The sequence below is a fragment of the Periophthalmus magnuspinnatus genome, chromosome 21 (assembly GCF_009829125.3).
Source record: "Periophthalmus magnuspinnatus isolate fPerMag1 chromosome 21, fPerMag1.2.pri, whole genome shotgun sequence".
Taxonomy (NCBI): domain Eukaryota; kingdom Metazoa; phylum Chordata; class Actinopteri; order Gobiiformes; family Gobiidae; genus Periophthalmus; species Periophthalmus magnuspinnatus.
The window spans coordinates 22,978,986-23,123,164 of NC_047146.1; the positions used below are offsets into that span (position 1 = coordinate 22,978,986).

Here is a 144,179-nt window from a genome sequence, read left to right on the forward strand (position 1 = left end):
AGAAAAATACAGTTACATAAGTTGCAATAATATTAGACAAACACAAAGCAAAAGTATAAAAATGATAGATAGACAGAGAGGGCAGCAGGGAGAGTAATTACAGGACTCCTGGTGTTTTCAAAGCAATTCTTTTATCTTACCCTTCCTCTGGCTAAGAATCAAGATGAAGCAGAGCGGAAGGAGGAGGAGAAGTCCAAGGCCTAGTAGTCCCAGACAGGCAACACACAGCTCAAGTCATTCACATCCCACACAAACACTCACTAAACCACTGTACCTGTGATCCAAGGGAGATGGGATTATTTGAAGAGCCTCTCTAAGGTACTACGCAATGCAGGCTTTACTTTGAGCAGGCGACAGTCTTGTTTGGCTGTGGCAAAAAGAACAGGGGAGAGGGATTACAGACATAAAGTTCATAATACAACTTTAATACAGATAAAGATTTAAAGATGAAAGCGTCTCAGTAGTAGAAAAAAGACACTATAATATGTAATGTGAGTGTGACTAACTGTAACATTGAATTTAGCTAACCTACATTTTAATTTAATGTTCATCAATAAGTGTATTTATTTTTTAGCTGAATAAGAAAGGATTACCGGTACGCACATCCCACTCAAATCTTAATTTTCTAGGAACATGCTGGATATAGTTATATATATCTGACCAATAACAGCACCAGTGAGGTTAGCCTACTTATGCTAGTTATGGTGGATATAATCGACAAAAAGTAAGTAAAATATAAAAGTAGATGGCATTTACAAATTTATTTTATCTTTTTGTGGATGAATATGATAAAGCAGAATATAATGACAATATAGTAGGGTTGTGCTACTTTTAGGTTTCTAGCTAGGCTACATGAGGCTAACGTGGTTGCCACAGTTAGCCTCATGTAGCCTAGCTTTTAAACAGTTTGGCCTTTTTTATTTATTAACTGAATAAGATATTATGGACCCTGGTCCGTACTCGTCTCTTGTAAAATATAAAAAAAAAAAAGTAGTCTTGCTTGAAGCGGTTTTCCCTCGGCCACACTGCTTGCCTATGGACACCAGGGGGCGGTGTTGCATTATCGCCTACAGCGTGTTCTCTTTCCCATCAGCGTGTCTTTACCTGGGACCATCTCCACTTTTCTTTGGGGCGGAGAAAAGTCCTCAGGAGGAGCCAGGAGCATACACACGGTCCGACATGCGCCCATGTGGTAGCACAAGTTCAACAAACCCGGACTCAGACAGATTTCGTGAGATGCTCCAGCTCGGATCTTAGGGACTGAAGGGCGACCCCTGAGAGGACCGTCCCGCCGCAGAGCCCCCACTGTTCCGCGGACAGTGACGAGCAGCCCGCCCGCCTCCCCCGGATCTACAGGTAAGAAGGAATGTAAAGACAGATTGCTGCAAGACTTGGGGGAAATTCTTGCAGCAGTGCTTATTATGTGCAACAAAACTTCAATGAAGTTAAGGTCTGGAAAAAAAATAACTAAAGAAAGCTGAAAGAGATTTGTAAATGTGTTTTTCACTTACATGTAGGCCTAGTTAGTTGGTGTAGTTGCAGTGTTAAATACGCTTACTACTCAAGATCAGTAGATGTCACATGTGATGGTGCATCCTTTTGATTTTAGTCTTTTTATTGATGCAGTTACTTTTTCTGAGGTTCTGGCTATCAAAATTGATGATTAAAATAGATTTGAATGTTGTGTTATTAAGGATAATGGAATAGTTGGTGCTAAAAGTTCAGAAGGATAGAGCTGTTGTGTGTCGCCTACATAACACAACATAAATCCTGAAAGTGTGAAAATATGTCAAAGATCAGCTGCATGTTGAAGCAAAGTTTTTAGCCCAAGGTGTCATTATTTTTCACTTCACTAGTTTTACCTTTGACCAGGTTTAGAATCTTAAGCATGTACACTGACTTCACTCTCTTGTTATGCTGAGATTCTTGGAAAAGTCATTGTTAATATAGCTTTCTTAATTGCATCATCATTGAGAGTACTGTATCAGTTTAGTCAACTAAGGTAATTATGATCCCATACACTTGTAGTCTATCAGTGCATAATTGTTTTCTGGGTGCCGCCTGGCTGTCCCGGGCCCCTGCGCCGCGGGGGAAGTCCTGCCCGCAGACAGGCAGAGCGGCCCGGCTGGGGACGTGCCGGGTCCTGCCGTTCCTCTGAAGTCTGCTGCTTAGCTTTGAACTGTAGCCGCTAGAGGTGGAAATCAATCCATCTCTTTCCCCCTCCCTCTCTGTTTTACCTGTGTCTCGTGCACACAGGGCCCCTAGCGCTTCTCCTCTGCACCGCTGCTGCTGCCACTAAGGCTTTCAAGTTTGGAGAAGGAGATAGAAAGGCAAAAGAAAAACTCTTACTCATCTTCAAAAGAAATTAGTGAAGTTTCTGGAGATTAAAGGGAGGAGTGAAGGAAAAGTATGTTGAAGAAAGTGAAAGCCTGCAGCTCTCCCACCGCTACTACTACAACTACTGCTGCAATACTAGGCCTTCTACTAGTACTGCCATACTAAACAAAAACGAGTTGATTAATCTTCACAGTATAGAGCCTATTACTCTTGTAGTTAATCCAACTACTACTACTATTAAAAAAAAACATTGATTGACTTAGTAAAAAAAAGTAAAAATTACTACTGTGCACTACTACTAATCCAGTCATTCTTATACCACTACACTTACCATTTGCACTACTACAGCTACCACTACCACTACAACTGATGCTGCTATTACTACTACAATCACTTCTAACTGCTATACTAAAGAAGAAGAAAAAAAATCAAAACTGCTCATTCTTCATGGTAAAGTGCCTATACTCCCGACTACTACTGGAGAAAACCATGAACAAAACCAAGTTAAAAATTAACCAAGTTAAAATTGCTGTTGTGCCTGATCGCTTTTCCGTCACTACACTCTCATTCTTATTACTACTCTTGTCACCTGTACTAGTACTACTACTACTACTACTTTTTTACCCCGACATACTGTTACTACTGCATCTTCTAAAGGAATATAGATTGACTGTAGAGATTAAAGGGATAAAATGGGAAAAATGTAGGAGCTTTGCCTTCGCCATCACACGCCTCTAAGTTGAATACATAATGTGTTTACTTAGCCTATTTCTCTCTTTATCTTTCATTACACTCGGCACTTGAGTTTACACAATGACCTTATTATTAATCGGAGCATGATCCAACAGAAAGAAAGGAGTCGCTGGTGTTTTTTGTGAACTTTATAGCAGTGATTTATAGTATATGTCACAGCTGATTCTAATCTATACAGCATATCCCATTCCCTCATTGCAATATTTATGGCCCTCCAGAGGCTCCTAACTCTTGACGGTTTCATAATGCTTCACACATCTAAGTCTACATCAGACTTAACATGCCATTTAGTTTACTTATGGAAGTCAAGTTATTTCTACTTATTAGCTTACTATATAATTTATGCGTCACATGTTTGGCAAAGGATTTTAGTTAAACCTTATGCATTCAGTAAGGTTGTTCTACCTTCAAATTCTTAAATGTAATATAGTGTTTGCTCGGTCACCGTGAAAACAGAGAAAAAAGAATGGTGTGTGGATAATGCATTGCCATTTTGGTGTAGAGTGGTTGCTGCTCATTAGTTAATATCAGGAATATCTAATTGGATGCAGCAAATCCATAAGACAATTATTATTATTTTTTTTATTCTTGACAAAGTTGAAAGCATTTTTTAATTTTTTTTACCAGCTTAAATGGTGCACAACACAACTTTTCACATTGGGATTCACCACCTGCTTGTCTCCATGGAGATATTACTTTGCCTGGAATGTTCTACAGGTTCTAGAGTACTGCATTTACTTTGTCTGTGTAGCATAAAATTACAAGATATTTTATTGCACAAAAATACAAAAACATGCATTGTTATCTCTCCACAGATCTTGACGTGTAAATTTGGCTGGTGGCGTAAACCTGCTAGTGTCCATGGAGATTGATTATTTAATTCACATAATAAGGAACTTTCCAAGCAAAATAATAACATCTCCATGGAGACCAGCCGATATCGGACTTCCCCAAAGAGTTACATAGTGCTCCTATAATAATATAACCTGCTCCCAATATTACACCCCCCACAGAACATTTTCCATTTAAGAACTGTCCCCACTTGCAAACTCGCTGCTACTCCTACATCACAAGTATTATAGCTGGTGCCTGCCACTACTATCATTCATCTTTACACCAGTTATCCAAAATGCCCATGCCCAGCCTTTCTATTTGGCAACTAAAATGTTTACAATCAAATTTGAATGTTCTTTTTCACATATGGGGATGAATAACAGGATTAGAGACCTGCACCTGCATCAGATTGCACTGACTTAGTATAAAAGTCTTGTTAACTCACTATTTGCAGTCTCCTAAGTAAGTCTTTAAATTCTCTCATGACTTTTTAATGGCTTGTCAAAGATTTGTGCTTTGAAGATTCCCCCAAACTCATGACCACATCAATACATCACAGTAAACTGCGGCTCAGAGCAACAGGGTTTCACATAAGCCTTGAGATTTGTATGAAATCTTAAGTGAAGATGAGTACATTTGTTTTAACATGCAAGTATATCATCTGTAATTAGCCTTAGGTAGGGTATATGCTTACAGTGTCATATTGGCATAGTGGTTAGAAAGAATTTGCCCACCAACCCAAAGGTAATTTTCATCCCTACTGCTGTTCGGTTCTTCGGCAAGACACTTCTCCTGTCTTGTATATATCTATAAATGTGAAGTTATAAGCTTTATAAATACATTAATAAAGCTTATAAATACACAATACAAATGTAAGGTATAAGTATTATTTTATTGTTATTATTTTAGTGGCTGAAACCCCTCACACCAAGAGGGTTCACCATCAATTTTAAGCTGACAAGATAAACTAGGGTTGTAAAAAAATCTATACTTATCGATACTTAAACCACTACTGAAATAAAATACTCATTCGAACAGGTATTGATACTGATAAAAAGCTTTCCCTTGCAGTTTGAGAATGGTCTTGATCAATCGTCAGAACAAGTGGTGCACATGTTATTAATGAACACCTTGTCCTTGAAATTTATTTTGAAATTTTAGTATTGCAACAACAACAACACTGGGATAAACATAATCTTCTGGCATGTGACAAACTGAAAAAGCATGTTTCCTTGACAAAACAAAGCATTATATTCAGTGCTTGCTGATATTGTACACCACTACTTGGATGCCAAGAGTTCCACCTCCAATATTAGAAGAATTAACAATTTGCCTTGACTAACTCTTGGCCTCAGTTTAGGCTCTGCTTCCTCACTGAGTGCAAAGTAAACACAGACAGAGACAGACTCGGGAGAGCGTTATGTTCTGAACGAAAAGAGAGGAACAAGGATCAGCGCGAGGAGACGATGAAAGACAGATAACCGGCAGGCAGGAATCAAAGCTGTCGGGATAGGTGTGTGTGTGTGCGCGTATGGGCCAGTGTGCATTCGTATGGGCCAGTGTGTGCGCGTACGGGACATCCTTTCATTTGATGTGAGTTTGTTTTTCCTGTGCCACGAGAGGGAAGCCGACTGTGAGTCTGTAATTAACACAATCAAAAGATGAAGAGAGATGAATGAAGATCACACATAAACACTGCCTCACACATGTAATCTGCAGGACCAAATGTTATTCTTAAGCAATTAGATATATTTGGGGGTGTTTTTTCTAGTTGAAATAATGGTCACATTCAAAGCACTTTAACTTTGGTTGATGGTCAGAAAAAGGGAATTCCAGTTGCTGCATGAAACATCAGGGGACGGCTATGTTGCAATAGAACATTTTTCATTACATTTTCAATTCTATACATTTTTAATGAGATGCAGTGAGGAATGTAAACTTACTTCTTACATAAATAATCCCTAGTAAACGTCTTTTTAAGTTTTTGCCATGGTGGTAATGATTTGTTGTTAGAATGTTTGACATCAGTGTTTTAGGGATTAAGATCCAGATATTAATATTGCGAGATATTAGCCACCATCAGCCAGAGGAGGAACGGTGATCTTCTACATAGAATACTGCCGTTTTATGTGAAATAAAATTAAAATTAAATGCCACAATCCCAAGTTTAAATTATTGCAAATTGCCATATTGTGCCTTGGTGAAGGTCTGCATGCTCATGCTTAAGTTTTGTCATTATTATTTATTAAACCTGTTAGTTGCTACAAGTAATACATTCTTATATTATATTATTATTAGGGATACACCGATCCAGCTTTTTCATTGCTGATACCAATATTGCTACTTTGGCTTCTGATATCTGATATTAACTGATACCAGTGTGATGATGGAAAATTGGATTTTCCTTCAAAACACAGTCCATTTGTGTTATGTAACTGTTATTTAACCTGCTAGTAACACCTAAAGACCTTTGTATGAATTAAATTTCCTTAGAGATATCCTGGGCTAAAATCAGTAAATAGTCTCATTACGTCCATGAAGGCCCGATCAGGATATTTGCTGAACCCATATGACAGAACTGATACCCAATCCAGCAAATTTTCATGAATCAGCACTGATATTTGATATTCAGTATCGTATCGGTGCATACCCAATTATTATTGTATTAATCCAATTAGTTTATCACATTTTTCCAACTACAGTAGTCTTAATTTTGGAGTGATTAATTCTCTCTGCCCCAAAGACGGATTTAACTCTTCAATTTAATTTACATTGATACGCTAAAACTCTATAATTTGCAATTTGCAATAATTAGCCCTGTAGTAAAAGTATACTTAGATGGAGTCCAGCTGCTTGACGTCTTTCTAAAGATCTATAACACCATAGGCACATCACTTTAATCATAGGTTTATTTTCACATTCAACCTAAAAACGGCATTCATGTCGCAAATTACACTTATTTATTTCTCCCCCATTTAGCTCTGAGCCTTGATAATGTTTTCTGTTCAGCAACTTTGACAACTTTAATAGAAAACTCTTTTGATAATGAGGGAAAATGTAAGCTTGCATGCCAGATCTGTAACATTAGCTTCCAGTGTTGCGATAATGATGAATGTACGTAGCCTTACATTGCCCTGATGGCGCACTCTGACTAAACTGTCTCTCAATCACTCAATCAGTGAGTTTTGTTCAGAAATGACAAAAACACAACCTGGCACACCTAGAGGTAAAAGTCGTGTGTCTAATTTGATTGACAGTTGTAGCGTAGCCCTATTTTTGCACTGCAGCTGCCTCCATATCACATATTGAAGAAAAATGCCAACAGCACATTCCTTCTTTATAACTGTCTTTAGAAAACTTCAGCAGTGACACTTATAGGTTTTAAATAGAGATTGACAGAAGATTAGCCCTTAGCTGTGTTTCTGTAAAGTCACATAGCTTGAGATAGATTTGGAAAGTTGTAACCCAGGGATAAAAATAACTAGATAATATTATTTTATATGTAGAGGCCTGATAATGAAGTTTTGATGTATTTAATGCATTACATAACATTTATTTTCGAATATTTCTACAGCCTTATTAACTTATATTTGTCACTCAAACTCCTGACTTCAACTGTGAATGCCAAAGTAGACATACAGCAATTGAGAAATACTAATTATCAACCTAGCATTAACCTATACTGTGCAGTGCGGATGTTCTACTAGTGCGAAAACATACAAATTATATGCAGTTGAAGCTGAAATAATATTTGTGGTAGAACTGAAGTCTTTGAACTGAACAGAATACTCTACCTCCACACAATACATTAACCTCAATTGCAGTACTTTCTTGGCACATATTTCAAATGCTTATCCCACCTGTCTTCTAACCATATTGAAACCACCGTGGCTTATTGACAGGTTCACAAATCATAAATCATATCTGTAATGTCAGACTGTAAGCTGGTCTTTATGTTTTAAATATAGGGGGCATAGCAACAAACAGCAACATTCAGAAGTTGCAATTATGTGTAAAATGTTTCAAGGTAAGAGCTGGAAATGAAAGACTAGTGACTTGATGAAGGGGAAATCCACCTTGTTTTGATCATATTTAAAGAAAATAATCCCTTACTCTTTAAAACGCTATTAAATCACACATGACTTTATCAGAATCTGTATGTTGTTACTCTCCTGCCTGCCATTGTTCATTCGAATCCCATTGGAGTGATGCTTTGTAGACATTGAACCATATGTGTATAAAGTATTGTGACATTGATGATGACCATCTCCTCTGTCAGATGTGAGTTAGAAGTATTTGAAGTTTATTTGGCTGGACCCGAGGGTACAGTACACTCTAGAATATCAAGGGAGTATTAAACATGTGTTACACAGCTTACAGCCCTAGGAGTCCTGCCTTATTTTAGGATCAACCAAGTAATAGATTACCCTGTTAGTAAAATAACTAAACAATTTTATCATAATTTGGGGCTTTTTAATTGATATAACATTAGCTGCGAGGGGACAGTTAAAGGTGCACGGTGAAGGTACGGCAAGGCAAGTTTATTTGTGTCGCACAATTCATACACAAAATAATTTAAAGTTCTTTACAGAATAAGAAAGACTTTAAAATCGCAATACAAACAAATCCAAACATAAATAATCATCATAAAATTCACACTGAAAGAGAAGAGTGCAGAATAAAAACCTTTCAATCACAGCTAAACAGAACGGTTTTGAGCTTTAATTTAAACATTGTCAAAGTAGAGGTGTGTCTCACATCTTCAAGAAGATGAGGGTACTCCATCTGCTAGTGTCAAGAAGTGTCAAGTGTCTTGTCTGGAATGCTCCATAGTGTGGCGTTAAACATATGTTTCTTGCATTCATTAAAATAAAGGCATTTTTATTGCTTAAAATACCTTGGGAAATGTGTGAGCTGTGAGCAGAATCGCCTCACCACGGATTTGTGTTGTAATTTAATTTGGCCATTGCTGCATCATCTGCTTGACTCCATAGAGATCAATGAGTTTAATGCTACTGTGGAACATTCAGCAATAATATCTCCATGAAGACCATTGCCCAATCTAGAAATTTTACATAATGCACCTTTAAGGAACAAATTCTGAACCAATTCTGTATAAATGTATTCACTTTTGGCATAATGAATAACTAGTAAACTGTGAAAAAAAGAAAAAGACAAGAAGGAATTTGTTAAACTGTAAAGATGGGCCCATTCTAATTCAAGCCACATTTCTTTGTTAGAAAAAGCTTTGGTTTAATTGTGATCAAAATGAAGAGCTGCAGTGGCGACCGCAAAGCATCCTGTTAGCTCATTCCCGTGGCCTCATGCATTGCTTCCTGGCTGCACTCCCTGCCCACTGATTGGCCCATTAGTTAATCAGGAAGTCATTAGAGAAGTCCTAATGAATATCTATTATGAGTTAAACACTGATGGTGGAAAGCTGTGGAGCTCAATGACATGAAGGTAATAGGAGACTGGAGACTGGAGCTCTGGTCCTGAGGCACAGAACTTAATTAAAACAAACCACACTGATGAGTGTGTGGACTTCGGTGATAGCAGTGTTGAAATGCGTAATTGTCCATGCTCATCATTGTATTTTCAATTTAAATTAAAAACAAATGTAAACAAAGCTGTTGTTTCACACATGAAAAGGATTTTATTTCTTAATTAATTAATTAGTTTACATTTTAATGTATATAGGCTGGATATCAAAAACATAATCATAGTTTTTTCCCCCATAATAATTTATCAAATTTTAAAAATATATTTAAAATATATTTTCCATATACATTTCCTGAAGATAAAAACATATACTTAACCCACATAGTCATATATAGTTCAATTTATTCCTCCACAGTCTGAGAGGATTGGCTGACAACCCCTCAATTATAAAGACCCAAGAATATTGACCATCAAAAACTGAATCTCAATGAAAATTCAAGTAATCGCCCAGCCCTACTTGTAGCCATAAATGGAGGAACAAGGTTAATATCAGGTCACTTGTGACACAATCAATTATGTAATACACTGTTTCAAGTGAACTTTTTCCAGATTAGGCACGAATTTCATCCATACTATTTATTTCAGTCATGTTCCCATGTACATGACAGGGGAATCACACTCCTCAGCCTTCCCGGTAAGGTCTATTCCAGGGTACTGGAGAGGAGAATCCGACCGATAGTCGAACCTCGGATTCAGGAGGAGCAGTGTGGTTTTCGTCCCGGTCGTGGAACACTGGACCAGCTCTATACTCTCCATCAGGTCCTTGAGAGTTCATGGGAGTTTGCCCAACCAGTCCACATGTGTTTTGTGGATCTGGAGAAGGCATTCAACCGTGTCCCTCGTGGTGCTCTGGGAGTATGGGGTCCGGGGCCCTTTGCTAAGGGCTGTCCAGTCCCTGTATGACCGGAGCAGGAGCTGTGTTCGCATTGCCGGCAGTAAGTCAGACCTGTTCCCGGTGCATGTTGGACTCTGCCAGGGTAGCCCTTTGTCACTGGTTCTGTTCATTATATTTATGGACAGAATTTCTAGGCGCAGCCAGGGGCCGGAGGGGGTCTGGTTTGGGAACCACAGGATTTCATCTCTGCTGTTTGCAGATGATGTTGTCCTGATGGCTTCTTCGAGCCAGGACCTGCAGCAGGCACTGGGGCGGTTTGCAGCCGAGTGTGAAGCGCCTGGGATGAGAATCAGCTCCTCCAAATCCGAGGACATGGTTTTCGACCGGAAAAAGGTGGTTTGCCCTCTCTGGGTGGGTGGTGAGTCTCTGCCTCAAGTGGAGGAGTTCAAGTATCTTGTTCACGAGTGAGGAAAGGATGGAGCGTGAGATTGACAGGTGGATCGGTGCAGCATCTGCAGTGATGCGGTCGCTGTATTGGTCCGTTGTGGTAAAGAAGGAGCTGAGTCCAAAGGCAAAGCTCTCGGTTTACCGGTCAATCTACGTTCCTACCCTCACCTATGGTCATGAGCTCTGGGTAATAACCGAAAGGACAAGGTCACGGATACAAGCGGCTGAAATGGGCTTCCTCCGCAGGGTGGCCGGGCGCACCCTTAGGGATAGGGTGAGGAGCTTGGTCACACGGGAGGAGCTCGGAGTAGAGCCGCTGCGCCTACACATCGAGAGGAACCAGTTGAGGTGGCTCGGGCATCTGCTCAGGATGCCTCCTGGACGCCTCCCTAGGGAGGTGTTCTGGGCATGTCCCACCGGGAGGAGGCCCCGGGGAAGACCCAGGACACGCTGGAGGGACTGTGTCTCTCGGCTGGCCTGGGAACGCCTTGGGGTCCCACCGGAGGAGCTGGAGGACGTGTCCGGGGTGAGAGAAGTCTTGGTGTCCCTGCTTAGACTGCTGCCCCTGCGACCCGGCCACGGATAAGCGGAAGAAAATGGATGGATGTTCCCATGTATTTGTGAACAATTAGCATCTAAAAATATAAAATACATGTCACATCTCTGTGCTAAAACAATACTTTCAAAAAGCTAACACTGCCATCTTTAAGGTGGTCTATGGGAATTTCCATGCAGAAGCCTGAACCCTCTTTTAAAATATGGGGTCCCTGTGACATTTGACTTAATCTATATCATTTTACCTGTCAGTTACAAAGTATTTCATATCAATACCAACTTAAATGTCTTTGAAGTTTGTATCTGGATGCTGCCCCAGATCAAAGCATTTAAATAGTCTGTTTGGGCCAAGTTACTGACAGAAGATGTCGGAAGTTTTTGATCAGTGTTTTAAGAACGGATTTCTGGAATGTTGTATTGGAAATGACTTTGAATTTAAATGCATGAATGTCAGATGAAAAGGAGGAAGATAGCTTGGTCTTTTGATTTGTAGTGCTTAGACATGATAGCCTTGCAAGAAGTTCACAAAACTCCTTGAATATACTTCATTTAAAATGAGATGTTATTAGTTTGTCTTGAATGTTCCACTGTATGGCATTTGTCTCCATGGACACAGACAGGTGACATCACTAGGCCAAGTTCTATGTCAGATCTATGCATTTGTAAGAATAAACATCTGTAATTGGATAAAATGCAAGAATGAGAAAATGTAATGCCATCTCATGGAACACTCCAGGTAAATGTACTTCACCTCTACATCCATACACCTAAACGATGCAAATGTTTTATATGGTGAAATCTAACTGGTTAAAAGTACATCAAACTCCCTTCTTTCTCCCCTCTGCTGCTCTGAGCCTTAGTCAATAATGAAACAGCTATACACAGAAGACTTATTTATCGTAGATTATGTGTTCGTTAGAAGATTATTACCTGGAGGGGCAGAAGACTGGAGCTGACTTTCATGTGAGACCTGCCCTGACAAAGAGAGGTGGGGTCTGGAGACAGACGAAGGCTTGAAAGAGGAGCACAGAGACACAGGAGTCTTCAAACGCAGCGCTGTCGAGGTAGATTCACTTTAACCCCATAATGAGAAGCCCAGAGGGTCCACAGCCATTTGGCAAGGATACATTTCCTGACTTGCAAAGCTTTTATCTTACTTGCAGGTACAGCGTGTTCAAAATGTAAATAAAATCCTTACCAGTATTGACAACAAAAATTTGAATAGAAGTCCAAACCACAGAATATGCCTTTGGATTAAGATTAAACTAAATGAAATAATGCAATATAAACAAACTGAAAAATTAAACTTAGTTAGAGATGCTTACCTACTAATGCCAAATTTGCCAAGATTCCCGCTTTTAGCATTATTGTAGTTGTGTCTTTGGGCCAGAGAAGGTGTCATTGTAGCTTGGAGCGTGTATTGCGTTGGTCTGAGAGGCTCGTCGGATAAATGCATATTAACAGCCAGCCACACTGCCTTTATTTTGCCTCAGGGCAGCTTTGACCTTGCTTGGGAATACATCAAAATGTCAAGTAACTGATGTTTTTTATGTTTTTTCTTATGTTACCACTTGGAAAACACAATTTCTCTTACCAAATTTAAATCTGATATTGCACTATAGGTTTTCAAGTGTACATAAATCAGTGTTTGTATGTTCCTTTGTATTTGTGTGGCTCTTGTGTGGAAGCTATAATTAAACAGGATTGAGCCTGGAGGGATTCACATTCAGAAGCATTCAATGGAAGAGTGGAATCAGGAGACAGACTGATTTTGACCTCTGATAATGTGAAATCATGGCAGCGGTTTCTTCCTGTCTTCACAGCGTACATATGTGCTTTGATATGCCCAACAATTTAAGATTTAAGACAGAGAGTTTAGCGCCTATAATGTGCTCTATTAAAGTTGTGTGTCCTAAGGGGCTATCTGTCAAGGCTGAATATAGGCTTATTTCAAAACCAGTGGATTTACTCTGAGGTTAAGGCTATTGGGTAATTTCAACCATCAATGAATGTTTTGTGCTTCTGAAAAGTGAACCAAACATCACCTCAGGATATTCAAAGTTTGATTTCTACTACAGTTATCTTATACAGGTTTGAGAAGCGAGAAAAAGAAAGGATCATTTCACTCGCTCCTTATGCTTGTAGCTTGAAGTGGGCAGATTATCGAAATTAATAATGTTTTGTATGTTGTTTTGAAGATATGTAGCATTTTATTATCAGGTGCATTGTTTATAATAGAAAATGCTGCAAAAGAGAGCTGATTAAAAGATGAAAATTAATAAAACTTTAGTGCAGGTAATTTTACATTTCTCTAATATTCAAACTTCAGTTAATACATCAATACATAAAGTCATACTCTTATTTTGGTTGGATAATCATAATCATAATCGAGATACTAAAAATGATAATAATAAAACATTTGTCAATATCGCAGATGTGGCTGACAATCTGCGTGAATGGCATTCTTGATCACTACCAGTTATTTAGTCACACACCACATTTTATTTTATATTTAATAAAAAGTAATGTAGTGTCTTGCTTATGGACACAACAGTAGTGTGTAATGGTCCATGCAGGGATTGTACCACTGACAAACAGGTTATACAAGTTGCAGTTACTCCAATCTGTATGGATAAATTACCTCACCATTGAGCCATAAAACCAAACCCACTCATCTTTTTAATCAGAATCGGTAAATGTGAATGAAACCATCTTGTACCTCAATGTCCACTGTACCTTATTATCTCACTTTTTTCTTAATATTTGCTTACCTCACTGTGCTATGTGGTAATTAGCAGTCAAAGTATTTCAGTCAGAATGCTCTGAATAACAGTAATTACACGTGTGTACGTGTTTACGTTTACTACACTGTGTGATTGTGAGGTGCATTTTTGGGCTTGTCCATGACTCTGAGCTATAAACACAGCAATGGGCCTAAAGTATATTTTTTTTCAAAGGAAGGGGCATTAGACAAGTATGAAAAGTGGTTTGCATTTCTCCATGGCATGCAACCCAAGAGGCCAACCAAACTGTAATTATTTGACATTTATGGTTAAAGAAAAAACACGATTACATAGCTTGGTACAAAATTAGATCACGTCGTATTGATTTTTACTAGTGGCAATAAAATGTGGGGTTATACAGAATTTTAGTAGGAATAATAATTGGAAATAAAAAGTCAAGAACATAGCTATTACAACATACTTTTTAGATCATACGGTTCTCCAGTGAAAACACTCACTACACCACGTCCATTGCATTTTTAAACACTTGAACCGTGAATGTTATGTACAGTTTAATAATAAAATGTTATTAAATACATATATAACTATTTAATATGTCCATGTATTTCTAAATAACAATGACAAGCATGCAGCAGTTTTAGTGGTAGGCTTAAGAGTAGTTTTATAAGCAGCAGTAGCATTATTTAGTAGCAATAGTTTAGTTGTCATCTTGCATTCAAGTTTCGTAACATAAATACGTATTTCCAGTTACAGTTTCTTCTGCTTATTGATGTACTATTTATAAAAGTTTTATACAACTTACGTTGCTTAGAATGAGGAGCTAAACCAGTGCTTTTCCTTTCAATTACAATGACGACATTATTTACACTTTGGGCCCTCACTCTCGCTTTGGTCAAGGTAAACACAATCACAGCCTGCACTACCTCACTGAAGCTAACCCAATTTACATGTGGTTACACTAACCTCAGTGTTGAAGGTAAACGAACATTGATTCAGCTATATCCATTGGAAAATCATCTTACAGCTTGTGAACAATACAAAAATCTCTTCTTGACACACACCTTTATAATTGTGAGCTGCCAAGGATTTTATAGCTTAACACCCTTCAGATATCTTGCCAAAGTGTTTAAGATGCTATTTTGGAGCAAGATGGTGAATATTTCTGGATGGTTGCTAAAGCAAATAAACTACAGTTAGACTTTATAATTGTTTACCCAACAACCACTACATTAATCTGCCGTAGAGACAAGATTGTTAAAACTTTGGAAATTTTGATTGAAAATAAAATACCCAATGTAGCTTTGTCATGTTGATAATAAGAGGTAGATATTGTTATTTTCTCAAGTTGACAAATTGGTGGATAATAGAACATACAAAACTACCATTATTGCTACTACAAATATTACTTCTATGATTGACAGATGATGACAGCACTAACCATGGGTTTCAGAGCGATGGAATGGATCGTTACTTTAACAATGAACAAAGACGTGTAAATGCTATACAGAATTTATAAAAAATACACAACTTATTTTGTAGTAAAATGGTTCCTTTCTATCTTTGACAGCATGACTGACATAGTTTGGCCTGAGTGCTGTGTCAGACAAATATAACAAAGATATTATAATTAAACATTATTAGGTGCTGGTATTATTGAGACAGAGGTTAGCCAGCGGTGCTTTCACAGGTATGAGCTAGCTCCCCAGTCCGCCCTGCTGCCTATTATAGCTTTATTGTGGATGACGTGATATTTAACGGGGCAGTGAACGCATCAGGGCCACACACGGTGAGAGCTGCAGCACTACTGTTGGCAGGAATGCATCCCTATCCGCGAATGGGATGTTTCGTAATTTAAAATTGTTGGAAAGATTTAAGTGCTAATTATTCACAGTGGGAGCGAATAAATGAATAACTCTTTGTTTTGTTTGTGTTCAAAGGAAGAAGACGCCAAAATGTCAGAAAGGAGGGGCCGGAAAAATTCTGTCTTCCTGTCCTCTTTATTGGTATGTATAGTTAATTACTTTATGTTCTTAAGTACTACTACTACTCACAGTACTACAGCTGATGCTATTTCTACTATTACTACTACCACTAATATTGCTGCTACAAATTTTAATAATTGCACTAGTACAATAGCAGTAATTTCCACCATTTCTGCTTCTGCAACTAATGTGAAAGTTGTTGATAGTTCTCATTTTGATGCAGAGGTACTTCTTGCAAGCTACAACCACCAGTATTGCTACTATTACCAACACTACAACGTCTACTGCTATAATAGCTGCTGTACCAATGCAAATACTAATCAACTGCTACTTAAAGCCACTATTGACCCCTCATTGACGTCGGAGTTAAGGTTGCTGCTATTATAACCATTGCTTCACTTTTTATCTTAACCCAAAACTCTTAATAGCTCCATAATGTTCTTTGCAACCACATTTATCTCAGTTTTTGGCATTGGATCGTGCAGACCTTAGCTATTAAGTGCCAGCAGTTTGCACAACTTGGCTGCACTTGTACCAATTAGTCAACTATTGAGTTTTTATTTATTTATTTTTTAACATAGGCATATAATCTATGTATAAAATCTAGCAGAGAATCTCGCTATCCATGTTTTGATGTTGAAACCTCATTGGCAGCATTCCCATTTTAGCCCGGCCCCTCTCTGCTTTTTCCTCATCAGTCACCATGTGCATGTACAGGCCGACACACGACCTGTATGCACACAAATACATATTGACTTTACACATTAAAACAAGCAAATCAATTTGCAGGGTGGCTGGATATGTAAATTATGGAATGGAAACATAAATGATTCAAGTCTATTGCAAAATATTTACTACTACTCTTTACTACATAATAGCAAGATTTGAGATTAAGTAATGTACCAAATCTAGTCACTTTGCTATCTCAGGAAATGCTACTACTACTAATTGTATTGTGTTTGCTTTGATTGACAACTGAATACATCTGAAGTTTTCATGACATTTCAGGCTCTGGGAAAGGGACGGAAAAAGAAAACATGATGTTATCTTTCTTTCCAAATAGTGTTGTTACAATACCAAGATTTCAAACTCGATTTGGACTATAAGGAAAAGGCTAGATTATAGATAGCAATTTTGTTCAAAATAATTGTACTGCTGCTCAGGAAATGTCCAGGTGGAAGGTTAGGTGAAAGGAGGCTTGATAGATATGTAAGAAAATTGCATGATTTATAACCACACAACAAAAACGACAACAAATACCATTGATCTTACTACTTCTACTACTACTATCCTATTTTATTAGTTAAACGGTTCTTCAAAGTACTAATTTGTTTTGGTAAATACCAAGAAAGTGAAATGTTTGTATTGTGAATGCACATTGTTAAACTATTTGCCTCAAGCGCTTGTGTATAAGTTTAAAGAGAGTTTGTTATGATCTGGCAGAGCCATTTGCATATATTTACTCAAACTGTGAGCATTATTATGAGAAGTTTAAATGAATACAAAACAATGGAATGATATTCAACAGCAGGGGGTAAAGATGGAGATAGTTAGACACACTCTCATTTTTGCTCCTATTATTGTGGTCTTTAGATAGTTATTTTAATGATTTTGGTTGGGTACACAAACCGCAGGCTGTTATTACTGTGGTCAATGGCACACATGTCATGTATAAACAATATGTATATAATATTCAAATGATACAACATTTTACAACTTGAATTGCTACTACTACCACTATGATTTTAATTTCTTGCAGCAATAATTACAACTGCTATAACTCTATAGCTTTTGAGATTGATTAAACAATTAAATTTACTAGAGCTACTTTTAATCACTTCTTTTACCATGAGGTTTGTTTAAAGCATCACTACAACTACTGCTGTCAATTATTTTCAACAATCAAAAAAAAGTACAGTTCAACATATAAACCATCATACTTTTCTGACAAATATCATTTTTTTTGATAGCCGCCCTCATCATAAACCTATAGTGTTTCGCCTCATTTACCTTGTCCGGCCCTCACCGCCTGACCCTCATCTCTCTCCAGGTGTGTTGTATGTTCGCCAGCGCAGAGTACTCCAGCTGCGGAGAATATGAGTTCTTCAACCAGACCAGTAACAGCTGCCAGGCGTGTCCGCAGTGCCAGCCAGGACAAGAGCCGCATATGGTGAGTAGTTTACTGGGTTAAATCAGCATATAAACAAAAAAATATAATAATCATGACAATTTTAGAAACAAGCAGCAGTAATTTAAATCCAGTCTATATTCCCTAAAACTGAAAAGTACTGTAAGAAACTATAAACTTCTTTCTTTAAGTTTCATTTCCTAAAGCTGATCACATACTATAGGCGATTATTACACTATATGAATGAAAAATTTCATTGTTTCTGGTCATGGTGTCTATGAATAAGTTCTCACAATAATCATAATGTTAAAACTAAAAATAAAATCTTTAATGGTGAGATGCACAAACTGGCAACTGACCAGCTACCAGTAGAGTTATATAATGCCCCTTTAAAAGAACATTTAATTAAAAGATCATGAAATTATGTGTTCATAATCGAGAGACGAGTGCATTGATATTATTATATATGATTCTTGTATATGTTTTCTCTTTGTGCTAAAATGACCCTGCATTGTTATTTATAACCTTGAAAAACATCTGACCCCATGCCTGGACCTCACACAGAGCACATGCATTGCTGCAAAGTGAAGTGTGTCTAAATCCCCAATGCACAATTTCTTCTGCTTTATTGTGCTCATTGACTTAGATGTGAAGGTATGCATTACAGCGCATTACAGTGCACCGCAGCAGTAGTCCCAGTCAGTCTGTCTGCCGTCAGCCAAAGAAAACAGAAACGCTTCAGTGGACACCCTGGGGTGCCACACCCGCCCCACACAGACACGCACCAAAATGAATTATTACACCCCATGATTTGAGTTTATGTTTTTCTAGACAAGTACAAACATTCTTGCATCTTTACTAGACACTGTGAGATAGGACTTAGAGAGTGCAGATGAGTTAGTTCAAGGTCATGGAACTACAACTTTGATTGATTTTCTTATTTTTGTGCTTCATCGACATCAAGTTCAGATCTAACTTGGTGGTGGATAGTCAAGCTAGCACCCTGAAAACATGTTTAGAATTCATCAACTACTAATGCAACCTACATGTTTATGTTCAAAAATATTTACCGGTAATCATTTCAAGATTTTAAGATACATGTAACAAATCCAAGCTTGGTTCCCATGTTAAATTCACTTGAAATACACCACACAAGGAGTAATTATAAATATCATAATTACTATTGTTAAATTAATACTCAAACTCCTCTAAAGTTCTGAAGTATAGATTGAGCTCATTTACAGAGACTACAGGCTATCTTTCTTCATGTAAGCCTAATTTCCCATTCAATACCTTTTTTTTTTCATTCAGGTAACATGAATTATTGTTATATCTGTTACGCAATTTATATTCACTATCTTTACAAGTCTATTCACAAAGTCCATCTCTGTACTTATAACTCCAGTATTTATGAGCTGAGCAGACATGATGAAAGACAATTTATCAATGGGATGAAGGCAGTCCTCTGTACTTTCACCTGCTCTGTCTGATCCTGGCTCTGTAATCCATGCATTTCTGAGGTTTTCCCTGCACAAGTGCATCTTTGAGTTTAAGAATGAGTTATCACTTTAATCTTGAGATAACTATAGGGGACAGTGGGGTTTTGAAGTGAGCCTGTGCCCACACACACACATCATGACAGTGCATTGTGACAGAGATACACAGGGCCATATTGAGTCCAGATTGGCAACAGCTGGCTTTGTGTTCTCCTTGTAGCCATGGTAAACATTAAGTACACGCAAGTATCACACACACATGAAGAAAGTGACACAGCAGACTGTGAGGGGTAATGAGCGTATAGCTTTAAATGTATGGGCCAAGGATGTGCTGAGCCTATATTTATATAAAACATTCCTTTTACAGACTGAATGCCTGTAGACAAATATTTTAGTCAAAAGATCCAACTGATCATTAAGTCATTTTAAAGTTGATAGAGATTGAGTTTTAGCAGTGTTGGTGATTAAAAATGCTTAATGCTTAATAGTAGCATTGAGGAAAAAATACCGTCAGTCATTTACTTATTACTTTCTAAATGTACCTGGTGACATCTAGATTAGCACAATTGTGTACAATATTTAACAGCTGTTTCTGTTGCACTTATTACAATCCCTTTGGTCTGCACTACCTTATCCTTAACCCATGGTGACAAGATCCCTGATGGCTTAAAACCATTTTTATATCAAAACAGTCAAGGCAAAGCATACAGAAGAATATTATATTTCTTTGGGAGTCACTCCACCGTAGCCCAAAGTCATGCAGATTGTAGCATAGGCTTGTTTTAATAGACACATGAAAGCAGGAAAGAAATGCAAGATGAAAGAACATATTTGTGGGCGCATGGCTGGGTATTTAACACATTGTGGGGACTACAGTCTGTATACACATTCAATTCATGGGGGCCAAAAATCAAGTCCCCAACAGTGTTAATCCTTAATAGTTCAATAACATGGTTTAAATGTAGAATTTGGGTTAAATTGGTTAAGGTTTGGGTTTTGGTTAGGTGAGTACTAACTATAGTTAAGTTTAGAATCACTCTCCAGGAAATTAATGAAAGTCAATGTAATGCGCCAAAAGCATGGAAACCAGATGCATTTGTGAGGAGATTGATTCTTATTAAGTGAAATGAGTAGTTGGTCGTTTTGAACACTACCAGGCATTCATCGCACATGTGCATCTGTTACAACATTTTACAAAATGGTAATACCAGATTGACTGGGCACAGCATGAGGCCAAATGTCCTCTTGTGTTGGATTTGCTTCAACATATTAGTCATAAACAGTTCATTTAATAGCTGATTATTGGTGTGAGTCATATTGTTACAATGGGACTAATAAAGCTTCTGTTGTGGGCGTGTTTTGCAGACGTGTGGATATGGCGTGAAAGATGAGGACTTCACATGTGTGCCGTGTCCCCAGGGGAAATACTCCAAAGGGAAGTACGAGATCTGCAGACGCCACAAGGACTGCGACGCCCTCTATAGAGCGACAGTGCTCATAGCAGGCACCCCAGAGAGTGATGCAGAGTGTGGGCCCTGTTTGCCTGGGTAGGATACAACAGATATAAACACTATAAGTTCAGGAAGTTGTATGATTTTAATATTTTGATTTGCCTAGAAACTTGTACACTGTCTGTGTCCTTGAGTTACTTCTACTCTTTTATAAATAATTCATATTGACTCCCCACTGATTTCAAATGCTGAGCAATACATTGACCTAAAACCACTGGCAACAATTTAGTTTTCAACAAGTGAATTCTACTTAATGATATAATGTTTTTCAAATCTGCAAAGCTAATTTCATTAAACATTACCAGGCTGCGTAGAACTGGACCACCCTGTTCTTCAATTTCTTTCATGCTTTTGTCCGTTGTGCTGAAAATACACTTAATTCCTTTCTCCATGTTACTGCAATGACACTGAGTCAACCAGGAACACCAAAATGTTCCCAGATCTTGTCCTGTCTCATCTCCATCACACCTTCCCAAGATGCATTGCTTTCTTTTTTATATAAACCCTTTCATTTCCTCTTTGTCAGATGAAAATGTGCAACTGGTTATGCCCGAAAGATGGATGGCATATTTATTGCAGAGGGAGGAAGTTGCTCAAATTAGTAGAATCTTTGGGAAGTCTTCATGTAGACAATGTTGAATGTTTAAACCTTTTCTTCTTTAATCTCAACCTCATTGTGCATTTTTGTGTGGTTTTGATCTGTGGTCCATTCATTGTATTGTAAATGTACTAGTTTGTAATTTTTTATTGTTAGAACCAGTCAATGGTAATGTTATCCAATGAAGTACATGGGCAACACAATGTTACAACTATTAGCACTTATTACTCACAGCAAGAAGGCCCTAGACTTTACGATTTATTCATGTCTGCATTATTAGGTTTCCCTTGGGTGGGACTCTTCATGTTAAATAAAGGGTACATAAATAAACTACTACTGCCCCCGTTTATTCTGGCTGTATTCACCATATTCAGATGGCAGTGCAGAATAAAGTCAATGCAAAATTGCTTGCTACATGATGTCTGTCTCAGTTGTCCAGGTATGATCCGTAATAAATGAAAAATTCAAACCTGTCAATGGGACAAAAAGTTGTTGGAGTAAAGACGTTTCGCTGCTCATTAAAGCAACTTCTTCAGTTCTGGCCAGGTTACTGGAGGACACTGCCTTATGTCTATCTGAAGAGAGGCGCTAGCTACACTTAAACTAACACACTTGTTTGTTTAGAGTTCCTTTTTGTAGGCTAGGTGTAATAAGCTACAGTAAGTGTAAACTGTGCCTGAGTCATAGTTGGCATAATCATTCAGGCCCCTAATGGGTGCGCTCACATCTATGAGCATTCTTGCTAGCTAGTATGCAGTATTTGAATTTTTCTTTTACCTTGCTACGTAATGTCTATATACTATAAATATACCTGAGGCTGACAATTTCTACTATTATTTACATCTGAAATGTAGATGCTACGGGGTTAAATGTCTGAACAGTGAAATAAGCATAATCCTTCAAAATATCATTTTACAATATGGCAAAAAACTCCTATGTATTTTTCTGCCATTTTCCAAATTCTTTATTTAATGAACCTTCCTTGAGATTGGCTCCAACATGTTGGAGAAGTGTTATGCATATCTATAGCCCTTATCATATTGCCCACATAAATTCTGCTCATCAAAATGATTTAAAACCACTTAAAACCATTTAGAGACTCGACTCTGCTGCTCCTTGTTGCTCCATGTACCATGCTCTGCTTTGTGCCTTAGGACAGTAATTATCTTTGAGTCAAACTTTTCACCCCATATGAGTGCCATCAGATCTGAACTTGGATTTACACACATATGATCCCTCTCATCATATCATGTATTCAGATTGGGATAGATTTAGATCCATCATAGTCATTTTAAAAGCCAAATTACTCATCATGTTTAGTTTTATGGGATCTGCAAGTGTCTTTACATATGGATATGGAGTATTACATTGTCAAGATTAAATTACATATTAATACTGTTTACACTTTGGAGACTATTTTTCTTTTAGCTACTTTGCTACTTTGCTTTGGTGAAAAAAGGTTCTTATACACATTTAATATTGATGTTTTGTGCCCCTACCCGAAACTGTAATATTTGTTTATTTGGCCGAGACAGTGCTTGTTGTTGCATACATAATTTAAAGACACCGGTTTGTAGCTGTACCATGGGCTGATTTCCATTCATTGTCCTGCGTTCACTCTCTCATAAACACAGTCTCATTCATTCACCAGTACGCATTAACACCAGAGGCAAGACAGTTGAAGTATCTTGCCCAAGACAGTACGCGATGGTCCATGCGAGGTTCCAAGAGTAAAACTTTGGATTGATGGAGGAACACTTTAACCAATGAGACGCTGTCATTTCCCATTATTAAGCAACATTATATCTTTTTATGAATCAAATCATACTAATTGACTTTTTATTCTTTCCTAGGTATTACATGTTGGAGAATAGACCTAGAAACCTGTATGGGATGGTGTGCCACTCCTGCCAAAATGCACCTGCCAACACCAAAGAATGTAAGAGCAACTACTATTCACTTATCATCTACTGTGTTTGAAATGGATGTAAATCATAAATCCTCAGTCTCTTTCTCCTCATTTTATGTTGTTTATCGTCACACAGTTGCGTTTAAAAGCTCGGGTTCCGCTCAGTTATAAGATTTAAAACGTAAAATTAATTTCTCTCTGAATCAAAGGAAACAGGTGTACTTCAAAAACGTGGTTCAGGTTTATGGAAATAATTGAAGGCCCAACATTAGGACATTTGCGCTTAGGAGTTTTCATCTTTGATCATGGGTGCTTTTCTAATTCTTTTTATGTGGATAAAAGTTTAATTTAATATATTGAAAAGTCCAGTAGAGGGCAGTCAGTATGGTTAATGTGTACTTATTATGCAATGGTTAGATCAGTTCAGTTCTTTGTGTTGTTATTGTAAGCATAAGCGAATGTAGTAATGTAACAAAATATTTTCTCCTCTCATAATTAAAAAGAAATATTGAACAATTATCCCACTGTTCTTACATATAGCAGCCAAAAAGAACCAATCCACAAAAAATTATGTGGTAGAGCTGAACGATTTGGGAAAAATTGGGATAGTGATTAGATTTATTACGTTTAATAATAGCATTTTGTGTCTTGGAGAATTGACAGAAAGACTTAAATATGAACTGACAAACAAATGCAATGCACATTTCAAAACATGTTTGCACAGGGTTTGCAGTTTTTATGCTAATTGCGTCCTTTCAAATTGTGATTGCGATTAATCTTGCAGCTCTAATGTGGTTATATGCACAATTTTAAGTGCACAATTCTTTCCGTTTACTCTTTTGAAGTAATTTGGAGCCTAACCGAGCATCTTTGGGCCTGAGGAAGTAAAGACTGTGACCAATTGCCAGTTTATGGAAGATACATTTCACAGCGAAGTGTTTTTGAATGCAACAGCCAGAACTGTAGAAATGACGAAATACAGGTTAATGTCTTTATATTGCAGCACATTTTCATCATCCCATTTTTCAAGTAATTTCAGAGTACAAAAAACTCATTGACCCAAAATAAACTTGTCAGCATCATTTGTGTATTGGTTCTGACACAGCATTGAGATTGTTTTTTACATATTTTGCCCCCTCAAGTGTAACAGCAGCATCCCGGATATTAGCAGTGGTGTGATTGTGCCATATTTAATGAGTGTTTTGAAAGATGAAAACCTCCAAAAAACAGTCCAGGCCTGTAGAGACTGAGGCTGTGCAGTTCAGATCCATAACTTTATATGTGCTTACCAACTGAACTGTATGCGTTTCAACATGGCTCTAATTGTTTCTGCCAGGCATGGAAGTTAATGATTGAATGACACTGGCAAGAAGTGCATTCGATAAGTGATGGGGGAACTAAATGGAAACCTTCATTGATAATTGTGAGATTAGAAGTAGAACTTTTTTTTTTTCTTCAGTAAGTCTTTAATTTGTTTTCCATTCTGTCAGCACAGGAAATCATCTTCAATTTAGTTTGAGGTGTCAAAATCAAAATGTAGTGTTAGATTATTGTGGGAAGTTTTATAAAATCACAAGTGACAGCCAGACTGTCACGTCTTCCGAGGAGGAAGCAGAAACTGGGGACCCAGAGGCGGACTCGTCCATCACCCTGGCTGAAGTCACTGAGGTGGTTGGCAAGCTCCTCGGTGGCAAGGCTCCGGGGGTGGATGAGATCCGTCCTGAGTACCTCAAGTCTCTGGATGTTGTGGGACTGTCTTGGCTGACACGTCTCTGCAACATCGCGTGGCGGTCGGGGACAGTACCTGTGGAATGGCAGACCGGGGTGGTGGTCCCTCTGTATAAGAAGGGGGACCGGAGGGTGTGTTCCAATTACAGGGGAATCACACTCCTCAGCCTTCCCTTTAAGGTCTATTCCAGGGTACTGGAGAGGAGAATCCGACCGATAGTCGAACCTCGGATTCAGGAGGAGCAGTGTGGTTTTCGTCCTGGTCTTGGAACACTGGACCAGCTCTATACTCTCCATCGGGTCCTCAAGGGCTCATGGGAGTATGCCCAACCAGTCCACATGTGTTTTGTGGATCTGGAGAAGGCATTCAACCGTTTCCCTCGTGGTGTCCTTTGGGGGGTGCTCTGGGAGTATGGGGTCCGGGGCTCTTTGCTAAGGGCTGTCCGGTCCCTGTATGACCAGAGCAGGAGCTGTGTTCGCATTGCCGGCAGTAAGTCAGACCTGTTCCCGGTGCATGTTGGACTCCACCAGGGCTGCCCTTTGTCACCGGTTCTGTTCATTATATTTATGGACAGAATTTCTAGGCGCAGCCAGGGGCCGGAGGGGGCCTGGTTTGGGAACCACAGGATTTCATCTCTGCTGTTTGCAGATGATGTTGTCCTGATGGCTTCTTCGAGCCAGGACCTGCAGCAGGCACTGGGGCGGTTTGCAGCCGAGTGTGAAGCGGCTGGGATGAGAATCAGCTCCTCCAAATCCGAGGCCATGGTTCTCGACCGGAAAAAGGTGGTTTGCTCTCTCCGGGTGGGTGGTGAGTCTCTGCCCCAAGTGGAGGAGTTCAAGTATCTCAGGGTCTTGTTCACGAATGAGGGAAGGATGGAGCGGGAGATTGACAGGCGGATCGGTGCAGCATCTGCAGTGATGCGGTCGCTGTATCGGTCCGTTGTGGTAAAGAAGGAGCTGAGCCGGAAGGCGAAGCTCTCGATTTACCGGTCAATCTACGTTCCTACCCTCACCTATGGTCATGAGCTCTGGGTAATGACCGAAAGGACAAGATCGCGGATACAAGCGGCTGAAATGGGTTTCCTCCGCAGAGTGGCCGGGCGCACCCTTAGGGATAGGGTGAGGAGCTCGGTCACACGGGAGGAGCTCGGAGTAGAGCCGCTGCTCCTACACGTTGAGAGGAACCAGCTGAGGTGGCTCGGGCATCTGCTCAGGATGCCTCCTGGACACCTCCCGAGGGAGGTGTTCTGGGCATGTCCCACCGGGAGGAGGCCCCGGGGAAGACCCAGGACACACTGGAGGGACTATGTCTTTCGGCTGGCCTGGGAACGCCTTGGGGTCCCACCGGAGGAGCTGGAGGACGTGTCCGGGGTGAGGGAAGTCTGGGAGTCCCTGCTAAGACTGCTGCCCCCACGACCTGGCCCCGGATAAGCGGAAGAAAATGGATGGATGGATGGATGGACAGCCAGACTATATTGGATTATAGATTAATTAACATGACTTAATTTTGTTTCTAATAGTAACATAGTAACACTGGTTGTTTTTTAGTTCTTATGATATTGTAACCTGAATCACACAAGTATCAATGGACCATATTACCTCATTTTGACCACTCCAGAATTGTTTTTTGTCTAATTATTGAGACTTTTTGAAAAACACTGACTGGACGTTTACTTGAAGAACTTCAGACTTGGATTTTAACTCGAACTGTCTCTTAGTTACAATATTGCTTCAGTTATTAACAAGACCAGTTAAAAGCATAACCCTTGAGATCGAAGTCCTTGGTATTTGAACAAAGCAAATCAAATTGGTTCACCTAGGATACACATAGGCATGTCATGATAATTACTATATTGACTTATTGTCCAATACATGACAGATGGAACAATGATTTTTGGGGGTCAGTATTTATCATGGATGCTTTTGCTTTTTTCTGTACTATGATGAGATTTGAACTGCAGAAGGTTGAATTAAGAACATCTGTGATTCATTATAGACACAAACTAACTATGGTACTAAAGTATTGCTTTCAGTTATTTATTTATTGCAGCTTATACTTTTTAACAATAGTGTACATTTAGAATACTTTTTGGAGGATAATTCTGCTTCATGGTTTGATTTCAAAAGTATTGTTTATTGTCTGTATGTACTACATACTTCAAAATGTGTTATCGTGACAGGCCTAGATACACAGCAAATATTAAAATATTTTGGATACAGTCAAGATCCGAGATGAATTCCCCATTGTTTACTAATCAAATCCACACAATACAATGTTTAAAGTATATATTTAAGTGGCAGAAATAAGTAAAAGCGTTGCTAGAAGCTGGGAGTTCTGCTTGTAGGGGCTGTAGACAGGCTGATACTCGTCATGTAATCTGTAAATTACCCAGGCTTCTGTGGCTCTGTGTGTGCGATAATTAAAACTGGAGTGGGTATGAGAAAGAGGTGATTAGCGTGTAGCTGCTTGTGTCTATGCTACTTTTTGGCAGGAAGATGTGAGGGGCTTTGTCGGAATTACTGTTTTTAGAGCTGTCACAGTTTGATAAATTTTTGTCATTTGGCGTCTCTCTTATCACACACCCACTCATTTAATACAAAATGATAATCACCACCAAAAGAGATGGAGAGATTGTCTGCCACCATTATTTCCTGTAAGTTTCAAAGCATTTTTGCATTCAACTGTGAGTAAACAACTTCTCACATCAACCATGAGAAATGCTTTGATTTTCTGTTTTTTCGTTTTCTTTTTTATCACCCCAAATGTAATTTTGCTCCTTGCTGTGATTGTTTGGACTTGTTTTCCCACATTGCCCTGCAGAATTATCATTTTGCAGCGTGTTTTCAGCCATGCAGTCATGATTAAGAGATTAAACCACAAGACACTAAACAAGATTCTAGTTGGGGCGCATATCCTGATCCCAGAAGTGTAAACACATACTCCACTTGTTAATGTCTTCAGCCACAGGGCGAGTGTGAGTGTGATGATATGAAGCAGGGAAGTAACAAGGAGGAGTGCAAGACCTGTGAAAACTGTCGCATCAATGAAAGATAACCTCAATAGCAAAAGATGATGAGATTTACTATACTAAAGAAACACACATTAGTAGTAGTATTAGTAGGCCATCACACATTTTTTTAGTACAGAAACATGCTGGTAATGAATACAATACTAAAGGTAAAGTACTAGAAGAACTGGTACTAACGGTAGTAATAGCATTAGAGGTAGTTGCAACAATAGAATTTATAGTACTACTACTACTACTACTTTATAGTACTACTACTACTAGTAGTAGTAGTAGTACTAGTAGCAGAGGTTAAAAAAAACCCCAAAAAACAGCAGTAGTAGCAGTTATAGTAGTTGTAGCAACAGTGATAGTAGCAAAGAGTATTAAAAGTGCTTTGCTGTTTCAGTAGAACTGATAAAGTAAGAAACCTTAAGTACTTTTGTGAAGATTATTTTCAATACTAAAACATGCTAATTCTTGCAAAATTGCTTTAAATAAACAGTTTTGGAAAGTGTTTATTATTCCCATGAGGTTCTTTGGGACAAACACTTTTATTGGACATGGTTAATTGAGTTTGTGAAATGTTAGTGAGCCCAAAATGATGCCAGTAACACTGTCTATTGAGCAAAAGTCAACAAAATGTGACGCCAAAGCAAATTTTCCAGTCGGAGTGAATACACGTCTCTTCAACAAACATTCATACAGAGAGATGTGCCAATTCCCAAACAGTACAATAGTGACTCTGGGTGGCTGTATTATTGCCTCAATTACAGTTAACTATACTCATTTCAATCTATTATTTTAAATACATCTATTAGTCGTAGCTAATGTCTAGAAACGGTGTTTAAAACGTACAAGTCAATGTAAAGTTTTAGATTTTCCAAGGCATTAGTCCAATTCTACAGTAGAATAGAGTGTTCCTACCTCAGTCTGATGATCAACCCATTTAGGTGTAGATGCTTTATGTAACGACTATTTCAACAACACTCTTAAATAATTTGGCCTCCAAGTTCTGACGTATCCATATCATAATATTAGCCTGTAGTAGCTCAAGTAGTTTCTTAGGGACTGTACATGACTCCCAAATGAAAGGTGTCTTGCAAATTAGTTTATAAGTTAGTTAGTAAATAAGTTAGTTAATTTTATAAATTTATTTTTTAATATTGAAAAGGCAAAACTTTGTGATCAAATCAAAGCTAGGAATGAGTTAAAAACTTAATGAAGCTCTAATACAAAATTTGTTCTTGTTTTGTTTTGTTTTTTACTTACTAACTTCCTGTGCCTCTGTTGGAACATAAGGCAGAGAGCGTCTTTCTCCAATGGCCTGTTCATCCCGCCTCATTGTTCTTTTTCGAGTTTCTTTGGGCCTTCCATTGTGTCTTCAGTTTTTTAGTGACCATCTCCAGGCCTGTGGGGGGATCCTGTGGTTTTGCATCTTAGTTTGGCAACCTTCTTTCTTTCAGAATTTCTAGGATGTGTTTAATTTTGGCCAATTTAAGCATTTCCTTATTGCTGATGTGTTAAACCCACTTGATTTTAAGGAAACATTTAAACATTTGCTCTGGAAGCTAGACAGATGTTTTTCAATTTAATGTCATTTTCCACATTTCTGAGCTATATATGTGTGGACATGACATTTGTCTTGAAGAATCTTAGCTTGGTTGTGTCATAGAAGTTAGATTAGATTTTCCAGGTCTAGATTGCTTTTTTCTTTACTGACATATACATTTCGATCAATGTATAACCAATAACCGATAACCAATAATGGAAGTACCCAGCTAAAATAACCATATTATTTAATTATTGTCTATTTATAGGTAGAAACAAAGCACCAGCGCCCCCTCCAGCTGATCCAGGGAGCACCACCATGTTCCCCTCTCGTCATAAAGGTAACCACAAAAATCCATCTAGACAAGCCCTATCTGGTACATCTCCCAATACTTTCTCTAATCAGCGTAATTACAATGTGGCTGGTGTTTTGTTTCAGAACCCACAGCACAGGGTCACCTAGCTACAGCTCTGATCATCGCCATGTCAACCATCTTCATCATGGCTATCGCCATCGTCCTCATCATCATGTTCTACATCCTGAAGGCCAAACCCAATGGACACGGTGAGCAGAAACTCCTGTTTATACACTTTGTTTTACTATCACTTTAAGGACTATATAACGTTGAATTATCAGAAGTGGATTGTTACTGTGTTAGCTTACACAGCTTTGGCTCAGTCTCAAAAAGGAGATGTTATATTGCCTTAATTACATGTTACATCCATCCACTTTAATATTTAATAATGAAGCATATTATTACATTTTTGAAAACCACCTTTGACACTGAGATGACTTTCCTTTGATCCCACCACAGTTTAATAGCCCAGTTATTTTGATAAGTATCAAAATGTATTATTATAGTTTAGGTACGGTAGTTCTTCGCAATTAAGATAATACTATTATTGGGATACGTTTAGATAATGCATGTTTAGATATTTCATTTATCTTGCTTTAATCTGAAGAGACATGCTTGGTTTTGGTACCTCTACCAGATATTTACTGTATTAACAATGTGAAAAATAGAACTACCATAGTACATTTTAAACAGTTTGTCCAAAGTTCCTCACTTACCTTATGCAATCCAAGCATCGTAATTATTCACCACAATGGGTTTATAAGAGCTTTTCACAACTGCACTTCCTGATCATTAGACAATAAAACTAAAATAAATTACATGTGCACACTGTGGACATGTTTTGACTTCAAGAGCTGCTTATACAATGTATCTATCTGTACTGGGACAAGACAAATTTTACAAATACATAGGAAAAAAACGGGTACAGGGCCTTTAATGCAATTCCCCTAGGTAAGGTAATAAAACACTACTATTATAACATTAGATGTCTGTGTAATCATTCAGTAGTCCAGCTATGATTTTTAGTATTACACCATTAGCACTGAATCACCAAGCGCAAGTAACACTCACCAAGACTTTAGTTTGTCTTCAGGTGATGGTGGAGAATCTGCGGACTCAGCACCAGCTTACAGTGTAAATTGTGTTAACCCTATTAATGTTACCTCTATTATGCCCCTAGCCTGTTGCTCCGGACAAGTGGTGAAGACTGTAGAGGCTCAGACAAGCAAACAGGAAGACAAGAAAGACGTTCCCGGTGAGACCCTGTGGATAATTGAGCCTTGTAGTGTTTTAGATCTTTGGCTGCATCCTGTTTTTGTCATTTAGACACTTTTACACAACATTACACTTACTCCTAAGCTACATAATCACCTTTTTGTAACAGTGGAAACAATGGGTGTGTTTACATCCACGTCTCTTAGTTATAAGCCATATCCATCCTGTTTTTACTCTTACTCTACACAGTTGAAAATGCTATGCATATTTTATTCTACAGAAGTGGTTAGTGGCGACATTAATTGTGCATTGTTTGATTGGTGAAAAAAGAAATGCTGTTGTAATTACTAACATGGTAATGCACTGTGCACAAACAGTACAGACATTGACAAAGCTAATGATTGGGGAAATGCTACGTAGAAGAAAGACAAATGAGTAAACATTCATTATCCACATTCTCTTTTCTGTGCAAGCCATATGGTGTTTCTTTCACTAGCACATGCTTAGCTATTTATTTTACAATATTGTACTTATTACTTCCAGATTGTCAGAAAGGAAAGGGAAAATGTAGTAGATGCAGACAAAAACATACTAGTTACATAACATTTATTCATTCATTCATTTTGAAAACTAACCCGGCAACTATGGCGGGGTTCAACAGTGGCATTTACACTTGTCCTAGTTTGTGCTGGTTTTAGCACAGTTTAGTCCTGATGTAGATTCTGATGTAGACTTGGTGTTGTCCTTTTTAGTCCCAACTTGAACCCAGTTTTAATGAGGAAAGTTTTCAAGTGTGAATCCACCCAGAGAATACAGGCTTGGCACCAATTTTGATATCGCACTGATAATAGACATAAGACATATTTTTAAAACAATAGAATATAATTTTCACTGTCCTTTTTGAAAGAGAACAGAAATCCATCTGACATTTTTACCAAATCCAATTCCTTATGCATTTACGCTTTGTCTACTTCAATCCATTATGGTGAATGAGCTGACAGACCTTCAGTTGTATGAATACCTCTGGGTGGTATGTCCGTGCACACCATACAACGCTTTAGGGGCCATTTCCTTTCACAAAGATGCTCTGTTCAATTTCAAATTCAGACACTCTGACTAACTGCTCCCATGTGGCAGAGACCAAAAAACCCACACGTCCACACACGTACCTCAGCTGAATCTGTGGTCAGGAGCACATTACATAGTATACAATTAGGTTGTTAACTTAACAATATAATATGATAAAGTTAGGGCATGACTAAAGCAATAAATATGTGGGATATTTTGGGTCTAGCCTTAAAAGTGTGTATTAATAAGTGGTATGTGTGAAGGTGGGGTAGGAGCCCATGGCTTGGAGCTGTACCGGAGTTACTTGTCACTCATGTAGACAGCAGCTTAATAAGGCTTTAAGATAAAAGACGCACTGGCTGGAGCTTAAACACACACACAAGACCTGCACATTAGAATTGTTCCACTCAGGGATTCAGTCATTATGCTGTCTACCACTATCAGTGTCCATGATGTAAAGGCAAATACGCTATAACCATTTAATGTCGTTTATCTACCTATATTCTATAATGCAGTAATAAAGCCACATTGGGAAATAAATCAGTGTACTCACCTCTTGATAAATAGTATTGGTGAAGGAGACCTGCAGTATGAGCGATGTTTGATAAAACCTCTGAAAGTTTTTTTTTTTCTATTGTATACTATTGTATACAACCTTTTTGGCACATTATTATTATTATATTAACTATTTGTCAGTCTGTTTTATATTTTAAATTAATTAATAATGCTAGGAAGTACTATTATTGTTGGAACTGTGCTGAAAACGTGCCTGATGTACCTTAAGCAAACCCTACATTATAACATGTTTTACTAAATGAGCTCGGAGACTGTAAATTTGAATGACATTGAATGTTTATGTGCCTCCTTTACAGATAACGTTGTGATCTATGCAGAGAAGGATGAGTTTGACAAACTGAAAGCTCCTCCGCAGAAGACAGTAAAAAGGTAAAACAACTTCTATGAATTCTGTAACAAAACACTAATAGGGGGTCACTCCTAAAAAATCAATTATTTTTAATTACAGTTCAAAACAGAGAAACGTTATTCCACTGGCTATAATATCACATGTCTCCATGAAGAAAGTTCCAAAGGTTTATGTCCATTTAATCATGCGTGTTTGATGCAGTTTAGAAATGGTAATACAGTTCCACAGTGTAGAAATATGTATACAGTTTAAAGATACAGTTGAGAACATATTAGTTGTCTCTGTTTGTTGCTTATACTGGCTAATATACTTCCCACAGACTCAGCAGCACATGTGCCCTGGTCTTTAAACGCACGTAATGACCATATACAGTCCATGTTTACATTTGCACCCGGCGTCTCTCAGACTCCCACACAAGAGAAAACAGGGATTTTATCATTTGTTTCGGCATCTGCCCACAATTAGGCCACCACACAACAAGTCACTGCAGCTCTGTCTCTGGGAATGTAGGACATGTATGTGTATGGAAAAAGCTATTTATTTTTAATGAAGCAGAGCATTATTATGTGGCTTGGATGGAGGAGACAGGAGGTTGGTGAGGGTGGTTGAAGGTAGCGTCAACGTGCCCCGGATTGGGAGAGATGCAGTGCTGTGTGGAACAAAGGGGTATTTACTCCAAGCTTCACTTTGAATATACAGCACAGGGCACAGGGTTTATAAGAATGTGTACGGGTAGAAAAAGGCATATTGTTCATGTGTTAAAATATATTTTTTTAAAAAGGAGCTTAGACTCTGATCCTATCATATAGTGACTTACTATATATATTATTGTCCCCCCTTGATTTAAATGGAAATGATCTTCAATTCAGCTTCAAAGCTTATACTCTATTCCACGATGGCATAGAAACTAAAGGTTAGTAGTTAGTCGTTAGTTAGTAGTTTTACTCAGTTAGTCAATGGTCAGTAAACTAGATTCTATCTGAAATAAATTATTTTTATCCATTGCCCTATATCAAAGTTTCCTGAGAAATTTGAATAAGAATAAAGACAATATAATGCAGTTTCAAACTTTCAAAACACACAGTATGTTAGTAGTTGATAGCAGGCTACCTGTTCCTCATGGACAATGCTGCTTTTATTGAGCATAGACTGTTACATTTATGGGAAAGCAGAGGAGACTGCTTAGTCAGTCTCTGCCAGTGTCTCTGAGAGTGTATTATTAGAGTAGATGAGACTCACACAGTAACAGCAGTAAACAGTGTGGTACAGCAGCATGCCAAAAGATGTGCTAACTCACGGCGTTTAGCTGCCAGAGCGGGTGTTCGATGTCTCCAAAACAATGCTATTTTTGTGCATTTATGGACGAAAGTGCGACAGGGAAACAATGGAATTCTGTGAGGAGCTCTGTCGTCAACTTGATTTTGAGAGTAACATAGAGTATAAATAAATAACATTATCTGGTATCATATGGACAACGAGGAGCTAATTCTGATATTTATAAGGATACATTTAAAATCCAGTAAGTGTTTTTATGCGATTTGCTTTGCCCTATAAATATGACATGCTTGCCAATAAACAATACAAGGATTGTGTCAGAAAGTTTCACAAACTAGGTTCTAATATATGTGTATCTGTAGAATTGCTTTATCAATTGCTAAACTGAATACCTAAATAACTAAATTGAAATTGTCTGTGTGTTCTTGCCCAGTGAAAACGATGCTTCTTCTGAAAACGAGCAGCTTTTGGGCCGCAGCATCGATAGCGACGAGGAGGCGGCGCTGGACAAACAGGGCTCAGCTGACTCCACTAACCCCACCCCCAACCTGTGCTTGGTGAATGTAGGCAACAAGCCGGACCTGTGCCTCCTGTCTCTGGGTCTCCTGGAACATGAGCGTGTGTGTAACGGGACCACCAGCCCCATCAGCTCTGTCCCCAGTCCCAACCACCTCAGTAACATCAACCACATCAGCAGCATGAACGCCCTCAACAACAACAATAAAACGCCAGGGGTAAGAAGAAGATATATGAAAGCTGTACGTTATATAGTTCATTGTAATCACATTTTAATCAATGTCTCTCATAGATGCTGCAGAGTCGAAGAAAAAACATTCTGGATCTGTATGCCAGAGCTTGCAGTATGACAGAAGGTAAGGTGTCAACTCTAAATTACACTTATAGTCACAAGCCAGTGTACTCTTAAAGCTGAGATACCCATTTTTCAAACCATGAAAGGAGAAAATTGGTATATAACTTTATATAACTTGTCCCTACCTCACACAAACCCTGCGACGCATCCCTAGTGCTCACATGTATGAATGTCTGAGAACAAATGATCAGTCCTATTGAGTTAAGTCTATTTTTTACAGGTTTGCAATCAACAAAATGTTAATTATTTAGATGTAGACACTTCACTTCTAATTTTGTCATAACATACTTCTTTTACAGTATGCTCTATGGGGTAAAAAACAATTTCATTTACAGGGATAAAGTTGGGTACCCCACCTTGAAGCTTTCCTAAATATAGGTTTTATGAATGACATCTCGTGTAAAGGTTGTACTCAAGTAAATATACAGAGGTCAAGTTACATTTAAAAGATTTGTCCATCCAGTAATAGCAGTGGTACTGACAATTCACCCCCAATATCCTGAGCGCTGGCAGTTAGATTCTCAATCCCACCATTGCATAGTGTAGTTGTGCTCTTTGGCAAAACACTTCACCTGCGTTGCCTCCTGAGTAGATGTTTACTGGTGTATGAATGTGTTACTTTTTCTTAAAGTGTATAGTTCCTTGATATAAAGCCCTGTGAAGATACGAAAGCACAGTATAAATAAACCTTCATAATTTCTTTTCCCCTCTCCAGGCCTGAGCCCCACTGAGCTTCCCTTCGACTGTTTGGAGAAGGCGAGCCGTATGCTGAGCTCCTCTTACAGCAGTGAGGCGGCTGTGGTGAAGACCTGGAGGCATCTCGCCGAGAGTTTTGGCCTGAAGCGGGATGAAATCGGTGGCATGAGCGACGGGCTGCAGCTGTTTGAGCGTGTAAGCACCGCTGGCTACAGCATCCCAGATCTGCTCACCCGTCTGGTGCAGATAGAGAGGCTGGACGCTGTGGAGTCTCTATGTGTGGATGTGTTGGGCAGCTCTGAGCTAACACTAACGGCAAACGCTAATGGTCGGAGCTTTCGCAGTCAGCTGGTGTGCCCGTCCCCCTGCTCCTCACCCTCTCAGCGCTGCGCAAGTGTTTAAGTATTTGGGACAGTCTAAAAGAGACTGATCAGACTGCAAAGACTGTAAAGACTAAGCAGAGAGACTGAGCTAACAGCATGTGACTATACAGTACATGAAGAATATCATAGGACAATGATGCAACTATTGCATCTGAAATGCTGGAATTTTACCTTCACAGTTGAAGTAGATGACATGAGAGATTACTCTACCTTGACCAAAGGCCTTATAATAAGCTCTATCAAATCTTTTTATTGTGGAAAACAATTCATAAAAATCCATAGTTTTGTACTTTGCACACATTTGTGATGATAAAAAAGGTTTTGACATCTGGTCCAGTTATATGTGCAGGTCACAAATCCATACCTACAGGATACCTAATAGAAGATATATGAGAAAAATAGTGCCTCGTGTCTAAAGTAGGAAAGACATTTCATCACAATGAATCTATGACCCGATGTTTGCGCAGATCTACCTAAACTGTAATCATCACTCACTGAACATTCAGACACAGGAGCGATAGATTTGAGCTGCCTTCTTAAAATGTAATCATGACACCAGCGGAAATGCTTAAATATTGTGCATCTTGTAATATCCAAACCCTAAGCTTTGAAGTCATACTCTCTTTTACACATTGCAAAATTAATCCTGGTCAACTAAAACTAAGCTTTTTTACCAATATATTGACCGGAATCGCTAATATTTCCTCTGTCTCTGCCCTATAGCCTGTGTCTATGCCCCCCTCTCATGGTTCCTTCCTCTACCCCTTTTACCAAAATCGCTGTGGTCTAGTTCTGCCGCCAGTCCTAATTATTTGGCGTGTGGCTGCCCTGGGCCCCTAATAGGCTGAAGTGTTGTGGTTTACAGAGCTGGTGCAAAGTGCCTGTGATTTCCAGCACCCAATTAAGCATTTAGGACCACTTACCCACCAAAAGCCCAATGGAAATGCCATAAAACCAGGCTTTAAAAAGATATGAGAGGAGAAGCTTGAGAGACTGCCTGGTGGGGTGGCTGGTACGTGACTACAACTACGCCAATGCAAGTTTATTTGTATAGCACAGTTCATACAAGTAACTCAAAGTGCTTTACAAAATAAGAAAGACATTAAAATAACAATACAAACAAGTCAAAAACATAAATATGACCATTAAAAGAGAAGAGTGCAGAATAAAAACCTTTCAGTCATATGCACAGCTAAACAGAACTGTTTGGAGCCTGGATTTAAACATTAAGTCAAAGGCCTGTCTCACATCTTTAGGAAGACCATTTCAGATTTTAGCTCCATAAAATTCTTTAGGGTGATCTGTATCAAGAACTGTCAAGGGTATTTTAGTTGTTAAATAAATGTATCTTTTTCTATTATTGCTAAGAAATTTGTGAACAGATTATTATGGAATAGAGTAAGATCACTGTTGTGTGTTAGTGTTCAATCCAATTCAGTCTTTATGAAGAATACAGAATATCCGTTTCATAGTGAATAGTAAAAAAAAAAGAGTAGTGTATCCAAAGAACCAAAGAATTGTAAATGATTTACACAAACATGTACAACCTTTTTAAAATAACTGAAAATTTGAGCTCCTCAGAAAAACACAAAGCCTGAGGTCAGGAGTCGTAATATGGACCAAAATCCTAATGCTTCTGGGTAAAGATATTCGCTGCCTACTTATTGTTGCATATGTGGTGTGGGTAATGAAAGAACATTTACCCCAGAACTAAAGATCTTCAGATCCAAAGAAAACACAGTGTGAGTAGTGTTTACTAAAAACTCAGTCAACAATATTTCAATCAGCTGGCCAAGTAGTATACAAAATAAACATTACTGTGGTTGGTTCTGTCATGCCCCCCTATGGGACTAATATGCCAAATAAGAAAAATATGCAGTTGTTTAGGTTAAGTTCCTTCAGGAAGCATTTTGAGCTTATGGGGACTGATAAGCATTAGTTTGAACATAAAGAAAGGCCTATTGTCAAGGTTTATTGCGGTTTTCAAGCTTTAACTCAAAATGCCAGGCCCCCTTTTGATCTCAGTGCTTTTGAATTGAGCTGATCTATATCTGATGCCTGGTGTTGTCAACATAATGTCCCTTGACTGCTCTGCTGAAAATCAAACAGCCTGCCTGCTGCCAAGTCCTAATGTTTTCTGGGGCTGGCCTCCAGTATTTCAAATGAATAATATGCATTGCTTATGCAGCGTGGATGTTTTTTCTGAGATCTTTTGTCAAGGCAAATCAAACACTCACCTTTGAAAACGAAGGCGGTGTGGTCCTCGCTCAGACCAACTCAAAACAGGTCCAACATGTATTTCCAATTTTTATTTTTTTTAATACTTTTTGTAAATAACGTGAATTGTGGATTGAATTTTAAGACGGACAACAGCCCTTGTTTGAGACAGGTCAAATCCTGTCTGGTGTTAATATGTGTATGATGTACAGAAGCCAGTGTAGAATAACTTACCTCAGTCACTCATTCATTAGCAAGACATGTAGAGACACATTCAAACTCATCACTCCACCAAAGTGTAACTGTATATATAACTTATTATTGTACATATTGTATACTATATTAAAGATGTATGCCAAAACATGTCTCAGTGTTGTTACTTTTGTGTAAAACCATTGGGATACTGTTACAAGTGTGTTTGTGAATGATGAGTGGTGGTAATTAAGATTGTGGCAGAATGGTAGCCATGTCTCTGGGAGTCAGTAACTGTAACTTTTCTGGTGGAGTGTCTGCCACCTGCTTGTCCTTGGACAGTTTGACTGCATGACAAGCTTATTCAGTACAGAAAGCCAAATGACATACCAATGTTCATTTTCAGTAGAGCATATACCCAATATTTCACTTTTTTCAATTGGACAGTGACAGATTGCTTCAAAAATAATAGATATTTCTTGGGTGTGTGAGGCTCCAGAAATCTAATTTGGTCTTTTCTCCAAGTGTCATTTCAACAATCATTAAATCTTCTGTAACAGGCTCCACATGAATAATGCATGACTGTCGCGTGCCCAGCGCTCTGCTAAAGAAAACATACTCGTGCGATACACTCAACCTGGTTCAACTTGTTCATCCTAGCTGCATTATTCAAATTGTACGTGATTTATGTGCAATGATTTATATATTATGTTAATCATTGAAAAAAAAAGTAGACCTACATCAAGTAAATGCTTTGTACTAGTTCCAAGCCTGGAGAAATGTGAGGTGACATGTAGACGATATATAACAAACACTATATGCTAAAAACAATCGTAAAAGCTATAATAGACCTTATCTTCAAGAATGACAATAAATAGTTGACAATATTGTAGTGTTCTGGTGTAATTTCTTCTTTTTGTTTATTCTCCGAAAGCAAGGGCTGCTGTTGGCTGTAACCCATGCCAAAATAACAACTAAACAATAGCAGAGCCAGTCTCCAAACTGACCTAAACACAAAATATTAACTCATTACAGTATTATGTAGCAGCCTATGTTTTATTAAAGTACTAAGAATAACATTGTAAAAAGTGCCTATGATTGCCGAGGCAGTGATAAGTGCTAAATTAATGAAAATACAAGTTGTAATTTCATCTCTGATTTCACCCAATCATTACCAACTGAACGTATAGCTGAACTTTGTGCCCCAGACAGTGTGATCTATGACGGTACACTCTCCTCCATCACATTTTGTTAACAGAGTCTAATCGTTTATAGAAATTGCTGCTGCCAACATTTCCCAGTTCACTCAAAAATCTAATATTTAATTAAAGCCCATTAGCGGTGACATATTAACTCAGTGCTTGGTTTAATGAGAGATGGTTTCACTGGAAAAACACCTCAGGCCAGACCAGACCATTACAGCGTTATGTCATTACCTCATAGTCTTTTATCTCCTTTGCCAACTTGCTACTGTGAGCATCTGTCAGTCAACTGATGTATTTTAAGGACAATTTGTTTTATGACCTCAAATCCCACTGAAATATAACCTGTGGATTACCAAAAAAAAGCAAGCTTGTCAAAACATTTATATCAACCTAAAAAAAAAATGTTTCGCCTTATAGCTAGTTTGAATATCAGACTCCGTAGAGATGGTCTCTCGGTGTCTGTGGTATTTTTCTTCCAGTTTCCTCTACCAAGTTGATAAATGGAAATAGGCCTGCCTGGGTTTCCTATAGAACAATTAAGTAGACCCTAAAAGGTATTACTATGATGCATGATTCAGGTATTTAAGATACTTTGACACCTTTGCATGCTAATTTCTGTGTACATAAGCCCCAGTGCAAGCTATTAGAAATACATACTTTGTAACGTGCTGAAATGATTCTATTTCTGAAGAACACCTCATGACATCAGCTGGTGGCACACAGGTTTTTGACTTCTTAAGAAGGAAAAATGCATGAATGACACAAAACACAGCTATATGTTTTTTTGTTTTTTTTAAATGAAGACAATAACTTATGTTCACCGTAACATGGACCTTTTTATCCAGCTCATTTTCAAGGAACCTTTCTTAGGGCCAGGATCAGCCACCTTAAAGACATGAATATTAATACAAATAATAGCTGAGCAATCAATTTTACTTTGTCTTACTAAAAATAAATGAATATCCTTAACCTAAACAATACACACTTTTAATCATTGTAATTTGACAGAAACATAAAATCTCTAATTTTCTCTGAACTGATTTTGCAGATTTTTGCTTCCTGCATGACCTCACAAAATGGCCGCTGCCTTTGTGCACTTGTGTTAGGTTTTCCAAGCCCTTGCAGCTAAGTATTTGTATCTGCTGGCCCAGTATGATAAAACTGCTGATCTGCTGCTGTGGGGCACGGGATCATTTTGGTTCTATTTCTGTCACTGTGTCTCAAAGGTCCTGCTCTACTCCACACCATTGTTCATTGTGACAAGCCCTGTCAAACTCTGTGATAACCCCAAACAAGGACTTTTTGTATGTGTGGTTGGGTAGGAATGGAAAAGTGGCTCTGCAGGCTAAGGAGTGCTCGATACAGTGATTAAGTTAAACTTATTCCAATACCAGCTCCACTGTACATACGAAAAACATTAAACTTGTTCTATCACCTGCTGTTCAGATGCCTAATTGTGTTGGGACCTGTAATGTTTATGCTTTATCAGTGAATTGTTGAGGTGATAAAGTTTAACGTTGTATATGGTGGGAATATGGATGCCAACAATCAGTATGTAGAATAGCTCGCATATCCTCGCTATGTTGTGGTGAGTTTTATTCAATTTCCCATTATATTGACACTGAATCATGTGCTAGGGAATCAAGAGTGGAACTGACTGAGGTGTAGTTTACCTATTGAAAATATGTATAAGAGGGCACAAACACAAACACACTTGATAGCTTTATCACTGGTTTAGTTCAGCATATTTTCACAACAGAAGCCATACCAAACTCCTGAAATTGGAGATCTTTGGTGTCTTATGTTGAATATGATCACAAAATAATAAAAGGAAGAGTTATGATTTGGGTAAGCAAAGAATACTGAAACAATAAATTCTCTCTGAAAAATATATGAAAAGTCAACTGTGTCCTCACCAGTGACAATGTCTCTACTATATTCTGCATGTTCCCCTGTGTATTTTTTTAGGGTATAGACTCACCAAATTAAAAGCTCAGTTTTACTGAAAGCCTAATGCCAGCAGTTACTTTACAGGTAAGTTGTTAAACTATAATTGTTCCTCTAAGTGAAAGTGCCAATAGGTTGAGTGCAAATCATTACAGCCTCAACACCAAGCACTTATGGGAGTTTTATGGGGTGTGTGCAGAAGCAGGCTCCTGAGAATGACCCGTGTTTTGAGTGGAAAATGGCTACGGTCCATTGGTGAGATTAGCTATTTAAACAGCACACGTCATTAAAGTAATAATGACATATACATACTAATTTGGAAACAGGGATATTTAAAGAAAAAGCAACATGTCTCATCAAATTTTAACCAATCAAAGATATGCAGTGCCAAAAAGGGCATCTGGTATAACTCTATTAAAAACCTGAAAGCGTGTATGTAATGTTTTACAAATCATTTGTGTAATGTTGATTGATATTTGTATTGCTCTTTACTGACAATGTGTACTTTAAATGAACATAAAACAAATGGATGGATAAAATACCCCAATATACCAATTGCATGGAGCTCTTGAGTAATTACACAGAAATAAGCAATATTTCAGTAAGATTATTGTGTAATCAAGTGTAACCCTCAGATGAATAGTTTATGTCTCCTAATATAATGTACTTTGAATACAACCACAGCTCTCTGAGAGAATGGTTTATTTTTCATATTGTGATGACAGATCCAATATACATTTGGTGGTCTGCCTCGTCAAATCACTGATTGACTTTTCTTAATGGATGCATGTACCCAAATAAAACCCTTCTGCTCTCTGCATCCTCCCTCCTTCAAATCAAATAACATTTTAATGAGCTTCACCAGCCAGAGTAGAGCTGCGGGACTCGTTAAGGTAATTTGAGGTATTTTTGGTCTGCTGAAAAAACCCAAACATAAATCAGGAGGGGCGTTTATAGTTGATTGGCACAGTTAAACATGTTGGTGAACAGAGAGCAGGGGCTGCAGCACAGACCAGAGTGAGCAAAGAATCCACAATAGTCCACAGGCCCAGGGTAAGCCTCATGTTCTTGATAAAGTAAAACTATATGAACTGTCAAATATTTAGCCTTGTCTGGATTCAGAAGTGTAGCGGGCACAAATGCTGTTCCATGTTGCATTTTATATTGTATGCTTTATAGGCGCTAGGTAATGATGTTAAGACAAGGTGTACAGTTATCACATTGTTAAATTACAATGAATGTATGGCATTTTTGGCCATTCCCTTAAATAATTTATAGTGAGGCTAAGCTTTATAGTGATACAAATCAAATCATGATCTCATTTCTTATTTTGTTAAAACTGACACATTGTGATTCACTAAATTGCTCTTGCTGAATGCTGCTCTATGCTCAAATAAAGACACTTTTCCCATCCAGTCCTCCTAATGGTCACCCCGCTGCATCCAAAAGATCAGATCCAAAACAACTTTCTCCAGCTAAACTCAGACAAGACTGAAGTCATAGCCTTTGGCCCCAGAAACATAGAGAAAGTGTTAGCAGTCACCTTGAGTCTCTCTCTCTCTAAAACCTTCAAATCAGCCTAGAAATTTATGGGTAATCATGGAGTCAGACTTGAACTTTAACAGCCACATCAAATCAATAACATCTGCATCGTTTTAACATTTAAAAAACATTGCAAAAATCAAAGGTATACTGTCTAAACCAGATTTGGAGAGACTTATCCATGCATTGGTCTCCAGTGGCCTCTCCAAACGAGTGTTAAAACAGCTGCAGTACATTCAGAACGCTGCTGCTCGGGTCCTGACTAGAACCAGGAATACAAGCACATGCGTCCTGTGCTCAGGTCTCTGCACTGGCTCCTGTGGCTCAGAGAATAGTCTTTAAAGCAGCTTTGCTTGTGTACAAGTCTCTCCATGGCCTAGCACCAAAGTACATTCAGTTTTATGGAGCTAAAACCTGGAACAGTCATCTTGAAAATGTGAGACAGGCCTCTACTTTGACAATATTTAAATCCAGGCTCAAAACTGTTCTGTTTAACTGTGCATTTGACTGAAAGGTTTTTATTCTGCACTTTTAATGTTAATTTTATGATGATTATTGATGTTTTGATTTGTTTGTATTGTGACTTTAATGCATTTCTTATTATGTAAAGCATACATTTCTTTGTGTGCGATTTGCATTGCCAAATGACATTAGTTATTACTCCATGGCAACATATAGATACAAGGTTTACATGAATCATCATTACATATCGCCCACCCCTAGTTTACAGTTGAAAGAACAGGATGCCAATTGATCCAATTCATGAAAAAAAAATCCAATTCAATGCATACTAAACAGATGCATCCATAATAAATAAAGAGCTCACCAGTATTACAGTACTAGTGTGAAAATGTAATGTAGCACTGTAAACACAACATTAACCAAATAAGCTAAGACTGTAGCATATATCACTAAATCTAAGGCTACAAATAGACAACTTTGGCACTGAAATCAGATTGAGATTTTTTTTTTATTTTGTTAAGTACTGAGTGGAATAAACATTAATCCACATTTACAGATTATACAAAACAAACCCCAAACGACCCTCAGAGCTGTCATGATGGGTTAAGACTAATTCCATAAAAGAACTTGAAATGTATTGACTCCGACACATCTCATTCCCAACTGTAAAAATGCTTTATCTGCACAGGCCGTTGTGATCTCTCATGGCTCAAAACTCCAATATCAAAACCAGGTTGCACGTCCTTTGGCTGCAGATATGGACCCTCTTTTCCAAAACCCACTCTAACATTTCTGGACAGCGCTGCCTCAAAGCTGTTCTGTTCTTGACATCTCAACTGAGGCAAGGACATTGAATTTTAAATATCTCCTTCCACCAAGCCAAGCTAGTATATTCTGTGCACACACTATTCAACCCACCCATGCACATTAACAAATAATTTAGACATCACAGTACAAAATATATTACATTGCATCTTAGGTCTTACTTCTAATAATGTTCTTAAAACCACAGATTTTTAAGTCAATGGTTTTCAATCTGGTGTGTGCAGGACTCATCTGAGTATGCCCATAAGTCTATTAAAGAGTAGTCTTCTTTTATTTAAAAAGTCCTGTCTTAGTTCACTTTAAATCCTTGGTTTAGGCCTAGTTATTATGGTCCCGGTTTTGGCATTGATTAAGGTTTAGTACTCAATCCAATCAAGAACATAATAAATTCAGGCCATGAAATCAACCTGGAACAAACAAACAATACCATAACAATTACAAGATCTTATAAGTTGCCATTAGTTGTTGTTTATAACACTTGCAGCAGAAAATGCAGAACCATAAGACAGTGAGTTGTTCCTAGTTTATTGTGGCTCAAGGTTTGCGATGGTTTAGTCCTTGTACGTTATAGACATATTGTGACCTTCCCTTGATTAGTGTTTGGCTTGGTTTAGATCTGGTCTATACTTCGTCCTGTTTTTGGTTTAGTTCTGCATCTGCTTTTGTCCTGGTTCATTTTACCCTATTAAATTTAAAGTTGAATGGCAAACACTGCATTATCTGAGGTGGTACTTTGAAAACCATATGAACGCATAAGAATATACTGAGTGAGCATGGAAACAGATGGATCTCAAAGAGTAAAACATGTGCAATGGTAAAAATGCCCTGACAAAGACAAGACTTCAAAAACTGTATAAATAAAGAATGTGCAGACATATGGTTGGAGAGGTAGTGCAGGCAGCTGTCTTCAACTTCACAAACCTGCTCATGTACACAGACCACTAGGCTTGGATCATTGGAGTCACTGCAGATTGTGGAGAATGGAGGTGAGATTGAGGCATAGAAAGGTGTGTGTGGGACCATATCTGCGCTGGAGCTCCTGAATCCGCTGGAGGAGAAAGGACGATTCAAAGAGACGACGGTTCTTTCTGATAAGAGAAAGAAAAGATGGAGATAATTCAAACAAGTTGAGTTAAGAATATACTATCTTTTGAGAAAGTTTGTAAGCTTTCAATAAGATAAATCAATACGATCTATAGCATATGTCTGGCCTAGTTGTGTGTCTAATACGCTTGATCTTTCTGAGGAGAAAATCAAAAAGGTGGAGATGGTAATCTAAACAAGTGACTAGTAATTGTTAAGGCTTTAGAGAGTAACTAACTTTCTAGGTTGAGAACTGTTGTACAGAATATATATGGCGCTTGTTCTGCCCCTAAAAACCCAGAGCAAAACCTCTAATCTAACAGGCACAAAAGAGTCACAAAACATACTAATAAAATGCATGATTATATATTCTCTACAAGTTAATTCTGACAGCATATAAGTAATTGTTTTAAATTCCAATTTCAATTGCGCAAATATTTCTTTTCATAATTGAGCAACCCTAAAGTCAATAAGAACTAAAGCCTGACGTAGATGTGTGTCCAATATATGTGGCTGAATCCTGGCTCTCATTCATAGTATTGTGAGGTGGATACTAATTAATTAGATGCTGTAAGGTAAAGAAGAAGCAATGTTGAGTTAATTTAGGGTACTCAATCAATTTTAAAGCCACCAATGATCTATAAAGATATTTAAGGCAACAAAGTGACAAACATATGTCTCCCCACCCATTTAGTGTGTTCTACCTGACAGTGGAGAGTTTCTGTAGAATGATGCACAGCTTTTCCAGGAGTGACAGCTCCAAATGAGGACTCCGGAGGACTTGGGACACCGTGTGGAAAAACTCATCACAGCTGCAGGCCTCCATGAAGCTCTTAAAGTAGCCTACAAACACAAAAACAATCATTCTAAACACCACGTAAACAAAGACATTTTTCTTCTAAAGTCTGATTTGTCAAACTTTCCAAATTCACACGGGAATGAGACCAAACAAGCCATGAAAACATTGTATCAATCAAACATGGAGTAGCGGGGAAGCAGATGCGGAATGGAGGAGTCCGAGATGATTTTGTTTAAAAAAAGAGCTTCCATATTGTCACTGTTGACTTTGACCCTTCTCTAAAAACATAACCTCACACACAAACATATGGAGATGAAACACAGCACAGAAAAGCACACATGTGGAGCCGACATTTCTTAGATTAATAAAAATAAATGCAGACCTTATGAAGTCCTAAAATTAGTGGGTTCCGGGTAAATAAACATTTGTTTCTGCTAAAGTCACATTCCACTTCCTTCAGAAAACTCACTTCCTGCCTCTGGAAAACCACAACATGGGGGTAAAGAATCAGATCTAAGAGAGGGGCTTGATGGTGGAGCTAGTGAAGTGTAGTGGTCGCACTGGCATCGAAACATAGTCCTAGATCAGGAAGGAATTAGGTTCCAGTATCAACAAGTGCACAGAAAGATCACAAGAGGGATAAAACTGCAATTTAGGAAGTATCTTGATTGCTTTACAGTTGTACAGATCTACAACATGAGAAAAAATTGAGTGTTTTCTGTGTAGATTATCTGGTTATTGTTTCCTCAACTTAAATTGAACGTCCACCTATCTTAGATCTCTATCAATCTGTTATCATTCTCTCAAAGCTGAGGTCACAATTTCTATTTCAGGCAGAAAAGCAGTGAATAAAAACACAACTATCTCCCCAGATGGGTAGATTGTCTCAGTCACAGCACAATTACAGTTTATTTCTTGAACTTTGATGAAACTAAATCAGATAAAAAGAAAAATGACAAATGACCTGTCAATGAAAAATGTCAGCTGGAAGAATGTGTCAGTATTTTCATTAGTGAAATAAACTATAAATATAACATTTTTTTTTTTTTCAAACTGTGAAAACATACAGATACAAATTTGACAAAATATCTAAACCAAGTACAAATGTAAGGCAAGGTAAGTTTACTTGTACAGCACAATTCATACACAAAGTCATTCAAAGTAAAAGATAAAGACTAGATTAACACGACAATACAAACAACTAAAAATAATATAATGTCAATAACTAATACCCAAAATGAACCTACTTTTATAGTGCAATATGAAACCACCAATTGAAAATGTGCATTTCTTTTATATATGAATTAGAAGTCCAATGAAACTAGCCTACTTCTGCATATGATAATGAACTATCTAGATTTCAAGCCTTTACTATATATTATTTCTATCCATGCACCATTAAGGCTCATTATAACAGCTGCAGACGTGTTTCTTATGCATTCAGCTCGTCACAGAAACAGCAGGTCCATTAGCAGCACATACAGGAGCCATGGGGGCCATCAAACTCTAAAGAAGGTTAATAATATGTTGAAAGGTATTTATAGAGGTCACTGGGGCCGTTCTTTCCAACAAACCAGAATAAAATAACGACTCACTGAGTGACTATGAAAAAGTAACAAGGTGCGAACGGCTAAAGCACACGGCATGATCAAAGCAAGTCCATATGTCCCATTCAAACTTTCATTTACTGTTTAAAGTACTGTAGGAGTGAAATGTAAGCCAATTATAATGAGTATTATGACCATACGGACTAAATGATGAGTATTAAACCTTGAATAGAAAGTAAGAACCAGATAATCATGACAAAGCATTTGTAAAAGTACATATAACTAACTTTAAAATAACTACTAAAGCTTTCCATGATGTGAATCTAAAGTGCTGATAAAAAATAGTAAAGTCTGAAATATTAACACTTTTGTATATTAAGAAAAAACAAAGATGCATATAACTTTTTAAATTTGATAATTGTATTCTTTGGAATATATTTTACTTTCACATAAAACACTTTTAATTATTGATGACTGATTATTTTGTTGTTTGCAGAAGAAATTTGTGCTTGCCACTTGTTAATTGCGACAGTTCAGATTGCAATTTTAATTTGACTGTGCTTAATGTTGCAGTGTGTGGGTACATAGGTTTGTAGAAGTAGTTTGAAACAATAAGCGTAACCGGCAATTTTAAGTATATTCCAAGCTTTGAGTTATTGTAGTTGCATATATACTGCGTAGTCAATAAATATCTTTACTGTGGTCATTTTGTTGAGTCATCATAACCCATTTTAAACCATACTTCTGCCCATACTAAACTCTGCAGTACAACTACTATTTTTTTAGAATTAAATTACTAGTGACCTTTAGGTGTAAGTCCCTCCTTGTCTCCGCTCATTTCTGCTCCTGCTTGTAAAACACAGTAATTAGCCAGGCTTAGAGTCCCAATGAAGCACACACATGCACACAGCTCTGGCCTCTACTCTCCCAATTACAGCACTCTGTTGTGGATTAACATTTAGCAGTCTCCAATGATACGCCTCATAACTGCACCTTACAGCCAGGGAATATTAAAGTTTTTAAAGCCACAACTTTAAAATGCATCGCCTTGCATGGTTTATGATCGATGGGAGCGGAGGAGACCTACCTTCCCCCTTCACATATGTTAGTTATAAGAGGAAGATACAGCGTGATACTCAAGAACAGGCTGGTGTAAATCAAATTAAATAGTGATAGTAAAAGGCAATCTATAAATCATGAGGAGAAAAGGGATCATAAGTACTTTTGGGTATACGTCAGCCCTGAACACTTCAGCAGGAAAAGTTATTACATGAATAGTGCATTTATCAACAGTCAGTTACAGATGGGCTAATAAAAGGCTGCTTTAAGAGACATCTTCTAAGAATTATGATTTTTTTGAATTGTAGATTGTTCTTTTTTATTTAGTGCTAATGTATTACACAGAGAATACATTCTATTAAGGATGCCACAACATAAAATTTTAGTGTTACAATTATTGTGAGGAAAAACCTCACAATTTATCGATTATTCACCATTACTGACACATTGACACACACCAAACAGTCAAATCCTTAAGAAAAAGCTAGTATGTGGTCAGCTTTTTAAAAATCAAACATTCTGAATGATAAAGTAAAGGTAACGTAACATAAACAACCAGATTTTTACAATTTTTACGATTAGGTTTATTTTATTGGAGGGTAGTGTAAACAAATTTTTGCTTCTAAAACTGTTGAGATTTATTTATTATCAAATTAAATCAGTTCATCTTGACTGACCTACTTCGTATTGATTCTTACTACTAGTGATTTCTATGTATTAAAAGCAGGACTATGTGCGTATTCCAGTTTGCCGGAACACATTCTCAATTTCTCGGAATGCATTTTCACTTTCTCGGATAAAGGATACAGGAAATATTTGGATGCTCCAGCAAATATCTGAATCAACCATAATAGTGCGTAACATGTAATGTGCTGTCCGCAGACCCTCACACCTGCCCAAAGTGATCCTGTAACAACAGACTAACAAACAAGAAATTAAATTCTGTCAACTGGCCAAGAATGGAGGCGCCTTCAGTTCTGGTCAGATTGCTGGTGGACACCGCATTTTATCTGTCCGATGGGAGGAGCCAACTACCCTGAAACTAACACGCCTATTTGTTTACAGTTTCTGTTTGTTGGTTAGGTCTATGGAACTCATATTTTGCATCACTGCTTAAATAATTGCAGTTCATTTCATTTATCTTTATTTATACAGGGAGAGCCCAATGAGAGCACCAGACTCTTTTTCATGAGTGCCCTGTTAAGAATAATACAAGAAAAAACAAACAAAACAAATAACTACATAAGTACATAGGTACATGTGCAGGTGTGATTATAAAAGTTTATCACCAGATTATAAAGTGCATTAGTGGCACTGGTGTATCCAGTTTTGCATGTCCTTTAAATGTATTCCATTTTTGGGAAGCAAACTAACCAAAAGCTTTATTTCCCCATTTCAGTTCTACTGCGGCCAGTCTTTGCAATTTGCTTGTTCTGAGCATTGAAATTGTGGCTCTCATTGAATTGTAATATATCTTGCAGCCCTACAATGTTCATATCCCTCATGTTAGGTGGCTTGACAGTTGAGACTAGTGATAGTAAACTTAAAACAGAGGAAACTATAATGAATACTTACTGGACTCCTTGAGTGAGCTGCATCAGTATGTCTACAACAGGAGCTTGTAGTCCTGTGCGCCCGGACCTCAGCACTGTTAGAAGCTCAGTCACTCCTCCATTTTGTAACAACAGGCCTCTGCTCTCCTCATGGAGCAGGCAGGAGCGCAGAGAGTCCAACGCCTGGGCCAGGACATCAGCTGTGGATTAAAAAAAAGGCCGTAAAACATCCATTCAGATAACCTCTGCTAATATTTTTGGGCCATCGATATTTCTGAATTCTAAACAATTGGTTTTGGCATCAAGACGGTCAATTTCTAAAAGGAAGAAGAGACATATTTATCATTTAAAGTAATTCATGTTTTAAAAAAACAGACTGGACAAGTGGCTTCCTCCCACGTTTTGAGATGCAGAAGTTGAATCCATATCATTAAAAACAAAATTAACAGCTGTTTTACTACACTATTTTTATGTTTGAAGAAATTAACATAGTCACGATTCAAATGTGATCAACTGCACACATAACCCTTCTCTGTGGCAACCGAATACAACCAGAGAGAAGAAGTCAAAAAGCTCTGTCAGGAAAATACCCAAAAAAATTTAACAGATTACAAATGATGTGCCTGTTTAAGCTTTTCCACTGTTCATTTTTCTCTCTAAACTTTGACCCTAACTTGTCATTCCTGAACAGGGCTCTACCAAAAATCCAAAACATATTCTTAAATTCTGATCATATGAAAATGGTCAACATTTGTGGACAATTTCAGGAGAAGAAATTATGAGAGTGAATTCATAAAACCTGACATAAGATAAAAGAGTCTTCTGCTTTTTGAAGTCCAAGGATGGTCCTAATTTTAAATGAAGAGGCAAAACACATCTTTATTATGAACAATTTGGTTTTACATAAATAATGTGCCCTGGTTTGCATGCTGACAGCAGATAGACTTTATAGAGAAAGCGTGTGGAAGCTTTGGAGCATTACGAGCCGTAGGAAGAAGGTCACTGGAGAAGAAAGCTGCATAAAACGTGTCAGAGTACACTCAGATTTACACAGTGAGAAGACATGAGGCTCAGTCTGGATAGACCTGAAAGGAAGTTTAAGCACTTGTGAATGAAGTAACAAAAACTAATTTAAGGCTATATGATTGACTGCATATGTGTATGTAAAATGGAGGAAAAGGTGATATAATGTCAAGTAATGTGGCCTTTAGACTGTTAAATTGTCCAACATTTGCATCAAGGTGGTGTAGACTATAATATTCACTATAATATGCTGAATAATGTCTAGATTAGGGCTGCACAATACTGGAAAATTTTGGATTATGTGATATGGCTGTTAAAAACTGAGATATCTGTATTATAATGATATTTGAATCAACATTTTGCAAAAAAAACAAAAACAAAAACACATTACTAACATAATAACAATAAAACAATAAAACAACAATATAACAATTAAAAAAAGTATTTTTGTCAGATGGAGAACCTGTTATTGCGATATACTGCGATATCGATTACCTTATACTGTCTATCAATAATGCGATTTTAGATACTTTTGCGATATAATGTTCAACCCTAGTATAGATTCATTATTTGGAACTCAACAACAGTGCTTCCCAAACGCGAGTACAGTAGACAAGTTAGGGGGCACTTGGGATGTGGAGCAAAGTCTAGGAGTTACTTGAGAGAAGAAATTGAGGCCCACTGCTCTATAAAACTATAGTATCACAAGTTAGCCCTGGGTATTGTCAATAACGTATCTCAGTGTTTCCCAAACAGGGGTAAGGGGGCCCCTGAGGGAAATAAAATTGAATAGTATTTTAATCTAAATCGTGCTTAGTAATATATTTTACATGCTTAATAATATTTCTGGAGGATAATTTAATAATATTTTTGAATAATATTTCTGGAGGATAATAAATATTGTTAAAACATATTTTTAAAATGTTAAAACATATAGAAAATAATATAGTTGTTAGTGGCTATAACAGTAAAAAAAAAAAAAAAGAAAGAAAAAAACACCATTATAAGATATATAGAGTACAGAGTGTGAGACAACACTGGTGGTACACAAGACAGAAAAGGTTGGGAACCATTGACTTGAATGTATTGAATAAAAAAAAAATGAGAAGGCAAAAACAATAGTTCTGTATCCTTCACTTTAAAGTGAAAGATACAAAAAAAAAATCCTTTAAAACAAAGTGAAGACTTTTGAAGTGTGTGACATTTTGAACAAAAAGAAAGTTCCTTGAGGAGGCACTCGGCTGAATCTTTATTTAAATGTCAAGAGAAGAGCAGTGTGCACTGCCTGTTGCATAGGAATGAACTATAGCTTGTGGAGGTCACATTATGAACAATTTAAACGGCTTCTGTTGTTTAGAATAACAGGTGTGGGATGGAATAGGTCTAGTGTCTTCACCATGTGCTATAACAATTCTAAATTACAGCATACTTTATGTAGTAGCTCAAGACCTTACTATTTTCAGAAAGAACTTTTATTGTCTATTTTGCTTAAATGGGTAAAAGGTGTTGATTGAAAATGTGAAATGTTCTGCTAGTGTTTGTGTGCCTGTTATCATTCAGAATGTGCAGAAATCACTTTATATGCTGATTTCTTTACTTTTATTTTGAATCAGCTTTTTTAGCTGCTGTACACTTTCTGATTATAACACTGACCCATTCGATGAAGTATTTATTTCATTTTTTTTTCTATATATAAAATGTCACATAAAAAAAAAAAAATTGAAAATGAGTAGGTAGAAGTTAAACAAATTTAGCTCCTTCCCCTTTTTTCCAACATTTAATTTTGCATACCTTATATTATACCCTAACATTATTAGTATCTAGATGATATACAGGCCAGCCCTACTCCTACATGTTTGTCCATTACCTTGTGTGTGTAGTATGATGAGCACAGACAGGATGCGCGTCTCAGGACATGGGCTTTGGTAAAGAGCTTGTTTGGTGCGGGGTCCATTCACTTCCACTGTATCTGGATCCTCACACTGAAGATGGCTCCGAGGCTTGGACACTTCCTCTCCGATCCGCCTCAGTGTTGCCGATAACACCACATGCTGCTCACAGTAAACAAACTGCATGTAAAGCGGCTGCATCCTGTTACTTTTTTTTATGCATCAAAGACAGTGAATAAAACACAAGGTCAGTTTGTAAAGGGGCCAATGCACTGCCTCCCTCCGATCCTGTAAATAACTCATGGAGCCAATTAATCAGTCGAGTAAACCACCAACGAAATGGCCATCTGCTCTTCATGACAAGTGCCTCTGTAAACTCTAGGCTCCATCTGCCATTTTCTTTCAATAGAAGCCACTTCATATGACAAAGATCCTACCTTTGAACTGACAACAATCAGTTTTAGATATTAAGATCAATATGTTAAATGTAACTATACTAAAAATAATAAGAACTTTTCAAAATTAAAAACGAAAACCTCTCGTGGTATTAAGAGTGCCTACTAGTAGAAAATTCAAAATTGTCAGCTACGGAGGGTATTATTGTTGCACTTTTGCACTACAACTGTTGAGGGATGAGCCATGCAAACCTTATTCATCCTCTGCTTTGGGTCTGTTGCAGGCCTGTGTCAATAGTCAGGCCCATTTAAGTTCAGAAGACTATATCAATACCTTCAGTGGTTATACCAGTTTGGCACATTTTACTTTGTTTAATGATACTCAATAACTTTGATAGAAATGATGTTCATTAATTAATACATTTGTGGAATACATAATGAAATTAAACAGTATATTATTAAGAAAAGTCCTTAACAAGATATGAACTGCAGCACTGGTTAGTTCAGAGTTTATATATTGCGCTGGCCATTGCTAACAGTCCAAATAAAAGATTAGAATCTCATGTTTTAAATCTTGACATAACAATGTAGTGAGAGCCATCAATCATTCCCCACTTTCAAGCCGAATGGAAATAAACCCAGTGTCAAAACAATGTCTCCTACTGTGACAGTGTGGACATGATACCAGGCAGTACCCACTTAATCACCTCTTTTTCCCTCATAGCAAAACCTCACATTTCATCCTACTAACCTGCGAACTATTGTCCAAGTGTCTCAGAGCCCTGTGGATAAGGCGAAGGAGGTTGCAGACTAGCACAGGCTCCAACAAAGGAGTGTGGGCAAGCTGATCTACTAATAACGGCAGCACCTGGGGACACAAACACAACTTACTGTAGATAATTTATCACTTCTATCTCAATAAAACATTTTTATGTGGCATCAGGTATCGGTCATTGTGGTCATGACACTGAGACAAGTGCTGAAAAAAGTCCTTGCAATAAAATAAGAGTGATACTACTTTGAAGAGTCCAACCTTCAGGCATCGTTCATTGCGTAACATCTCTGGAGGTAAACAGTGGCCCATATCTTTAACACTGGGGACAGTCGATGAGTTCAGATGTCCATCAAGAATCCATTCTAGGAGCAGAGAGAGCAGCTCTGGGGAAGGGGAAACCTAACGGAAATAAAAAACAAAAAGAATGATACAACAAAGATGACACACATTACAATACACCTAAGGAATAACAGAGACACATATGTCTAGAAGGGATGCAGCTTTCTCACAATTCAGTACATATTTTGATACATGGGTCACAACTGATAAGTTTTAGGCCTCAGAAGGAGAACAAAAACAAAACAAAACATTCTCTTATTTTTATGCTAATAACCTTAACAATAAACATACCATTTAATTCAATTACATTACCTTTTGTCTGTTTGAATGTAGCAGAGTTAGGTGTTTATGGAGCCGTTTCTTTTCTGTAAATGTGAACATATAAGTGCAGTAAACCATTACCGCGCAGGAGTAGCGGCATGTGCGTATTGGCGTACGCATGTGTGTCGAATTGTGGAGGTGGTATTGATCAATACATTATTATATTTAACGTTCCTGCATTCCTAGTTGTTGCAGCGTCCACCCAAGTACAAAATTAAAAGCTAATTATACGGTCGGAGAATTTGAAAAATTGGGTGAAACAAAGTCTTAAACAAACCATCATTTTACACGTTCACATTTTGTTGTTGTATATACTGGCAAACTTCATTAATGAGCAATCCTTAATTTGAAAAACAATTAGATTATCCTTAAAATAGCCACTTAAATATAACAAAGGAAATGTTGCTGTACATGTGATGTCTAGCAAAGCTTACAAAAATGCTGTGGTATACAAGTTTGGGGGAAGCTTAAAAATACAATTATTAATTATTAATAAGTTGTACGAGTTCAAAAGTAGTAAGAATAAATGTAGATAAGTATAGTTAAACCTATCTTCTTAACGACATAAATAAAGTATTACCTTGCTGATATTTTTGCCAGAGGTCTTGTTCTTTTGGGGAGGATTGAAACTCTCCAGACTTTTTACATTTATTTTCTGACATCCTCTCAACACAACACCGAGCTCACATTTCCTCTGAAACAAAGCATTTAAATATAATTAGTCAGGATTTGGGTTACAATAAATGTCACAAACATCTGAATCTGTTTTATGGATTGGCCTTGATGAAACACTGAAAGTTCAAAGTGTCACCTGTAGGTTTTCAAGTCGGGCCTGCACCCTCCTCGAGTGCCTCTCCAGACGTTTGTTCTGCTCATGCAATTCATCTAGCTGTTGTTGATAAAAAAAAAAAAAAAAAAACATTTAAGAGTATAAGTTAAGTTACATCAAATGGGCAAACAGAGAGCAATGTTTGAAGGGATGAAGAAAGTGCTCCAACTCTACAGAAACATTCCAAAGCTAGCTGTGTTATACTGCCCTCTTGTGGATCCAAGAAGGCAATGTAAAAATAACTATATATAACAAATAACAAATTTGCAGTTTAAATATTTACATCCTCATTCACAAACTATTTACATATTCACAAAATTTAAAATGTACTACACTATCTTTTATATAAGATAATAATTAACAAGCTATTAAAAGAAAAAGAAACTTGACTTTTTTAATGGCTAAAATACTATACTTTATTTTTTTATAATAATATAAAACAAAATTAAATGTAATTGTGATTGATCAATATGACACTGTGATTAATTATTTTGCCATGGAGTCATATTTCTTTTAAATGATTTCTCCCTCCCCACAGCACCTGTTTTTTCATGTTGTCATTCAGATCTTTGAGAGTTTCAAAGCTTGACTTCTGTCTTTTGTTTTCTTTGGTCTTTTCCTGCAGTAGATTCTGCAGGTGAAGGATCTCTTGCTCATGTTTCTGGTCATATGAGGAGGAGCACACAAAAGTAAGAAAAGTCCATATATATTTGTACAAGGGAGCAAAGTTCTGAATTATTACATATTTGAAGTTTTTTTGTTCCTCTGACCTCTTGTGCAGAGAGCATTTTAGAGCGGAGCATTTCCTCTAAACCCACTAGTTTCTGAAGACTCTGCTCTTGTTGTTTCAGTCTCATCTCTCGCTCCTGCAGCTCTCTCTCCCACAGCAGCTGTTTCTGCCTCATACTCTGTGTTCAAAAGCAAAACACACACAGAATACATGCATTACTATTTTTTAGTCCCAAGACAAGCTATATTGTATGTTCAATGCAATTTTTTGCTTCTTTTTACAATGCTTGCAAAGTATTTAATAAATTGGAAACCTGAACTGCTTTGGTATTGCTAACAGAACTGCCTACACACACACACAAAAAAAACACCTAGTGACCTAATCTTAATTCATCAATTGATTTTAGAGTAACTACTGTATTGGAAAAAACTAAGTAAAATTAAATAAAATAAAAAAAATAAAGTAAATTCACTTTTTCAAGCTTTGACATTTTCTCTTGCCCCTTTTCTGCATAATATTCCTTGTCAAAACTTGCACAGGTGTGAACAGTCACATCGGATATCAGATTTCACTAATCTGATAACTCCAGAAATAAGTTAATGAACAGATATTAGGTGAGCATGTAAACACTGCCACAGCCAGAGTAATGTTGTGAAATGTTTGTGCAATGTTTTATCTGATTAATTCATTAATCAATATCCTTACTGGCATACAAAAAAAAAAAAAAAAATCATCCATTAATGCAATTCAAAAGTATAAACATTGGCCCATGGTTATGTTTAAAACCAATAAACGATTGACTCTTTCCCTGTAGGACTTTGTTCACCTTAAGCTGCTCATATACAGTCTCCATCTCCTGCAGTATTGTGGTTGTTCTAGAGGATGACAAGGAGTAGAAGTGAGAGAGATGCCGAGCTCCATCCCTCTCTCTGTCAGTTTCCCGAGACCCAAGGCTTCCGTTCAGGCAAGAAGGCAAGGTCACATCTGGACAAGTACGAAAGAAGAAAAGCCCCAGGAAGGTGTTTTAAGTATTCATGACACAGAAAGGTACAACAAATCAGACACAGGAAGGTAGAGGTTTTACTGTGAAGCAACGACAAAGCATTGTCACTGATGATGATCAACTGTAAAGCATCTTAGGATGAGAGCAAAGGTGGAAGATATGTCAAAAAATGTATATAAATTGTTTTAATTGTTGTTTTGGACATATAATACAAAATTAATTAACACTTGATGACATGATTTGAATAAAAACAATACAAATCTGAATGTACCTGTTTCTGTAAAAGGTTGCTGTGAATCGGAACAAGGGTGAATTATGTGATTTTCCATTTCTTCTTCATCACTTTCACATCTAAAATAATGTGACATACTTAGAAATCATGTTATCGATTGCTATTAACACTTTGTCATACACTTACAGATCTGGTGTGAGGATAAGTCCTTTAAATAGTCCATGTAAAATTTTACTGTAACCTTTCATATCCTTGTCAGACCTGTGTGTCTTGATGAGATTTTGTAGCATCTTATCGTCTTGATCTGGCAACTAAAGAAAATAACACATGGTTAGTTATTAGTGCTGGGTTACCCAAATTAGGATGTAAATAATCAGTGTTTCTCACAGGTTTATACTGAGACTGTGGAGGCACAGAACAGGCAATCCTTATTGAATAAATTAAAGTAGCTAAGTACTATCATATACTTATCAAAAAGGGGTGATTAAACATTACAAACTTACTTCAATATAATACAGTGACAGCTATTCGATTTAGTTAAAAAAATCTCTTAATGTGGGCTAGTAGTACGTTATATAAAATTGTACCTGCTTCTTTCTGCTCACTGAAATCATGGTGGGTTTCCCTGCTGTTGTTGCCATGTTTCAATTATTCAATCCACTTGTTTGTACTTTTGGTTTGCATTGCTGTAACAACAGTAGCCTAAAAACATACATTTAGCATTAGTGCAGCCTAACGCTCGTTCACGTTGCAATTGTAAATAATTTACTGCACGGCTAAAGTAAAATTCAGTCCACACACTTTCACGTTTTGAAAGCGGGACAAAAACATCCGAATTTGGCGGATGTGTGACGTATTCAGGTGAGTTAAACAATGACAGCGTCCCCTAGCGGCTAAAGTTAGATTACAGTTTTCGGTGAATCCAAAAGTCTTTTCACTGTGCTCAGAGTCAAACCCATAGAAGTATGATAAGATCTCATTCTCATCCATTTACCCCATAGACTTTCCGAAAAATAAATAAATACATTTGAAAACTTGCTGGTAACTAGTGAACACAAGACCTTTAAAAATCTGAAACTTTACAAACCGCTAAGTTTCGACGATTCTTGCGTTTTAAATGTGTTTTTTGGACTTCAAACAACCACGTTGTGGATATTAGTTAACACGTAGCTAATTTGCTTCCACGTAGTCTTTGAACTCCTAATATTTGACATTGAAAAGTATGTTTTGAAAATTAATGGAAATTGTATTTAACTATATAGCTAAAAAACACCATTGCTTTGGTGAATGACATCTTTTCGCTTTTTGAATGTGGATTTATGTTGGGTACATTAATTATAGTCTGTGATTGGGTATTGGTATTAGATTAGATGAAAGTAACTATTAGTAATATTTTAAGGATTTTTGAAATATATATATTTTTAACTAACTAATAAATGTGTACTTGTGATAATAATAATAATAATAATAATAATAATAATAATAATAATAATAGTAATAATAATAATAATAATAATAATAATAATAATAATCATGTATTTTATTTTTATTTTTTTGATTGGCATTGAATTTATCACCCAGCAATATACAACAGAAGCATCCTCACCAAGGACGAAAGAGAGATTCCAAACATTGCAGCGGGCACTAAGTTAACCAAGGTAACAAATGTAATTGATAAAGATATGCTTTTACCAGATTATTGAAGACACTGAAGACACAAATATACACGTCGCTCATAAGAACTGTCCATGCCTCAGTTGAAAGCTCAGACGCCCCAGAACTATGTATTTTTGATGAATACATTCAGAATAAAGCCACCTGCCCCAGCAGCCACTCCTTTATATTCTGCCACGTGCACCTGACAGACAGAACTGCGGTGACAAAAGATCCAATCAGCCCAAATCTTATAGCTCCAGCCGCAGCAGCTATAATATCCACTTCGAAGTGACTTTTATAAATGAACAAGTTTTTTCTTCTCCCAATTTCAGTTTTGAGTAACCTGGGGCCAACTCCCCTCATGAGTGAGTCGTGAGATGATGGATGGTTCTCAGCCAAGTGAGCATCAGCATGCAATTCCACCCATCGGCCACATGAGAGCAGTGTCGTACAGTATTGTAAGTAATAGCCATCTATTCACACTCACAGGGGCTTTCTTATGTTTTGTTTATTATCAGAATATCATGTAGTTCATTATCACACAATGAAATAAAACGTTTAGATAATGTAATGAGAACTGCAATGAAAAACCTTTATTAAATTTCAACAATATAATAAAAACATCAGGTAAAGTCATTTCATATTGGCAAATGATTTCAAAGATATGATGGAGATGACTCCCTCTGAATCCCGGCCACCGGCAAATAATGTTACAACAACAAAAAGCATATGATTACAATCCAATCGATGTTAAAAAAAAAAAAAAAAAGCTAAACATTACTGACTTTTTTTTGCTGTCTCGACTTCATGATTAATGTCATCTAAATAGCCTTGACTAGCTCCTTAATATGCTCTCAGTTCAATCACCTTGTCCCTGATGGGAAATAAATTAGCCTATATACACGACTTTAATAACACAGATCCTCAATTAAGGAAATAGGACCATTGTCCACTCTGTATGAAAATGCTTAATTGGTCACATTAACCTACTTTCTTATCAAGAGATTTGCAATGGATTTGTGCCAGAAAAGGGTCAAACTGTATGTACCGTATAGTGTTACGTGTAAGTCAATAATATTGACTCAGCTAAAAAGAATAGGATGCACGTGCTCAGATGTAAAGCAAAGGTTAAATGTCACAGAAGCCATAGTAATAATAGTTACAATTAGAATTTAATCTTATTGACTGTAGTAAAATGATATTTGTTTTGTAGGGTATCATACTTTTGGTCTTTGTGCAGACTAACTCATTTCAGTTTTATCCAACATTTGTGCTTGAATTTTTAAACTAAGTTACTGTGATTGGAAATAACTTGGCTCAAAATAAGTGGCTAATTATGTAATGCTATAATAGGATAGGCTACATTGGCAGGTGTAAAGTCGTGGGAGGTTATGTCAAAAATTAAAGGTTGAGGCTAAAGGTTAAAGATCAATGAGCCATAAAAAGTCCATTGCAGAAGCACCTGTAGTTTAGTATTTTTAGTCCTTTATTTTGATTTGCTCCAGTTAAAAAGGTAATAAGAAGATAATTGTCGCTGATTGTTGCTGAGCAGTGAGACATTCATAAAAAATGCATTTCCCTTTTTATTGTAGCCATTTAAGCTAGCCCCAGGGGACTTGTTTTTAGCACGCTGCCAAATAATGTCTGCCTTGTGCTAGTGTACCGCTAATTAATTTATCTGTGTGTTTAGACAAAATGGGATGTTGCCTGTAGTTGTTGCCTGTACCTTATGTTTTGTGACAGCTAATACAGGCTGAGTGTGCAAGCCCACAGGATACTACTAAACAAAGGCAATCAAATCCTATCATTGAATTAACATTATATCAACATTATGCTGTCTGGTTCTGCTGGAGCAATTATCTCCATTCTCAAGATACGACGACTTAGGAAACCCTCAATTATAGTGCAAAAGGCAGTGTGGCGCTAGGGAAATGATTGTGTCTTCAGTGCTATGCTGTTATGGGCACACAGAGCAGTTTTATGTATGCTAATGTGAGCCGTAAAGATGGGTCTGGGGTTCAATAGGCCCCCATTGCAATTACACTTTCCAGGCAAGAAAGACATATCCTGGGCAACGGCGAGATCCACTGTGGGTTGTTTCATCTGGAAATATGGCGTTATGAAAACTTCAGACTGAATGCTCTTGAACCTATCCATCACTGTGGACTTTGGTGATAGACTGTAGTCTGAAAAAGGCTGCAAATATTACTAGTACAATTACTGTAGTAGTCAACTATTCAGCTATTATTTTTTTTGGTTAATCGACTCATCAAACAATTAGGCCTATTTTTAATGAAGATTCTTAAAATATATTTTTAACCAAATAAAAGTTGAAATATTTGTCCTTAAGGCTTCAAAAAATATATACAAATAAAGTGTGTTATGGATCAAAAACCATTAGAAACCATTCATTCTTATTTGATATTTTGTTTTAATAGTGTTGCTGTATTTACTAATCAAAATACAATGAAGATAATTTGAATAGTCGACTTGTGATTATTCTGATTTATCCTTGCAGCCCTTGTATAGTGGGTGCCATCGGTGATACAGTTTAGCTTATATTTGTTTGACTACCCTGACACTCATTACATATATGGGTAAAATCAATACAGTTAACGCTACACACAATCATGATCTGTCAATCCTGTTTCTATTGAAATGAAAATACTTAACCACTAATAACATTACCCTTTTAAATACTCCAAATCCAATGTGGTCTACCATATTTATAAACTGTTAGACTTTTGTGCCCTGCAGGATTTATCCATGTAATCTAATGTAATCTTTTTTTGTAATAACATTGTCATCTTATATTTATTGGATTCATTTCAAACGATTTAATTGATACATTAATATTTTTTTCTTTTACAGTACAAGGCCTTTGGGGCCATTTAACACTGCAGGGAAAAGAGAACCAAGGAAGTATTATAAAATTCTGCAAAGATAATTTTTGTAATGGAGATGTAAGAAGCTCATTTAATTATTGATGTATTCATGGTTTAATTTAGTTTCTATGGTTTCTAGATCCCAATTTAGGAGTCTACTAAATATATTTAAGTAGAATTTTAAGTTAGTCGTCATTCTTCATTTCTCCATAAAATCCCATTTGCTTGGTATGACTTAACATGCAAGTGCCCAGTGACACATGCAGTGAGCTCCACTGAACTGTCGGAAGCGCAGACCTCTATATGAAACCATGAAATATTGACACTTAATTTGCGTCAAAAGCTCAGATTTTTTGATAGCACTGTCCCTCTGTGTTAGCTCCATGAATTGACCCATTGTTGAGGCCACAGAGTCCAGAGGCAGTCACTATAGGAGCAGAATACATTAACACTGCCCGTGATAGTGACACTGACCTCCACTCCTACACAACACTCACACATTCCTCCCAGCACGTGTGTGTGTGTCTGCACATTTTATAAAATTAGGGGTGCAGTTTATTGTCTGTTAAAAGTGCACTATGTAACTTTTCCTGCTTATCACCATTTGAATGTTATTGCAGGCCAAGTTATGAGTGTGATTTCTGGAGTTGCAATCCCAATAACGTTGCATGTTTTTCAGGGTATTTTTGAGCAACAAAAAACACCTAAAACACCACAGTTGAAGAAATGTAAGACATAAGTTTAATGCTGTACCATGGAACATTGCAATGCACAACAGATATGTTTATTTCCATACTGTGAAACATTCCATGCATGGACCTATTTCATAATGCAGAAATGCTAATCTGATCCTTTAATACTAGATGGATTAAATTACAAGACCATATTTGATTTTTTTTTCTGGCCTGGAGGAAATGAACAGTTCTGTACACACTATTATTTCAAATAAATTTCAGTGTTTTTGTTGTGGAATGCTTTGTGTGGGTTGACCACACTTTTTGACTGGTTGATTCATGCATACGGCAGCAAAAATGGGTCAAATGCACAGAAAGAAATCACAGTGGATGTATAAAATGTACACATAATCCACTTTGAGCTGTTGACTGAATACAGCATGTTACGCATGGAGCCAGTGTTTTGAGCTTTGACTTCCCCAAGTTGTTCGATGTGTGCATCATCTTGACTTTTCAAAGCAAGACCACAAAAAATCAACATTTCACACAGACATTTTCTAGCTACTTAAATAACAGAACAACCACTTAGACCTCCATTACATAGTCAGGAGACAGGCCTGATAACACTGATGCTGCAGACGCTATTGGAGGTTGCAGCAGAGATATATTTGAGCTGAGGACCTTGCTTAGCGACCCTGGCGGGGCAGTCATTCCTATGGGCTTGACTCATGTGGGATGTTTCTGGCTAGTCTCGGCCCCAGCAGCCCATTTTTGGCAATGTCATGTTTTAACAACTCCTGATGCCTTTTTAATTCCCGCTTCTGTAAGTCTTGTCTGGAAGTATTGGAATGCCACATATGTGAGCGAGGGCCCAGACGCTAATGTTTGGAAATAAAGTGTGTGCGATCGGCCTTGTTTTCAGGGACATGGGAGCAGAGCTAAGAATACCTTACAAGAACTGGCTTACAAGTCGTGGCCAATATTGTTCTGATGTCTAGACTGATCTTAAAATGTTGGGGGAAAAAAACAAAATACATTTTCAATAAATATTTTAGCTAATAAATTGTTATTTTAATCTTATCATTAAGGCCAATAGCCAACTCTATGTCATGTAGTCACCATACAGTCCACATGTTTTCTATTGTTTGATTTGTCTTTATTCCATTGATTAACTCACTGTAATATTTTTAGCAATTTATTCAACATAAAAAGTAAAAGAAAATGTTTTGTCTGCAGCATTATTTTTAAGAAATTATTTTATTTGAGAAATTCAATTCACATAACATGTTTGTCTTGGCTCTGGTATCGCTGCCCATATTTTTTGATGCATAAAAGCACTGAAGAAATTCTATTGGAAACAGACTTTGCAATTTCCCTAGTAGCCTTTATTTCATGGCCATTTGTTGAGTTTCTTGTTGTAGAGTGTCAGCATAATATAATCTAAATGGCATTTTGATCTTGCCACTAATTAATTCATTACAATACAGACAGATGATTATCCTCCAGTTCTATGAAAAAACTGAGTGTACACTGCCTGTTTGAGACAATGCAATAAACAGGCTAATTTTTCATCATTATTATTACTCCCAGTGCAGTGCTGATGAAGAAGGCAATTCAACTGTGGGGGACACAGGGGAGACAGGCAGACTTAATAGACCATGCATGCTCCTATTATAAGGCCTCTTTGTGTGTGTCTGTTTTGTATTGAAAAGGGAGGATATTTAAGAATGTGATGAAATAAGACAACGTAAGAGCCCTAAAGACATCATGTCAAAATAACTGCCGTTTTAAGATTGATAAACCAGTTATGGCTTGAGGAAATAAATGTTTAGTGTTAAGATAGTTGTTCCTGAGTGGAATTTACTAATGTTTGAGTGTTAGACGTTTTGTGTTACATTTGTATAAACCTTTGGAGAAATGTAAGAATAGATACCAGACATACTTTACACCTAGAGTTTAATAACAACTTTATCACTTTAATACCAGATAACATGGCATTGAATCATAGCGAGTATCATTTTGCAAAAAAACTATAATACATCAGGTTAAGAAACTAGATGTGTTTTGTGCAGCATCAAAAGGTATAGATGTATAAAGGGCTACATTGAGATGTTGTGTGAGCCTGGTTGAACTTGGCTGTTTACCAAGTTTCTTTAGTGGCTTGGACTTTTATGTCATAAGTTCTCCCTGTGTCTAGGTGCTCTGGTTTCTCCCAAAACATGCTCCAATCAGGCACAGATCAAATGTGGAAGATACATTTCTCTATGTGGTCCATGAATAAAAAAATTTGATAGTTTTAAATAGTATGCAGTAAGCAGTATTTTACCATCAAATCTATATGTGCAATTATCCGGCCACATAGGTCACAAACAACAAATGCGCTGTTTGTGTGATAAGAAGAAAAATGTAGCATCATACTGATCAGTGTCAACATTATGCTAAATAGACCTGTGAATCCTTTCATATTAATGGGCAATTAACTTGGGCCACTATAAAGAATACAACAATTAGAGTTAATAGCCGACATTGTGTTAATTGTACATGTCTTTCCATGGAAAAACTCACATAATGTAAATCTCATACAGCTGTGTTTCAATCTATTACACCTGCCAGGAGAATATTCTTTCCAATTCCTTCAGAACATCATTCACTCTATTAGGTCTTTTTTAACCACCATGGTCAAGCCCATTTCCTCGAGTTTAAAACTTGTAATTATGACTTCCTGTGAAGCTTTTATTTTTCTTAACTGGCAGTAAAATTAGCTTCCATATCTTAGTCTGTATAATTAATTTAACATTAAATAATTCTAGTGTCAGACTATATATGTAGCTGTGTTCATTTGAGAAACTGATTTTCTGCTCTGCCATAGTTTTGTAAGCTCTACTGCATTTTATATAAACACATTGAATAACTGCCTGGCACTAAAGACTGGCCCAGCTGTGTTATAGTGTGAGACTCCTCATTCACACATGTGGGCACCAAACGCACTGTAGCTGGTATCAAGGCTTCGGGCATCTGTTAGCGTGAGAGCTAATCTGACCTGAGCAGCAACACAAAAGACCCACTGCCTTCTGCTATAACATCAGGCTAACTCACAGTTTACACAATAATGAAAATGGGAAATTAACAATGGAGCTATATAAGAATCAAGCAAACATACGGTCACGCTTGAATGTGGGTTTTGTTTTGCAGTTTTATAATAGATGCCCAAAATTAATTAGATAGACAAAAAGAAATACAGAGGTCAGAAGACTCCTCTCATTGAAAGCCCAGGTTGTTATAAATATTATGTTACAGCTAAAATATTTTTATGGGAAAACCTGGAAACACATCTGTTAAGTTAGCATGAAACATATTTATCGACAAAGTATTTTGATATTTATAAGTAATAAAATCAGATTTGGCAAAACAACACAGTAAAGTGTAATAACTGGCTCTGTTTTTCATAAATTACATAAACAAAGTCCACCTCCAGCTTTCAGAGAAACCACTGCTGGACAATGGTAAATGGAAATGGAAAACACCAGGTCTACACTTGACCAATATGATGCAATACAAAACAAATGCAGTCCAATAAGATTAACAATCAAACAGAAAAAAATAAAATAAAATTGACTGCATTATTGTACAATGTAAAATACGTTTGTGAAAATGAATGGATATTATGATAAACAAAATACGAGTTGTTCATACTCTCTAATCCAGATATATTGGTTATCAGTTCAGGATCTCAGTGAAGGGTAGCCCCAGTCACTTAAGAAATAAATAAGACTAATGACTGCACTGCTGATGGTGAAAAATAATCAATTCTTTGTATTTGTATATAATATTTTGGATGACTGAAGCAGCTGGATAGTTGCATCTCTCTCTCATCTTCTGTCTTGGCAACCTTAGAACTGTGCAGTACATTCCTTGAACAAATTATTGTAAGCATGAGCACCTTATTAATCAGAAGTTGCAATAACTCAAAACCAATGCTGTTACAGTCTACACATTTATCCAGGCTTGGAATTGGTTCATAGAATACATTGTCAAACATTTTAAAACCCGCTTTGACCAACCACGTAAAATGTATAAAATTGGTCCACTTATGAGGGTCAGCACCCATAGGCTCTCACTCATGCCCCTCCTTCATTTGCATTTCCTCTATGTTCAGCATCAGCACCTCTCCCTTTCCTCCACACACCCAGAGCAGAATGAGCTGAGGGAGGGAGAGAGGAAGGAGACGGGGAGAGAGAGAGGGGTAAAAGAGGTATGAGAAGGGGGGAGAAGGGAGGGAGAAGGAGAGAGGAGTGAGGAGAGAGACAGGGGCGAGAGGAGGGAGAGACATGAGAGAGAGAGGGAAGACAGAACGGGAGAGAGAGAGGGGAAAAAGGGGGGGAGATAAGGGGGCGTGCGTGGGCGGACAGAATGGAGAGGAATCCCTGATAAGCCCCTGTTAGCCTGGCCCAGGGCACACTCACAGGAATGGCTGCTATGCCCGGCATTCACAACACTGTGTGGTGTCACCAAACAAAGGCGTCCCTTCTCCCCCGTCAAAGACAGCATTGTGGAAGGCCAGAGTGCAGGGCCTTTATATCACATACATTCCACACATGCCCCCCACCCCTCCTCCTACTGCCACTCATATAGCAATATAGATGGACATGGATAAAGAGTGCTATTAAATGATCCCGCTCCAAATGTGATTGAGGTGTGGACCATGAAGTAAGAAAAGCATCCAGAACAGATGATGATGAGAGATTTTGATGATAGACATATATACACGCCCATTATCACTATGGCATCTTTTTGAATTGACTCGCATGCAATATTTTAGTTTTAGAAATTGAAAACATTATTATATGAATGTAATACAGTGGCACAAGACAAGCTGTTTGGAAAGGATGGCAGTTTTTGTTTGTGTAAGTGATTAGTATTTACTAATTATCATTTGTTAGTTGCTAGTAATGACCCAACATTGAGTTCACAAATACAAAGGGATATTGTGCTCTAAACTTCAGCTTTCCATACGAGCTATGTAAACATCTTCTGCTGAGAGAGCAGCCCTGTGAGAATCACCTGTGTGGGACTACCCTGAAAGGACCCCTTCTTCCTCTCTTCTCTTCTCTCCTTTCTTCTCCCCTCTCCTTTCCTCTCCTCTCCCTTCCCCTCTCCTCCCATCTACTCTCCTCTCTCTCCTCTCTCCTCTCTCCTCCCTCCACTATCCTTTTTCCTCTTTCTCCTCTCCTCTCTCAGCTCTCCTTTCTCCCCTCTCTCACTGTGCAAGTTACCATCAGCTGACTCTCTCCCAGGGGTCCTACAGGGACAGTAGATGTGTCCCGGGACAGTTAGTTTGTCACTGGGCTGAAAGGCCGGCTTCTTCCTGTTGCTCTGACATGCTCCTGGCTGCTCCTGCTGTCCCTGTCCCAACCACAAAGGCCTCATGGGAAGGTAGACATGACAGGAGGGCAGGTGCACAGATACCCCATGTCTGACTGTCCTGAGTGGTTCAGCAAACACCTGTCAATCACTGTCAGGGGTGACAAGGGTTATAATAGAACAGGAATGTTTGCGTTTGAGTTTGTTGAGATTGGCCTAAAGCACTGAGAAAAAAATCAATGAAGTCAAAATTCTATGATAAGAGACTGGGCTGGTACTATACACATGTTTACAACATTGGAACTACAGTAATTAATTATTGAATTATACTTGAAACAAATTATAACTGCCATGAATTTAACTACGCTGTTGGGTTTCAGATAACATCACAACAATCTATAGGCCAATAATATTTATGGGGGCAGCTGAAATCAATATGGATAAAATACAGACTCATGCATTAATATAATTGTAGGATTTAGTCATTGATATAAATAATCAGGGTGAGAACTTTTTTGGTTATTTCTTATGAAAATGCATTGCAATCAGTACAAAGAACTGGCTTGCCCTCCACCTGGGAGTATGACATGATCATGTTTTGGTACTGACCGCTTGCTTTAACTTCAAACAGGATGCAGTCTATACTCAACTGTCATTCATCATTATTATTTCACCAATTAAATACCCTTTAATTGGCATATCTTAAACTTTTCTGGGCCTATGCCTGTCGGTCTTTGTATGTTTGTTTGTGTGTAGGAAGAGTGGGTGGGTATCAAAGCTGACAGGTTTAACCCTTTAGGGCCGGGCTCCTGTCAAATTGCACTGAGCTCTCAGCAGGGACATCCCCAGTACACTTCCCCTCGGACGGAGAGAGTGTTTCTAATGCACTTTTACTGTTTACATTGTACTAACTGTTATTATTTGATTTACATAAAGCTGTATGGTTAAAAAACTTCAGATGACATTAGAATTGATATTGATTTTACAACAGTGTATACACCAATAATATTTACTACAGATGGGGACAGCTAAACTAAATATGCTAAAATGCAGTTTTTTGTTGTAATACAGTGAGTAGTTGGGTCTAGTCAATAATAGAAATAATCAGGTTCAACATTTGTGCATTTACATTTTAGATATTTCATGGCATAGCACAGTGTTATCAATAAGAAAAAGTGACTCTTGACACTCATCTGGGATTATAACATCATCACATTCTGTAATCTGAACCAATATGGACTTTAAAGGCCCAATGGCACAAAATGACAGCCATGATGTTGTCTCTCTGCCCCAAACAGTGTAGCTAGCTGTTAAGTGTCAGGTAAGAAGTTCAAACTTAAATTGCCCATTCTTCAGCTCACAGCTTTTGAATCATCATTACTTTCCCTCTCCGTTACCTATCTGTCTTTGTATGTCTGTTTGTTTGTGTGTAGGAGGAGTGGGTGGTTATCGGCGCTGACAGGTTTAACTCTTTAGGGCCGGGCTCCTGTCAACCTGCACTGAGCTCTCAGCAGGGACATCCCCAGTGCAGAGGAAGCACCAGTCCACTTCCCCTTGGTCTGCAGTGACAGGACAGGACAAGCGCTCCGGCCAAAACAAGGATCCCTGCGGAGTGGATGTGAGGCTATGGGGTGCCCGGTCAGGAGGGAGCCAGCAGGGGCTAAGTACAGGGACAATGGAGAGACAGTGGGACAGTAGGGAATTAGCTGACAATTAGGGAGAGTTTGTGTGAAGAATGATGGATGAGGAGCTGTCAGGACCCAGGGAGCAGAGGATGATCTGGATAAGTCCATGTTATCCTCAGATTACACAGGCTCTGACACACATGCACGCACACACACAGAGGGCAAGGGACTCTATACTGTAGGTAATCTCATTTACGGTACAGTATATGTCTGTTATTAACAACAATATTAGCGCTATAACCTGGGATGTATTACAGTATGGTACTAAATAATCTTGCATTTATTTAATTACAGGTGTTTTTACTGCTTAGAAATACCTGTGCATTCTAACTGCGAGCTTACCTCTCCATAGATCTGACGTGTAACTTGGCATCATATGATATCATCTGCTTGTGTCCATGGGGAAAATTAATTAAAAAAATGTTGTTGTTGTTGATGTTTTTTTTTTAAACAGTACTTTTAAATCGACATGCCTCCATTTCCGCTTAAACACAATAGTTGTTTTGTTTTTTTTTCTCTCGGAGCTGATACAGGATCCAGTGACAGCTCTTATGAAGTAAGGAGGATGTGCTGAATGCTCCAGGAATGTCCCTTTGAGGCTCCGGTATGTGAACTATGGGCAGTATGGTCAGTATGGGACAGTAGCAGCAGGTAGGGTCACTTCTCAGGGCTGTGATTGACAGGCAGATGCCCAGCTGAGCTCTTCTCGCCAGAGCAGGTGGAATACATTTCAGGATCTTTTTTTAAAGCCCTTTTTTAAACTTCAGATAAAATAAATACTTTACTGTAATCAAATGATGGAGAGTGTTTGTATGAAAATTGTGGCAAAAAAGGTTACATTATGTGAACTGAGTGTCTAGTTATCTTCTTGAGCTCCTTCACAACAGCAGAGCCACAGGAACTCACAGTTCTGTCCTTGAATCTATGTGTCTGCATTTATCAGTATTCCTGTGTTATTAACTGCAGTATTAGTACATTAGTACATCAAGATACAAGTTTTAAGTGGTGCACACTGCCAAATGTAGATACTTTACACATCTTTAACAATATTGCCTATAAGTTTAGCAAATTAACAGAGATTTGTAATAGATTTACCTAACATTAGAATGGACCAACTTGTATTCCACCAAAGATTGTGTCTAAACGGACCGGTGTTTTTACAAATGAACAGAATCTACAATAGACTATAGACAATAGACCACAGACTGTACAACATACAGTCTATGATTTCAACCTATTTTTTTTTCATCATCTGAAGTGAGGATCTTATCAAAGTATGTGTTGTGTCCACTAAGCAAATTTTGACCTGTTTTATGTGACAGGCTTATACTGCCAATCATATTCTCTCATTTATCCGTACAACTTCTGCCTGATATTCACCTACACTATTATTATGTTTGAATTGATGTTCAATGATATGGCCTCTAGTACCACATACAACGAATTAACTAGGCCAAGTCACTGTTAATACACAATTTCCTGTATATCTGCTGTCCAAAACTCAGCAAAGAGTTATGAAAAGGGGAGAAGTGTCTAATCTGTTAAAACAATACATTCAACTTAAGTTTAAGCATGACCCATTTTGTTCTAGTGTCCCGGGCATGTAGAAAATGTTGATATAAAAATAGCCCTATAACATTCCAGTAATAGCGCTGTATAAAGTGGAGTGGTTGTGTGTGTTGGGTTGGTCTACTGTAGAGAATGAGCAGGGGAAACAGGTGCTGGAGTCTAAATGCTTTCAGCGAGCAGAGGAATGACTGCTATGCACTGTGTGGTTATGGCACTGCCCCAGAGAGCAGCGCACACAACACCACTGCTACAGGCCTTTATGAATGAGCACAAACACTTTGACTTTTATTATAACAGATTGTACATGATGTGTTTACTTGCTTGTTGTTTTCATGGAGCTGAATGGGAGATCATTGTTGGTCTCTCATCGTAGACTGTTGACTGCTCATTAAGTACTAGGCCATATTGTAGCACTATAGTAAGGTTGTAGTAGGAATGGTCTGTCTTAAAAAAAATGAGCAAGTGGATTATCTAACAAAGAAACATGCAAATTCCCAAACTGAATGGTGTATGTATAATTTGTGATACAAAATTTTCCCAAACTACTGTGCTGTGTGTGAGGGCAGTTCAGGAATGTGGCTGTGTTCTGTAACCACTGAGGCGCTGCTGCACATTGTAAACAGCTATAAATGTTAATCATATTCTGAGGTAGATCTGCGTATTTGATTTTGATTTAACTGTCCGCCCTTGGCCAATGTACTCCTCATTCACTCGTCATTGGCCAGTGCAGTCTTCATGTGGACATAAACACCACTATGTTGATACTGGAATAAAAAGCTTATGCATTTGTGCCCACAGCCCCAATTATTAAACATCCTGACGTGATAAAGCTGGTTTACTGCCCAATCCAAATGTTAACAGTTCATTTCATTCCAGTGTCTGCCGGTCCAACCTACAGATAGACTAAACACGGTGAAGATGGTAAAGCAGTGTTGATTATGTTAATTCACTCCTTCTCCACTAGGGGCTCCTGCCACACTCATCTCAACTCAAAGCTTGCACAAATAGGTGGTACAGTGGTTTTGTAACTTTTCTGTTGGAGGGTTTTAATGGCATCAACATTTCAGGCATAGCAATACCAGTATTATACCATGTCAGACTGAAATGGGATTTAGCTAATAATCAGTTTTCAAACTACTGTATATGGTACTTAAAGAAGTCCTATTGTGCTTGTGTGTGCTATATAGTTATAATCTATGACACCTGTGGATTATTATGTTATAATTGCACATTTTAAATCACAAAATGAATCTAAAACTACTTGATGACCTAATGTGTTGCCCAAGTATAGCTGACGTCACGGTAAACATCATCAAAGAGCCGTGTAGCCGTCCCCTCCCATGGATAGCTGGAGATCACGCTAGCAAGTTTTGTTTTTTTGTTTTTTTCAATTGTATCAAAATGACCATGAGACACTGCTGAATCCTACACCTATCATTGATTAAGAAAATAAAAATTGAAAAAAAAAAGTAAGCAATGGGCGTATGTTGGTGGCAGTGAAAATAGCGATGGATCAGCAATATGGCTCAAACATGCACGGATCACTCCAAATACAACTTCGAGGGGGTAAATGAGAAGGGGAAACAACAATAACATGGTTAAAACCTTTGAAACCTTCTTGATACATCTGCTTTAAGTATTGGCCTTTACTCTAAAACACTGATAATGGGATGCTGCCTCAGTTTCTAGTCTGATCCCATTACAAAACCCTTTTATGTTGAGACTTAGGTGTTTGTTTCATTATAGCTTCATTAAACTGGACATAATTAAACTGTAATGATCTAATCTAATCTGACTTTCACCCAATTACCTTTTTCTATTTCTCTGCCTGTTTTAATCCTTATTACATGTTGTTCATCTGTTTGGCATCATTAGCTTTGCTCCAAGGTTAGACACAAGAACACCTCTCATTAACACTACAAGTCTTAGGAGTTTATACTAGCACTAATGTGGGTCAACCCGGGTGTTCCACAAGGTATTTTTGAAACAGTGGAGATTTTGGATGAATGGTGCACAATCAGCAGAACTAGTGTGGTGTGGCGCTCCCAGCATGCATCATTAGGCTGCCCCTGTTGACACAAAGCGTACAGAAATCTGAGATGTTCGCTAACACTGCTAATACTCTTCCTCACACTTGCACTAAAACAGCAAATTAGCTCTTAATTACCTCAGTGAGCTGTGGGAATGAAGCTATTCAGGTCTGAAAGAGACACATAAAAAAGGGCAAAGACTGGAGAAGTATCGTTTGTTTTAGGGTCACACAGTCAATTTATTCATCCCTTATGGGCAATAGTAATAACAGTGCTCTGCTAGCTTTTAATATTTACAGTCACTTAAACCTGTCATCATTTCTGTTAAAAATTGGGGAATATGTAGAGTTTTTCACAATCTGTTAGGGTTGTAAAAACAAATCAATACCTAAATAATCAATATTAAAATTAGTATCAAAACTAGACACTGATTTGATCAATTATGCAGAAAATTTGACAAAATGGACCTTACCTGCATAGTTTTAGAATAGTCTTGATCTATATCAGAGCTTGTGTAAGAGCAATTGAAAAACACTGTTAATCTGTGTTGAAAACTAGTATCAAGCATTTTCCTTATTCTCAAATGTGAGTGTGAGATTTTATTATCATCAGAGCACTGGCATTACATTGATGGTCAGAGCAGTGCAGTTTTGTTTAATGTCTGGAAACCCACATCTGACCCTACATCTAATTCTGGACCTTTTTAACTATAAGACAAGAAATTCTTGTCATGCTAATGTTTGGAACAGTATTGCTCTCATTCAGAAACATACATTCTCACTGCATACACCTACAGGCCTGCTCTCATGTAATTAAGATAATTGGCCTAAACTCTGTCACTTTCAATATTAAAATTCAAACATAAGAGCAATGTAACTATTTGTGAGCACTTAAAATTTAACAACAAATGATTCCATGCATGAATCAAACAGGGAGAAAGACCTCTTGGCTGAGAGTACAGTGTGTGAGTGTAGACATCCTATATACAGTATACAGTATATGCCATACCTCCAGTGTAAACGTCTTTGATTTTTCTGAACATTCCATATAGCCAAGTGTTGATGTATGTGCTTTTCTGGCATCTATCAATTTTCTTCAGCATAAGTATTTGAATAAAATATTGCAAAATCCATGTGCAAATCTGAAATATATACATTTATTTCAATTATATTTTTTTGTGTGACTAAGGATTCTGAGGTGCTCTGTCAAATGAATGACAGAGCACAGAAAAGGCATGAACAAAGTTTAAAGGTTTTGATTGGGAGACAATTTATCTGCACTGATCCTAACCAATCAAAAGGTGCTTGAGGAGATGACTTTTCATGACTTTATAAACTGCAGATCTTAGTTTACCATTTTATGAGTATGATTATATAACTCGATGTTTTCTGTTTGTGTCTGAAATATTTGTGTTATATTAATAAATGTGTACGTTGTATATAGTTTAAGTATAGGCCGTTTGCCCCCCTCATTGGCCCACGTGAACTGTTTTAGGGCAGCTGGTGTTGTGAGCTGATTGTTAGACTAATCATCTTCTCAATTACTGAGGAATGTGTGGTCGCTCGTGTTATGACTGATCAGATCCCCATCGACTTCACACTTCTCTGTGAGTCCTCACTCACACAAACTATACAAGAAATGTGGATAGTTATTAGAGTATACTCTTACTTATTAGAGTGAAACTTACACTTATTTTGTTCTTATTAAGTTTATGTGTTTGCTATAATGGTTAATGCAACTAACATCATTTTTCAATTTTGGTAGGACATACAAAGATTTCTGAATACGACTGGCACAGCTCTGTTGAGTGAGTAAATGAAGTGCTTTTGATCCGGTCCGCTTTTCCCAGCATCGAGTCCCAGTCACAAAGAAGTCCATAAGGGGACAGCAGGTCAGTGCCCTATGTGGACCCATGTGGACCCATGTGGAAATGGAAAAGAACTTCTTCAAATTAATGAAGTCTATGTACCAAACAGTAAACCAATATCAAGCACAAAGAAAGCAATCAGTGCAGTAAGAAAATGAGTGCCCTGAACCCAAGTCCCGGTTTAGCTTTGAGTTCCATAATCCATTTGTGTGTGCATTAAAAACAGCCATCACACAAAAAACTAATTGCGCTAATAATGTACTTTGAAAATCTCCTATGGTTTGGCAATATCAAATGTAATGCACTGGTCTTGAGTCTGTCTCTGGGCCTCTCCTCCAGCCCTGGAAGTGCCTGTGGTGCTTCTCCGAGGTGGCCTGTGGGATGCCTTTTAGCATTTACATATGCTAAATGGACAGACTACATGCTCATGCTAATCAGATGGACGTCAGATGTAGGGCTGCACGTTTTAGAAAAAAAAATAATTGCGATTTTTCTGAAAATTATTGTGATTAGATCAGGCCCGGGTGCAGACCAAAGTGACTGAAGGCACATCCAAGTTTCAAAGGGGTGCAAAGACAATACTCCTCCATTAAGTGTCATTATTTTACCTGCCTAAATTGAGAATGCAAACACTTTTAAATAAGGTTGCAATGCATCCTCAATGCATTCCTATTTTATAAATAATTGCCTTTGCGATTGTAGCACCAGCTCAAATTGTGATTTTGATCCAGTTGCAATAAATTGTGCAACCCTGGACAGATGTGTTACTGTCTGACATATTACATTTTTCACAAACATTCTTCAGAACATGCTGAAGCAATTAAACAAAATAAGTGCTATATTCATTAACCATAGCTACAACATATTAGTGCAAATTACTTCCGTTTTCAATGTTGACAAATGGAAGTCTTAGATTGAGGGAGATGTGGATTGATAAGTGAATAGATCTCCTAGTGTCTGTCCCAGTCAAAGAACAATGGAGAAGGTTTCTTCTGAGAACGCATTTGTTGTTGTTAAATATGCGAATTAAGTTATTATGTTACCAAAACCTATAGTAAGAAAAACGGTCCAGGCTCTAGAAACTGAAAACAAAAAAGTAACAAGATATCATCACCATGCAAAACCAATGAATGATGATATGTTAAATGCATTGTACCCTAATATTAGGAATCCATAGTAATGAGCTGTCACTCCATAGGAATTGCATGATGGTGCTTGGATTACGCAAGGGTTCTGCTTTTCATTCTGTCTGAAATTCTAATTTGAAAAACATAAGTACATGATCATAATTTTACTTCCTCAAATGATGTTTTAAATGTTGGTTCACCAGCTCTTCATGTTGATATTGTGGACAGAAGCACAGCTGCTCAGTGGAGGAGATGGAAATGCGGAGATGAGGGAGAGGAGGCAGGAATGTTGGTGGGCTGTTATTGCTGATCACACCACCTGGTCTAAGCACTCACACACTCACACAGTTACACACACACACACACACACACACACACACACACATGCCCACATACTATACACACAGTGGGGTCTGACAGGCCTCACCAGCTGTGGGTTATGTCAGGAGAGACACAAACAAACAATGTTCACTTTGGAATTGGGCCAAGAGAGATATGTGGGATAGTAGTGTAATATGTATATTATATAATTTATACCATCAATAACGTAAACTTGTGGATCATTCATTGCTTCAACCCAATCAACAACCAACTAAACTACTTCTATTCAACGTTATAAAAAGCAATCATGATGGAAGAAGTACTCAAAAAATGTGGTATGTGAGTACTTTTACTTATGTCAATGTCATTTTTTTTCTCCAATGCAGTTCTGCCAATACCCAGTTCCTAACCTGTCCCAATACTCTAACAAAAAGACCTTTTCGTAACTTGTTCCTGATGAAATTAAAACCGCAGCCATAGCTATTAATAAAATTATGTATTTTTTTATTTGTTGAAAGGCCTCAAAATGGCATCCATAACTACTACTAATGGAACTGCAACAGCCATTACATACTATACTGTAGTTACTTTAAATTTAGTAAAAGTATTCAGCTCATCTCTGTAACCTACTTATGTGGATTTAAACCATCTTGTATGTCTGTGAACAGGTTTTGGGACTTGGGGCTAACTTCCTGTCCAGACAGGAAGTACATTCTTCAGTGTGGGTCGGTGTCTGGCCCATGTGTGTGTAACTGTAAGTGGATGTTTACGTGGGGACAGGGATCAGCCATGTCACGGTATCTTATAATAACTGTCTGAGGAATGCAATGCACTTCCCCTGGCACCACTGTTGTACACCTTTAATTTGACAGAACTGACATTTTAGCATTACTGTACAATGTAATATCAAATCATAGTGGGCAGTGGAAAGATACTTCAAGTCATCAAATCTTAATATTTATTGTAATACTTTTGTGGTATACTTATGGTAGCCTATGAGTACATCACATACTACTCTTAATAATCTACAATCTGCAATTATTGTAGATTTTAATGTGCAATTAGTAGTTGTAGTAGTAGTGGAGGTAGTATGTTTGGTACTATCAGAAGCGGTAATCATGTATTAATTGGGTTTGGGATGATGCCATAGCAATTAACAAAAAAATACATATGTTCAGAAAGAGAAAGAAAATGCTGCATATAACAGGAAGCTGAAACCAATGAATAACAGTTTAGCTTTCCTATATAGCTAGAGTCTCTTCATAGACTGCCATCAACCTGATAATCTGAGGAGAGAATATGGGCTTGTTTAAAACTTAAGCTCATTGGAATGACAAAAATGCTGGACATGAGTTTTCCTGAACTAATAAAGCCAGCTGAGTGATAGTACCAGAGAATATATTGGCAGCGTATGAAATTATGTAAACCCTATGTTATGCATGATAAGTTACACAACACCGTCCTCCTCCACAGCACGGATCTCAATGAATTAGCTTTTAAAAATAGCCAGGAATTTACTTGGAAGTTAGTTTTGCTCACATTCTTTGGGAATGAAATCATCCAACCGTTATCCAATTTAGTTCAACAATTTATTACTTAGACATACTGTAACAATATTTACAAATTCTTCAAATGCAAAAAAGGGAAAAATCATCAGTCGACATTTAAACAGAGATACTCCAGCAAAGTCATTTAGCACATTTACAATAATAACCAAAAACAAATAGTCAAAATCAGGCTCTTGAAACAGAACTTTATCACACAAAATGCATTAAAAATAAATTTGGTTGTAAAGTTAGTAGCTTTCTTGGCAGTCAACAGTTCAAATCAACAAGCCTGAGTTTTTCTCCATAAGAAATAGTGTGAACAGTGCAATACTTTTGAGTCTACAGTAAGCGTACTAGTATCTACTTTATACATACAGTGCTGGTGTTGCAACCACTAAAGCTTCATAGTAGGTCCCTTTGGCATCAGTTATGAACTCTGGTCAATGTCCTTTTAAAACCAGATTTTAGCTTTGGTTTGAGCTGCAAAATCAAGAAACAATGTCCATTTTGGTATTTTTAGGGGAGCAGACGAGAGCTTGTTGAGAGCTGGGGCATTCTGGCATATGCATTGGAATCATACATCTCCAATGATCCATGTATGCTGGTTGGAGCCCACGAAATAGGCGTGGCTGGGCTGCTAGCGTCCAATTCCGTTTTGACTCCTTCGCTGAGTGGACTTGAACTGGCCGAAGGCTGGCTCTGGTTTCTAACGCTAGGCAGCAACAGCGGGCTGAACCTGGGGTCTATTGTTGAAGTGTGAGCGGGGTACGGGTGAAGCATTGGGTGATGGTGAGGATGGCGAGAGTGCATGGTGTTGCTGTGGGAGTGGGTATGGTAGACATCCTGGACATTGGGATAGGAGGAACTGGTTTGGGGGTTAAGGCTGTATGACCAGGAGTCAGCGAGGGTGGTGGGTGGAGGAGGTGGAGGAGGGAGGCTGCTTTGGGAGAAGACGTGCCCAGTCCAGAGAGGGCCTTCTGGGGGGAAGGAGATAGGGCTGGAGGAAAAGTCTGGATGCACTGGGATACTGGATTGGGAGGGGCAAGAGGAGGTCCAACCGGAGTGGGTTGGGGACTCGAGAGGAGAAGAACCATCTGGAAAGACAGGAGAGAGAGAAAGAGTTATCTACAACATTTGGTTTATAATGTAATTACTACTACTGTTACTACTTTTTTTGTTCCCCATTTTGGCATCTGTCTCCTACTTTCTCCCATCAATTTAGAGCACATTATCTGCTTGCAAATACACACTGCATATTTGTTTGATTTAAGTGCAGTTTTTTAAATTTAATACTTCATCCTACTAAAATCCTATGCATTTATCCAGGCTTGGGATCAGCACTAGAAAACGTGCAGCTAGCCTATAGAACTAACTACTTTACTGCCATTGTCAACAATTCCTTTGAAGATACATGAGACAACTTGAAGTAAGAAAGATGAGAGATTGTTTATTTTTTACACGCAGTCAAATACGCAGTCACCAATTATTTGAATGTGTTCAAATGTGTTCAAAAGTACTTTGCATGCCCACCTTTCCATGCTCCTGAAGAGGTGGATGGGGTTGGCTGTGTCACTTGCAGTGGCTTGCTCTCACTGCTGAAGCTGCTGGCCTGGCTCAGAGCTCTCGAGAAATGTTCATCCACTACATCCCCGATTTCCCCTCTGAAATAAGTGAACAAAACGCAGCGGGCACTCAGATACTCTGCCTCCGCTGGCTGGTTACTGTCCTTCAGGTCCGTGTCCAAGGGCGATCTGCGAATAGAGGCCTGGCGGTGAAGGTTGTGAGGCAGCATTGCTCTAGATCCAATAGACTGTTGTTCCATACACTCCTGCATCTTGTTGTAGACACTTAGCTTCCTCTGCAAAAGACACAACACAATTTTTAGCATTATGATTCAAGCCAATCTTGTTTGACTGAAGCGAAATATGTGTTGTTCTAGCATCTTTGAGAAAATAATCTTCATGGTAAAACGTGGCAGTGTTTGGGCATCTCGGCTTGGAATGCTGTATGGGAAAACTGGGATAACTAATAGTTTTCTTTCATTAAAATTGAACTCAAAATGATCATTTCTTTGATTTAGTGTGTGTCATTAACTTGTATTTTGAAGTGGGAAAAAGATCAAGTTTGATTTTTGCTATACAGTTCAAATGTGACTATATTGCTTTTTGGGAGTTATAAATGCCGTTAGACATCCCATTGTAATATAAATTAGTTATGGTCAGGGAGATAAATAAGTCTATTGTTTTTAATTTAACTTTTTTCCTTTGTTATCTTGAGTTCATCAGTTCTCCTAATGAATATGTATTAGTTTTTCCCATGCCACATTCCTATCCCTTGTAGTGCTCTCTCTGCACATTCCTAGGTGACGGGCGGGCTGTCATTACATCACCGTTTGACTGCAGAATTAATAGTTGTGTGTCATTACGCCTGACCTGAGGCCAATACAAGACTTCAGACTGGAATCTAAACACTGAGAACTCAAGTGATTGGGGGTGTGTATTCAAATACCAAAGTCAGCCAATACTGGAAAATGCTATGACTAATGGTTAATACATAAAGGGGTGGAAAAACACTAGAAGCAAGTACAATTTTGGCCTATTATTTCTCTCAGGCGAGTTGGTTAAGTTGTTTAAGAAATAACAAATAATTAACATATAATCACTATTGAATTGTAAGTTTTAAATGTGCTATGAAACCACGTCTTAAACAACTATAAATGGAAGAAAAAGCTTGCCAGCTTTAACCGTTACTTGGGTAAGTTTAGCTTGAAGAATTGCTACAAACATGTGTCAAAAACGCTAAAATTAATCGCAATAACATAGTTTGAATAAGTCGTTTAAAAAGGTTGTGGATACCTTCATTCAACTGTAAAGCAAAAGAAACTTAAAGAAAGTTGGAAAAGTTAGTGCGTCTCACCTGTTGCTGCTGGTGGTTGTAGTACGTCGCCTTGTACGCAGCGGCCGGGAGGTAGTGCGCTCCATAGCTTTGATGGTACATCACATCCAGGCAGCTCATAGCGGAGACCGAGAGAGAGACGAGGGAAACGCGCGCAACACGAGCGGGGGCGACTCTCCCTGAGACTTCACACGGGCTGTGGGCTCCGGGCCGCCGTTGCCTCCATATATGCCCAAACACATACAAAAGCCATGTCGGGCAGTTTGCATAGAGACAATGCGCCTCCAGCTGTGCGCTCTTCTACGCACCACCCCGGGCCTCAGAATGGGCCAGAGCGCAATGGTGTATCCGAAAAAAATCTACACTGACAAGTTTTGAGGCAGTCCCTGATTGGATAAGGATTGTTTCTCTGTGCTTTAAGGGGAGTTATATTTAGAAAAGGGACGCGGACTGTTACGCACGCCCACGAGGGAAGGGCCTGCAATCTGGTACAGTTTAAGCGCAAATTCCACGTGCCAAAAGAATTTACAAGACTACAGTTTTCATTTAAATAAAACCCGATCCATTCTCAAAGACCAAGATTACGTTGAGGGTGGACAAAAGCAAAAGCAGCCTCATATTCTGATCCAGAATTGAAGACTTGAAGTTGGCCACAAGTGAAAGTGCGACAGGTGCGCATACGCGCACAATTGGTGTTGCTGGTCTTGGCTTAAAATAAAGATTGATATCGTCATTGCACCCAGATTGCTATTTGACTGCTCTAAATCTCGTGAGTAATTCACACGCCATCAAATCATATTTACATTGCTGTCTATTATGTGTTACGATTTTCCTGATTGAAGCGGGCTGCTGCTGAGTTGAGCTTTTTGCTGCCACCTGTTGGCGACTGCAATAAAGTACACAAGACTCATAGTTAATTCTGGAAATTTGTCAAATTAATATTAAATTATCTCTGTGTTGATTTCAAAGCCAACAAACATTTTCAACAAAGCCCCGAATAAAAGTCTGCAATGCCTTTTCTTTTCCAGAATGCAGACATATTCAATTGCATCTATTGCAACTATACAGTTATTACATTTGAACAGGGCAACATATGGTAATAAACTATCCAAAAGCTGCCTTCAACCACACTTGTATAGGTGTTTAAATAAAGTTTGCTTTGACCATACATCACTCAAGTGTTGTGACCTGCATTTCTTGTCCTGACAGGTGCCTAGACACTTGGACAGCATCAGCAGTTGTTCAGGTGAGTGATGAAGATGGCGCAGTCCCCATCTAGTGCTCTGTCTGAGCACATCACAGACTCCAAATCCACTTCAGCACAGAGGCAAAAGTGGGCCAGTGGAGCACTCACAAATGCCCTGAGACAAACAGGAAGTACATCAACAACACAATTTTTTTTGGAGTTTTCAAATACACACACACAACATAAGAGAGAGTGGCAGTGACTGGACCTGCAGGCGTCACACATCTGGAGCAGTCAGTGCTTCCCTCTCAGTGTCTTGATAAGGCAAAGGCCGTAATTAGTACATTTTTCAAAAGAGGAGAGAAAAAGAAGAGATGGGATTGGAGAACTGTTTCCTTTTCTAGCGGGGAAATACCTCATAGAGTGAACGATCTAAACCATCTTAAACTCTCCCAGTGGTACAAAATTAGGTCACAAAATATGCCCAAATGCCAGTGGTGCAGAAAGTAGGCTATGTGTGTTAAACCTATATAGCTACACTTATTAATAAAGAAGACTTAATTAATAATGAACAAATGGTTCATTAAGAATGATTCAGGCTTAATTCAGAAGTCCACTAAACAGTGTACTGACCGGGGAGTCCATTATTCTACTGCAGGACTTCAACTCCCACGAGCAACGATGGTGACCCCTGGAGAGGGGTGATTAGGAAGAACAGCCTCCCTGATCTGAACTGGAGCGCTGTTCTGTTGTTGACATTCTGTGACACACTTTGTCCACAATGAACACCATGTTCAAGCATCAGGAGTCCTAGGCCAGAGGTTGATGATCAACTTTTTGTTGTGTCATCTGACCTTCAGCAGCTTGTCTTGGACACTTGGGTGAAGAGAAGGGCATTGGATACGCTGGCATAGGAGGAAGCTGAAAAGACCTGTATCGTGAGGGTCTGTTGGGAATGTCTGGCAGAGCCCTCTGTCAGCAGGGTCTTCAACTCACTCCCAGATCTCGAGGGAGGCTAAGGATATAGAGTCCGAGTGGGCCATGTTCTCCACCTCTATTGTTGGTACGGCCGCTTGTAGTTGTGGTCGCAAGGTCTGCGGTGCTTGTGATGGGAGCAACCCCCGAACCCGATGGTGAACACCGGAAGTAAGGGATACCATCGTCTTGAAGAAGGAGTCCTATTGAGCCTTGCTGACTTGTGGGTCTCTCAGCTGGCTTGGGAATGCTTTGAGGTCCCACTAAAGAGCTGGAGGAAGTATCTAGGGTTAGGGAAGTCTGGAAGTTCCTGCTTAGACTGCTGACCGGACCAGATAAGTGGAAGAAAATGGATAGGGTAGAAATAGCCTAATTACTTCATTAAGGGGTTAGGAGTATTAATCCATCTAACCTCACTCCTAACCCCGTTAATGGGCTATTTGCCGATTATGAATTAAGTATAACTTCATGGTAATTAATAGGTATTATAAAGGTAATAAATTTTTTGTTTTTACATTTTCATTTAGACCTTTTAAAAATGTCTAAAATTGCCTTTTAAAAATACATTTCAAACTATAAAATCTGTCACATCCCATCTACTTTTGAATTAAAGAAATGCCAGGTTAATCAGTGTTAAACATGTTTAATTTCCACTCATGTTGTTTTTACTAATTAAACTGGTAATTTGAGCCTGCGAGGCATGTTGCAGAGGCAGGTGTGTAGATAATGTGGCCTCACATTAAGCAGTGTGCAGCATCAGGAGTTCAGGGAGGTTTGTGTTCAGTGTACAGCCTCACAGGAGCTTGCACCTGTCTGAACCTATCCCTGTGCTCAGCTGATGGGGCTGTATCAGCAGGATCACAATGAAACTCTGGCAGGTGCAAAACACACAAATGCAAGCTATCATAATCTGATGCAGGATTCTAAAAGTGTCTCTTATCCAGAAGCTTTTAAATGACAATAAGCAAGCTGTATGGAGCAGCTAAAGCCATTGACACAGTTTTTAAGTCAGATGCCCTTCCTGACTGCCAGTAGTTCGTATCTTTCGTATCTGATGCCCTTTTGTTGCATGTTTAAAGCAGACGGTGCATATTACAGGGAACATTTCTTCACAGGTGTTGATTTGTACATAAAAATAAAATGACCAATAATGAATGCAATGATGACTAATACAATGATAATGAATTTAAAGTTAAAGCATATATTTTTATGTCCCTATGCAATTTGTCCTGTGCATTAGACCCGTCCTTCAGTGCCATCAGGGCAACCTGTCAGGAGCAGTTTAGTTAGTTTAGTTTAGTGTTAACATTTACTTTCCATCTGCAGTCCCTGGTAGGATTGGTCGGGAAAACCTTAGTTTGAGGATTTGTGTTTAAAACAGTGGTGAATAAAGTACTCAATTTGGTTACTTAAGTAAAATGTACAGATACAGAGGCAAAAAAGTTATGCAAGTAACAGTAAAAGTATCTCATGAAAAAACAACCTAAATAAAAGTATTAAAGTACCCATTTAAAGATGTACTTTTAGAGTAAAAATTAAAAGTATTTCACACAGATTTTGATATTTATATTTTGGTCAACAGTTGTAACACGAATCAGTTTTTTTTTAACTTTTCTTATGAAGCTTGAACTTGAAAACTTTAGTTAGGATGTTGCCACAAACATGGTAAAAATAACCCCTAAAATCATATGAAAAGTTCTTTTCAGTCCAGTAAAAAATTTAGTGATAAAGAAAGTACAAATACCTGCTCTCACATGTAGTGAAGTAAAGGTAAAAAGATAAACTTAAGTACAATTTTTAGGTATCTGTACTTTACTTTATGTACAGTACTTTACTACTTGTACTTTGTACCTTCCACCACTGGTTCAAAATACAAATGAGTGTAATTATGTATTACACAATTTTTAGAATCAACACATGAACGCACAGAGATTGACATTTTCACATGCGGAACAATACTCAATAAATAACATTGTGTCTTAATTGCCCATTTTCTTTGTCATACTTCTTACTCAACCAGGTCTGAACATTCACACTAATTGATATAGCATACAAACAATATATTTCCATGAGTCATTTAACTTTTCCCATTTACCTGAACTGAGTGAAATATTGTTTCTCACATTAAATGATCTGAGCGCAGTTGTCCTGTATCCTTGGTGTACATGAGTGCTTACAGAGAGGGCAGATGGAGGGGGAAGGGTTCGCACATTAAAGCCTAATTAAAGTGTCATTAGTGCTTCTTCCATGTGATGCAACATGAATATAATTTTTTTTGTACACTAATAAAACTTGTGCCTAATTTACACTCTCAAGTATTCTATTCATTGTAGTGGGACAAAAACAACACGGAGGGTGGATTCATTTGCCTGTGTGCTGCTGGTCTAATGAAACAAAGACTCTCATTTGTAAGTTAATGGGTACATTTCCATTTCAGCTACAAGGAAAAAGTGATTTGTTAGAAGAAAAGCAACACTCTCTCTGTATTTTCACTATGGCTTAATTGTTTCAGCTTTAAATATATACTCACTTTTGAGTGAGCTGAGTGTGTTTTGTGTAGTGCAAGTTTTAGTGAGATAAAGTAAAAGCAGTGAATTCTAAGACAATTTGTGAAACTGATGTAGTAAATATTTAAATATAACTAACACCAAATAAGTATATAAATAAAAAGAGACAGTATATTTCATCATATATTCCCCATATATATGTTTAATCTGTTGCAAACACTTCAGTTCTATGTACATTTAATGAACATCAGATATTTCAATAGGAAACAACTGACATATACATTTGTTTTCAGATTACATTTCAACATTAAGTGCATCTTTGTTAGCCAAGAAAACGCATTAAACCCAAAACTAGAAACTAACCTGTCCCTGGATTTATCTTTGGTATTGCCTCATGGCTATGGTATTTCAGTGGTTTTGGTTCACTTTTTAAACAGAAATTAAAATAAGTTGAATGATATTCTTCTTAAAAAAGACTTGTGTGCAGTACTTTTTATGTGTGTGGGTTAACAAATGAGAAGTGGATATTCACCTCTATTTTCTATGTGACCTTATTCAAAAAGCCTATAATTAGTGTCTAAATGCCTGGGTTTTAGCCGGACTCTGCGCTGTTAAAGATAATGAAATGCGTACAGTCTGGCGCAGGAAGTTAATGAATTGACTTTGCCCAAAGATGTGGTCATTTAAACATATGAGAAACCACTTACAAAGATACAGCACCTCCTTATGGGGTCAACATGGGTGACAATTTTGGTTTAAAACAAAACTGGTTTAAATTAGCTCTTAACATCCAAAGCAAAACCATTGAAAATTACAAACTGCTATTCTTTGCGCAGTAGCTTTTGGTTATAATGAAATTCTGCTGTGTGAAACTGAAAAAGTCGAATATATTGCCGTTATCTGTAGAAGGAGTAAAATCCAATCATATCGTGTTTCATTTTTATGGAAGTGCCACAATAAGAAATAGATGATAAAACAAGATGTGCAGTGTCTCCTGGATCCCATCCGCTGTCGGGCTGTAAAATACTGTATCCGTGTCTCTCTTATGACAAGCATTACTTCTCAGCAATAAAGATAGTGGGAATACATGCTGTTTCTCAATACGAATAAGACATGTCCTGAGATCAAAGGAAAATTTGAGGACTGAAAATGTGGTGACAGCATTGTTAATTAATGAAAAATATATGACTTTAGGCAAACTAGAGCCATTCTGAATACAGGAAGAATACATCACTTATCAAAGTCAATCGTGAGACTGGATTATGTTAAATACATCAGAATACAGATTGGGAAAATCAAAAAATCTGACTGAAATGCATAAACCAAAAAATAATTACATTAGCATAGATCTAATACGTGTGAGAGTCACAAGCTTCTGTAATACTGACCCAAGCCCATAGAATTAGCACTGATGGTGATGACAATCAGATGTAATATATAATGAACTGTTTAACTGCGTCTCTCTCTGCATATGATGTTTTACAAGTGTCTAATTAAACGTGTCCCTCATTGATCTGATATGTCCCTCAGCTTGTCCCTCCTCTGCCTGGTGAAGCACTCGTCCTCCGATGCCCTTCTGTTGTAATGACTCTAATTCCCCCATGTTAAAGTGAGTGCGCCACTCCCCTACTGGGACCACCCACCTAGTGTAGTGGTCATACCTGCCCTGGGGCGAGGGGGGCCGGAGCATACACACACATGCACACACGCACACTTTTCTGCTCCGGTGCTTGTAGGATGCGCGTGTAGACAGATTGGTCCCCTTAGGCACAAGGAACCTGTGGATAAAACACAGTGTCACTGGACCGAGTAGGAGCATCTGCCTCGCACAAAATTGGTGCCAGCAGCAGATTTAAACAATAACATATTGCTGTTTGACCTCAAAACCTACTGCGTGTGTGTGGAGCGAACACCTGCTCTGAGCTTCATCTGCATCTCTGTATACAGTATGGGCAGGTATTTATCACACTGTAGGGACTAAAATTGGGGAAATGGATTTTTCCTCATAAAAATCTAAAGAAAATGCCCCAGTCGCTACAAAAACTTAACGTAGCGTACATAGAACAGGAACAAGAATATATGTTATAACTCAATATTTACAAAAAAGTCAGGTAAATTCTTATAATTTTATATATATAGGTTGAATTAAAGGTTCTATATTATACAGAATTGACTCTTGTAAGGTTTAGTCATGTTATAATGCTCATCAAAAACATGTCTGGAGTTGTGTTTTGTATCATTCACACTTGTCTGAGTAATCCCCTAATATGGGCTCTTTAAGTTTGGTAAGGACTTAGGTTAAGGTTTGTTAAGTAGTGACCATGGTTAAGACTAGAATCAGTCTGCAGGAACTGGAATGTCCCCAAGAAACATAGAAACCCAACATATGTGTGTGTGTGATTGTGGTTATATGAGAGACTGTGGGAGGCTGGGGAGGTGAGAATGGTAGTGATGATGAGCAAACACTACGGGGCAGAATAATCTCTCATTACCCGCAATTCCCTGGTGCTGCACTGGCGGTGAGTGTGTCAGGATTGGTCTCACGGGCAGGAGCATGGGGAGGAGTCACTCAGTCGATTTATTGGATGGTCCCGAAGCAGTCCCAGACCTGCTCCTCCTGTGGCTCGCACCATGCTCATGTCCCAGAGTCCTGCTGCGTCCATATGTCGTCTGAGAGACAGGAGACTGCTGTTAGACTACTAGTCTTACTACAAGTGAAGAAAAGACCTCACAACTTTCAACAATACATTGACATTTATATGCATTCTATTAGATAACTTATGAATAGTAGGTAGGTAGGTAGGTAGATATATTATACTTATCATACTTTTCTGGTCTGTGTTATGATGTTGTTTCCTCATCAAAAACATACCTGGAGTTGTGTTGTTTCATTGTTTGTTTGATTGACACATGTTTAATGCACAAATCTTGAATGTTTAGTTATTGGGTTCTTCTCTCAAGCAAAAAACACTCTGTTCCACCTGATGATGTCATGTGGTAATACAGGAAGTGCTCCACTGTGTTTTTAAAGTCCACACACCTTCACTAGAATCATTTGGATGATTTCAGCCCTGGAAGTGTCAGTCTCTACTGAACAAAAGGGAAAAAGTAGCTGTTAACTTGAAAACTACCACTACATGCCATCACAAGGCCCAACAGAGCATTTTGAGGTTTGAAGATGTAAATGTAATAATGCAGGGTTACTCAAGCATGTGTGAATGAAACAAAACACAGCTCTAGGTATGTTTTGATAAGGCAACAACATTATAACATAGCTTAAAGCTCACAAGAGTCAATTTTGTGCAATATATGACCTTTAAGTACTCACTAAATCAAGACACATTTGGTCTGTCTTCTACAGTCGGCAAACCCTATGCTTGAAGTGTGTAATTTGCATGTATAATGCATTATTTATTTATATGTGCATTTTTATTTTGTGAGCATATGCCTTCAATTGTTTTGGGGATTGCAAGAGTATGTGTAACTAACTAAATAACGGTACATTCACATATGATTTGGTGTTAAGTTTGTGTCATAATATAGATTTGGTTTGGTTCGGTCACACTCACCGGTCTCGCTAACTCTATATCAGGTCTAAGTGATTCCTCATTTTTCTTCTGTACTGTCACCTGCCTCCTGTCACCTGTTCCTTGTCTTTTTTCTTTGTGCTTTTTTAGACATCTCTCTCCATCTGTGCATCTGAAGTATCCATCTATCAGAGTGGAGTGGGCCACATAAGTCCCTCCTCTCCCATCACAGCCTCTTCACTGGAGTGTGTTTGCATACACACATATTTCAGCTATAGTTACATGTCAGAGCTGCAGCCATCATCATATCTTACACTCTTATGAGCCAGATTTATGTTCAATATAAATGGGAGGAGATATGTGAACAAAATAGGCCTGCGGGGGGAACGGAGGGCATCACCAGTACAAATTATACATTGTATGGCAATGATGTATAATTTGTACTGATGATGCTCAATGGAAAACATAATGTAAATTTATATCAATATTGCATGGCTTTATAGTGCAATAAGTAAGTTTAGTGGTTTAAACAGAAAATCTTGCATTCCTATTCCACTGATCAAGCCAGTCATGCCACAATTAGAGCCAATGTAGAAAAAAATGCCACCCTCTTTTCCTCTGTCCATTGATTTGCGAAGAGTAGAGGGGGAACAGTTGTTACATGGGGGGTAGGATTAGTGCGATTTGGGAGAAGATACCTCTAAGCTGAGTGACTCCATGTGTTTTATAACCAGGACTCCCACTGATCGGACTTAAACTCATTTCACACATGAACGTCCTGCTCTGCACCAGTCTGCGCTTAGTGCTTTAACATTACACATCCATACGCCCCAGGACATGAGAGGAAAGCAGAGACAAGTGGAGGCAGTTTTACTTTAATATTGTACTTTTGGTGATACTGTCTCTGGTGTCTTATTAACATCATAGCATCACAAAAAAGGCAATTTTTTTAATTACAGAATGCACTGCAGACAATACTCTCTCCTTTTGGTTTTTCTTTCCAGAGTAACATAACAACAACAATGCAAAAGCAATTTAACCTGGCTTGGGACTAATACAGAGGAATAGTTTATGGCTGTTTGAATTATCCAACCTCTTAATTTAATGCAATTGAAGTGATTTAATGTACCTATGGTTTTCAGCATCCTGTTAATAGTGACATTTTGAGGCTTTAATTCAATACAAATACAGTTGATTTATCTGACTCTGCATTAAATATTTGCAAATTATTGTTCATAAAACTGTATGCTAAATGTTAACATTACAAAAAGAGAAAATGGCTCATTTATACTGACTTGAAAAATGTAGTCCTCATAGCAGAATTTATGGATCTAACTGCAGCCTTAATGCACCACATTTCCTCTTATGTTATCTTAACATGATAAATGCCTGTTAAACCGCAGTCTGCTGCCCCTATTAGAATATGCATGCCTCACATATGCACACTAGGCTAACAGTGAAAGACTTGGTACCTGGACCCCATGGGTGCTTCAGGGCAGATTTATCACCACGGGGGCCCCTGTGATGATGAGACCGTTTAGTGGAGGTCCCCGAAGTGCTCCACTGATTAGTGCCAAACATCTTCCCTAATAACCTTAACAAGAACTACGCCTCAGGACCGAGCACTGCTCTCCATGGAGAGGGAACAGCGCTATAGGCTACCCATCCTCAAAGTCACCTCCTTATGTCTTTCCCCAACTTCTAATGTTGGGTTATTTTGGGGCTAAGATTCTCTCCTGTCTCTCAGTGCACAAATAAATTGAGTTGGTCATGGTTCAATAATGCCACATAAAGTCAGCAGCAAGATGGAACAAGACAATACTAATGTATGAACAATGATAGACAATAAACCACACAGCCCCCTGGGAAGAAGGGATGGGGAGGAAACAGTGGAGTAGGGAGTGATATTAGGAACCAAGGAAGGAATTTATAGACAGCTATTCGTTCCAGGAAGTAATACAAGAAGTGAACATCTGGTCTGATATCTGGCATAGTTGTATGTCTATAAAATATAATCGCCAGCGGATGTTATCAGAATAGTACCACATGCAAAAATGTCTTTTCAGCTTGGCTCTTTTTAATTTTCTTTTGCTGTCAAAGCATGTAGATGCTATAGGCTACATGATTTCAAACATTGTATATTATATTTTCTGTTCCATTTTTAGCAAGAACAGTAACAATTATAATATTGTAGAATAATATACTGATTGATTGATTAATTAATTAAGTAAGTAATTAATTAAGCTCTTATTGCTAAGACTAGACTAAAGGGTTGTAATTTGCAATAAATAGCCTATTCTGTAAGTCTCATTTCTAAATAAATATTTCCCTGTTGGCTACCTTTAGCTATTATCTTTTTTCTTTATTAGTGAAGATGACCTTAAAGATAATCATCTATATTGCCCCAAAAACAAGAACGCAAAGAGAAAAGCAACGATAAACATAAAAAAAATAAAAATAAATCTGAAATAAATTTGAACTATTCTATTTATGTATGTAGTCACAATAAATATAATTTCCTGTCTATTTTGTGCACACTGTCTTTGTCTCAAATTTACTTTTTGTTACAGTTTTTTGCTTTTGCTTGTCGCTTTTAAGTAAACTACGGGAAAAATATTATGATAGTTTGGCTCGAGCTGTCAGGAAAGCGTATTAATTGATATAGTTTCTGAATAAAGTGACAATAACTGCCTTAAAATATTTTACATATAATAGTAGACAAAAATATTAATTAATTGTTATTTCAATTTTACTTTTATTATCAAGATATTATCCTTTACCGAGTCTAGTGAACGCACCGTGTAAGTGCCGCCGTGACGTCAGCCCTGTCAGCTGAGGGAGGAACGGGCAACCGAAGTAAACCAGGAAACCGAGGCTAAAGCGACTAACCGCCCGATACCAGAGCTAAACAAGTGCTTTTACCACGACCTGACTGCATATACTTTTATATTCATCCACTAGGTTTACATTAAATAGCGCCATGGCTTCACTTTTTAAGAAGAAGACGGTAGACGGTAAGTTTGTGCTGCGTACAAAGCTAGCCGAGTTGTTTTTAGCATTGTGGTTAAAATTGTGTCTGTTCCTAGGATTGTAATGTTGCTTTACTAAACTTGTCTAACCTGTTGTAGCCAGTCTGCTCTGATCGTCACAATTGTTGGTTGAAAACCAGATGGAGACTTTCTTAAGATTGAAGCTATATCTAACAGATCAAAATTTATTTTGTTCCAACTTAACAGCAAATTCAAAAACATAAGCTACTTGTTTTTCTAATCATCAAACTCTGACTATGAAATCTGTTTAACAGGAAAACATGAGAAATGAAGGAAAGGTAATAGGGTTGTAATGTTAAATGTCAATGGTCAAACATAATTACATTGATTTACACATTGGTTTGAATTTTTATTTGAAATTAAAGTTGTAAATTATATCAACTGTGCTAAGATCAAATACACTAGACATTTTGTTCATTATTTGTCACCTACTTGGAGTGACTTCCATTTTTGGTCTGAGGACTATATTTTGTCTTGCTGTCAGCCTAACTAAGTATGTTAATTTAGGTCATTCCCGGACTGTCAAAATGCTAAAAGACCAGCCCAAATCTTTTTTACTCTCCAGGCTAAGTCATCACCATTACAAGGTCAAATAGAGCACTTAATAAATGGCTCAAGTGTAGATTAAGTCCTGAAGCAGTCTTGGCTGTGAAGTAGAGAAAAATAGAGAAAGATGGCTGACCTCTTGTAGAAAGTATTGTCATTGAAAATATTTTCTTTTGCTTAGTTGAGCTCACTCTTTCCACAGCACCTGCCTGCTCCTCCCATCTTTGTCATTCCAGTTTCACCCACTCATACAAACTTACTGTGCTCCGAAGCTGCTTCCTCTCCTTTCAGCGATGACATCCTCCAACAGCTCTCCATCTCATCCTTTTTTCTCTCATTGATTGTATATTTTGTCTATTTGGGTTGTCATGTCCATAGTGAATCAGCAGGTTGGTGTGGTTATTCGGCGAAAAAAGAAGTCAAGGGGGGTTTGAGATTGCACTTATTTGTAGGACGATATCCCTCCCACTTTGAAACGCTGGCGTCACGTCACCTTATACGTATACTATCGTCATTCTTGGATATTTTTACACTTTTTGGTTGAGTTCATAAAAGAACAAATTTTCAGAATAGAGAAAGCTGTAATGGGTTTGATTTGATTGCTTGATCTTCTTCAGGATATTTATTTATTTTCCTCCTTTTTTGAACAATTTTACAGTTGTAATATTTTTCTTTCTTTGAATTATTTCTATTCAGTATTTTATATTTTAAATTTCACCTTTATGTTTTATTTATTTATTTTTAAATAAATATTTATTTATTTTTAAATAAATGTTTTGGGCTATTATTCAGTTGATATACTTATTAGCATGGACTTAACTGTGTAATCCCTTAGTCATCCAGGTGTGATCTATTGTAAAAGAAAAATTAAATTCTTTGTCTAGTTGACAGAATAGAATTTTTCTTTTACATTTTTGTTTTTATTTTAAATTTAAAGTAAAAATAACAAAACAAAAAAAGATAAATCATTGATTTATTACAACTTTTATTTCTATAATATTTTCTATATATTCTTTAGCATGATTTTGCTGCCGCTGCACTTGTGCTACCAATTTCTGTGGCATTTCAAGCTCATGTGACTTCTCCCTGAATAGATACAGAGTAGTTTGGTCATCTGTGGTAGACTTGGTTCATATATTATATAGCACACCTGCTCTAGCTGCCTTAATATACACGCATTTTGTTCCCAGGCCATTACCAATTAACCACCAATTAACACACTTTTTGCTGAAACATGGATATGCATGCCGAACCCTAAGCCTTATTTTGCATTGTTTGTCAGTTGGTTTGGTGCACCCTCAAATTACCTTGAAAATTATCTTAAATTTTTCAGTATTTAAATTTTGACAAGTTTAAAAAAAAAAAAAGATTGTTTAAGTTATGATCTATTTAAGCAACCTTTATATTTTGCAATCCAAACTTCAAACTTGAATTTTATTTAGAGAAGAACTTGTATTCTTATGTCTCTGATTTTTCTAAATATAGGATGATGATTTTAAGGCCAGGCGATTACTTAGATTCAGTCATATCTATTGTCAACGATATGCTTAACACTTTTTTTCTTCTGTATAAATTTTCAGTTAAAGGCTGCATTTGGTGTGGAGCTGAGTTTAGACTTTGAAGGAATAAATTATTAAGTCTTGTTTATGTTTAATGAAAAATATCTTTGAAAACCATTTTGTGTGTTTTTGAAAAAAAAAATTAAAATATGTGAAGATTTTTCACCATTTTTCTAGGTTAATTTGAGATTTGTTTAAAAAGTATTACATTCAAGAATTTTAATAATGCAAAATAGCTGATCTTAAATGATCTTGAATAAAAGGTATGAGTAATATTCAAACATCTTTTCCTTGTCCTCTTCAGATGTTATAAAGGAGCAGTCGAAGGAGTTGCGTGGCACTCAGCGACAGATCACCAGAGATAGAACAGCGCTGGAGAGGCAGGAGAAACAACTGGTGAGACAGACACTTCAACACAATCCCCACACACGCGCAACAGGGGGACAGCTAAAGATTCCTTGCGCAATTAAAGTCTGAATGGTCACAACTGGCAGTTGGCAAAGTCTGCAATTGATTTTGTAACATTACGCCCTCTTAAGGCTGTGTCATTTTTTTATGTTTTAATTGTGATTACAGTTATTGCTCTAATCAGTTATTACATACAACTGGCCACTGTTTTGCCCCTTAAAACCTGGAGCAAGAAAGAATGACTCTCAAAACATAAATAATAAAAAATCTATATTGCCTCTTCAGGTTATCTCTCAGATTCAAAACAGGTATGTGTTTTTAACTATGTATTTCACCCAAATAATCATGATCAATATTTTTTTCCATATCACTGCAGATAACTAATGTCTATGTGACATATGTGTAAAAAAACTGCTAACCTTGTAGTTTAGCCCATTACAAAGTTGTACTGAAATGCATTTGATTATTTTATTAGTTTAGCGATTCATATTTTGGCATATTAATCGAGTTGTGTAGACCTCTACAAACATGTTATGATATGCATATGATTGTTTTATCACTTTTGCAGTTCATATTCAACTTTTCTCTCTGTTGCACATGTTTGCAATGTGCTCTCTATGAACTGAATTATAATTTTGAACCTTAAATCCTAAACGTAATCTCTAATTGTATTTACTACAAAAATCACTTCTAGATATTTATCCTGTATTTATTGTTCTACCCCCTCACATATTTTTCCCAGATTTCTAACATATTGCATCAATGCTGTATTAAAGTCTCTCTACTACTTCCTGCTTCTTGGGCTGGTTGACTGAATGGGACTAAATGTGTAGAGATGATGGAGCTAGCTGTGCGGTTTAGCCTGGGGGCAAGAGCTTCTCCCTTTAGTGTCCCTACATAGACACAAATAGAGATGAAAGAACCGCAGTGTCCTCTAGCCTCTGTTGTAGTAAGTAAATACAATACAAGACATAATTACCTCCCCCGGGACGCAGATTTTATTCCTCATTAATGGTTTCCGCTAATTAGTCGAGTTTTTCTCCCCTCTCCGAGCTTTGTTGCACATTTTGAATAAAAAACTCCTTTCGCTGTGAATTGGAAATGACCTAATTTTGCAGTTTAGCACAATTGCCGCCGTGGAGGCATGCTTCAGTTTGGGGATGTAAGAATAATCACAGACTCACACACACTACAGTGGAATGAGGGAAGAGGCACTCAAGTTTAATTGGTAATTTTACAGATCATTATTAACCCAGAAAGCAATGTCACACCACAGAATGTTATGGACAGAACTGAGGTCTCTCGAGCTTTTTTGGCAATATTCATAAAACGACAGTTTTTGACTGACTACATTTTTGGAATCGTAGGACATCTTTGAATAATTGATATTTCTGCTATTGAGAAGAGAAATAATGGGAAGAAACATCAATTCAGTGTATCCATCTGGTGTAAAAATCTGTTTCTTCTATACTTAAAAAAAAGAGTAAGGAGGGTCTGAAATCTTAGTCTCTATGGAGATTATTTCTTTGCCTGGACTGTTCCACAGCGTGGCATTAAAGATTAAAGGAAACAAGCAAGTGATGCGGGAACACTCACAGTAACAATCCATGTTTTTCATAACTGAATGAAAGCAAAATAATAATTTTAATTTTAATGCCATTTTGTGGAACAATAAAGCAGGATAGAGAACTGCACCAGAAAAGTTATGCCACCTTGAAGTACTTTGTAATTATCTGTGGCACTTACAAAAAAGAGAGTAATAATTTTGCAAATATAGACATAACTGTCATTTTGTTGACATAACCTTTTGTAGCTACCAACACAAGCCTTTAGTTTTGTAAACATCAGAAAACACACACGTGCATATATGGATGCTGCTGCAGTGAGAAAATCCCCAGAGACAGAACTCCAGGTCATAGTAGAGCCACCCCTCCCAGCACTGACTCCACAACCCCAACATCAGGTTCAGTTTATGTCTAGGCACTGAAAGCATCTCTACAAAATAACATCAAATATTTATGCCTCAAGTGGAAGAGCTATAGGTGCACACTACTTTACATTGTACTTTTTCTGCAAATAAACAATTTCTGCAATACTACCTACAATAGTGACAGAGGAGCACAGGCAATACTAATGTTTATTTGGGAGAACAATGTTTGCAATAAAGAAGAAGTGACGAAGAGGAGGAGGAGGAGAAGAGCAGGGGGACTGTCGCTGATGTGGAGTAATGTCTTATTTACAGCGCTGTCAGGAAGAGAGGAAGAGGCGGAAGAGAGAGTGGAGAGAGAAGAGGGAGGGTTGGAGCTGGCAAGAACATAAAGGAGAGGGACTTGAGGCACTTGGAATAACAATGAATGTAAAAAAATAAAGGGTGTGAAGGAAAATGTCAGCGAAACTAGACAGACTTGGATACACAGACAAAAGATTCAGACTACCACAATCTAAAAACTGACAACAAAAACAATAACAAGAATTGATGGTTTGACGATTTACAGGATAGACTTTCCAAGTGATAAAGAGATACTAATGCAAATTCAAACTTTGGTTATTAAACTAATAATGGGAGTATCTGAATAAATCAACCACAGTACCATTAGCAGGTACCCTGACATTAAATGGACTATTGTGACATTAATAATGAGTGGTTTTAGAAGTTCAGTTAGGGGCTTGATCCTTTTTCCGACTCTGATGAATTTATACTTTCATTGTGCCTTTGATCAAGGAACTTATTTATTTATTTGGCACTTCTAAATCTGTTGAAATGTACAAGATAATTCATCTGCATGTGCGCCCATGAAAAAAGAGTCTAAGTGCTCTCATTGGCTCTCCCTGTAGAAATAAAGATACATAAATAAATAGTGTTTCCTTTGATGCCTATATTTACATCCAAAAAAACTGCTTTTGTTTTTTCCTCATGTACCTGACTCCCTGTACTCTTGTCTTTTTTTCAGGAGGCGGAGATTAAGAAAATGGCAAAGACAGGTAATCGAGAGGCCTGTAAGATCCTGGCCAAGCAGCTGGTCCAGTTGAGGAAACAGAAAAACCGCACGTACGCTGTCAGCTCCAAAGTGACGTCTATGTCCACGCAAACCAAACTCATGAACTCCCAGATGAAGATGGCTGGAGCTATGTCCTCCACAGCGAAGGTGAGAATGTGTCACAAGTCCCATGATGCATTATGTAAGGTTTCTGGTGGAGAGTCTGCCACTTGCTAGTCTCCATGGAGATGTTATTTCTTTGCTTGGAATGTTCCCCAGTGTGACATTAAACATACATATCTTGCGTTTATAGAAGTGCTAAAGAATTTCTTGAAAAGCATTCATACTTTGATCAAGGTTAGACCTGTAACTTTGTTTGGTGCCATCAATATGTTGTCGCCGTGGAGATAGAAAGTTTAATGCCATACTGTGGAGCATTCCTGGCAAAGCAATACCATCTCCGTGGACACAAACAGATGGCAGACAATAGAAAACTAATATTCATTGTATAGCTTTAATGACATCTAATCTGGTTTGGGAGGATTATATCATTATAATTACACTATGTTTTATAACAACAGTTTGTTGTGCTTCAAATGGGAAAAATAAAGATACATTTTATTTTGCACTGAATAAAATGTCAGACTGTTGATTAAGCAAGCATAACATCCTTTGCAGCTCACTACATCTTGTGTGTTTTTCAAAGAAATGTGCTAGAATCCTCTTAGTTAGAGACCAGTGATTTTCTGACCTAGTTTTGGAGTGAACTGAATTTCTACTTAGTTTATGCCACTAAAAAAAAACCATGTCAACCTACAGTCAAATGTTATGTTCTGACCCAACCTCAGGGAAGCAAACTCACAACATAGACATGGTAATTAATATGGATTATATTAAGCAACCAAAAGTTCAAATGGTCTTTGATATGGACCGGACTGTCTTATCTAGCACTTTATTGAATACAGCCACCTTTTCTTTCACATCGACAATCAACAGTGACTAACTATCCACTCTGCTGGAAACTCGTGTCACACATGACTCATTGCGTGGTAGCATTCCAGCTCCCTGTCTCTAGAGCTATCAGTGACTTCCCAGTGTTAAGTGCCATATTAATGGTTTATTATGATTATAGTGTTAATAGATTTTCTATTTGTGGTCAGTTCTTAGCTTGTGGCAGATTTGTTAATGAAGTATGAAAGATAGTAAGGGCCCTAAAGCAGTGTACAGAGTGAAGAGCACAGAGACAGGTCAAATATAATTAGGCTTCAAACTAATGGACTGGAGAGATGCTTTTAATAAGACATGTGCTAATTGTCATTGCAAACTGACTATTATTGTAGCAAAATGTTGTAATGACTTCCCTCCTTTGTTTAGTGATGCATTTAAACGCATATATGACAATCATATATTTAAATTGCTCCTAACTGAACTGAAAGCTGTTGACATCTGTGAACCAGTTTCCACTGTCAAGATAGGGGTGTTGGAAAATAAAAGGAAAAAATCAGCATTCCTAACCATTTGTCTAATAAGAACAAATTAAAATGCTCAAAGTTAATTTACATTTTTTATCAGTATAAGTTTGGCTTTCTGTCTCTACTTTTAACCAGCCAGGATATGGAACTATTTGGTATTTGTCCTATTCTGTAGCAGTCTAAACTGTGTAAAATGAAATGAAATTAATCAATAATTCAAATTCAGAGAGTCTTTGAGACAAAAATGTCAATAGATCAAGGATCCCAAATTTTTTTTATAAATCTGTTAGCCTGGAGAAGATGAAAAATGCTGTAAAAACAGGACATGTTATCTCAAATGTTGCTATAAAACTAGGGCATTTTTGTGCTGACCCAAGACAGGAAGGGGATCTATTATATGTGTGATGGCCTGTGTTATGCTAATACACCAGTGGAAGCAGCTCGAATGAATATTTAAAAATAGTCTATAAAGGATGTGCCCTTACTGTTTTTAAAAAGTAACTACTGGTACAGTGACAACCTAATGTGAGTTGCCAGTGCCATTTGCTCATTCTTAGTTTGTGAAAGCCTAAAGAACCTCAGAACCTCTAGAATTCAGTCTGAGGTGTCATTACTGAAGGCTCCACTCACTTGCTTGGCTTTATTTCCAACTGGTTTTAGGCTCTGCATCTGGCAACCCAAAGTGCATAGCTCATTTATGGATAATAGGTTTATGACTTGACTTGACCATCAGCTACCACATTTTTGCTATTAACAACAAATCAACTTTGGGTTGGTTAGCAGTAAAATTTTATTTGAACCAACAGGTTTACTTAATTTCTGGGAACACTGGTTATGTTTCCGAAATATGTAAGAAAAATCTTAACCTACCTTTACACATTTATCTATTTTAATTCTTCTACAGACAATGCAGGCGGTGAACAAAAAGATGGATCCACAGAAGACGCTGAAGACGATGCAGGACTTCCAGAAGGAGAACATGAAGATGGGCATGGCAGAGGAAATGAGTAAGAAAAACTTAGTTTGTCTAGTTTTAAAAATACCTGTGCCTTTACGAGGTGTGTGTGGGATACTGTACATTGAAGCGACTGTCTAGATGTCTGCCCTGTGATGTGTGGACAAATGTGGACATAGCTGTGTACCTCGTAATAAGAGGCAATAGTGTGTGTAGAGGGCATATTATACTACTTAGAGAAAATGTGTAGGATGTAAAAAAGGCAGCTAATCAAATCTGTAAATTATTGTGATGGGAAAGACATGCAGTGATAATGTACTATCTTTAACGTTACCATGTGGCCCTGTGTTCCTACGATTTATTTTATTTTTTTTTACCCCAGTATTTATACCTGTATCAAGTTTTGATTAGTATCTAGGTATTGATACATTTGACAACCCAAAATTGTACAAACCAGTTCTGTTTCTGTTCAGTCAATGACACTTTGGACGAGGTCTTTGATGACTCCGGAGACGAGGAAGAGAGCCAGGGTATTGTGGACCAGGTTCTAGATGAAATCGGCATTGAGATCTCAGGAAAGGTATGAAAACACACAACCTCAGTATTCAAAGTTGCTTTGTAATTGGTTGGCTTTGTTTTACATTTATTCAAGTAACAGTAAAAATATGTTTGAGCCATGTGCTTTAATTTTAGACGTTGAGTGTTTTGATGATGACAATCAATTAATACACATTAGTAGATTAAAAAGTATTGTTTTCATAATACTAAAATTTAAAACTGGAGTTCTATATTGAGGGAGAGGCTTGTTATATGATACCGTTTTTAATACAAAAAGAATAAATAAAAACATAATTTTTAGGCAATATAATATCATTTTCAACACTAAATAAAATAATTTCTTTAATATCACTGTATAGTTTTATTCTGGTCATCAAAACCATTCTAAAATTATATAGGAAAGGGACAATTTATGTGCTTTTTTGTTTTTGTTTTTTCATCATTGATACTTGTTCAAATGAGTATTTCAATACAAATGTCTGTATTGAGTTGTATCTGTTTTTATTATTCTAATATCCATGATAAATAATGAAAAATATATTTATACTTGAGATTTTTGTAGTTGTATCTGTTATAATGTAGCACAATTCTGTCTATCCCTATTAGTTTGGGAATATAGTCACTACTTAAAACCATTAAACCACAGTTGGTTATCCTAAATGCTTTTTACTGACTGGAGTTTAATGTGCAGCAGCTGCCACACGGTGGGGCTATAGCCTTCAGCTCTTGTAGTGCCATCATCAGCCACGTGCTTGTCCATCTGCTGCGTGTCTGGCTCCCCCTGGGGGCTTGCATGACTTATTACCTCTCACTACACACTGCGCTGTGCCACAAATTGTCCCATAAACAAGCTCACAGCTGGAGAGAGCAAACACACTGAGCGGTTTGAGATAGTTATAATAGAGTTTACTATTTTACTACTGGCACAAATACAATAAAAATCTTACATTGGCCTAAAGCTAAAAGAGAATACTGCTTACTAGCACTGTCTCCTCCATATGTGCATTATTGTTAACTGCAAGGAACCTTTTTAAATTGTAAATTAGCTGTCCACATTTCACTCTGTTTCACTATCTTATGGAAAATACTTGCCTGCTAGCCTAAAAAAAATGGTGAAAAAAAAGGTGTCTTATTCATATTTTAAATATCCAAGTATTATTTGATTTTAATACAAAAGCTGGCACTGCAATATGTAGATTTGTATTGTGTAACTTTTCTCTGGCAATAGTGATGCTTTATTTTTTCATTTTTCTCAAATCCTACAAAATCTTAACATTTTATACACATGTTATACTTGTGATCAAAAACAAAGCTTATAATAATAATAATCCAGTTCACCATTACTTTCTGCTAGTTTCTTCAGAAAATAATTAATAATTCATAATCTTGAAAATAAATTAGCCCTATGTGAACTACTCAATTCATGCCTTTGTCTTGCTGCCAATCAAAACCCCAGGGGGCTCTTCTGCGAGGATTTTTTTTAACCTATTTTCTCTCTGTCTCTTGAACATGTTAATACCAAGGTTAGTGGCATATGTTGGACTATTTCTGATATTTTGTTCTTGTTGTTTTGGATGGCAGATGGCACGTACTCCAGCTGCAGGAAAGGGCGTCCCGAGCGCTGCGTCTTCTTCCAAAAACACAATTTCAGACGAGGAGATCGAAAGGCACCTCCGAGCTCTGGGAGTCGACTAATGACACCCATTCACTGTCTTCATTACATAGACATTAAGATGCATTCAAACAGACTGTGTGAGACGCTCCTGATTTGGTACAGGTTTAAGACAGGTGCAGCATAATTACATTATACACTAAGGCATGCCGACTTTTATGATATTAGACACACTTGGCTGCTTTACATAATATGGGCTAACTTATTCTCGCAAAAACATATTTATATTGTAATGAAAGTCAAAAGTTTTGTTCAGGGGTAAATGCTTCTTCCATGTCTAAGACTAGCTACAATCTACTGATGCAAATATTCTTTTTTAGTTGAAATATGGACCGTGTCTCAAAATTGCCTTAAAGAAGCACTATGTAACTATATGGTAGGTCCGCTACCTGCTTGTTCCCAGGAGATGTTATTGCTTTGCCTGGAATGCTCCATAGCATGGTATTGTTTATTTATTCATGTTTTTGCTCAAAAGTCCATGCATTCTTATTGTGAGCGAGAACGTCTATCCACAGATGTGACCGACAATTGGCGTGTGGGCGTCACATTCCCACCATGGAGATGAATACATTTAATACATACATTGTAGACAAAGCAATAGGCTCTCCAGACAATAGGTGGCAGAACCTCCAAGTTACATTGCAACACTATAATGGAAATAATTACTCCACCCAGGTATATAACGGCATTTATATAAGAGAACAATATAAGTAAAATGCCTCATTGGATATTTACACTTGATACACTTTGGACTTATTCATACCGAACATTTGTCGATTTGGAAACTGGAAGAGCCTGAGGGTTGACAAGAGTTTGACCCTAAGAATCCTAAACCACCTACACTGTTGTTTACCGCCATCTCTCATTAAAGGGCTACTGTGTCTGTATATCAGATTATGTTATATATATATTCTGTGTCTGCAAAACTGAAGATCCACTTTTACCACGGTAATACACAGTGAGTTGGAGATTTGTGCATGGTAAACAAAATGCCTAAGGTTTAAAGCAGATGAGAGCGGCACAATATGTTCTTGCTTTAAGGCAAACTGGTCTGATGACTTGCATTGTCTCGGGTTATTGGGTGCTGTATAGGATCCAAGAAAACATGAACGCAACAAATACACTAGAAGGCATTTACCAGAAAGTGGCTGTACCATTCAGTTTCAACAATGAAATGGGTACTTGAGCATAGGAATGTTAGGTCTCAGTTATAGGTTTGGTCCTGGTTCGGTTTTTAGTCCTGGTCTAGTTACATTAAGTCCAAGTTTAGTCCCAATTTTGATGAGTGTGTGTTTGTGTGAATGAACCTTAACAATATATATAAGTATAGTTGGTTCTGATTTTTGTACTTCTGTAGTTAAACCCTGTACAGATTGTATGTAAATGACCAAAATTAGGACTATTGCAATACTGTCCTATTTCAGTCTTTTACTACTGAAGAATCTTTTTTTTTTTTTTTCTTTTGGGTTGGTGTGTGTCTTTGTGGTTATTTTCTTAGACATGGGATTTACACGGGGATTGTGGGATGTCCAGCAGTCCCTTTGCTATTTCAGCTGCTGTGCAGTTACCGGCAATTGTTTTTTTTAGCTGCCTCATTCGATACATACACACACACACTCTCATTGGAGTGTTTTTGCTTAATGGGCACTGTGATCTGGAATATTGTCCTTAGATTGGAATTTTAATCTGCCTTTTCAATAATTTAAATTAACTTATCAGATATGATTTTCCTTTATGGTAATATCTAAAATACACAAATTAGGTATAATATTATGACCATCGGCTAGTATATAATGGTAAATTGGCAAACAATTCCTTAACTAAATTCTGGAATAACCTATTTTCCTTTGGATGGTACACAATAATTTTATTCTTTGACCTCTTTAAAAGGTCCAGTTCGATAACCATTGCAATGTATTCCCTGTCAACTAACCCTATTCTTCTAACACACCATCTTAATAGACCAACTGCTTGTCCCATTGCAATTTGACTTCCCTTGTCAGTGGTCAAAATATTATATCCATCAAGAGTACACTGGCATGTCCTAGGTGTACAATACCCATGAACGACTGTAAACAGGTTTTTCATTGTCTAAGCTTCGTCACTGAGAAACACTGTAAAGGGGAGTGGCTTTTATAGGAAATAAAGTTGATTCAGGTACTTTTCTCAGCGTATTGTATTCTGTGTTACTCTTTTTTCACCACTATTCATTTTAAACACTATCAGAGGTACACATAGTACTAGTGGATACTTACAACCTTTTCTAAATCACGTTGGTTAAGATACAAGGTACAAAGAAACATTTTTTTTAATGAAATACATACGTTTTTATTAGTTAATGGAAAATAGAAAGTTGCACTGTCTTCTTTGGATAATCTCCAGCTATTACTCTGTCTCCTGTATAATGTTATTTATGACATGCTAATCTATACTGGACTGTGCATTGGTTTGTGACGTCTGGTGCAAAAATAAAACTAGGAAAATAAATAAAAATACATGCATCTTCACTGAAACATGTCATATCAATCTTTGGTTTCTGACACTTAAGACACGAGCTACATTAGCATCTAGAAAAATGACAAATTCACAACAAGCAGCCTGCACACCTCCCTGTGCCATCAATCAGGCTAGGCAGTAAAAACTAGATCATCACTGACATAGTAAATAAACAGATTGGCACAGAATGTTAATGTAATATAAGGATATATAATACAATAATGGATCCATCATTAACTTAATTCAAAATAAAAAACAACAAAAATCAATAAGACAATTTAAAGACAATGATGAACAGTAACTTGCATTTTCTCATTTTTGAAAAAAGGTAGTGCAACTTTTTTCAAACTTTTCTGTTTAGCCACATACTTGTCTGGAGGTGTTACTGCTTTACTTGGAATGTTCAACAGTGTGGCATTAAACTTATCTACCTTCATGGAGAGACATCACCAGTCCAAGTTACAGGTCAGGGGTCATGTTTATAAAGCATGTGTACGCTCAAAATTCACATTACTGCGAGTTTGTGATCTAATGGACTAAAAAAAGTTACATAGTGCAGTATAAAATTAATATTATATTAGTAGTATTTAATAATCTTATAAAGTTGTGTTGCCATTGACGGTAATCTTTGTTTGTCTCTATGTGATTGACCGCTTGCTCATCTGAGTGATACAGTTGGGGCTGATCTTCAGACTCAGGTTTAAACTGGTTTTGACTCGTTTCTCCCTCTGCCGCCTGTTACAGAACCAGACCCGGACAACCTCCTTTTCGAGGTGCAGTCCTTTTGCGATCCGAGTGATTTCCTGAGATGAAGGTTTGGTCTTTTCCACAAAACTGCGCTCCAAAGCCTCCTTAGCTCCCAGGCTGCAGATGTGAGACAAAACATGTTATCAAGCAAACACTGATATACATACTCCACTTAACAGTAAAAGGCAGAATGTTTGCCATAGTGACAAAAATTAGACTAGTAATTGTTGTAATGGTAAGTGGCCTATAGCAGCAGAACATTTTTTTTTGTATTTTTTATTATATACATAGTAGATTTGGTAGTAGAAGTCACAGTAGTACTCCTCAGTGTTAGTGTTGTTGTAGTAGCAGAAAGTAGTAGTACATAATTACCTGATAGTTGTTCTTCGCTTCCTCTTCCTTTCATTCATTCCCACTTTGTCACTGTACAAAGCTGTAAAAGGATAAGCATGGTGTCCATAAAGTCTCTTTATAATAATAATAAGAAGAATAATAATTTAAAAAAAAGTATTACAAAGATATCTTAATCAGGCTTGTTCTATTATACTCAGTGGTTTCCGAAGTTTTTTTTTTTAAATTTTACCTCATTTAATCCACCTCTATATAGGCACCATCGCACAAAGCACATTTATTTATTTTTTATTTATTTATTTAGAAAAGGGACAGTGCATATTAATGAACATAAGATACATATGTAAATATGCCAGATTTTAGCCACAGGCTAGTTTCCATCTGTTGTCCCTGGACAGGTTGATGGTCACATTTAACATAAAATACCACATACACAAAATACAGTCAAATACAGAAAAAGGACAGAAGCCAAGTCAAAAACATAAACTCAGGAGGGTTACTACAACTTTTAAAGTGCTGTGTGTATTGCACAAGTCCTAAAGTGCTGTGTTTATTGCACGAGTTCTAAAGTGCTAAGTGTATTGCACGAGTTCTAAAGTGCTAAGTGTATTGCACAAGTTGTAAAGTGCTAAGTGTATTGCACGAGTTCTAAAGTGCTAAGTGTATTGCACGAGTTCTAAAGTGCTAAGTGTATTGCACAAGTTGTAAAGTTGTCGTAACGGTGCGGATAGGACCAAAGGATGCAGACCAGAGCAGTTTTAACAGTGTTTATTTACAGCGGTGAAAATGCAGTCTTTATACAGGTCACAAGAGCAGGTACAGGAACCGGGGAGCGGGAGACGGGTCAGGCGGGTGCGGTGCAGGTAGAGGCGGGCAGGACAGGACCAGGACGGGGATAGAAGCAGGTGCGGTACCAGGGCAGGCGGATCAGACGAAGACCAGAGCGGGGAGCGGGTGACAAACCAGAGACCAGGACCGGACAGGAGACGAGACGAGCAGGAGATGAGACGAGCAGGAGACGAGACGAGCAGGAGACGAGACGAGCAGGAGACAAGACGAGCTGGAAGCGATACCGGGACTGGAACGTGGCGGCAGGAGCTGGGCGAGTAGAGGCAGGAATCTGGAGGGTGCATAAATCCAAATGAGCATTTGCCGGAAAGTACCATATAACAAAGCTTAGCAAGAAACATTCACGTTTTACACGCGGACGGTCTGGCACCGAGTGTAGACTGCCAAGCCTTCTTGTACTCAGCAGCAGGTGGTGGTGATTAGGCTGATGCACCCCAGGTGTGCACGGGAGGAGTCAGGCACTCCACCCAGCTCCAGACACACAGGTAGGGGAGGGGGAGAGAGCACGGGAGGACAGGGAAACTGACATCATGACAGTACCCCCCCCCTAAGGTCCACCTCCTGGTGGACCCCCAGGCTTGTCAGGATGAGCGCGGTGGAAGTCTCTCACCATGTCGGGGTCCAGAATGCGTGCCCTGGGCACCCAGGATCGCTCCTCCGGACCGTAACCCTCCCAATCGACGAGGTACTGGAGGCCCCTACCACGGCGACGAACGTCAATCAGGCGGCGGACGGTGAACGCCGGGTGGCCGTCAATGACTCGGGCGGGCGGTGGGGGATCGGCCGGAGGGCACAGGTCGCTGGTCCGGACTGGTTTAACCTGGGAGACGTGAAAGGTCGGATGAATCCGGAGAGACGGGGGTAACTGGAGGCGCACCGCCGATGGATTTATGATCCTCATGATCTTAAACGGTCCCAGGAATCGGGGGGACAGCTTACGGGAGTCCGTCTTCAGCGGGACCGTCTTGGCGGAGAGCCAAACCATCTGGCCAGGTTGGTATACGGGCGCCGGGACACGGTGGCGATCGGCCGTCGCCTTAGTGCGCGCTCCAGCCCGAAGAAGGGCCGCCCTGGCCTTCTTCCAGATCCGGCGACAGCGCTGGAGATGGCGCTGAACAGACGGGACGGCGAGGTCCCTCTCCTCCGTGGGAAAGAGAGGGGGTTGATATCCCAGCGATGCCTCGAAGGGGGACATACCAGTGGCGGAACTCACGAGGGAGTTGTGAGCGTACTCTATCCAGGGTAGGTGAGTACTCCAGGTCGCGGGGTTGGCGGAGGCTGTGCACCGTAGGGCCGACTCCAGGTCTTGGTTGGCCCGCTCCGTCTGCCCATTAGATTGTGGATGGAACCCGGACGTGAGGCTAACCGTGGCCCCCAAACTGTCGCAGAAAGACCGCCATACCTGAGAGGTGAATTGGGTCCCTCTGTCGGACACGATGTCCACCGGGATGCCGTGGAGTCGGAAGACATGACTGGTCAGCTGGTCGGCAGTTTCTTTGGCTGTGGGGAGCTTAGGCAGGGCAACGAAATGGGCGGCCTTGGAGAAGCGGTCCACAATGGTGAGAACCACCGTGTTCCCCTGGGAAGGGGGAAGGCCCGTCACGAAGTCCAAGGCGATGTGGGACCAAGGGCGACGAGGAACTGGGAGAGGATGCAAGAGACCAGAAGGGGGTGAGTGGGAGGCCTTGGCCCGAGCACATACCTGGCAGGCGGCGACATAAGCCCGGGTGTCTGTGTCCATCGTGGGCCACCAGAAGCGTCTCCTGAGGAGGGAGAGAGAGCGACCGGCACCAGGATGGCAGGCGAAACGGGAGGCATGGACCCACTGGAGCACCTGAGACCGGACAGAATCGGGAACAAACAGTTTATCTGGAGGGCCGTTACCTGGGTCGGGGTCGTTGGTCTGGGCCTCTCGGACGGTGTCCTCGATATCCCAATGGACCGCGGCCACCACACACGAGGAGGGGATAATTGTTTCTGCGGTGACCGGGCTATCCTCCAGGGCGAACTGGCGGGAGAGGGCATCTGGTTTGACGTTCCGAGATCCGGGGCGGTAGGTGAGGAGAAAGTTGAAGCGGCTGAAGAAGAGGGACCAACGAGCTTGACGGGGATTGAGGCGCCTGGCGGACTGGATGTACTCCAAGTTTTTATGGTCGGTCCAGACGATGAATGGTTGCTCCGCCCCTTCGAGCCAGTGGCGCCACTCCTCCAAGGCCAGCTTTACGGCAAGGAGCTCCCGATCCCCTACATCATAATTGACCTCGGCCGAGGACAATCGCCGGGAAAAGAAGGCGCAGGGGCAGAGGCGGTTGTGGGGGTCGAACCTCTGCGAAAGCACGGCCCCCACTCCCGAGTCGGAGGCGTCGACCTCCACGATGAATTGCCGTGAAGGGTCGGGCTGGTGCAGGATGGGAGCGGAGGTAAATAGTCTCTTAAGCTTCTCGAAGGCTGTCTGCGCCTCAGGAGACCAGGCAAACGGCAAAGCAGGAGAGGTGAGTTTAGTTAAGGGCGAGATAACCCTACTAAAATCCCGGATGAAACGTCTATAAAAATTGGCAAAGCCGATAAATCTCTGGAGCTGTCTCCGGCTGGTAGGAACGGGCCACTCAGTGACAGCCTGGATCTTTTCAGGGTCAGCTCTTACTTGGCCCCGCCCCACAATGAAGCCCAAAAAGCTGACCTCCTCTGCGTGAAACTCGCATTTCTCAGCTTTCACGAACAGTTTATTCTCGAGGAGGCGCTGGAGAACCTGGCGAACGTGCTGATGATGCTCCTGGGGGGACCGCGAGAAAATCAAGATGTCATCCAAGTAAACAAAGACGAATCGGTTAAGGAAATCACGGAGCACATCGTTGATGAGGGCTTGGAATACGGCAGGGGCGTTGGTGAGACCGAAGGGCATAACCAAGTATTCGAAATGTCCCAGGGGTGTCTTGAAGGCCGTCTTCCATTCGTCTCCCTCCCTGATGCGCACCAGGTGGTACGCATTCCGCAAATCCAACTTTGAGAAGATGGTCGCACCGTGGAGGGGCGTAAATGCCGAGTCCAGTAAGGGAAGCGGGTATTTATTCTTTACGGTTATATTGTTCAGACCCCGGTAATCAATGCAAGGCCGCAGGGATTTGTCCTTCTTAGCCACAAAGAAGAACCCCGCTCCCACGGGTGAAGTGGACGGGCGGATGATTCCGGCAGCCAGGGACCCACGGATATAGTCCTCCATTGACTCGCGTTCAGGTTTAGACAGGTTATATAGCCTGCTAGATGGTAGTGGGGCACCCGGCAGGAGGTCAATGGCGCAGTCATATGGACGGTGGGGCGGTAAAGAGAGGGCCTTGCTCTTGCTAAAAACCTCCCCCAGGTCGTGATATTCAGCAGGCACCGAGGACAGATTGGGGGTGTCTGGGGACGGATCAGCGACAGGAACGGACCTCCCGGCCGGAGGGAGGGCGGACCGAAGGCACTTGGCGTGGCAATCGGGACTCCAGCCCGAAACTCCGCCCCTGGCCCAATCGAAAACAGGGTTGTGGGCGCGTAGCCAGGGGTAACCAAGGACCAGAGGAGAAGCGGAGGAGGACAGGACATGAAACTGACGGTTCTCTTGGTGGTTGCCGGACAGAATCACGGTGACAGGTTCTGTGATGTGAGTGATGTGCCCCAGAAAACGTCCATTGAGCCCCTGGGCATTTAAGGGGCGTTCGAGGGGCTCCAGGTAGACCCCGAGCTGCTCCGCGACTTGGGCATCAATAAAGTCCCTCTCAGCCCCGGAGTCGATAAGGGCGGAAACGCATAAGGTCTCTGTGCGAACGCACAGGGTGGCGCTGAGCCGCAGTCTATTAGAAGAGTCCAGGATGTGTTGCTCGCCCACCAGTACTCCCAGTGCTACTGGTGGGCCCCCCCTTTTGGCCGAACTGGGCAAGTGACCACATAATGTCCGCGCTCACCGCAGTAGAGGCAAGCCCCGGCCAGACGACGCCTCCGTTGACGCTCCTCGGTCGACACAAGGGTCCTGTCGAGTTGCATGGGCTCATCCGGCGGGGGCGGGGCAGCGCGTGGCTCCGGCGGGACCGGTGACCGGCGTCTCTCTCGGCGACGAGCCCGTAGGCGGTTGTCTATACGGTGAGTGAGGGAGATGAGGGTCCGCAGGTCGGGGGGTTCGTCCCGGGAAACCAATTCATCTTTCAAAGTCTCGTTCAGGCCCCGCACAAACACAGCCCGCAGCGCGCTGTCCGTCCAGTCCAGCTCCGCCGCATGTGTCCAGAATTCAATGGAATAATCCGCTACCGTCCTGGAGCCCTGGCTGAGAGTCAATAACCGGGAGGCAGCATTGTCCTGGTAGTGCGGGTGGTCAAACACCAGCTTAAACGTGGACACAAATTCATTAAAATCCAGGCTATCCACAGACGTCTTCATTAGGCGCGCCTCTGCCCACTGGAGAGCTCTGCCCCGGAGTAATCCACATATATATCGGATCTTGGTGGCCCCCGAGCTGAAACGAGAAGGGCATTGCTGGAACATGAACTCGCACTGGAACAGGAATCCGCGACAGAGGTGAGGTTGTCCAGCATACGGCTCCGGATCCGTGCCTCTCGGCTCCGGGAGGCATGGTGGCGCTCCAGCTGCAGCAGGCGGGGTGACGAGGAGCGCGGCCACCTGGTGGTTAAGCTGTGCCACCTGCTGGGACAATGTCTGATTTAGCTCCAATAGAGTTCGAATGGATTGTTCGTGCTGACCCAGCACCGCCTCGGGGTGAGAGTGCGTGAGGCGGCGCATCTGGTCCGGATCTGAGCCTGCTTGGTCCATAGTGGCCAGACCGTTCTGTCGTAACGGTGCGGATAGGACCAAAGGATGCAGACCAGAGCAGTTTTAACAGTGTTTATTTACAGCGGTGAAAATGCAGTCTTTATACAGGTCACAAGAGCAGGTACAGGAACCGGGGAGCGGGAGACGGGTCAGGCGGGTGCGGTGCAGGTAGAGGCGGGCAGGACAGGACCAGGACGGGGATAGAAGCAGGTGCGGTACCAGGGCAGGCGGATCAGACGAAGACCAGAGCGGGGAGCGGGTGACAAACCAGAGACCAGGACCGGACAGGAGACGAGACGAGCAGGAGATGAGACGAGCAGGAGACGAGACGAGCAGGAGACGAGACGAGCAGGAGACAAGACGAGCTGGAAGCGATACCGGGACTGGAACGTGGCGGCAGGAGCTGGGCGAGTAGAGGCAGGAATCTGGAGGGTGCATAAATCCAAATGAGCATTTGCCGGAAAGTACCATATAACAAAGCTTAGCAAGAAACATTCACGTTTTACACGCGGACGGTCTGGCACCGAGTGTAGACTGCCAAGCCTTCTTGTACTCAGCAGCAGGTGGTGGTGATTAGGCTGATGCACCCCAGGTGTGCACGGGAGGAGTCAGGCACTCCACCCAGCTCCAGACACACAGGTAGGGGAGGGGGAGAGAGCACGGGAGGACAGGGAAACTGACATCATGACAAAAGTGCTAAGTGTATTGCACAAGTTGTAAAGTGCTAAGTGTATTGCACGAGTTCTAAAGTGCTAAGTGTATTGCACGAGTTCTAAAGTGCTAGGTGTATTGCACAAGTTCTAAAGTGCAAAGTGTATTGCACATAACCTAAAGTGCAAGGTGTATTGTACAAGTCCTATAAGTCGAGTATTTTATGTAAAGCATCAAGACAGTACTCAATTTCTTGCCATGTTCACTGTAGCATAGCCTCATCAAGGGTTGAAATCACATCTGTTATCTTTTGCTTTAGTTCAGTCACATCCCGTATCTTTGTTTGATTCATGATATCTTTAACATAGCCCCATAGAAATCCAGAGGTGTGATATCTATGAACATGGTGGCCCCAGAGTTGGTCCATTCCTTCCAATCCAACAGTCTGGAAATGTTTGATTGAGGAACTCACGGAAATGAGTGGCAATGTGATTAAAAACTTTTACAACCATTGAGTATAATAGAATGAATCTAATTAATACATACATATCTATACAGCACAAAGCATCTGTAGCCAAAACAATGCCTAATCTGAGCAGGGATTATGTGTAAAATGCCTTCTAAAGTGAGATTACATGTTCGTGAGTATGTTTTTATCTCACCACCAGCTAGCTCTGCCTCATCCAGCCACTTCTCCAGGATGCTCTTGAGTTTGCAGGCATTTTTGAAACTCAGTTGGAGGTTTTCAAAGCGGCAGATTGTGGTTTGACTGAACTCAGAGCCGTGCACAGCCGCCAGAGCCTCTCCCACATTGGTCTGAGTGTAGCCTGAAAGTAAGAGATTTCAGTTTATAAGGGATACTATACATGGCAAAGGTGCGTGGCCTTGTAATGCCCTATTCTAATGTAAAAGCACCAGACCTCTCATAAATATAGTAATCAGAAACTACACAAAGCATGGAAATGAAAGGATATCGGCAGCAAAACAAGACACGTTCATGTAACTTGCAATTCATACAGAGAATATTAGCTATTTTAGTTGGTATATCAATTGAAATAAAAACTTTTACAAAATTATATGGTACAAGTTCCTCTTCAAGCTGCCAGTTGTAAGCTTTGCCAATTTAATAGTAGATAAATATGTATATAGTTCATTCATATCACCTGCTTGTTGCCATAGAGATAGATAAGACCACATTAGAAAAAGTATACCATTATTATTACACCTTTATTTGTACTTTTACCTATTCATAACTTTTCCTATCACCAAAAACAAAAACATAACATAACTGACCATGACATGCTAGGAATAGGAATTAATGATACGACTCTGGAATAAAACTATCCCCTTGGTGGAAGCACTAACCCAGCTTGATCCTCCTGATCTTAAAGTCGTTGGCAAACATCTCCAACTCGCGGATCTGCGGGGAGTCCATAGGGGGAGCTTCGTCCTGCTCACGGATACTCTTTCTGGGGACATCCACCTTCAGCCCCTCCGCTCCCCCCATGGCAGAGAGACCCCCGGGAGTGTCATCAGAGGAGAGCAGCGCCTGCGGTAGAGTGGAGAATCCATGGCTCAGGGCGCACGAGCCACTGCTTAGGCCGTGGTCTGGAAACTTGTAGAGGCAGGAAGTGAGTGAACCTGGGGAGAGAGAGGGAGAGAGGAAAAATTAGAAGAGATAGTGAAGGGGACAACACACTGTCAGAGGGAGTTAAGAGAGTCTACTGGTGTTAGTTCATTCTGGGTCTATAATGATGGTTGAATCCCTTGGGACGACAGTACAGTTACAACTCCAATGGTTGTGACTGGAAGGGCAACTGACATAAAACTGTCTTATAACTGTACAACTCTTACAAAAAACTTTTCTAGATAGTCTAAATCATTTGGTACAGCATTTGTTCACTCACTGACACCATTGACGCCTCACATGCCCGGGGCAGACAGAAATATGGTTGCCATTCTGTGACATAACCCTCCCCAATAAATGATAATGATAAATGATAAAAAAATATCCTTCTTGTAATTTGGTCTTTCACAATAGCCACTATAAAAATAAATAAATAAATAAAAATAAATAAATACATACAAATAATAATAATAATAATAATAATAATAATAATAATAATAATAATAATAATAATAATAATAATAATAATAATAATAATAATAATAATAATAATAATAATAATAATAATACAAAATACATTCTTGACACTGATATAATACAATCTTATTATTGCAGGCACCTGTTGTGGCTGAAGTATTTTACATTTGAAAGGGTGGGACAGAAACTCACAATCCAAGGACATGCTTACAAAACAAACGCAAAGTTTTCATAGTCTACATTCATCACTGTACAAACTCTTTACTCTGAATAAATACTCATTTAGACGTCTCCTTGTATAACCGTTTCAATATTTCTACACTTTACACTCCTCAACTGACCTCTCCTCATTGTGTGGTCACTACATCTGCGTTTGAGTTGTCCAACTTCTACATCCTATATAGAGTCTTATATTCCACATAGTTTTTGTGGGTTAATTGCTCTACTTTATTCACATACATCACTTAATAATCAGATTAGTCCCACAATGGCATATGGCTTTATCTAATTGTATTTTGGCATTTGATACTTAATGTAGCATCTCAGCTCAACACAGCTGCAGCAAAAGATAATGCCCCGCACATAATTGATTTGTCTTTACAATGTAATCAGATTTATATTCATTATATTGGATCAGTCAGCAGACCACAGCCCATAAAACAAGCCAAACACAGACGTAGCTTTAGCATTGATAGCTCTATTTAATGCTATAAACATGACCAAGCTTTATATGTCTTTGTATGTCAACTGGTGCATGGAACTACAAAAAAAATTAAAAATTAAATAATAATAATAAAATATAATAATAATAATAATAATAATAATAATAATAATAATAATAATAATAATAATAATAAAAACCCAAACAAACTAAACTAAACTAAATATGTTTCTTTATAACAGAATTTAAAGGGAGATGTTATTGCTTTGTCTAGAATGTTCCACAGTATGTCATTTATCTAAATCATTCACTCCCTCAATCTCAAACAGTCTACAAAAACTGATTTTCAAAACAATTTAACAAATGTAATGCCTTTAAAAAAGCTGGAAGTAATGTTATGATTCAGTCCTAGATATAAGAAAAGGAAAAGGGATAGAACAAAAGAAACAGAAAATGATTTTCAATTCTATGTAAACTTGCTGTTCTACCCATCCAATGCAAATAGAAGTCTAATACAATTTTGTAAATGCAACATCTCCCCCTTGTGTCTGCCCCCGTGTAACACATGCTCTGTAAAACCAGGGCTTGTACTTTCCTCCCATTTGCTTATTAGGGCTGCACATACCAGGCTACAATCATGGGATGGATTTGTATTGAAACATCTGTGATCAACAAATGCATTTCATTTACTCTAAACTAGCACAGATTTTTAATAATTTTCTACAGTGGCAATGGCAGTGGCAAAGAAGACTATTTGCACGGTCAAAACATGGTCAAAACACGGTCAAAACACGTCAACACATCCACTTTACCCAAATGAAGGACTTTTATTGTAAGTCAGAGTGCCTCAGATCTCCCTCTATATTTTTCTACCATTACTCGCCCCCTGGATCCTAAATGAGCACCTGTGGTACGTTTTATCTGACCCAGTGATGCACTCACCCTTCATGTTCTTTTCTGTGCAATAGCCCATGCAAATGTTTCCAGGCCTTACCCATGGTGTTTGATAATTATCACCATAAAGCTGTCATTATTTAAATTCATAGAAAACAAGTCAAAACAAAAGCTGGAGCATGAAAAAAACACAAATTCTAGTTGTGCTGTCAAGTTCAATAGCTTTACTTATTTAAATACATTTAATTTGATGTCTATTTATACTAGTAATTTGCCCATCCCACGGTGAAGAAAATGAAGCCTGCTACAGCCTCTCCCTATAGACTGTACATGTGGGATACAGCATGCACACAGCCTTTGTTTGTCTGTTTATTTATAGAGGGGCCAGATATGCACAGCCTCTTTCCAAACAAACGTGGGCAAGTCTAGATTTGTGAACACAACTTGGAGCTTAGAGGAGAGGAGCAGGGACCATTTAGCGTGTATGTGTGGGTATAGGCTAAATAGTCTGAACAATGTATTTTATTATACATTATACATATGGACACACATAAAGGCATCTTAAAATAATTGATGCGATATATGAGATTATAATAAACTTGTGATTGCTATTATTTCTATGGTTTATTTGACTAACTACAACATCTTAATTTGTCTGAACTGACACATTCCTTAAGAAAAGAAGTAAGAACTGCTGCACTATGTCACTTTTCTGATGGAAGTTCTGCCACTTGTTGGTCTCCATGGAGATGTTATTGCTTTCATGGAGACAAACAGATAGTAAACCTCTAAGTTTTTGGGTTTTTTTGGAAATAGACTGAGAATATGTTATTTACAGTGTTTTTTTTTCAATATATTCCTTTTCATTCACACTTTATTTACAGCCTTTTTACCGTTTTGTAATGTGAATACTTTTACAACAAAGGACCTTGGGTTTAAATTCTTCCACTGACACTGTTTTATTACTGCTACTCCAACAGCTACACATGAAGTTAATAATATTATATTGCCTCATTATTTGTTCCATTTATTCTGTGTTTAGACATAAATCCTCTCGGAAACCATGACGACACAGGCCCCACTTGAACAGGTGGTGAACTGCAGGATTGTTCATTGTCGTTCAGTTGACACAGTGAGACCTGAGCCATTAAAAACTTTGAGAGCGTCTTTAAAAATGAAAGAGGTAATTTCTCCTCTGACCCGCTCCTGTCTGCCTGTGGTAATTACACAGTTCTGTTGCAACTCTCAGCCCCGTATTATTAAAACATGCATTCGCTCTAGTCATTTACCAAATCCTCATTATTGAACTTTTGTTAAATAATTTTTCCTCTAGATTTTTCCGTTTTTACTAACTTGGATTATAGATGGTCCTGTGTAGCCTAAATATACTTTTATTCAAATGCATGTATGTGTTAAGACACTGTATGTAAATTATTTCTAAAGCTTTTCTTGTACTCAGAAGTAGTCTGCATGTAGGTCAGTCAATACCTTTTAATTCATGATAAATGGTCATGGTAAATGGTCACATTTTTATATAGCGCTTTTCCATCTTCAAGGCACTCCAAGTGTTTTATCAAGGAACCACTCACCTATTCACACATTCACACACCAGTGTACACAGACACTGACCTACATCATATACTTACTTTCATTATATTTTAGTTTTACTTATTTAATTCAAACAAATGTAGCTGCATTGTGTGCCTAAATGTACACAATGATTTGGGCATATTGATTCCTTCTATGTCATGCTTTCTACCACACTCACCTACTTCTATTTGATTAGGAGCACTAGGAAAATTTGTCTCCATGGAGGTGTTATTGCTTTTTTTTAATTGCTACTACAGTATCTCGCATTTATTTAGTTACAGGTGTTTTCATTGCTTGAAAATACATAGACTAACACACATTCATTACTCATTTGTAAGTTGGCCTGGTGGGACGAACTGCAAGTTAATGTCACTCTATGGAACATTTCTGGCAAAGTAATAAAATCTCCATGCACATCAGAAAAGTTACGTTATAATGCTGTTACCTCCTCAAAAACATACTTAGAGTTGTGTTTGTGTTGTTTCATTCAAACATGTTTGAGTAACAGTGGAGCACTTCATGACATCACAAGGTGGAACAGAGGGCTTTTAGTTTTAGATAATATGCAGGATTTGTGTGTTAAACATGTGTGGATGAAACAAAACACACCTCCAGGTATGTTAGTGATGACGAAACAACATTATAGTCCAGAAATAGCCTAATTTTGGCGCTTTATAAAGTTGCAATATATTAAGTTCATTCAAATGACAAGTAATTCTTCCACCTCTGCCTGAACAATATTAACTTTAAATGGTGTTAGCCCAGAACACTCTTCAGCAGCAGAGCATTGGACACATCACTGTTTTATTAAAGCTTTACAACAGTGAGTCCATTATCCAGAGGACTTTTTCATTTAACAGGTGCAAACGTTAATTGAATCAAACCAGGGCTGAAATAAAGACAGCAGTGATGGCAGAATATTTGTAATGTTTGGTAGTACTGGTTAACAGCTCAAAGGCCTTGTATCCGCTTGTGTTGCCATGTATTTGAGCACAATTTATCATGCCCTAGTACGGACATATTGTATAAGCAGCTCTTGAGGTATGTACTGTCTGCATTTTATTAGCTTTTGTTAGCTTTACTGTGAGGATAAAAAGTAAAAAGTGCTTATAAAGTCATGATGGTGAATCATTAGGGTTCCCAGGATGCATATGGCATGAAAAAAACTTGTGGATTGTGTAACATAATTAGACTGAATGCTTTTGGATGGAGCATTTACCCATGAACTATTACCTCCCCTATTCAAAGTCCATGCCAGATGCTCTTGATAACTCTAATTCAGAAACACCGTAACACTTATCTAACACTGCGAAAAAGGATTTGTTTAGATTATTTTGATTAATTTGCAGGGATCTAATCTGTTATTTAACTACCAGATATAGTGGTGTACGAGGGTTTACCTTGCAGTGGGTTGGCGGCGCTGACCATATTTGGGTGAGGCACAGCGCAGGTCTGAAGGATCCGAGTCTGAGAAATACTGGCTGAGAGCATCTCCTGAGCTGCACAGATGTGTGAATAACATGAGATTATCTTCCACACCTTTACCATCCGCAGGTATAGAAAGTAGGATAGTGTCTTTGCCCATACAGACGTGCCTCACCTGTCATCATGCCATAGGCCTGCTGGTTGCCATAGTGACAGGGGGTGACTGGGTAATGCAGGCTGGGGGGTGCATTTCCAAGGGGAGTAGTGGAGAGGTGCATGTGAGAGCGCTTGGATGACTGACCCAGGGACAGTCCAGAAGAAACTGTAAAAAAAACATAATTATTATTCGGTTATTTTTGCCCCTTAAGTTGGAAAATTCACAAACTCTATTTCTCCCCATGTCTGTTTACCATGACCCACTTAAAATGCAAACCAGCTTTAGAGTTTGACCCTCTGATTGTGATTGTCTTGAGTGCAGGAAATTACATGGTACCCTATACACTATAAGATATATGCTTCTATAATAAAATGCAGTATCTTTGACAGATACAGGAATCAAAAGTAGTCCTCCAGGGCTGGCCCAGACTATAAGAAGACTAAGCAGCTGCTTAGGGTCCTGAGGCCACCAGAGGGCCCCCAAGAGCCCATACATTTATATTGAAAATAATATAATATATCAAGTTTTATTGGAAAAAGGTTCATGTGTTTACAGCTGCCTAAATATCCCTCTAAAACAATGCCATTTGATTTATACCTATAGTAGCAACTTATGTACTGCTGCCTACATTTGTTTTTGAGCCGGGCATAAGTGAGGGCAGCTATGTATTTACACTGGTGCAAGGACCCTTTATGATGTAAATATAATCCCACTGTCGCCAAATGGAACACATTAAAATCCACCAGAAACGAAGAAAAAATGTCTAGAATTTTAAAACTCTTGACACATACTGTTCATGTGACTACGTAGTTGTGACATTCTGGATGTTTTCAGTCTGATGTTGGTCATATAAATTCAAATACAATTAGTCAAGGTGAGTCTAGTCATAATGTTGTCAAATGTGAACCACCAATAGCTGAGCCAGGAGGGATCCGCTGTCAGGGACCCCAGAGACAAATTCAGCTTAGCCCCCCTGAAAGACCGACCTTAACTCCATCCATCTTCTTTTAGCTACAAATGCACCAATAGTGCTTTTCAGTTTCAGTACTGATACTGCAGCTGTGTTTATTATCCTTAAGCACTACATTCAAAGTTCACACATTAGGAGACATTCAGGGGCTACTACTAGTAAAAATATATACAAGAATTTATATAGGCCCAACTCAGAGCCAACACCAAATAGAAGAACTGATCTTTCCTACTTTTAACCACATTTTTATTGAAAAGAATTAACTTTAGAATTGTAGCCAATATACAGGAAAACCACAGGCTGCACTGTACAAGCTAAATCTGCATTACCATATAAATTGTGTGTACTTATCCATGTATATTTTATTCCTTGTGTCGATAAGAAAATTCCTTTCCTCTCAGAAAACCATGATTATGTTGGAGAGGTGGCTCATGCCGTATGCTAACGTTATGCAATGTGTCATTTATTATGGGAATCCTTTATCAACTTAATGTGACAGCATAGGACCAGCGCACTGAGATGTGATTATAATGTTGATTCAGACACATTCATTTTTCTTAATCTTGGCACTGCAAAGATTTACTATCAAAATGGAGCTCATTTAGGTTGTGAATACTGTCCAATGCCGAGTAGATATTCATATTCTATTGAAACAGTGAATAACATATACAACATTCCTCTTATACATACTTCTGGAAATGGCAGATGGTAGATGAATACAATAATGGAGGCCAATTATCACTGATAGATGACACATTTGGAGAACATTGGTTTGGCGTTCGCCTCTTAAAACATGGGCTAAGTGCCTGCTCGTGTCCTCACTGCATTTCTATTTTTAATTTGATTGTTCATTCATGTATTTATGTTTTAAATGGAGGTTTGCAAGAAGGGACCAATTATATTTAAGGGAGGATATCTGGAGAAGTCACAGTTTTGTTCTAAATTCAAACAGGGATTTCAGAGAGAGTAGAGAATCATTAACCTTAAAATATGTCAAGTGTATTTTCAGAACTATTTCTTGTACTATTAATTCTACTTCTACTATTACTTTGGCTTGGGTGGACTTTAGGCTTCTTTCAGCCAATAAAAAATACTATAGCCTATTACTATAGCCTATAGCAGTGGAAGCAAGGTGTCATCACAACTATGCTACACATTGGTTTCAGACTCTTGTATAGATGCCATTTTGAGGACTTTTAACTAATTCCACATCTATAATAAGTAGTTGTGAATTATATATTGCCATGGCAACGATGCTAATTATCCATCAATCTGAAACTCATAGCTGAAATGCAGTAGTAGTGGTAACTGTAGCAATATCCCTAGCACTAGTATTGAGGTGATTATCTTTTTTTTTTTCGTATTTATTTGTTCACTTTTGAGCACTTCCTTGTCGTCATCATTCATCAAATGCGTTCACAATGGCTTATTATATTATTCGGTCTCAAACTATTCTTAGCCTCCATATGCCTCCTTATGGTTCCCAGTGTATTCTGAACTGTAACAATAGCACAAGCACAGAGCAGGCCCAGGAAGTTTTACCCACAATGCCCCATGATGAGAAGGGCCTCGGGAAATTTAATTATCCCCTTCTTAAACACAGCTGAACCAGGCCAGCTGATTACATGCATTTACATAATAAGGTCTGCATCCGTATAAATGCATTTCTGAGTCACTCTGGCAAATGGAATTCACAGCTCACATGTATTCAAAGGGGAAGTACTCATCCAACAAAACCAATATGGCTACTACTACTACTACTACTACTACGACTACTACTACTGCTGCTGCTGCTACAACTACTACGACCACTACTACTACTACTACTACTACTACTACTACTACTACTACTACTACTACTACTACTACTATTACTACTATTACTGCTACTACTGCTACTACTACCACTACTACTACTACTGCTACTACTACTACTACTACTGCTACTACTACGACTACTACTACTGCTACTACTACTACTACTACTACTACTGCTACTACTATGACTACTACTACTACTGCTGATACTACTACTACTATTAATGCTACTACTATTACTGTTACTACTATTACTGCTACTACTACCACTACTGCTGCTACTACTACTGCTACTACTGTTACAACTACCACCACCACTACTACTACTACTACTACTACTACTACTACTACTACTACTACTACTACTACTACTACTACCACTACCACTACCACTACTACTACTACTGCTATTACTACTACCACCACTACTCCTACTACTACTGCTACTACCACCACCACTACTATTACTACTACTACTACTACTACTTCCATTATTCTGCTCTTGCTACTATGACTGTGTTTATTCTTAAATGTAACTTCACAGTACAGAAGGGAAAGCCTTTTCTTGAATAGACAAAAATTGTATTTTTCATGGTCACACACAAAACACAGAGTATAAAAAGAAAACAACAAGCTGTCAATTTTCATTTCATTCAAAACAACTATAATATATCAAACATATAAAAGTTTGGATTTGAAGGTTTACTACTACAGTCTCTCTTTCTGAGGTGGAAAAAGTGCATTATATTATTTTGAAGAATATAAGTGAATATACATATTTATTGATTAGCAATAAGTGAGTAAATTAATCCTCAAAATGTACTACAAATGGAGGAGTTGTTGTACTTTGTTAAGGAGACCCCAAACTTTCCATCAATAAACGCCTGTCTAAACAAATACACAAAGCAGCATATAAAAGTATCATATGTTTGTGTTTGCAGTAGTGTGGCTGTTGTTTACCTGCAGAGACCATGGAGTGGGCGTGAGAGCCAGAGGACAGGCAGTCGGTGGTGGACGCGTGGTGCATCAGAATGGGCAACTCGGGAGCCAGAGGACTGAACGAGTCTGCACTGAACGCCTGGCATGCCATCGCTGCCAGCTTTCACACTCCCCAGACGCTTCCACCAGCTGAAACCACAACTAATGCTCACCAGTGCTTTAACGATTGTGATCGATGTCTATTCCATTACGTGGTTTTGTTGACTCAAGAGGTAACCTAATTTGCCCCAGTGATCTTTCTCTGGTTCTTCTTTGCAACTTTTCGTCTCCTTTGGCCCTTTTTGCTCTGTCTCAGACCAGCATCACTGCTCTTCTATTCCCATTTTTTTTGTCTTCCTCTAGCTAAATCTGAACAAATACTTAATGCTTTAGCTGTGAGGGGGTTAATTCATTCCATGTTGTTATGTTGATTCAACCTAATCCCAAATTGTGACTTAATTTGTCCCAACTCTCTTTCTCTGCTCCTTCTTTACCCTTTTTCTTGTCTACCTGGGAACTAGTTTACCCACTTTTTTGGCTTAACAATGCTTCAACAACTGTAACTGTGTTTATTCATTACTATGTTTTTGTAGACTCAAGCTAATCTCAAATTGTGACATAATTTGCGTGATCTTTCTTTCTCTTTCTTCTTTACCCTTTTTCTTGTCTACCTGGAAATGAGCAGATAGAAAAGTACAATAGTTTACCCACTTTTCTGGCTTCTTCCAGCTAAATCTCAACTAATAGTTAACAATAATTCAGCAACTGTAACTGTGTTTATTCATTACTATGTTTTTGTTGACTCGAGCTAATCTCAGACTGTGACATAATTTGTGTGATCTTTCTCCCTTTCTTCTTTGCCCTTTTTCTTGTCTTTTTGATCTTTTGGGTCTCTGCCTCAGTCAAGCATCACCGCTGCTCTACCTGGGGAGTTTGCGGGTAGAAAATTGTGAAAGGTTACCCTTTTTGGGGCTTTTTGTGTTGAAGGAAATAAGAAGAATGTCAGCACTTCTGCCACTGTTCTTCACAGTTTTAGGCACTGCTACACTCAGCCAAAACTTCCTGGAGAAAATAGTATTAAGTCTCAAGTTGCGGTTCAATGAATTGTGCTTCTCTCATTAAATGCCTATGCCTGCGGTTCCTAAACTTTTCACACCGACTAACACCCGAACAAATAGTAAACAAAAATGAGACTTGCTAACATGTCTAAATGGGAAAGTACACAGATATTTTTTACTTAACAAACCAAAGTAAACCAACCAGATCTTAACCAAGACTAAATCTGGACTAAATATGTTCTAAACCAGGATTTAAACTAATGGAAACAATAACTGATGATTGACAGAAGAAACACAACACAAAATCCAAGACCAAATCTGAACCGAATGATAAAGATTAAAACTGGGGCAAAACCCAAACTCATTGAGCACTAAAAACTAGCGAAAACTTCTTAATTAAACCCTTAACCTAGCATTACTATAACTCCCTCTAGATACTATACTAATCCTTGAACTAGAACAAACTCTACTAGAAGAAGTCTGCGTACCACCATCAGCCCGTGCGCCACCGTTTGAGAACCACCGGCCTCTGCGATGCTCCTTTCTGTCAATCCAGCCTCAGCATCTCATGGGCCTGTCTACTGCAGGTATTTATATCCCACCTGTGCGCTCCAGTTTTCCCATCAGCCCTTGCTCTTACCAATCCCAGACCGGAGAGGTGATCATTGGTGTTTGCCCTGACCTGTGCGTCTCCCATCCCGCTCCCAAAGCCGGGATTAGGGACCAGAGCGGTGCAGAAACCCGATCCGGAGAGAGCTCTTCCTCTTCTTATCTCTCTGTGTGATTGAGGGGCTGAACTGGTGGCACACGCTTAACATGTCACAGCAAAACAAACTTGAGGCAACTCCAATTTATCATGTATTTCAGGCCTTTGTTTAGAACGTGAATTTTTTCCTGGTGTATTTTTTTACTTTACTGTCTTGTCTGCCAATGTAGCTTTTAATTACCTGTGAATGACAATATGCTGTATAATGAGGAGGACAAGCTACTCACAAATTGAATGAAAGTGAAAATAATAATTAAGATTTTAGTAAAAGTACTCATTTGTGAGATATTTTATATAATCGTGATACTCGCCAATAAAGATAATCCCCATTATATCACCAAAATGTGCTCTCTAAATCATAGTTGACAAATCACTATAACAGCTGTTTAAATATGGAACCTATTTGTAATATTAAAATTATAATTATTCATATCCAGAACATTTTAACCCTCTGGTGCATAGCGGTCACTACAGTGGACAGCTAATAAAACATAACGGTATCTTTAATTGCATTGGTTTATATGGTGGAGCCTCTAGAGTGCTCTCTGCTGCCATACTCCATTGAGGTAAATTCAGTGGTCAGTTGGTGTAACTGCAAGTAAATTTCCTTTGATTGGTTTTCGTATTCAGGCCTAAACATTGCACATATACAGTGTTGAAATTTCCCAAAAAATTGTTGAAATGTTTTTCAAAGCATAAAAAGAAACATGTGTTTGTATATTTACAATAGAACACAAGTTAATTAATTTTTACAGGCAGTTCACAATGTTGTTTCATGTCCTGAGAAGAATAAAAATACTTCAGAAAAAAAAATCTTGACCAAGGCTTTCATAATTCCCGCATCAGTGGGTTAAAACTGTCAGCAACTTTAGTAATTATCGTGATGTAATCGTTAATCGCAATTATTTTGGCTGTGATAATCATAACACCAAATTTCAATATCATCCCATATCTACCTAATAACCACTATATAATATTGTCTCTAAGTACTTTATGTTTGTAAAGATGCTCTCCAGGAGGGTATAATCTACAAGTTACTACGGTAGTCCTTCTCAGTATCATAAGATTATATATAAAACCGTCTGAGGACATCTATATGATTAACTGCAACTAAATCAGAGGAGCCCTAGACTGGTTTGGTGTTTCTTCCAACTATAAACACTAAATTCATTGTACTATTGAGCAAACATTTATACAATCTTACAACTGTATATTGTATCACCTGTATATTGATTTGTCTTTATACATCTGTCCCAAACATTGCTACCTTCTCCTCTTATCCCTACGCAGTAAAACCCCACTAGTACCGACTTTGACCCCTGCGTTGCCAGTTCTGCCTTTTCACTTCCTGACCTGCCTCTCCGATCCCCCCGCTGTACTACCTCACACTGAGACCTAAGGGCCGAGTATTGTCTTTTATTGTCCCAGAGGTGTTCGTAAGTGTTGATCTGTCAAGGAGGGCGAGTCTCTGCTGGAGAGCGGGTTAATCTTTGGCCTCATGTGCTGTTGTTTTTGTTTGAGTTTTGTTGATCCAGGATTTGCTACACTATTGGAGATGTTGGTGGGCAGCAGCTGGGAGAGGGAGAGAGAGGAGGAGGTGGGTGGCAGGCACGACACGACACAACACGCTGTAGCTCTGCAGCCTGTGTGAGACGCCACCGCTGACAATAGCTGTTTTCTATTTTCTTTCACGTTTAGTTTTGCAGCACATTCATTGTTTGAACTGTGCGGAAATGTGGAATCTAATGATATATCCCAGGGACATCAAAGAGTCTAATTTCAGCCCACTGAAATATGCAACTCAGATAAACCTTTGTATGTAAAATTGAGTTCAAAATTATGTATAAAAATATTAGGGAGACACATTTACTATTTTTTTTTTGTTTATATTACTTTGCTTTACAATATCACTATATAAATTAAATACCATACACAGATCAGTGCATTTTCCCACGCCCATTTTGCTTAATTTTTAGCCAAAAACACCTGTTATCTGAAAACACCTGTTTCACTGAAGCTGCCTATCCAGGTCGTCGTTGTAAATGAGAAGTTGTTCTCAATTGACTCACCTGGTTAAACATTGAATAAATAAATAAAATAATTAATAGGAGCGATGTCTTATTGTGAATGTTTTAAGCAAAGCAACAGAGAAGCAGAACGTGGCAGGAACTTGAGCCCCGTTTACAATTGAACAATAACACAAGCTTACATAATCAGCTGTGTGATATTGTGAGTGAAAATAGTCTCAGACCAGAATGGCAGAAAAATTCTCAAAAATATTGTCGCTATCTTTTTATTGAAGCTACACCCACACAGGCTAAAGACCATCCTCCCAGCTGGTGAAAAACTGCTGTGTTTTGTTTGGACCAAATCACCGCTTTTTAAGGCTATTACCTTTTTACAAAACTGTCACTACCACTGTAAGTCCCTTGGACATTAGCAGTAGTAAAATAACTTGGGACATCTGTTACAACTGATGGCTAAATGATTTTCAACAGCAGATAATGATAGTGGTTAATAAGAACATGTGTGTGGGGCTCTTGCAAGGTCGAAAGTCTATTTGGGACGATTTAGCCTTGTCTTTTTTACAGTAAACAAGCAAATCTGAAGATATCTGAACTAAATTTAAACAGAAAGACAGTGCAGGAGCCTGGAGCTGGAGGAGATGAGTCAATAGTGAAAAACACAACCACATGATATCTACAAAATGTTCAAATATTATGAAAGCATAACACTGTATAATGCAGTGGAAAAGAAAGAGGGCATTGTCCAAATGCATGGTATTTGACAACAATGGTGTGATTCCTCGATTCCTCTAACTAAATGAATCAAACAAATCAACATGGAATTAAAGGGGCACTATGTATCTGGTGGCTTGCTTGTCTCCATGGTGATGACATTATTTTGCCTCTAATCTTCTACAATATAGTATTAATTTATCTCTTAGGAAACAAGAAGGTGACGGCACCATGCCAAGCTAAAGGGCAAACCTGTGTAGAAGCCCCTCATGGTAAGAATGCATGTTTTTCAAGAAATTAATTGAGCAATAAATCACAGGCCCATTAAAAAATGCACAGTGCACCTTTAAGTATGCAAACCTTTATTTAACCAAGGGACCCAGTTTTGCCTGTTTTAGTAGAGACCCAGGGCAACTAGACTCTAGAATTCTTGGTCTTGGAATTTAACCCACCACCAACTTGCGATGAGGTGAAGTCACTAACCCCTGTGCCACCATGTGTGACTTGTTTGGATTGTTTGGTAGCAGTAAGTTTGCAATAAAGATTTCAGTTAATTAAAACACCAAAGAAAGTACACAGAGCCACTGTGCTGAAGGTCTCAACAACAGATTTGTCCCGGGGTCTGGATTTGTTCAGGATAAATGAATACGGCTGTTTAATGTTTTTTCCACTTGTTCCACAGTGCTAGAAAATCATTCAGTCATTCTTTTTAAGTTTGTCGACATTTTAAATTTCAGATGTATTGAGTGAGATGAGGCCAGAGGGTCAAGGGTTTAAAATCACTCTGATATTGCACTTGTGAAGTGAATGTTCAAACTTGCAGTAAACAGGTTTAATTTTTAATAGTTTAATTTATTTTTATTTTTTTTTTATCACCTTTAAGTTCTATCTTATGATAACTATAGAATCCAACACTCAGATACATAACAGTGAAATGCTGAATTGAAAATTTCACGGCATAACTTTTCTGATGTGGGTGCACCAGCTTCATCTCTATGGAAATATTATTGCTTTGCCTTGAATGTTCCACAGTATGGCATTTATCTCCATAGGGATAAATGGAGATTGTTGACGCCCATCATGCTATAAGTTAGAATGTCATATCTGTGGACATACTCTCTGTAAAATGCCTGTTTTAACTATAATAATACCTTTAATTAAATAAATGCAAGACAGATCATTTTAATTCTATACAGTGGAATATTTCAGCCAGTGCAAGTTACATTGTGATTTTTTTTTTTTTTTCAATTGTCGTTCTATGAAATATTGCTGTTTTCAGTTAAAATAAATTTGATACAAAATGTAACAATAAAATAAAGTACTCTGCTAAATACATTCAAGAGCTGTATAAAGCTGCAGACAGAGGAGACCTGTGCTTTCAAATGAGAGAGACCCAGTTGGATTTAACCATGTAAGATAATGTAATGTATAGGTTAATTCAACGCTGGGGGGAATGGTGGATGTACACTTTTCCCATGGTGCAGTTCTCACACAGACACACACATGAACAATACCTGTCCCAATGTAATTACAGCAGAGAGCATGAGTCAAAGGGCCCCAGTCAAGCACCTGCTCTGGGCGAGCCTCAACCCCCCTGTGCATCCTCCAGCGGCTCCCAGTCACTACAGCACATACATTTAATTCAAACAACAGCAAGTAAGGTTAAAGAGTGACCGTCCCAATCGTACTGTGTCAAAAATATAACATAATAAATGCAGTTATGGATTTACAGATAGTTATGTTAAATTAAACATGTGTAAGATCTATTAAGAGTGTAAATCTTTTAAGAGCTTTTAGCCATGTTCATTGTTTTTCTTTGTATTTACAGAGGTGGGTAGTTACTCAGCTACATTTACTCGGTTACATTTACTCGAGTAACATTTGTAAAGAAATTGTACTTTTCTAGCAGCACTTCTACTTGAGTAATATTAATAATAAGATAATTTTATCGACGTAACAGTACTCTTACTAAGTTACTCTTCCCATTGTGAGTAAGTCTACAAGTGACAAAAGTTTTATTTTGACAATTTTGAGTATTTCTGTTTCTTTCACTGCTCCTTCAGATCTGATTTAGACTCATTATTGTGTTTATCCTTTGAAAAATGACATTAACTTTAAATTATAAATCAAATGTTATGCCTCCACAGTTACTCGTGTTACTCTTACTTGAATAAAAACACTCACACCATAACATGAATAACAAGAAGTGGCAGTCAGTTCAGTGTTTTCCAGAGGGCGACCAGTTAAAATCCCCATTGAGCACATACACAGTCCTTCTCCCCAGTGTCTGCAGTTACAAAATACAGGGCTGGTTGCTGTAACAAAAAAAAAAAATATATAGGCCTACAACATCATACTGTTCGCACTATGTAACATTTCTGGCAGAAGGTACTTACTTGTCTCCATGGAGATGTTATTTTTGCTGGGAATGTTCCATGGTATGGCAAGTTACAGGCAATAAAAATAGCAGTAAACTGGAATCTAATCAGATCAGTTTAATGCCATTCTGTGGAACAATACAAACAAAGCAATAATATTTCTGAGACAAGCAAGTGCCCCCCCCCCCCTCCCGAATCCCCCAAAGAGATAAAGGAAATCAAAAGTTCATGATTAAACTTTGAGAATATTCTTCATCTAGTTCAGTATAAATTCCCTCCACAGATGCTCATCGGCTGCTGTACGGGAGCTGTGGGAGCAGGCATTCACACAGGTATCACAGCAGTGCACACAAGACAACAGATGGACTCAGGCAAAAGCAGCAGTCATAAAAATATGTCCTTGTATTTCTCTGTTATGTAGTTAATATGTATTGACTATATTACATGAGTTTGTATGTATATAAATGGTCCAACGTGCCTCGACCTTAAAACCACACAAGCCTAAAACAAGCAAGCACTTTTAGCACTGCATATATTAATTCACTGCTAGCACTAATTGGAAGGGTTGTTTATGTCAAATGTCTTTTATATAAGAAACAGCACTGGACCATGCAGGATGTTAAAAATTAATTAGCTTGTTTTTTATTCTAATTCTGCCTATGAAGGTGCATTTAATTTAGGTAAAACTGTGCGTTGTTTGAACAATAGTCACAGAAAAATATATCTACGGTTTTCAGCATGATGAAAAATAAGAACCGTTGCCAGAACAACTACCAATAAAAAAAATAAATATTATATCTTTTGAGTGGTTCTCAAAATATTGCACAAGAAGCTGAAACCCATGAATACATATTTTAGTTTAGTTTGCACTTCTGTCATAGCTGCCTGACATTATACCTCTGCTATGAAGTAGAAGTTCACTAAAAATATGGGAACCACTCAGCCACCCTGGGTAGTAGTACACAATCATTTCAAAAACAATAAAATAAAAAATTTAATTCAAAAATCAGTTTGGGCTGCATGTAGTGACAAGGTCAAAGCTCCAGTGTTGAATGGCAAAGCACTCAAAAGTTAGTTCCTCTCTGCAGTGTGTAGGAGTGCATTCAGAAACAAGTCTGTGTGAATAAAACATTTAAGGGTCACAGAAAGGACCCACACTGTGTAATTTTAATATGACATTTTTAAATTTCCTATTTTGATGTTTTCTGACATGGTGATTCAGAAGGAAATGATGCAAGACCAGTATAATGAACTGTAACGCATGCAACACAAGTCCACTGGTCTGAATAAAACATTGGTCAAGAACGACAGCATTCTTGAGTCAAAGTTTTGTAATGAATAGTTCAGTGTGACTCTAGCCTTAATGTTCAGTATAGACTGTAAATATAAATGGACATAGCCAACCTGCTAGACACTGCGTTTCAAATAGGAAGTGATCATGGGTGCTCTTCCAGCTACACTGACTCACTTTACATCAGTTCACTTTACATTAGAAAACTGTCGCCTCTCTGTCTGTAACTGCTGCTGTCAGGCTCGTCATTTTGGTCTTAAAATGTTTGTATTAACCTGCTCTACATGATCCTGGTATTTTTATTTTGCTGTTGTGTCCTTAACTCAAGATATGAACCTTAATAAGCTCCCTTCTTTCCTCAAGGTCGCTCCTGCTATCGTTAGCGACAGGTTTGATTGACATCGTTGCTATGCGCCAAACCAGTGTTGTGGGCGTTACCTTCAACAGCCTCGCTCCTGATTGGCTGTCATAGCAACCAAACAAGTGTTAGCCTGTGCTGTTAATTGTGCTAATTATACAAAGATAATGACACATTTTTGAATTAAATTGGTAATGGTTTTGAGATTTTTATCTTTTTAAAATTAGTTTCATGAGAAATTGTGGCTCATTAAGCAGAATACCCCTCAGCGTTAATTTGACATTTCTTGAGCAAAATTCTGAATTGCTAAAACTTATCAAAATTCTTTCATGTCCATGTGTTTCTGAACCAGTGTGTTTGTGCTAATAGGTCTGAGTGCAGCTCAAGTTTTGACATTTCTGAGTTCCCCTTATTGTTTCCGTATTTTTTAAAACTTCATGTCAAAGATCTCATTTTTGTGCTGAAGTTAGTTCCTAAGCTGCACTTGAAACAGAGCTGGTCGACTTTATGTGGGCGTGTGCATTTTCTTGCAGCTCTTTTAATACTTACATTTCAAAATAACCTTGACTAAGAATCTTAAGACCTCCTTTCATATTGCTCTGTGCACATCACCATAAAAGAAGACTGCTTGATGATCTAAAATACGTAGATCATTATTTTAGCTTCTGTTCGTTGTAAAAAATAATATTTGCTTAATAGTACAAACAGGCTAATTGACTTCCTGTTCAAAGATGTAGAACTGAAAAGCCGTGCCTCTTTATCGTGGCATCTCACCATAATTTTAATTTATGAAGCTATGTGAGATTTTTGAACCCTACATGCATGACCCATAATCTGAATATTTTGAATAATTGCAAGTAAGTACAGAGTTGTGTACAAATAGCTCACCAGCTACCATTACTGTTGAATACTTGACAAATATTTTTAAACTTGGGAGAACACAATTTTCAGTCCAATGAGGTTCATCTGGTCTTCCGTTCATTTATTTTAATAGATTTTTTTCCCAGACCAAGGTTTAGTTTGTTTTCATACCTGACAGTTTGGACTGCTCATTAGCGCTCTTCCTCAGAGTGGTCACATAATGTTGCTGTGACGTGCCTATTCAGCTGATTAAAGAGGTTTGACCGCTGTCTTCCTTCCGGTGGAGGCAGGATGACAGCGCCACCTGCAGTCACACTTTTTCAGAACAGTATCTGAGGTGTGTGAGAGTAAAAAAAGCCCCCTCATCCCAGTTGATCGTCTCATGGGCATCTTAATCCAAAACTTAAAGCAAACACAGTGAGGAAGACCGCTAGTGAGCAGTCCAAACTGTTAGGCATGAAAACAAACTAAACCTTTGTCTGGAAAAATAATCTATTAAAATAAATCAACACAATTTTTGCTTATTGAGTGTGTCATGGAACATAGAGCCGGCTCGTATAAGAGAACTGAATAATCACAGAGCAGTGGGTGGAGATAGGGGGTAGATGAAAACTAAATTTGTCAAAGCCCTCAAGCTTCTAAAGCAGGACAACACAGAATTACTCAAACTGGCATCAATCAATCAAAACACAAGTCAGCTAATGATGAGGGAACTATCTTAAAGTTACTGGTTTTGCATATATGTCCCCTTAAAGAAGCAATTTGTTTTACAGCTTAAAATCAGTTCAAATAGGCCTGAGGGAGTCTCGATCAGCAGCTGCTCCGTTGAATTTGTGCATGCTTTTTCTTATCCTGTCTGTTGGATGTTTGTAAGCAGAGAGGCAGAGGTCACATCTCCTCTTGAATATAAAACACTCTGCACCATCTGCCTACAACTGCTTTATTCACCAGACTAAAAACAAGCCAACCCCACCATATCCTACACAACCCTAATTTCATCAACATATTCAACAAAGATACACAGAACAGCAAAGGTTAGTTGAGTACTGGAAAATTGGAGTATCGAGGATATTATAATGCCACAAACATACTAATATTATTATATGCAATGAGAATAAAAGAGACAGCCTGCCTTAGAATGCATGGGTTTTGGAGTGGTGAAAAATTTGCACTTCAGTTCGAAACACAATACTATATTTTCTGAAAGATTGAAAGTACTCAAAATGGTGGAAAACAGGAAGCTGAAACTCAGCTAAATCTTTTCATTTTATCACTACATACAATTTGAAAAGCAATAATAGGTTAAACATCCTCCCTGTAATATTATAAAATAAAGAAAAAGTACATGTTTTAGGGGTAAGGGACTGTAGAAGTCTATGAGTAAGAAGAAAGATGCAGAATCCACATAGACAAACCCCACCCCATTCAAGAATCAAACCCCGGATCTTCTTGCTACGAGGCAGAAGCACTAACCACCATGCCACCCTGCTACCCAACTCACTCTGTGCTTTTTACTTCACCTGCCAGTCGTGTAATGCTTTGGATGATTATTGAATTTATTAGTGTGTTAATAATTATAATTTTCCAGGTTTATCTAACATGTCATCACCAAATATGCGCTTTTATGTGGTCGTCTTTTATGTAACCTTTCAGAACAGGCAGCACACAAATTCACACAGTTTTGGAGTTTGTGAGTGCTGTCTTTATAAAATGGCATGAAAGTAAAAAGGTGCAACACATCAAAGCTTATTTAACCTTAAGCTTTTTAAAATAAAACCTATACCTCCACACTCTGCAGGTCTCCTCTTCTCACCATCCTACACAGTTTAACGCAAAGCAAGTGGAAAACACTGTCTCAACATAGTTTTTACTTAATGCTGAAGTACTCACTAACTCAATTATCAATTTCCATCATTACTACCGCTACAAGTACCAGCATCACCAGTACTACATCTATTACTACTGCTATGAAAATTACTAGTATTTTTGCCACATTACCAATAAGAATAAAACAAAAACATTTTATTAACATATTACCTTTTTTTTTTTAAAGATGCACTATGTAACTTCTCTGGTGGAGGGTCTGTTGCCTTTTTATCATGATGGAGATGTTATTGCGTTATCAGGAATGTTCCACAGTATGACATCATTGCATCTATCCTGCAGCTAAAAGCATTGGTGCAGGCTTGCCTCTACGCACACCTAACTTGTAAGGTGGACTAGTAGTTTAATGCCATGCTGTGGAACATTCCTGGCAAAGCAATAAATGTAAATCCATGTAGTAATATTACGACAAAGTTATAGTGAGTTATGAGTCAAGTTATCTATTTTTTTTTTTTTCTATCTCTGATCCACCATTAAATCACACAAAGGAACATCTATATCCACATAGCTGCTTGTACAAAATGCATTGAAAGTTTGAACCTACTGTGAGAATGTGGTTTCCATTTTTCCTCCTGCGTGCTCTGAGATGCTCTCCCGCTGACTACGTGCTCCCTCGGCAAAGATGCAAACGTTATTGGACTTGTAAATATATTTATTTCACAGTGTACTGAATGTTTCAAAGGACTTTTATTGTACCATCCATATACAACTGTGGTTTGGCTGGCCGTTTTGTCTTTACATAGTCAACATCACTGCTCACTGCTGCTCTGTAGAGTCAAATCATTAGCACAGAATAAAAGTAAAAAAAAAGTAAAAGTAGCACATATTTTTCCTTTGTTGAAGTTCACATATAAAGCACTAGGTAAAGACAAAGTAAAGGTTAATACTTTTGTAAATTATAATTGCATAGTACTTAGTATCAGTGACAGTATATTTAAAGGTAGACCATGTAACTTTTCAGGGCAAGGGTCTGTTACCTGCTTGTGTCCAAGGATATGCTATTGCGTTACCTTGACTCTTCCACATAGTATGGTATTAACTCATCTCCATGGAGACGCCACCAGCCCAAGTTACATGTCAGATAACTGCTATGGAGCAGGGTTATCCAAACTATAGCCCGGGGACAAATGCAGCCCTCGGACAAATTTTTATTGGCCCTCAGGTCTTATGCTAAACTGGCCCATTTGACCATAGGCAGTATTTTTTAGAGCATAGTTAAGTCGTTATGTCACTACCACCTCAAAAACATCACATTTTATTGTGATACAGACCTGAAATGAATGTTTAAATCTTATTAAAGGCAGAGCGGCTCTGTCAAAACCACACAAAATGCATCTGAATGACTCAACGTATTGACTACAGGTCTGTGGCCCTCTGCTTCTGTATTAAGATGATAAAAGTTTGGACAACCCTGCTATAGAGGTGACGAAGATAACATCACAACAGTCAGAATTGTTTTTAATCATTATATGAGTGTCAATGGTGAGTAATGGTATTTTCTTCTGTAAAAGCTATAGACTCTATAAAGAAGTGGACTGAGGGAGCGTCACCCATAGCGTTCGACTCCAGTCAACTGAAGTTTGTTGAGGCTAGCGGTTATAGGGACAAATTTGAGCCAAGTCCCATATCTGAAATTCCGACTATGAGTATCATAGCAACCAAAGAGCAAATCCAGAGCGGGGCTGAAGGTAATGCCTCTTCTCGTCCACACCGCTGTTTCAGCACAGAGTGGCCGCTTAGCAACGCTGTCAATCAAACCTGTTGCTAACGCTAATGAGAGCGACCTCTGGGAAAGAAGGCGCCTGATTTGTCTGTTATTAATGTTCATATCTTGATTTACAGACACAATAGTGAAATAAAAATACCAGGGTCATGTAGAGTGGCTTAATACAAAAATGTTAAGGCCAAAATGTCAAGGCTCACTGCAGCAGTTACAGAGAGAGGGGTGACGATTTTTCAATGTAAAGTGAATTGGAGCCAGAGTCGATGGAGCCGGAAGCGTGCCCATGATCACTTTCTATTTGACTAGCAGGTTAGCTACGTCAGTTTATAAATACAGTCTCAAAACACATGTAAAATGTGAAAGAGCTACTACAGTTTAATAACAAATATAAAAGTCAACAACTCTAAATATTTTGTTTGTACCTGCCACCTAAAACAAGAAAATCAAGTAAACAGTAGTAGAAAAGCAGTTAACAGCACCACAGGGACACTGCGCAGAGATACACACACATATTACTGATGCAGACTTTGGGATCACACACAGTGAACTGAACCTTTCTCTCCTTAAGTTAATAACATGTTTCTGAGTCAGTGTTAAGGATATTCATTGTTGTGGCTAAAAAAAACAAAACATCTCAATGGACAAAAATGAGGTCAAAAAAGCAACACAAGAAACACATTTAGTGAGTTACAGTGCCCAGAGTTCTACTCAGTCAGAATGTTGAAGGGCATTTTTTTGAATAAAATCATGTCAGTGCATAGTCAGGCATACAAATAACATCGCCATGGAGACAAGCAGGTATCAGACCCCCAATAGAAAAGTTACACAGTACACTAGTATTTCAAGTAGAGGTTGTAGATGTTATGACTGTCACTCTACTTGATGAGAGTGCACTTGTTTAGTTGAGCACTTGCTTATAACAACAACACAAATGCGGGCAGCAATTTATACTAATAATATGATACTTGTATAGGGTTAAGAGGTAACAAAAAGCTGACTTGATATGTGCAGAATTACTATAATGGAAAACCATGATTCAGTTGAATTTATATTTATAACATAGGGTTGCCACGCCAACAATGATTCTCAACAACAATTGTGTTGCCCCTCTTTGATCCAGTCTTAATTTACATATACAGTGGCTATACCGCAAGCTATAAACAACAAAATAAAAGCAATCCTGGCCTTTACATAGCGCCCACTTTATATTCAGGCCATATTTGAATGTAATGTGTTGTGCGTCTCTCCTCTTGACATTTTGAGGTCTATCTTGCATTGTTTTCTGCCTTTACAAGGATGAACTGTCTCCATATATAAAGTTCAACTGCATTAACCTAATGTACCATGCTCCAGTAACCCCTTTAAGAAACGCCCTGATCTCAACACGAGCAGCATCTCATGTAAGGTGCGTCATATGAAAGGAGGAAAAAATAAAAAATGAAATTGAAAACCTTGAGAGATGGAGTGGGCTACAGTAAGATACAGTGTAGATAAGAACAAAAGAATGGACCTTGTGTGGACAGCATGTGATGCAATCAGATTCATTCAACTTATCTCTTGCCATTGTCAGAAAGAGAGAAAAAAAATAGAAATAAGCCTGATGCAGGATGGATGTGGGTGGTATCCAAGCAACAAGGCACCAAGGCAGGTCCGCTTCTCCTCCTGCAAAAGTCGACATGCTTTATGAGTTTACATCCATTTGTTTGCTGAGTAAGATGCTTGCAAATTTATTTAATCATGCAAAAGTATCCCCATTTTTCAGAGCATATGATCAGGCAATGGGCTATGTTTCGCTTTTAGAATTTGATTATAATCATTTCACATGGACGGCAATGGTCCATGCAACTCTATGGGACAGTCATATCTTTCAAAAGAGAGCCAAACTAAAAATACACAGATGTTGAAACGTATTGTTTGTTGTCTTGGCACCAAAACTTACGATATTAAAATTATGGTTCTTTCTTTCAACTGACAGCTATCTTATGAACTGAATAATAATGACGTAATTTTGTGAAGTTATTGTTAAATAAATGAGTAAAAATAACCTAATAGTTAACTTGTGGCAACAGACAAGAGTTTCTGCCAGTTTTAAAATATCTTCTGAATGATGCATGTGCACAAACCCGGAGCAAAACATGTTGAATCAATATTTCACTTGTTGAATCAATATTTCATTTGTTGGATCAATTTTTCAAGAATATACAAACACGAGCCACAAAAACATTCATAAAAAATTATATTTATTCTTCCGCTACAGTTGAACCTTTTGCAGTACACAAATACTGTTTCTCCCAGTTTCAAATCTGCATATGTGCATCTTTAAGTGCCCCAAAAGTGCTGCATAAGTTTGATGAATTCATATTTATTATTATAATTATATACGGAGGACGTTGGAACAAGTAGATCAATGTCAGTGAATCAAAGCACATTAGATTATAAATAAAACCAGTCGAGAAAACCCCATAAAGAAAATTAAGAAATAAAGAAAACACGTACAAACATTGCATGAGAACACTGTAATATTTTCTGTTCTATGTCAAACCTATTCCAGCTTCATGAAATTCCAATCTTACTTTGATTATTTGCTGAACAGGATCTTGGTCCTATGGGTGTCCTGCAAATTAATGTAGCCACAGTTGCTAGCAGGGTTCTCATCTCTATGTCATACACAATTTCAGATAGTTCTGCCTGAGTAAAAAAGAATTTCTATGTAAAATGTAAACGTAATTTGTTTTTGAATGACTGTAATATCCACTGGCTTTAATCAAATCCCAGAAGATGTAACATAAGTGTTCTGGCACTTCAATTGCTTATTTGTTCAACTGTGATCAACTGAAAATGCATTAACATACACAGACAGGGGTTGGCTGGCTGCACCTGATCGCTGGCCCTGAATGAAATGCAGTGTATGGGTCTAACATAATTTGATTTTAGTGTGTAAAAGCACTCACCATTTTTTTAGCTAAATATTTATATAAGCTTGGGTTCAGTGGCTTGTAATGAAATGGTACAAATGCGGCAGAGGTGGTTTGCTTCAATATTCAACCTTCAAAGTAAAATCTGTTGAAATGTGTTACTAACAGAATACCTCAAAAAACAAAAACAAAAAAAAAAAAAAACTATTTTCATAACCAAAATATTTTAAAATTGAATGTGTCCAATGTTAATTTCACTGGTGGATGAAGTATTCAATGTTGCTGCTTAAATAAAAGTACAGATACAGAGGTAAAAAGTTACTAAAGTATCACAAGAAAAAATCTATTAGTAAAAGTATTTAAGTACTTGTCTCAAAATGGGCTTAAAGAGTAAAAAGTAAAAATATTCCACACTGATTTTTATAAAGTGTTGTTGATTTGTTTAAGTGTTAAATATAGTGATATTGATTTTTTTTAAATATACAGATTTTGCTCGATAGTTGCAATCAGTGTCTTAATTTTTCATATGAATTTTTTTTATTTATTTTGTTTGCTCAAACTTGAAGCTTGAACTCAAAAGCTTTAGTCAGGATGTTACCACAAACATGTAAAAAAAAACAAAAACCCAAAAATTAAATAAAATAAATAAATAACCTCTCAAATCATATGAAAATACCTTGACTTTTCAGTTCAGTAATAAAAAAATAAAAAAAATAAAATTATAATATATATATATATACATATATATATATATAAAATGTAGAAGTACAAGTACAGATACCTGCTCCCAAATGTACTGAAGTAAACATAAAAAGTACCCCCTGTAAAATTTACAAAAGTAAACTACAGATATCTACAAATTTGACTTAAGTACAGTATTTTACTTCTTTTACTTCATTAACTTCCACAACTGGTTAATTCACTTTTTACAGATCCTTAACGACTGGTTGAATAAGCTTTCTATCTTATTATATTCTCTCAGTATTCAGTAGTGACCTGGAGTGGGCAATGTCAGCCTGAAACTGCATTAATGAATTTGCGTTGGTCGAAGGCCAAGTGCACTGTGGGCAAAGCAGTCTATGCACTGGAACACAGCATTTTATAAAGCTCATAATCAACCATGTTTTACACAATTACATAACTGAACTGTGACTCGACTGAAGAAATCCAATGGAATTTATCATGACACTTGACAAACCTAAGAATTTGTGTATTAGAGTTGGATAAATCTGACTTGAATTGTGAACACGTGTGAGCCATCAACTGTTGCAGTTGTCTCACCTGACCACCAGTGGATGAAGTCCTCAGTTTTGTTACTCAAGTAACAAGTGGAGGAAAAAAAATAAAATAAAGTAAAGTAAAAGTATCACATGAAAAAAAGAAAGAGTAAAAGTATTTTGTACAGATGTTGGTGTCTTATAAAGCTTCAGATGTATTGATTTTGATTCTGATTTGTGCTGAATTTTGTTCAACAAAAACAGTTTAATCAATATTTTTTTCCTAGCTTCCTGGTTTTTATTTGCATATTTTTGTTTGCTCAAACTATGAACGTGTTAAAAATAAATCCTCAGCCTTTTCTGCCAGTCTCATGCAAAAAAGAAAAAAAAGAAAAAAAGAAAAACTGAGTAGAAAGTAGAAAGTACAGCTACCTGCTGTCAAATGTTTTAAGTAAACTTTAAAATATACTTAAATAAAAGTACAGCACAGTACTTAAGTACAGTACTTAAGAACTTTTACTTTGTTGAGTTCCACCACTGCACTTGACCACTAGTGGGCTTTCCAACAACCTGGAACCTTCCCTGAGACACTGTGCTTAAACTCCAGTAGCCTAAATCAATACTTACTTACTTAATTTTATCAAGAAAAGTAATTTAATTTCTTTCCGATAATGTTTGTTGTTGAGTTTACATAAAATCCAATGTTCATTGCTTCACTTGTACTACAACTACTACAACTGTACTATATCTTATACATTTTTCTTCTATGTCTTCTCATCTTGCAATTCAAAAACACCTCCATGTATCTGTTAACTTATCTACCTCTACAAACGGGTGATGCCCCGGGTACAGGTGGCAGGTTACAGGTTACAGGGGGGAGGAAAGCCTGGGGAGGTAAACCTGCAAGATTTTTTTTTACATTTTTTTTCTCTAAGCCATAAAAGCACCTGTAACTGATAAAAAGCAAAATAAATACTTTAATGCCATGCTGTGGAACATTCCAATAAAAGAAATGCTATGCCTCCAGAAAAGTTGCACATTTAAATGATAAAGTCTATATCTATGTATATATTATCGATTTATATTTCCATGGTTAATAATTTCAACTAGGAGCGGCAGCACTTGTATCTTTCTCATCTTGCTCACTTCATTACACACAGATAATTTAGTCGCTGATGTAAAAATTGAATCCTGGGAGTTTTCCTGGGAGACTCCTGTTTATTGGCCTGATAACTCCATGTGTGTTATGTACCAACGTCCATTCACCAGCAGGTCACATTCTGTAAAGATAACCCACAACCTCAGGCATTTTACACCAGGATATAGAGCACACACATTAATCTGTGAACTACAATAACACCTTGAAAATGTAAAGATTCATGTCAAGAATGTCTAAAATAATAAAATTCAGCAATTCCAATACGATACTCATAACTGAATCCTGATGTTAATATTGAGCTAGGCCTATAACATTTGTATATCTAACAGCACTAACTTCTTATGGTGATACCCTCAGTCCATTTTACACGCCATTTATTTCAATATTTGAATCATACTTTAGTGAGGGATTTTTACAACCGGCTCAGCTAAGGAGGAGGGAAGTAACAATAAACCAGATAATAAGGTTTACTAAAAATGTCATTTATTAATTGACAAACAGTATAGGTAACAAAAATAATAATCAAATAACCAACATTTCTCAAATTCTGTCAAATATTTTCCACAATTTTTAAATAATATTTTACAAAGGATTAATCAAAAAAGAAAACTAATAATCAAACTTAATTAAATAACTAAAATAGACTCTAACTCATTAGAAACAATTTTTAAATGTACAAATTTGTAAAAATAATAATTATAAAAAAAAAAAAAAAAGAGCACCAAGACACACAGTCAAACGGGTGGCGAGCTGGCAACTGAATGATCCAGCGGTCCCGAGTCAGCAGCAGATCGGCTCTTTTAATGGACACGCCCCATCGGATGGCACTCCTGGGATTGGTGGAGCAGTTAGGTGCCTATCCAACCCAGCATAGACACAGCTACGGCCAACTAGAGTCCAGGAGTAAACAGAAGTAGCAAATCAGGACCTGGGACTCACCAACAGAATTTGCATGCACAGAAACAAATAGAAAGAGAACACAGGGGAAAGCACAGAAACAACTACAAAGAAAACATAGGAGCAGCAGGTTACGTCACAAGAGGACCATGGCCTGTAATAGGGATACAGTTACCCAGTTTATATAGTTCAACTTTAAACTCAAGCCTGGTAGCAGCCTATTTGTGAAGCTGTTTTTTTATATGAAATGTAAAAATTTAACCGGACCACTCACCACACCATAAAAAAATATTGTTTATATGTGTCAAATCCCTATGTATAAGCTAAAATGTTTTCTATTGTTAGACAGCCGGTGGATTATGTGCCTGTGCCCCCCACTCATCTCCCTCTAACCGCTCTCAGTTAATTCAGCCTAAGTACTCTTATCAAGCCATTTCCTGCAGCTCCAGTATTATCGTGTCTGTCTGTCTGTCTGCACTGGGCACATCTGAATCAAACCTGCTTTAGAGTGTAGTCCAAATGTCACCTGCCTCAATGAGAAGGTGAAATAAGAGGAGAGCTGATAATATGATGTTTGAATAGAAGTATTTACATGTGTGTGGACTTACATGGCATATTTAAATAAAAAAATAGATTAAGATTGATATAAGAATAAAGACAAACATGCACTAAATTTGAACTGTAAATATCTGAAGGTATATATGCGCAAAAAAATTATGTTTGATTAGATTTTTTTTGCCTGGCAAGTCCAGAATGATATCT

General features: G+C 38.3%; 5 protein-coding genes across 5 annotated transcripts; 2 read left to right on the forward strand and 3 right to left on the reverse strand.

Moving 5' to 3' along the window:
- The first annotated feature begins 1,165 nt into the window (after window positions 1-1,165).
- edar (ectodysplasin A receptor) lies at window positions 1,166-39,272 on the forward strand. The gene is made up of 12 exons (XM_033987145.2): window positions 1,166-1,356; window positions 15,945-16,010; window positions 18,040-18,159; window positions 20,979-21,160; window positions 23,576-23,661; window positions 30,185-30,256; window positions 30,355-30,480; window positions 31,452-31,526; window positions 33,427-33,499; window positions 35,188-35,488; window positions 35,563-35,626; window positions 36,341-39,272. Exons 2-12 carry the CDS (start codon window positions 15,960-15,962, stop codon window positions 36,721-36,723), a joined length of 1,533 nt encoding a protein of 510 aa, XP_033843036.2. The 5' UTR covers window positions 1,166-1,356; window positions 15,945-15,959; the 3' UTR covers window positions 36,724-39,272.
- Window positions 39,273-45,617: 6,345 nt separating this feature from the next.
- Window positions 45,618-58,931, reverse strand: LOC117389433 (coiled-coil domain-containing protein 138-like). The gene is made up of 14 exons (XM_033987110.2): window positions 58,858-58,931; window positions 58,711-58,790; window positions 58,263-58,420; window positions 57,477-57,614; window positions 57,248-57,367; window positions 56,689-56,766; window positions 56,458-56,571; window positions 55,476-55,616; window positions 55,194-55,310; window positions 54,026-54,209; window positions 51,163-51,335; window positions 50,758-50,761; window positions 46,882-47,020; window positions 45,618-46,182 (listed from the first exon to the last, which is right to left on the reverse strand). Exons 1-14 carry the CDS (start codon window positions 58,917-58,919, stop codon window positions 46,056-46,058), a joined length of 1,635 nt encoding a protein of 544 aa, XP_033843001.1. The 5' UTR covers window positions 58,920-58,931; the 3' UTR covers window positions 45,618-46,055.
- A 20,482-nt stretch (window positions 58,932-79,413) lies between these two features.
- Window positions 79,414-82,795, reverse strand: vgll3 (vestigial-like family member 3). The gene is made up of 3 exons (XM_033987004.2): window positions 82,310-82,795; window positions 80,924-81,251; window positions 79,414-80,487 (listed from the first exon to the last, which is right to left on the reverse strand). The coding sequence occupies exons 1-3, from the start codon at window positions 82,406-82,408 to the stop codon at window positions 79,910-79,912; spliced, it is 1,005 nt and encodes a 334-aa protein (XP_033842895.1). The 5' UTR covers window positions 82,409-82,795; the 3' UTR covers window positions 79,414-79,909.
- Window positions 82,796-93,317: 10,522 nt separating this feature from the next.
- chmp2ba (charged multivesicular body protein 2Ba) lies at window positions 93,318-105,848 on the forward strand. Its single transcript, XM_033986807.2, has 6 exons — window positions 93,318-93,497; window positions 95,943-96,034; window positions 98,998-99,192; window positions 101,401-101,503; window positions 101,925-102,031; window positions 103,591-105,848. Exons 1-6 carry the CDS (start codon window positions 93,464-93,466, stop codon window positions 103,702-103,704), a joined length of 645 nt encoding a protein of 214 aa, XP_033842698.1. The 5' UTR covers window positions 93,318-93,463; the 3' UTR covers window positions 103,705-105,848.
- A 142-nt stretch (window positions 105,849-105,990) lies between these two features.
- pou1f1 (POU class 1 homeobox 1) lies at window positions 105,991-126,016 on the reverse strand. The gene is made up of 8 exons (XM_033987286.2): window positions 125,719-126,016; window positions 124,155-124,322; window positions 120,425-120,571; window positions 120,225-120,323; window positions 114,941-115,216; window positions 114,238-114,402; window positions 107,297-107,357; window positions 105,991-107,041 (listed from the first exon to the last, which is right to left on the reverse strand). The coding sequence occupies exons 2-8, from the start codon at window positions 124,282-124,284 to the stop codon at window positions 106,816-106,818; spliced, it is 1,104 nt and encodes a 367-aa protein (XP_033843177.1). The 5' UTR covers window positions 124,285-124,322; window positions 125,719-126,016; the 3' UTR covers window positions 105,991-106,815.
- Window positions 126,017-144,179: the final 18,163 nt, after the last annotated feature.

Bases quoted from the DNA above. Each gene is read 5' to 3' on its own strand.
- edar (XM_033987145.2), top strand. From the start codon at position 15,960: ATGTCAGAAAGGAGGGGCCGGAAAAATTCTGTCTTCCTGTCCTCTTTA. The intron at 30,257-30,354 runs GTAACCACAAAA...GTTTTGTTTCAG, and splicing joins GTTCCCCTCTCGTCATAAAG to AACCCACAGCACAGGGTCAC. The intron at 30,481-31,451 runs GTGAGCAGAAAC...TTATGCCCCTAG, and splicing joins GGCCAAACCCAATGGACACG to CCTGTTGCTCCGGACAAGTG.
- LOC117389433 (XM_033987110.2), bottom strand. From the start codon at position 58,919: ATGAAAGGTTACAGTAAAATTTTACATGGACTATTTAAAGGACTTATC. The intron at 58,791-58,857 runs GTAAGTGTATGA...ACATTATTTTAG, and splicing joins CTTATCCTCACACCAGATCT to ATGTGAAAGTGATGAAGAAG. The intron at 57,615-58,262 runs GTGAACAAAGTC...TTTTGAACACAG, and splicing joins CTGTATATGAGCAGCTTAAG to AGTATGAGGCAGAAACAGCT.
- vgll3 (XM_033987004.2), bottom strand. From the start codon at position 82,408: ATGAGCTGCCTGGATGTGATGTACCATCAAAGCTATGGAGCGCACTAC. The intron at 81,252-82,309 runs GTGAGACGCACT...TGTCTTTTGCAG, and splicing joins ACAACCACCAGCAGCAACAG to AGGAAGCTAAGTGTCTACAA. The intron at 80,488-80,923 runs GTGGGCATGCAA...CTGTCTTTCCAG, and splicing joins CTCTTCAGGAGCATGGAAAG to ATGGTTCTTCTCCTCTCGAG.
- chmp2ba (XM_033986807.2), top strand. From the start codon at position 93,464: ATGGCTTCACTTTTTAAGAAGAAGACGGTAGACG. The intron at 93,498-95,942 runs GTAAGTTTGTGC...TGTCCTCTTCAG, and splicing joins TAAGAAGAAGACGGTAGACG to ATGTTATAAAGGAGCAGTCG. The intron at 96,035-98,997 runs GTGAGACAGACA...TCTTTTTTTCAG, and splicing joins AGAGGCAGGAGAAACAACTG to GAGGCGGAGATTAAGAAAAT.
- pou1f1 (XM_033987286.2), bottom strand. From the start codon at position 124,284: ATGGCATGCCAGGCGTTCAGTGCAGACTCGTTCAGTCCTCTGGCTCCC. The intron at 120,572-124,154 runs GTAAACAACAGC...TTTTTTTTACAG, and splicing joins CCACTCCATGGTCTCTGCAG to TTTCTTCTGGACTGTCCCTG. The intron at 115,217-120,224 runs GTAAACCCTCGT...CTCTCTCCCCAG, and splicing joins CGCCGCCAACCCACTGCAAG to GTTCACTCACTTCCTGCCTC.